At 38.0% G+C, this 128,192-nt stretch overlaps 2 protein-coding genes and 1 pseudogene across 5 annotated transcripts; 1 reads left to right on the top strand and 2 right to left on the bottom strand.

Annotated features, from left to right (window-relative positions):
• Positions 1-20,248: 20,248 nt before the first annotated feature.
• On the bottom strand, positions 20,249-21,260 carry LOC125109720 (heterogeneous nuclear ribonucleoprotein A1-like; annotated as a pseudogene).
• Positions 21,261-34,215: 12,955 nt separating this feature from the next.
• On the bottom strand, positions 34,216-39,039 carry FBXO48 (F-box protein 48). 3 transcript variants are annotated; one of them, XM_047746071.1, is made up of 4 exons: positions 38,904-39,039; positions 38,078-38,221; positions 36,519-36,935; positions 34,216-36,150 (listed from the first exon to the last, which is right to left on the bottom strand). In XM_047746071.1, exons 3-4 carry the CDS (start codon positions 36,897-36,899, stop codon positions 35,989-35,991), a joined length of 543 nt encoding a protein of 180 aa, XP_047602027.1. In that variant the 5' UTR covers positions 36,900-36,935; positions 38,078-38,221; positions 38,904-39,039; the 3' UTR covers positions 34,216-35,988. The 3 variants fall into 3 exon arrangements, with proteins under 3 accessions (XP_047602027.1, XP_047602028.1, XP_047602026.1); XM_047746072.1 differs by having other exon boundaries at positions 38,078-38,315; positions 38,904-38,990; XM_047746070.1 differs by lacking the exon at positions 38,904-39,039 and adding an exon at positions 38,603-38,897.
• A 175-nt stretch (positions 39,040-39,214) lies between these two features.
• Positions 39,215-123,817, top strand: APLF (aprataxin and PNKP like factor). 2 transcript variants are annotated; one of them, XM_047746068.1, is made up of 10 exons: positions 39,216-39,520; positions 54,191-54,262; positions 70,041-70,213; positions 73,956-74,103; positions 74,644-74,776; positions 83,012-83,193; positions 98,429-98,784; positions 99,443-99,568; positions 114,625-114,671; positions 123,295-123,817. In XM_047746068.1, the coding sequence occupies exons 1-10, from the start codon at positions 39,425-39,427 to the stop codon at positions 123,501-123,503; spliced, it is 1,542 nt and encodes a 513-aa protein (XP_047602024.1). In that variant the 5' UTR covers positions 39,216-39,424; the 3' UTR covers positions 123,504-123,817. The 2 variants fall into 2 exon arrangements, with proteins under 2 accessions (XP_047602025.1, XP_047602024.1); XM_047746069.1 differs by lacking the exon at positions 54,191-54,262 and having other exon boundaries at positions 39,215-39,520.
• Positions 123,818-128,192: the final 4,375 nt, after the last annotated feature.

Genomic DNA, 128,192 nt, shown 5'->3' with positions numbered 1-128,192 from the left:
GTGAAGATGTCAAAAACATGGAGCAGATCCTACAGTCAAGTCATGTTGGATGTACAATGTGAGCAAGAAATACACGTTTGCAGTTTAAGGCCCCAGGGTGTGGGGTTGTTTACTGTAGCAGTATTAATACCCTCACTATCCTGACTGGGTCAGTGTGGGGAAAAAAAGGCAGCAGAAGAGAACCTCCTGAATATTCTATCCTCTGAAATCTCCATGAATGTCTATTTCTCCCCTTTAGACTCCTCATCTCTGTGACCAATAACCAGAAATATCAGAATCTTTTAGGATTTTCCTTATCCTTTTAAATGGACTCTGGTCTAGTAGTAATTTAGAAGAAGAAAGACAAATTTGATATCACTGTGGATTTTTCTTTTTTTGTCCATGTTTTGACACCCAAGGAAGATAACTTTCTGGTTGTCTTGTCTTTGCAGATGAGGCTAACATACGGCCAGAAGACTCATGCCCGAGTTTGGTCATTTGCTTCCTGTCACAGTGACCCTTGAATAAACAGCCCACTCAGGTAAGCCTCCCTTCCTGTTTCTCTTGCTCCCTGGGCCTCTCTACAAAGTGCTCATGTTAGGGTTTTACAAGCACATTCTGGTGACAGTGTTGAAGAGTATGAAGAGCTAGATATCTGTGGGAGAACAACGGCAGTCAAGCCTGTCGTTAAAATCCAGGGAAGACATGGCGGAGTCACACCAGTGAGGATGAGGCTGATAAGAGTCCATTTCAATCACCAGTCGGACAAATATTTACAGAAGGTACATCATATATCAGAAACTGTGCCAGAATAAGAAGTGGCTAAGCCTTCCTCTCTGCCCTCAAAGAACTCTTAGGGCGATGTCTTCAACATTCTGTGACTGTTGAGTGCGGTGATACACAAAGAAGGGGAAATGGCCTGTGCCGCGAAGCCTTCCTAGAAATGCTGACAACTGAGCAAAGGTTCGTTTTTTGTTTGTTTTGTTTTGAGTGAAATGTTGAAGGACAAATAGGGTTTACCAGACAAAGAGGGTAGGAGAAAGATTTGAAAGATACTTAAGGGGAAGAGTCAACAAGAAGAAGGAATCTCAGATGATTCCAGGTTTATGACTTAGCACCTAGAAGATGGTCACTTCATTGACAAGTGTAAGGAATAAAAGAAGAACAGTCTAGTTAGTGGGAAAAAAGGATGCACTTAAATAAAAAACAAAAACAATAACAAAGTTCTAGTTAGGAACTGGGAGTGACTGCTGACTGGTTCTTAGGGACCTACAGGACTGGAGCAAAGAAGAAAGGTCAAAGCTTTTAGATTTCATAGTCAAGAGCTTGTCTGGGGGTATTTGAAACAGTAATAATAGATGAGAATGCCCAAGGGGAGAAAGAGTCCATCCATTCATTCACTCACACATTCAGTATCTACTGAGAGCCCCACAATGTGGTAAATGAAGAAATGTGAGATCAAGCTGGGTAGATGTACACTTTTGGAAAGAGCAGGAGTGTACTTTTCTTTCAAGAAACTTGATTGTTCGGGGGAAGTGATTGCTAGCTGATAATTAGACAGAATAGAAAACCAAGAGAACATTTTAAGGATGAGACTTCCTAGAGTGGAAAATTTAGTTGAATCTTACCTATGTTTGAAAAAAAAAAAAGCTTTTCATCAATGAGAAAACTATAACAAAAATTTCAGTTGATTGTACACATAGCTGTTAATATTAATAAAATTTGCAGAAATTTCAATCATATTTATTAATGTAACCTTTCACTTCTCCCACCTATTATCTGATTCTTCTGCCCTGCAAGCAATGAATCTTCAAAAGAAGTTGATTGGACAAACTTTAATTGACCATATCCTCGGGGGTTATGCAGGCTCAGAAAAGTCAAGACTTGATCGTGACCCTGGGACTTAACATCTGTTTATAAAGATTAATGCCCATGAACCACATAGATGGTCACTGTGATGAGATTATACTTCCATTTGTAGAAAATCTCTTAAAAAGTGAGAAAGTGGAAATGTTAAGGAAAGTCTAGAAATCTGACTTGAGGACTATTTGTGCCAAAAAGCTAAAGAACTTAAGATTTCTCTTTTTTCTTGTAGGCAATGGGAGGCATTTATTAAAGGGGGCCAGGACAGAGGGAGCTTACAGGACAGTGACTCAAGGGACAGGGTAATCAGTTGGGGACTATTTTAGTTTATCTGTATGGGAGGTAATACTGTGTAGGTAGTAGAGATAAGGTGAGCACAGTTATTTCAAGGAAGAATCCACATATTGTACCCACCGAATAAGACAGTGAGCATTACGTGTACTCAGGGAGGACTGTAGAGACTTGATCCTCTGAGGACAGGAGTTCCTTAACAGAAAGAGGAAAGTCATATAGTGAGGGCAGGTTTGGGACATGAGTTTGAATATAAAGGAGTGAGGGGGAGATGCAGGGATCTGCTTAGACTCCTGAGCAAAGAAGTAAGAGCTGAGGTCTAAGGAGATGTGTTCACCAAAGGCAAATATGTAGAATTAAGACAATACAGCCTTATCTCAAACCACTGGGAAGAACCATGGTGGAGATTGGGAGCAATCTTTCTAGATGACGACTGTCAGAAGCCTAGGTAGAAGGGTGATTCTACAAGAAAAAGGAAGTGGTCAAAAGTGTCAAATGTGTAGAGCTTAGGAGGCTGAGGCCTCAAAAAGGCAGTTGGGTTTGGTGATTAAAACACTATAGGGACCTTCAAGGGAACAGTTTCAGAAGGAGGTCAAGGGGAAAAGTCACAGCATAGAGACAATGGGGAGGGAGGGTGTGAAGGGGGGAAGCAGTGGTTGCAGACTGTTCATTCTAGAAGTTTATTACAGTGAATTATAGAGTAGAGAACCAGTCTGTAGCTTCCAGGAATAATAGGTAACTCATTCATTTATTTGTTCAACAGGACCATATTTATTAGAGCCCACTACCTGCTTGTTCACTGCTAAGTGAATAAGGTGGGCATGATCACTGGTATTCTGGAGCTTTCTATTCTGGAGGGACAGTCTGTAAGCAATGAAGACAACTTCAGATCTTCAAAGTGTTATTGGTGAAAATAAAACAAGGCATGAAATAAGCACTTTCCCATCTATGGAAAGAAAATGTTCATAGATCCTGAAGCAAGATTGACTGCATATTCAAGGAACAAAAAAGACAATGTGTTTGGTGCTTGATGAATTTCCCTATCACAGGGAAAGTGATAGGAGACATCCAAGAGACACAGGGAAGGACTTTGGATTTTATTCTACATGCAAGAAGACAGACACCATTGTGGATTTTATACAAGGAATTGACACGATCAGATTTACAACTTTCAAATTCTCTTTGGCTGCTTTGTGAAGAATGGACTGCAGAAGAAAGCAAGAGTTCAAGCATGGACACAGGAGAAGAAGCTGAATAAGTTAGGGAAGGGGTAAGCGTGGCTTAGACTGGACTGGTAACCCTGAAAATGGAGAGTAGGGGTCAGATTTGGGGAGTGTGTTGGTGGTAGAATCACAACAGGATGTCTCCTAGGTATTTGTCCTGAGTGACTGCATAACCAGTAAAACCACTTGCTGTTATGGGAAGTCTAGAGGAGGTGCAGATGTGGGGTGTGGTATGGTGTGGGAGTCAGGGGTTTCGTTGTGCTCATATGTGATGAGTTTAGAGCCATCCAGGTGGAGGTGGGGTTCAGAGGAGTGGTTAGAACCAAGGGCAAGATTTTTCTCCTACTGAAGGACTGCATGTTTGTAAGTCATAGATTGAGGACAGGAATATGCTAGAGAGAAGAAAGGAGGAAAATGAGGAAGGAGGGTTTTAGAGAGGGTGGGGATGGATTAGATCATGGGGCCAGACAAAGGGTTGCCATGGAAAGCAGGAGGGACACCACTGATGCAGAAAAGGACATACAAGCACATGTAGCTACAGAGTCCTTTAGAGGTTGATGGGAGAGAGAAGACAGCTTAGGTTGCATGTCTTCTGACATCTCTCTCTCAAGTGAGTGATGAGGTTGCAGGGGGATTTGAGTGAGAAGAACAGTTGGAGCCTGAGGACAGAGGAGGTTTGGAGTAGAAATTTTGGAGACTCAGTTGAGAGTAGAGAACATCAGTCTCAATGTAGTGCAAGGAGTAAGAAAAGCCCTTGACATCTGTCAGAGTCTGTAGGGACCATAAGGCCAGGACAAGGGACATGAAGGGAATAAGTCAGGCCTGGGGCGGGGGGCTGGATCCAGCACTAGGAACAGGGCACACGTGGGATACAGAAGGACACCAGTGTCCTGAATGGGGCTAAGAGGTTAGGTTCCTGGTGTGGGTGGAAGACTGCGTGTGTTTGTAGCAGCATAGAAGTATGGAAGTGCAACTGAAAGTGGGGTCCCCAGACCACAGAGTCAGCATCCCCTGGGAGTCTGTTCCAGAAAGCCAGGGTTCCAACCCTGATTTCCAAGTCAGACAGTGAAATTTAACTAGATCCCTGGGTGATGTTCTATGTGTGTTAAAATTTGTAATGAGCTGTTCTAAAGAATGAGACTTTCAAAGGTTATATACTTCTAAAAATAAGAATGGTGCATTTCTGCAGAATCCAAAGATTTTTCTTATAGATAAATTTACTACATTTTACTTTTTATATGTTTTTATGTTTTCCCAATGTTGAAAATGCATATACACTTGTTCCAGAAGCGGAAATACAGGCATGTTCGAAGAGGTTAATGTTCAGCCAGATTCTCAGGGTCTGTTTCAATAATAGAAGGAATTGAGCAGACTCCCATAAAAGTATAATAAGGAAGGTCCGGGAGGCTCTCCTGGAGTTCAGTCTCCTCCAGGGAATTACCTAGCAGCAGAGCATTTTACTTCCTGGTTAGATGCCCTTCAGCCAGTTACTTAACTTAGCCTCTGTTTATTTATCAGCAAAATGGGTATGAAAATACTACTAGGTAGGGTTAACATGAGAATTACATTCAAAATCATGTAAATACCTGAGGACAGTTCCTGGCACATAATAAAAGCTCAAAGGTTATTATTATATATTAAGATTGTACTAGGGTAAGAAATCACGAAGCAAAACAACTTTCAACGCATATAATATAAAAGTTCTTCTGCTTGGCAGTCTTTGGGCCACTTCAGGTAGACAGTTTTGAGGATCCTTACCAGTGTGACAGTTCAGGAGAAGAACCCTGGAGGATTGAGGAGATGAGATACACTCCCAGTCTGAGGCGAATGGTCAGGGAATGGAAACCCAGGTCTGTGCAAAGGGGGACAAGATGTGAAGGTTTTGATGTAGGGAATTAGAAACATCAGAGCAGAAATCCTGGTCCTGGGATGGAATACAAGTTTCTCCTGGGGCTCCTTCCACTTCCTCATTGTGGCTTGTCCTCATAATTAAATAGGCTCTGATGAGATGCTATGATACATGTTCGGCATAATGATGTGGCGGGGGGGGTATGTGGGATGTATAATTTGCCATGTGGCACGTACAGGGTTGAGGAGTACATACTTCCTAATGTCTTGGGTATGTCCCTCTTTTCGAAAGTTCCTCTAACTCCAAGTTCTGCTTGAGTATCTACGTGTGAGGGAATCATGAAGAACCCTGGTCTTGCTTCTTTAACATCTTTTCTCTTTCCTGGGGGATGAGTGGGAGACTCAAGTTATTTTACAAACAGTAGATTTGTTTGCAAGGGCAAAGATGGTACAATTTGGGTGGCACAGTTTCAGCCATATGTTTGCAATTCTTCTGGGGAAAAATGTGCACTATCATTTATTCCTTGAGGGGTGACACGTGTGATATTGGTGCTTCCTCAGATTTAATCAAAGAATAACCATTTACAGAATCAGTAGCCTGGGCCAGGTGCTGTGCTAAGGACTGAGCAAACATTGCTTTCTTTCAACCTCACCTTAACCCTCTGCTGTAGTTCCTTTCATTATCCCCATTTTATAGATGAGGACATTGAGGCTCAGAAGGGCGAAATAAATTAGCCAAGCTTACACGACTAGACCACCGGAGATGGGATTCAAAACCCGATTTTGCAATTTTAATCAATGTTATGTTTTCTCTTCTGTTCCTCACACTCTTCCTCTGGGTGTCATTTGAATCCATTGCTACATTTAGCACCTACTGTAGCAGGAATTCTCCAGCCTTCTGAGGTTATCTTTTCTTTTAGCATCCAAACAAGATGACTTCATTCCTGTCTACCTGTACACCTGGGAAATCTGACAACCTCACCAATTTTTCCAAAACTTCTGAAGGGTGAGGAGAAAACTTATATTCTTTCCCCCCTTCTCATTCTAAATTTTTACTCCTATCTTAGTTGTCATTGCCCATCCCTGACATGAAGCAGTTTCTGTTCACTCTTTTATATATATAAAATTATATATATATATATATATATATATATATATATATATATATGACACATGCATACAGTTCTTCCTCCTCTGTTCCCCTGAAGACCACTCCTCTGAAGGGAGAACATGTCAGCTGGGTTCTCTGGAAAACAGACACTGAGACAGCAGTAGGAGTGAAAGGAGCTTATTGAGAAGAGGGGCGGGGGGCATTAATCCCACGCAAGATAAAAGAAAAAGGAAGTGGAGTTCGGTAGAGAAAGGCTTTTAGACTGTGATGTTGATCTGACAGGGGTGGCCTTGGAAGTCAGTGACAAAGGATAATCCTCCCAGTGGACAGACGTTTGAGCTTTGTGAGGAAGAAGAGATGGCCCAGGATGATAATACAGATGGACTCCTGAAGTGGCAAATGGGCTATAAAGAAAAAGATCATAGCCAAGAAGTTCTGGGGTAGTGGTATATGGACATAATGAAAGTGGGCCTCAAGTATGAAGGTGTTTGTATCATTTGTTAATACCCCACAAAAAACATTCGCCCTAAAAGTTGGTCAGTTGATGTGAGTGAGTCCTTGGTCCACTACAGAATGGGCACAAGAGATGCACGAATAGAGTAGTCACAGTTGCAGAGATGGAGGCTATGACTAGTCCCAATGGAATAGACCTCCACTCTCTAAGACTCTTCTAGTTACTGCCACCTCAGAATGCCCAACCTGTCAGCAACAGAGACGAATGCTGAGCTCCCTGTATGGCATTATTCTTCAAGAAGACCAACCAGCCACTTGGCAAGCTGACTACATCGAACACCTTCCATCCTGGAAGGGCCAGTGATAGGAACAGACGTCAATTTGGGGTGTGAATTTTCTTTTCCTGTCCATAGAGTCCTCAGGCAGCATCACTATCCAAGGGTTTATAGAGTGCCTGATCTAAGGCATGGGACCTATACAACATAGCATTCAAACAGCCAACCCACTTCACAATGAGGGAGGTGAGGAAATGAGCCTACTACCATGGGATCCATTAGTCATATGACATACTGTATCATCCTGAAACTTCTGGAGTGGTAGAATGTTCTGGAATGGCCTACTGGAAGCACAGCTTAAAGTGACAGTTTGGAGCAGTACTCTGCAGAGATCAAGGGTGCAGTGTGTCAAATGAATCAGAGACCTCTATGTGGCACTGTGTCTGAGAACCAATGGGTGGAAGCAGGAGTAGCCTCACTTACCATCATGCCCAATAACGCACCAGGTGATTTTGGGCTACTGGTCCTTGCAATTCTGGATGCTGCAAGTTAGAGGTCCTCATCCCCAGGAAGCATACTCTCTCGAGAGGACCCAGCAAAGTTGCTAGTAAACTACAAGTTATTGCTGCCACCTGGGCTATTCGAATTCCACGTGTCATGGGATCGGCAGGCAAGAAGTGGAATCACTAACCTCAAACAGAATTGGTATGTATTTTTGGAAAGAAGCCTTTCTTGTATTTCAGAAAGTGTCCTTACATATCTTAATTTAATATTTCCTTGGTGTCTAGTTAACTTTTAAATGAACTCTATCTGATCCTATAGCTTTGGCTCAACTGAACATAAAATTCCTTTCTTCTCCCAATAAAACTTAGCACTTGCTAATGAAAACATTGGTTTTCATAACTATTTATCTCTAAAATGGTATCAATGCCTAGTGTGGAACTAAAAGTCAAACAGTGTTTCCTTTTTTGGTAGCTGGGTTCTGCTCACCCCTCTGAAGAGACTAAGGGAGCAATACAAATTGCCAAGAATAAAAAGTGTTTCTGATAATATTTCAAATTGTTACCCTACATAAATTCCTCTCATGGATATCGCATGAAAGAAACCAGCCCCCAAAGAATACATACTGCATGATTCCATTTATGTGGCTTTTAAGATCCAGCAAAATTAGTGGTTTTGAAAATCAGAATATTGATTATTTTGGGGGAGCATGGGATATAATTTGGGAAATTGCAGCAAGGAATCTTGTAGGATGCTGGAATGTTCTATAACTTGATCTAGGAGCTATGGATTAATATGTAGAATGCTAACCTATTACCTGTAAGTTTTACACACCTTTGTGTGGCTATCATTATGCATTCGTATATCGGTACTAAATGTTCTCTCTCTCCCTGTGGATGCTTCTTCAGGGGTCAAGGTCTTATCACGAATTGGAAAAATATCTTTCCAGTTGATTCCCTCCCACATTCTCTATCTCCTCACTCTTCATTTGCATTCGCCTTTTGGGGCTGGTTGCTTGTTTATGTCAAGTGAGTCAGCAAAGATGCAAATATCCCCTTACTTGATTTGTTTCATGTGTTTCAGCATCATACGGAAGCAAAGGTGCCAGGGATGCTGCCCCAAAGTCCACAGTGTCTGTGTATGTGGTGCACACAAGTGAAGGCGTCCACTTACATTCTCTACTCCATCCGGGCACCTGGATGTCAGCTACAAATACTAATTGGTAGAATGCGTTGTGTACTTTCTCTTACTAAGCCTGAAGTTTTTTCAAAACTAAATTTCAGTGAAATTAAAATCAGTGAAAGGGCTAGTTAAAAAGTGAAGCCTCAAAATAAAATGTGGCAATTACAGTTTATTAAAGAATTAACTTGGGCCAATTATCATTTAAAACATTATGGATGTATTGCTATGAACTAAATATGGCTCAGTTCCTTAATACCCAGAGAGTTCTATCCTCTGCTTAGTAAATTGTTACACAATGTGGTAGCAGCAATTGAAGGACTTAGTTCTGCAAAATGTTGAAGAGATTGCTTAAAATGTGAAAACAAAACAAAGCAACCAGTTTGTTTGATGCCATGAAAAAAAAAATCCCTACCTTAGATACCTGACAAGATCAGATGAAAAACTTGGTCATTTGCCTGACATTTCAATTCATCATAGTGAATATAACCTTGCATGGGCATTCATATGTGGTGACATAAACATATCACATGGAATCTACTCATTTTTAGTGAAATTGTGTGAAGGAAATTCAACTGGTGGAAAATAATCTGACCCACTTTGCTACACTGAAGTCAGTTTCCAAAAATAGAAATCATGGTATGAAGTATAATTCTGAAGCTAAGAACTAAATTTCAAAAAGTTCTCTGACTTTAAATTTATGAAAATGAGCTAGGATGATTCTTTTTTATCATCTGAGTATTGATATTGTAGAAAATTGCTACAAAGGAAAGTTACCAAATGCAGTTAAGCAAGAGCAAAAAAAAAAAAAAATCAAGTGATTTCAGAAGAGCAGAATTTTACAAATAGCCTAAGAATGGCTAGCCTAGGTATAAAAACCATGGTGCAAATATCGTACCCATATTTCAAAGTACCTACATTTGTGATCAGCTGATTTCATTATGAATAAAAAGAATTATCTCTCTCACCTAAATGATTCAAGACTAAATTCTGCATTGCAAACTATAACAAAAATACAAGCCTGGCAGTGACAGCTTAGTGAAGAAGAAAATGCATGATATTTTAGTTCCAAATCAAAGAAGCAACCAATTAAAGAAGGAAAATGTAACAGTGATGATATTTAGAGAAAAGTATAATTGTGCCTTTCCAAGTATGTGACCATTTTCCTGCTTAGCTTTGGAGGAGATTTGGATCTGTTACAGAAGCGATGTGAGAGCAAGAATAAGGTAATACTCCTTTTTTGACATTCTTTGAGATTTACAGTGAGATGATATGCTTGAAATCCAGTTAATGGAGAGAGAGAAAGGGCTAACATTTTTCTAACTCTTGCAAACTGAGATCGTAGAGTTAATGTAGAGAAAAGACTCCTGCTGGGATGGCCAGGTGGGGAGGCCAGAGCACCACAAGGGGTGGCGGTGGTCAACACCTGCCCATTCTATTTCTGGGGTTGTGGGAAAGGACAGAAAGAAAGAATCAGAAGGAATAGAAGTGTGTTGTGATTGTCCATCTTTGGGCCTTGGTGTAGAGAATGGGCAGAGTCAGATAAATCGAAGGGAGAGTGGTTTTCCCTGCTCACAGTTGGAGATTCTGGAAGGGACTCTTGGGTAGAAGCTCTGGGCCAGTATAGGTGAACCAGCATAGCCAAGAAAGCTGTTGTGCGTGGCCATGAAGAGAGCAACTCTCATTTAGACACCAACCCTATCTTGGCTCCAGGCTGAGAGCCAGCGGGCTTGTCATCATGTCTGCCATTGGTAGGAGCAGTCATTCACAGCAGAACAGAAGGGAGAGCTACTGACTATGAGACCAATGGAGGACCTGGAGGAGAGTCATGTCTATAGCCAACCAATCACTAAAGGCAGGCCTGGTTAGCATGAGACAGTGGAGAAAAGCCCATGTAAATCAGCAGCAGAGGCTAGAAGCAGCCCAGGACAGTACCAGCCAACTATGCTTCCGCAGCCATAAGCCCACATGATGATAGAAGAATAAATGTCATTATGATCTCTTCTGGTGCAAAATCACATGTATCCCTCTGCCCCCAGCGCTCTTCACCATTTTGAATGAGAACAGGATAGAGAGCAGGAAATACAAGATGTGAGCATTTCTCTCAAAAGTTTGATATTTAAAATACTTTATGTCACTGGATTGGTCTAAGGTTTGAAATGGATTCAATAGTAAACCTTTCTTCCTCTGCTGAAACTCAGAGGCTGGAGGCTTCCAACAAACACCTGATCAGTCATGTCAGCTAAATAAAGGAAAAACACTTTTCTATGTGTATATGTTGTGTAAGAAAACCTATGAAAGTATTCAGGAAAATTCAATATTTATATTTTTTATTTGTATTCCATTTCATCTTCAAAATAAATCTTCTAATATTATATAAATGTGTATGAGATTATGTGCTTAAGCCACAATCATGTAAAAATAAGGCAAATTTGATTCTCTTTCCTCAGCTGACTTTCTCTTCTTTTTAAGGATTTTATTTACTTGAGAGAGTGCACAAGCAGGGTGTGTGGCAGAGGGAGAGGGGCAAAGTAGGCTCTGCACTGAGCAGGGAGATCGGATATAGGGCTGGATCTCAGGACCCCAGGATCCCGACCTGAGCTGAAGGTAGACGCTTAACGGACTGAGCCACCCAGGCGCCCCTCCTTAGGTGACTTTTTCTTATATTCAGCTTGCTTCATTCCTGTTTGTTACCAGCTTGGCCCCTAAAGGCATTTGAGGTTTATGTATTCCTGTATTTAAAGAAATCAAATGACTCTTTAGGAACTTCCTGACTCTGAAAGGAACATAAAGGGAGGAGAGAAAAGAAAATTCACTAAACCCACAGAATGTAAGAATGAAAGGATCTTTTAGTAATTTCATGAAAAATGAACACAAATCCAATTAAAAATACATAGAAGTAGGCTTGTGAAGAATGAATTTGCCTTATTCCATAGGGATTTAGGGGAGGGTTAAACATTATATGGGTCCTTACAAAAGTAAGCCCCCCCCCTTTTTTTAAACCAGGACTGAGCCAAGAATAACTCAGAAAAATAAAGTAATAGATTTGGTTAAACAAATAAAAAGGAGGGGTGCCTGGGTGGCTCACTTGGTTAAGTGTCCAACTCTAGATTTCAGCTCAGGTCATGAACTCAGGGTCATGAGATCCAGCCCTGTGTTGGGCTCTGTGCTGGGCGTGTAGCCTGCTTAGGATTCTCTCTTTCCCTCTCCCTCTGCCCCTCCCTACCATCGGCTCATTCTCTCTCTCTCTCAAAAATAAACAATAAAATAAAATAAAAAGGAAACAATAAGAGGGATATAACTAAAAAATTAAAAAAACAAGGATTAAGGATAAATATTTGAGCTAAATAAAAAGGATATAAAGAAGGGTAAAATATACACTGTGAAGTCAAGAATAGATAGGGTGAAAAGTAAAAACAAAGTCCAACTAAGCTAAAGGATAAATACAGAGAATAAAATAGGTGGCAAAAGACTCGAGCGGGAAGTGCATAAAATCAAAATGTTAAACCTTACTAAATTTAACTCCAAATCCTCAAGTATTTGTGGAATGGAGGTCAGGAAAAATAAGCTCCCATTACTTAAAAAGAAACAAGGCTGACGGTGACATGAGTTACTCAGCATGACCTCTCAGAGTGACCTCTGGGCTTTAGTAACTCCTAGGGGCTGGGGTCCCCGGAATAGTTTTCTGAGAGCAGAGATTGCCCAAACTGCCAGGGCCTGTGTTCTCTCAAGTGCCTCTTTAATGCCGGCAGCAGGCCTGTTTGTCAACAGAAGGATTCAGCCTGGAGCATCACTGCTAACCAGTGCTGATAATTCTACTGCTTTGGAGTGCCTCTGTGGCTCAGTGGGCAGGGTGTCTGCCTTTGGCTCAGATCATGATCCCAGGGCCCTAGAATGGGGCCCCATGTCAGGCACTCTGCTCCGTGGGGACCCTGCTTTTCCCTCTGCCTGCAGCTCTCCCTGTCTGTGCTCATGCTCTCTCTCTCTCTGTCAAATAAATAAAATCTTTAAAAAAAATTCTATTGCTTTATCTTTGTTCATATTTGCTACTGCACACAAGTATGTAATATGGAAAATACCAGAGGGATAATATGTCTTGAGTATTAATGTATTAATAAATGCCTTCTGCCACTTTAGCTACAAGAGATATACTCCATGCTGAGATTGTGAGAAAAGACAGTCCAATCACTCAAAAGTCTCTGCCACCCCCACACCCCACCCAGGACAGTTTTCTCTCTCTTCCTTTTGGAAAACTCCCCCCAGCTAGAGTAAGTTTAAAAAACTATCCTCCTGGGACTCAGAATCGTCAAAACAATCTTAAAAAACAACAAAGTTGGAGGACTTACACTTCCTGAGAGCACGTAATGCAAAGCTGCAGGAATCAAGACAAAGGGGCACTGGAGTAAGAATAGATAGTTCAGTGGAATAGAATTGAGATTCCAGAATGAACCCATGTAGCTATGGTCAAGTGATTTTCAACAAGGGTCCCAAAATCATTCAATGAGGAAGGAACAGTTTTTTTCAACAAATAGTGCTGGAACAAGTAGAGAGCTTAATGCAAAAGTCTGAAGGCTTACCTCACACCATTTATAAAAATCGACTCAAATGAAAAGAATAGGCAAATCTATAGGGACAGAAAGTAGATAAGCTGTAACTGAGGCAGGCAAAGGGGAAATGGGGAGATGGGACATGACTGCTGATTTTCATGACAGGTCCATGAGATGAATCTTTTTGTAATCATATTACAGATGAAAATCTAAGGCATGGATAACTTGCACACACAGTAAGGGGAAGATGTAGGAACGAACTATGTCCAATGGTTGTTGGAAAGGTATCTTGTACATAGGGAGCACTCACCTTAGGGTAGCAGTTATTATCTATAGGCATTAATCTTGAGTGGTGACTTTTATATCAGAAACATACTGTCCTTTAGGCAGGGTCAGTAAAATAGAATAAAAAAAAACTAAGTGATATGAGATAAAATTATACAACATACTTTTTGCTTTCCATTTTGAGATAAGGATATTTATATACATAATAAAATGTGTAATCCAAGAAGTGGACAAGTGACAGATTTATTTGTAAATGAAATGGAATCTTGCACATGAATTTTGGTTACCTTACTCAACTACTTAGGGCCCCTGGCTCACTCTGCCCAAATGAGTTTCAAAGGGAAACTAAAAACATATTTCTAGAGGAGTCTTCACTGCTGGATGAATTCCTTTTATAGTCTCTTCATATAAGAGAATAGAATTTATTGACAATGTTGGTAAAAGGGTAAGAAACTTCTTGACACCTAAAGATTGTTAAACCATAAATTCTAAGTCTTGGATGGGACCACCTCAGAGGTCACATCTGTCACTTCAGTAGAATATACTCACACTAACAGCCTAACCTCATGGAACTACAGTATCCATGAACACGGGGCTGAAAATCTGGAGAACAAACCTATTAAAAAAAATGAAGTAATATAAACATGTAAAAACATCTGCACAGAATAATGACGTGGACATACTTCTTTGGGGAAAAAAAATGCAAAACTGAATTCATTTGTTCTTTATTGTGCTTGTGGAAATCAAGATAGAAATCTATGGAGAGGTCAGGATAGGAGTGGAGGGCAGCATGGAATGAGAATTCTTTTCGTTAGCGTGTTCTATTCCCTGACATCTTAACTCTCTAGCTAGAAAAACTGCTTGTCATTTTTTTTATTTATCTCCAGTGTTCTCTGCTGGGAAATGCCCAGAAGATGGTTTCAGTTCTGCCACTTACAACAAAAAGGTTTGTATAAGTTCTGACTTCTGAGATTTTCCAATCAGCTAACATGGCTGAAATGAGGAACTGTTTTCTTATTCCTAAACTCCTTGTCAGAGTTTCAACAGAGGCTTTGCTCCCCCTGCTGGCGACCAGGTAGCATCTACCAGGTCTCCAGGATGGTGTAGCAGAGATAGTTTCTTGGCCAGTCCTGGGGTCAAAGTTCCTTCCTCCGGTTTCAAGCTCCTTACCTTACTCAAGTTACTTTGCCTCCATGAATCTCAATTTTTGCATCTTTAAAATATTAATGTTAACGCACTAGCTTTCAAGTCTATTTGATGAGTAAATGACTATGTAAAAGTAAATCAATGGAAGATATTATTATTACGAGACAATTGGGGGGAAGAAAGCCAAGCTGCTCATCCAGTTTCTCAAGGTTGTAAAACATGATTTTCAATACTGTTGATTTTCTGGATATGAGAAAACATGCATGTGTTATAGCAACCTAAGAAGCTATTGTTATAGCATGTAGAATAGTAACATAATACTTGTAAAGTTCTTAAAAATTCTCAGGTGAGAAATGTCTAACTTAAATCATAAATGTCAAATGGTCTTTTTATAAAATTCAATATCCAATGCTAGTAAAAGTATTAGATAAAATAGAAATTAATGGATGTTCCTATTTAAAAATATTTTATTTATTTATTTGTCCGGGAGAGAGAGAGAGAGAACTAGCAGGGGAAGAGGTAGGCAGAGAGAGAACCAGGTTCCCCACCGGGGAGGGAGCCCGAGGGGGGGCTCGATCCAGCACACTGGGGTCATGACCTGAGCTGAAGGTAGACGCTTAACCAACTGAGCCACCCAGGCATCCCTGGATGTCCCTTTAATGTGATTAATATATATTATAAATTATATAATTATCATATATTGTCCTTTAATGTTTTATATATATATATATATATATATATATATATATATATATATATGTGGGAGAGAGACAGAGAGATTGTTGAAAGAAATACTGAAAGCATCCCCATGAAGGTAAGGAACAAGTAAAAAATGTCCACAATCTCCATTACTATTTCACATCATACTGGATACATAAATCAGTGTACTCATTCAAGGGAAAAACAATAGGGACATAAGATTGAAAGAGAAGTAAAATTCCACTTGCAGGTGATATGATAATATATCTGGGAAACTCAATAGACTCAATGATAACACTACTATGAACAAAAGAATACAGTGGTTAGCAGGCTACAAAATCAAGCTACAAAAATCAATAGCAGTGTGTGTGTGTGTAATGATAATCAATTAGAAGATAAAGGAAGAGAAAATTCCATTTATAATAGCAACATAAAAGATAAAAATACTTGGGAATAAGTTTAAAAAGGAATGTGCAAAACTCAAATGAGGAAAAATTTTAAACACTCCTAAAAGACAAGTGGAAATATTCCTTGGTCTTGGATCACTCGACATCATTGAGATATAAATCATCCCTAGTTTAACACTACTCCAGTAAAATTTCAACAAGTACTTTTCCTGAAATCAATTTTCCGGAAAATTGATTCTAAAGTTCTCATGGCAACCCCCCTCCCCAGATATACATGCATATATAGGAAAACCTGGGGGGAGGGAAAAGGATTAATGAGGAGAGATAACTCTAAAAATTACTAATACACTATGAATTCTCTATAATTAAAGCAGCATGGCATGAATAAATGGACAGATCTGGAGCATAACTGATTCAGAAGTAGAACCAAGTCAAAGAAAAAATTATGATATGAATAAAATGGTAACTCAAATCACTGGAGAAAAGATAGACTTGCTAATAAGCAGTGTTAGGACAACTACACGCCATTTGAAAAAAATAATTTTGAATCCATAACACATTTTCTGCTTCAGGGGTATTTTTTCCAAATGGAAAAAATAAGCCATACAAGTACTAGAAGAAAACCTAAGTGAATTTACTTATAATTTTGCTGTCAGAAAACCTTTTAAAATACGTTCATCATCCAGAAACAATAACAGAGAAGATCAACACATTTGACTACAATGATAAGAAAGTTTATGAAAAAACTCTACAAGCAAAATCAAAAGATAAGTGACAAACTGGGAAAAATAAAATTGCAACATATATCATAGATGAAGCATTCAAAAATTGAGAAGGGCAAAAATTCATTCACATAAAAAACACAAGCACCTTTAAACCTACGAACTTCATTTATGACAAGAGAAAAGCAAATTAAATCTGCAGGGATAAAGTTTTTCCAGCTTTACTGTATGTTTGAAAAAGTTCATAATAAATGATGGGAAAGCTACATTGAGATATCATTTCTCAGACTGGCAAGCACTCACAAGCTTGAGAGCACTTTTCTGCAATCAATTAAGTGAAATTTGGGCCTGAGCTGGGTATTAGACGATATCATTATTCTATGAAGGTTATAGTTCCTGGGTGTGATTATTGTGTTGTGGTTATGTAGGAGTGTGTGCATGTCCTTGGGAATATATGCTACAGTATTTATGAATAAAACACCATGAGACCTCAGAATCTACTTTCAAATACAACTCAAACAAAAGTGTTTTTACTGTCGACCAGTGGTTCTTAATCAGGGACATTTGGCAATGTTTAGAGAGATTTTTGGTCGTCACAACTTGGGAAGGAGGCTACTGGCACCTCTAATGAGTGGAGGCCAGAGATTCTGTGAAATATCCAGCAAGGTACAAGAAAGCCCCTTAAACTACTCCAGATATCAATAGTGCCAAGGTTTAGAAATCTCATATAGATAGAAAGAAGGCAAACAGGGCTACAGTTGGGTAATCTAGGTGATTATATGATTATATTATTCTTTCAACTTTCCTGTATATTTGACAATTTCAAGATTAGATATTTATTTATTTTTTAAGATTTTATTTATTTATTTGACAGACAGAGATCACAAGACGACAGAGAGGCAGGCAGAGAGAAAGAGAGAGGAAGCAGGCTCCCTGCCGAGCAGAGAGCCTGATGCGGACCTCGATCCCAGGACCCTGAGCCAAAGGCAGAGGCTTAACCCACTGAGCCACCCAGGCACCCCAAGATTAAATATTTAGAGGAAAAAGAAAATTTATAAAATATATATAATCAGGGGTGCCTAGGTGACTGGTTAAGTGGTTTTGACTCAGGTCATGATCCCAGGGTCCTAGGATCAAGCCCTGTTTCCCAACTCCCTGCTCAGCGGGGAGCCTCCTTCTCTCTCTCTCCTGCTTCCCCTGCTTGTGCTCTCTCTCTGTCAAATAGATTAAAAATTTTCTTAAAAAAAATAAAAAATACATATAATCAAAGGAGTCTAGGAGAGAAAAAGGAAGCTGCATTAATAAAACAATAAGCCGCTCATAGGAAAACAATGGTAAACATTTTTTTTTTAAATTAACCCAAGAATAAAGAAATGACAGAAAATTGTGCCTAGTCTACTCATTGGCAATAAAACCACAGTCACCACATTAAGTTGAGAGATTTTCAAATGTGGTTTTTATGAAGCTTCTTTCATGTTTATATATATATATTCTTAAATATTTTTTAATATTTTATTTTTAATTTTTTTTAAGTAGCCTCCACACCGAACATGGAGCTCAAACTCATGACCCCAAGATCAAGAGTCGCATGCTCTATGGACTGAGCCATCCAGGTACCCTTGTATTTTCTTTTCTTTTTTTTTTTTAACTAGGCTCTCACTGTGTGATGATCAGATACATAACTTTGTCATATTAAAACTAAATCAAAATGAGCAAACTGGGAAACTAGCAGCCAGTTTCTTCCCTACATGGCTCCAAAGACACCCAGCTGAAAAATGAGTCTCAGAAAATAGTTACAAAAAAAAAAAAAAAAAATGTTTCCCTGACAACTTAATAGTTATGGTAACATAGTGTCATTGGAGTGGTTTGCAAGGCTCCTGTTTTATCTGATTTTATCACCCATTCTGCCCTGATTGGGCAGGGACTGGGAGGTGTTAGAAAATGCAAAATGGATTTACTAAAAGAGCGGGTTTCATTTGTGGCGGGGCTGAAGATAAAGGTACTGGGCTTTTATGAGACTTGAATTGCATCCCTTGGTTTGCGCTATTACCTTCTTTGGTGTCATTCAATCTCCGCCTTTCTTCATAGTCCTTACTCTTTCTTCCTTGCCCAGCATTGTTTTATGGTGCAGGGGGTGTAGAATGGGCTGGCATTTTGGTAACCTTCCCTACTGTACTTTCTAGCCCCAGTAATTCTTTTCTCTATGGCTCCGCATGCCTGACCATTTTTTACTGGAGGCAGACATTGCATAAGACCAGCTAGAGGCTCCAGGCGATGTCATCTCCCACCAGAGAGGGTTCAGCCTGTCCTCTGGTGGGAGATGTCAGAAATGGAGTGGTTTGCTCACCTTAATCATGTTAACGGTTGTAGCTGAATTGAGGCTGGAGCCCTTTTTGTAAGACCCCCCCAGGGGCTTAAAATTGAGAACGTGGCCTGTTCATCTGGGCTGCTGCCTCTGGTGGGTCCTCAGCTCTAATCACTGTCCCCTCAGCAGAGCGAGTTTCTGGGGAAACTCCACTCTGCTTCCCAAAGGCTTTCCTGGCTTAACTTCTTAGTCTCCAATTCAGCAGAGCTCCAGAATTTGGCAAATGTCTGAAGGAGACTAGCCATGTGTCAGATTTCGTTCTCTACCTGTCCCTTCTGGTGAGACCTCAAATCTCCGGTTTTATCTCTCCAGTACCTCCCACCCCACCCCACCCCTGAGACCACCCACAGATCTGCTCCTCCACCCAGGCCTTCTGTCTTGACAAAGTCCAGATTCTCAGGTTTTTGTATCACATCTGCAGTTGCCAAATGCTTCCATGGAAAAGAAAACTGCAGAATATCAGCTTGCCTTTTCGAGTTCACCCCTCTCCAGAATCTTGGTCTCTCTCGCCCTGGTTGCTATGGGGCTCTCCAATGCCTTTAAGTAGATGTTTTCTGTTTTATTATAGTTTTTCTACTTATTTGAGACAGTAGCATTGCTCTCATATATCCTTACTGTCTTTTGTTGTTTGTTTTTCCTATCAACTGCTGACAGTGTGATTAAATCTCCCACTATAATCATGGATTCTTTTACTTCATCTTGTAGTTAAATCAGATTTTCTTTCCATATGTTCATACCGTGTTATTAAATTCATTGACCGAACCACCTAGGCCCCCCTGTGTTATTAAATTCATATGAATAGAAAAAATAAACTTCATTATGAATTGTTTTTTTTATCCTTGTAGAGTTTTATAAAAAAATCTCTAGTAATGCATTTTCCCTTAAAAAATTAATTTGTCTGATATGAGGCATACCAACTTTCCTTTCGTTGATGTTTGCACAGTATATAATTTTCCATCTTTTACTTTACACCTTTATGTATCCTTATGTGTTGTTGTTTTTTTTTTTTTTTTAAAAAGACACATTTATTCAGCGTCATGATCAGACTATTACATTTAGCAATCAACAGCATGGGTGCAAAAAAAAAAATCTACATTAAAACCCTTTGTTGGAATGCTTTACACTTTCCACAGAACAGAAACTAAAATAACCTGTTATACAATTAGTCACAAATACAGTCCTCGAGTTTTTTTTTGCCCATACACATGAGTATTGTCTAAAACATGTCTTCTTTGTAGCAGCTAGGCCCTGCCACCACTGTGCTTGGCTGAGTTCACAAATCTGTTGTAACCTGTAGCTTCCCTGTCACTTCTCTGGCTCTCCTCTCCTGCTAAGCTTTGTTTCCTGGCAGTAATTAAAACCTTCTGCCACTGCCGTAGCTGCTGCTGCTGCTGGAACCACCATAGCCACCTTGGTTTTGTGGTTTGGCGAAGTATTGGCCTCCACCACCATAAGGGCCAGAGCTTCTGCCTCCAAAATTGCCTCCTTTCATGGGTCCAAAATTTGAGGATTGATTGTTGTAATTGCCAAAATCATTATAGCTTCCGCCACCTCCAAAGTTGCTTCCATCATTACCAAATCCGTTATAGCCATCCCCACTGCCACCATATCCACCACCACCTCGACTGCCACCAAAGCCACCTCGACCACTGAAGTTTCCTCCGCGACCAAAGTTGTCATTCCCACCAAACCACCTCCACGACCACCACCAAAGTTTCCAGAACCACTTCGACCTCTTTGGCTGGATGAAGCACTAGCCATCTCTTGCTTAGAGAGCGCTTTCCTTACTTCACAGTTGTGGCCATTCACAGTATGGTATTTTTGAATGACAATCTTGTCTACAGAATCATGGTCATCAAATGTTACAAAAGCAAAACCCCTCTTTTTGCCACTGCCTCGGTCAGTCATGATCTCAATCACTTCGATTTTCCCATACTGTTTGAAATAATCTCTTAGATGATGTTCTTCAGTGTCTTCTTTAATGCCACCAACAAAAATCTTTTTCACAGTTAAGTGGGCACCAGGTCTTTGAGAATCTTCTCTTGAGACAGCCCTCTTTGGTTCCACAACTCTTCCATCCACCTTGTGTGGCCTTGCATTCATGGCTGCATCCACCTCCTCCACAGTGGCATATGTGACAAACCCAAAGCCTCTGGAGCGCTTGGTGTTTGGGTCTCTCATTACCACACAGTCCGTAAGTGTTCCCCATTGCTCAAAATGGCTCCTCAGACTCTCATCGGTTGTTTCAAAGCTCAGACCTCCGATGAAGAGCTTCCGAAGCTGTTCAGGCTCTTTGGGAGACTCTGACTTAGACATGACGGCGGTGGGAGGGGAGACTTTAACGATGCTTACTCGGCGGCGTCCACGGGCAGAAAGCTGTATCCTTATGTTTTGATGTATCTCCTACAAAATGCAGTCTGATCTCTTTATCTTTACACTAGAGCATTTAGTGTACTTATATTAACTATAATCAACAATACATTTGGTTGAAATTTCCCATCTCACTACTTATTTTTTGTTTATCCGGCTTGTTCCATGTTACTATCTCTGTATTTTCTTGTGTTAATTGATTTTTGTTTTAAATTAAATTGATTTTGTTTTAAATTAAAATTCCATTTTACCTTGGTAGTTAACTATTGGCTTGGTAGTTATATATTCCTTTACAATTCCTTTGGGTTTTACCATAGAGATTGCTTCGCATACCCATTACTTCCCAAAGCAGAACATTAATTGGCTTTTTTACTTTCTTCTTAGACAATGCAAGAAATTTGAGTTTTAAGTCCCATTTATGTCCTCCTTATTTAAATGCCATTGTTATCCTGTATTTTAATTCACTCTGTATTCGATTATTGTCTCATGCTTGTTCTTCTTTGAGATTTGTTCACATAGTTACCACTTTTCTTGCTCTCTAGTATTTCCTATACCTGAACCAGATGAAATCTGGAACATATTCCTTTTACCTTTTGAATAGAAGTCTGTTCGTGAGGAGTTCTCTTGAGTTTTTGTGTTCCTGAGTATGTCTTTGCTTCACCTTCTTTCTTGCAAAGTATCTCCTCTGAGTACAGAATTCTAGGTTGGTGGTTTCCTTCTTCCGAAAGTTTCTTTGAAGATAACATTTCTTTGTTCTTGTTAAGAAAAAATCATTCAATTTAATTATTGAGCATCCAGAGGTAGTTTTTCCTTTTTCTTTGGCTGCTTTCATTTTTCTCTTGGTCTTTGTTTTTTAGCAGATTTAATGTGTTATGGTTGAGTGAGTATATGATTTATTTAACATGTTTGCAGATTGTATGGCTTCTTGAATCTGTGACTTGAGGTTACTCATCAGTTTTAGAAAGTTTGTGGCTGTCATTGCCTCAAAATTGCTTCTGCCTCATTCTATCCCTCGTTGTCTTCTTAGACTCTAAGTACACATATATTAGCACTTCTCAATTAATATTTTCCCACTGTCCTCTTCTCTGTATTTTTCATTCTTTTCCTCTCCTTACTTTATTCTGGATATTTTGTTGGCTCTTATCTTCAGATTCGCAAATGCTTTCCCCTTCTCTTCAGCTGGGTTTAAGCTGCTGTTAAACAGCAGATCTCTCTCTCTTTCTTTTATTTATTTATTTTTTTTAAGATTTTATTTACCTGACAGAGAGATAGCACAAATAGGCAAAGAGGCAGGCAGAAGGAGAGGGAGAAGCAGGCTCCCTGATGAGCAGGGAGCCCGATGCGGAGCTCGATCCCAGCACCCTGGGATCATGACCTGAGCTGAAGGCAGCCACTTAACTGACTAAGCCACCCAGGCACCCAGCAGATCACTTTTTTAACTTATTTTTTTAATACGTCATTCTTTTTAGTTTAAAATTCCTATTGGCTCTTTCTATTATTTTCAGTCCTTTTGTTGAAATTTTCAGCATACCTTTTATCTCACTGATTACCTCAAGCTTTGTTGTTTTGGAAGCTTCATCTGATAACTCCAACTGTAGGTCTTTTCTATTGTGTCTTTCTGTTTTTATTCATGTTACCATGACTCCTTATTTATATGTGTGTCTGTATGTATGTGTGTCTGCATCAGACACTGATTTTAAAAAATGTTTGCAGACATAATGTGAAGCCTATAATGTTGATCTTTTTCTCTCGGGAGGACTTTTTTTTTTGGTTCTGCCAGATATTTAAGGCATTATTATTCCGGGATCCTCACATGCTACTTTCAGAGACTGAGGTGTTTTGAAAGTGCTTGATTCCCTTGTGAGATTTTATGTACTTCCAGGTCACTCCCATTCCTAGGGTGCAGTCCTTCTGGGTCCCAAACTACAAGAGGGAATTAGTAAGGAGAGGGTTTCCCCATTCCCCTACTCTGAGTGAGTCCTAGATTCCACTCATTGTCCTCATAGTCTCAAGAGGCTTTTAGCATCTACTTACCTCTCAATTACTCTTGCAGAAATTAGCAAATGCTCCACGGCAAGATTAAACTTAATCATGGACTTAGCTCTCTGGTTCTCTTTCTTTTTCTAGTAACTGGTCCACTATTTCTTTACTATCTGGTTAGCTCCATGATGCCTTCTGGTAGAGTACATTTTTTGCTTGAGGTTTTCAAGTTGTCCTAAGTAGGAAGGCTTAGAATTAACTGTTCTATTAGCAGAAATGTTAAGTTCTATGTATCTAATATTGATTTCCTCTGATTTTCTAGATATTTGTATGGGAGGCATTCCCTGTTAGTCTTAGTCCTTTATGTTGCTTCAGTGTAGGGACTAAGTGTCAAAATTATAAAAGGCACTATACTCTAGTGGTTTAAAACTTAGTCTCTGAAATCAAAGGGATTTGGGTTTAATTAGTGGCTTTACATCCTCATATATTGATATTTAAACTAACTGGAAAATAACTTGAAGATGATTTCCTGGGTTCTTTGAAAGTCTAATTATGAAGATGAAATATAATTTATATAATAAATTATACATAATTTATGACCTATAATTTATGACCTATAATTTATATATAATTATATTTATATAATATATAATTTTATAATAAATTATAATATATAATTTATTTAATAAATTTTATGTAGATACTTATTAATAAATATTATATAATTTTATATAATAATTTATATGATAAATTATAGCTATTATAAACCCATTTAGCATAGGTTTAGTCAAAGGGGAATACTCCAGAAACAGGTTCTTGAAAAAAGAAATTTTGGTTCTATGGGAAAATAACCCTTTGAAAGAAGAGATTTGGTGATTACCCCCTCAAGCAAATAATCAGACTTACTCTGTCACACAGTAAAACAATTAGACATTATGTGCCTTCTAATGTGGTACATTAAGAAGTCTATTAAATCCATCTATATATAATTGCTAAATCAAATCATGAAGAGATGATCAGCATATAATTTAAAGAACGTTTTATGAGAAAACGAACCTGAATTCTTAAAGAAACAATATTCTGAAAAAAGTCAATATTCTGAAAAAAGTCAATATTCTGAAAAACAAAACCAAAGGCAGAGGGATGTTTCTGGTTAAGAGAGATTAAGAAGCCATAAAAAAAATTACATGCACTTGTAAACCTTGTTTGGATCCTGAATTGAAAAAAAACTATCTATTTTGGGGGCCATTAAGAAACTTTAAATAAGGGCGCCTGGGTGGCTCAGTGGGTTAAGCTGCTGCCTTCGGCTCAGGTCATGATCTTAAGGTCCTGGGATCGAGTCCCACATCGGGCTCTCTGCTCAGCAAGAAGCCTGCTTCCCTCTCTCTCTCTCTGCCTGCCTCTCCGTCTACTTGTGATCTCTCTCTGTCAAATAAATAAATAAAAAATCTTTAAAAAAAAAAAGAAACTTTAAATAAAGATTGTAAATTAGGTTATATTATTGAATCAATATAAAATTTTAGGTATGACAATGGTATTGCATATAGGAGAATATTCTTAGGAGATGCATGTTGAAGTACTTAGGGGTAAAGTACCATTATGTTTGCAACTTAGTTTCCAATGCTTCAACAAAAATAAATAATAAACAAAACAAATGTGTAAATATTAACAACTGATATATCTAGGTGATGATGTATATAAGAATTTTTTTTTTTAAGATTTTTATTTATTTATTTGACAGACAGATCACAAGTAGGCAGAGAGAGAGGAGGAAGCAGGTTCCCCACTGAGCAGAGAGCCCGACGTGGGGCTCGATCCCAGGACCCTGGGATCATGACCTGAGCCAAAGGCAGAGGCTTTAACCCACTGAGCCACCCAGGTGCCCCAAGTTTTTTGTCTTATGTTTTTGTTTTTCTGTGTGTTTGAAATTTTTTAAAATAAAAAGTTGGAGGAACATTCTTGGATATTTCATTCAAGTTACTCAGTCTCAGGTAAGTTTTTAATTATTAATTCAATAAAAATTTATTGTGCACTCACTACATGTTACATTTTCATAGGTGCTGGGGAGTGGTGATGGACTAGATAGATGAGCTCATTCTCTATTTTTCAGTTTCCTCATCCATAGAAAGGATGTAGAGTAATAGTGTCCCCTATATAAGCAAGCACTATACTTGGTTCAGAGTAGGCACTCAATAAATGTTGGCTGTTACAATTAATCAATGTTCTCCATTGTTGATCTAATTTCATCTATTTGATGATTTTGGTCTTTCAATTCTACTTTAAATAAAAATGTGTGCTCTTTCATCTTATGTATTATTTTTCCTATGATGTTACTAGTCATCTTATTTTTGTTACTATTACTATGGCAATTGAAGTTTTGGAGAGAAGATATTATATGAAATCAAAGCAAAGATGAAATTAAAGTGGTTAGGGATATATTTTTCTTTTTCTTTTTTTTTTTTAAAGATTTTATTTATTTATTTGACAGAGAGAGATCACAAGTAGGCAGAGAGGCAGGCAGAGAGAGAGGAGGAAGCAGGCTTCCCGCGGAGCAGAGAAGCCGATGTGGGGCTCGATCCCAGGACCCTGGGATCATGACCTGAGCTGAAGGCAGAGGCTTAACCCACTGAGCCACCCAGGCACCCCAGGGATATATTTTTCAATTTAGGCTTTTATTTACTTGAGTATTCTAAGGTCTGAAGTTCTTATTCATGCAGATTTTATTGATGATTATGTTCAGGTCTAAGATTGGGTTATAGACTAGAGAAACTAAAGTAAGGTTTCTAAATTTAAAAAATATTAGATCTTGAACTGATTAAATATTAAATAATGCTGGAAACTCCTTAATATTCTACACCAACAATCTTGCCTCTTTAAGAAACTGTGTTTATGTAACATGTTATTTTATCTATGAGTAAGAGCACTGCTTCCCTCCATTCTACTCCACCCACTCATGTTCTCAGATGCTAATGGCTTGCTCTGATAAAGGTACAGTTCATTCTAAGCCCTTGACACAAAATTTATCATTAAGTTCCCAAATATTCCTTTCTGTGTGGACTGTGATCATAGCTTATAATTTATTATGCAAAATAATTTTAATGCTATTGTACTAAAAGCAACCAAATAAAGGTTATTCATATAATTTGCAAAATAATACTTAAAACTCATTAGGGTGGAGAGGAACAAGATGGTGGAGGATAAATATTATTGGTCCCAGGAGTTCAGCTAGTTATCAAAGCATTCTGAACACCCACAAACTCAACAGGAGACTGAAAAGAAGAGCAGCAATTCTAGGAACAGAAAAGCGACCACTTTCTGGAAGGTAGGATGTGGAGAGAAGTGAATCTGAGGCAATATATGGGAAGATAGACTCCGGGGGAAGGGGCCAGCTCCCAGCAAGGGGTAGAGCAGCAGAGCTCAAAACCAGAACTTTTAGAGGTATGTCCCACTGAGGGATGTTGCTCCAGAGCCTAAGTGGGGGTGGAGCCCTTGCGGGGACAGTTTGCTCTCAGGACCTGCAGGGTCACAAAAAGACCAGGGGTGTGAGTGTGGCAGAGCACCCAGCTATCAGAGCAGAGAAGTTGGCTACAGAGATGGAGCCGAGGTGGGGGCTGTTAGCTTGGGGTTACCTTAAATCGTGATCCAAGGCGCAGTCGGGCCACTACTCTTCAAGCAGGGACCCCACAAACAGCAGATCCAGGGAGACCCCCTCCTTCCTTCTCTGAAAGGAGTGGCACAGGAGCACACTTCAGGAATCTGCTGGGTTTGGAGACTCCAAACGGGGCATGTGTGCCAGAGACAGAAATGCTCGGTCACAGGCCAGGTGAGCACGGAGTGCAGCTGGAGACCAGGGAGATGGGAGGAATTGACTGCTTTTCCCCAAGGGCACACTGAGAAGTGGGGCCCAAACTCTTGGCTCCTACAGACTGGAGATTGGGAGGCCGCCATTTTCATTCCCGTCCTTCAAAGTTGTAAGGAAAGCGCGTTTAGGGAACAAAAGCTCTGGAGCACGAACGTGAGCAGATTACTTAGGCTGGCCCCTGGCAAGAGCAGTGCTATTCTGCCTCTGGCAAAGACATTTGAGAATCACGGCAACTGGCCCTTCTCCCAGAAGATCAGCAAGAACATCCAGCCAAGACCAAGTTCACCAATCAATGAGAACTACAAAACTTCAGAACTTGTGGAATATGGCCCATAAAATTCATGGCTTTTTTTCCCATGATTCTTTAGTCTTTCAAAGTTAAATTTTTTTAATTTTATTTTTTTCCTATTCTATTTTTAAAAGTTTTTCCTCTTTCCTATTTTAAAATTTTTAAACTATTTTATCTTATCAATACATTTTAAAAAAATCTTTTAAAATTTTCATTGTTATTATCATATTCTATCCCTTCATTGTATTTAACCTTATTTTTTGTATACATATATGTTTTTCTTTCTTTAAAATTTTGGGATACAGTTTCTTTTAACAGATCAAAATATACCATAAATCTAGCACATGGCTTTGTTCTAGTCTCCAGTTTGATCACATTCTTTCCTCTTTTTAAAAAATTTTTTATTTTACTATTCTATTTTCAACCAACTTATCATCAATTCTTTTTTTAGAATCTTTTAAAATTTTCATCTTTACAGTCCTATTCTATCCCTTCATCATGTTTACCCTTATTTTTGTGTATATATAAATTTTTCTTTCTTTAAAATTTTGAGAGGCAGTTTCTTCTAACAGACCAAAACAATACATCTAAAATCAAGTGTGTGGCTCTGTTGTATTCACCAATCTAATACATACCTACATATATCATATATATACATATATCATACATATATATGTATACACTCACACACACACACACACACACATATATATTTTCCCCCCCTTCTTTCTTCTCCCCCCAGTTTCGGGTCTCCTCTGATTTGGTTACTGTATATTTTTCTGGGGTCCTTGCTATGCTTTTAGTATTTTGTTCTCTCATTCATCTGTTTTTTTTATTATGAAGTATTTTATTAACATATAATGTATTATTTGGTTCAGGGGTACAGGTCTGTGAATCATCAGTCTTACACTATTCACAGAACTCACCATAGCACATATCCTCCCCTATGTCCATAATCCAGCCACCCTATCCCTCCCCCCACCCCCTGCAACCCTTAGTTTGTTTCCTGGGATTAGGAGTCTCTTATGGTTAGTGTCTCTCCCTGCTCCTATCTTGTTTCATTTTTTCCCTCCCTGCCCCCCCATGCCCCCCCGCTCTGCCTCTCATATTCCTCATATCACAGAGATCATAGCATTCATCTATTCCTATCTGGATAAAATGACAAGGTGGAAAAACTCACCTCAAAAAAAAAAAAAAAAAAAAAAAACAAGAGGCAAGAGGCAGTACTGATGGCTAGGGACCTAATCAATACGAACATTAGTAAGATGTCAGAACTAGAGTTCAGAATGACTATTATCAAGGTGCTTGCTGAGCTTGAAAAATGCATAGAAGATACTAGAGAATCCCTTTCTGGAGAAATAAAAGAACTAAAATCTAAACAAGTTGAACTAAAAAAAAAACCCTATTAATGAGGTGCAATAAGAAATGGAGGCTCTTACTGCTAGGATAAATGAGGCAGGAGAGAGAATTAGTGATACAGAACACCAAATGATGGAGAATAAAGAAGCTGAGAAAAAGAGATAAACAACCACTGGACCATGAGGGAAGAATTCGAGAGGTAAGTGATACAAGATGACAAAACAATATTAAAATAATTGGGATCCCAGAAGAAGAAGAAAGATATAGAGGGGCAGAAGGTATATTGCAGCAAGTTATAGCAGAGTTTCCTAACTTGGCGAAGGGAACAAGCATCAAAATCCAGGAGGTACAGAGACTCCCCCTCAAAATCAATAAAAATAGGTCAACACCCCATCATTTAACAGTAAAACTTACAAGTCTCAGTGACAAAGAGAAAATCCTGAAAGTAGCTCAGGATAAGAGGTCTGTAACATAAAATGGTAGAAATATTAGACTGGCAGCAGACCTAGCCACAGAGACCTAGCAGGCCAACAAGGACTGGCATGATATATTTAGAGCACTAAACTAGAAAAATATGCAGCCAAGAATACTATATCCAGGTAGGCTGTCATTGAAAATAGGAGATAAAAAACTTCCAGGACAAACAAAAACGAAAAGAATTTGCAAACACCAAACCAGCCCTATAGGAAATATTGAAAGGGGTCTTCTAAGCAAAGAGAGAGCCTAAAAGTAACAGACCAGAAAGGAACAGAGACAATATACAGTAACAGTCACCTTACAGGCAATACAATGGCACTCAATTTGTATCTTTCAGTAGTTACCCTGAATGTAAATGGGCTAAAGGCCCCAATCAAAAGACAAAGGGTATCAGAATGGATAAAAAAAACCAAGACCCATCAATATGCTGTCTTCAAGAAACTCATTTTAGACCCAAAGACACCTCCAGATTTAAAGTGAGGGGGTGGAAAACAATTTACCATGCTAATGGACATCAAAAGAAAGCCAGGGTGGCAATCCTTATATCAGAGAAATTAGATTTTAAACCAAAGACTATAATAAAAGATGAGGAAGGACACTATATCATACATAAAGGGTCTTTCCAACAAGAAGATCTAACAATTTTAAATATCTATGCCCCTAACATGGGAGCAGCTAATTATATAAACCAATTAATAACAAAATCAAAGAAACACATCAACAATAATACAATAATAGTAGGGGACTTTAACACCCCTTACTGAAATGGACAGATCATCTAAGCAAAAGATCAAAAAGGAAATAAAGGTTTTGAATGACACACTGGACCAGATGGACATCACAGATATATTCAGAACATTCCATCCCAAGGCAACAGGAACACATTCTTCTCTAGTGCACATGGAACATACTCTAGAATAGATCACATCCTGGGTCACAAATCCAGTCTCAACCAGTACCAAAAGATTGGCATCATTCCCTGCATATTTTCAGACCACAATGCTTTGAAACTAGAACTCAACCACAAGAGGAAAGTTGGAAAGAACTCAAATACATGGAGGCTAAAGAGCATCCTACTAAAGAATGAATGGGTCAACCAGGAAACTAAAGAAGAATGAGAAAATTCATGGAAACAAATGAAAATGAAAACACAACTGTTCAAAATCTTTGGGACACAGCAAAGGTGGTCCTGAGAGGAAAGTATATAGCAATACAAGCCTTTCTCAAGACACAAGAAAGGCCTCAAGTACACAACCTAACCGTACACCTAAAGGAGCTGAAGAAAGAACAGCAAAGAAAGCCTAAACCTAGCAGGAGAAGGGAAATCATAAAGATCAGAGCAGAAATCAATGAAATAGAAACCAAAAGAACAGTAGAACAAATCAATGAAACTAGGAGCTGGTTCTTTGAAAGAATTAAGATTGATGAACCCCTGGCCAGACTTATTAAAAAGAAAAGAGAAAGGACCCAAATTAATAAAATCATGAATGAGAGAGATCACAACCAACACCAAAGAAATGCAAACAATTATAAGGACGTATTATGAGCAATTATATGTCAACAAAATTAGACAACCTGGAAGAAATGGATGCATTCCTAGGAACGTATAAACTACCAAAACGAATGAGCAATAAATAGAAAGACCCATAAACAGCAAGGACATTGAAGCAGTAATAATAAACTACCAAAACTGAACCAGGAAGAAATAGAAAACCTGAACAGACCCATCACAGGTAAGGAGATTGAAACAGTCATCAGTCTGGGCCCAGACCATCTGGGGCCAGATGGCTTCCCATGGGAATTCTACCAAACATTTAAAGAAGAATTAATACCTATTCTCCTGAAAATTTTCCAAAAAATAGAAATAGAAGGAAAACTTCCAAACTCATTTTATGAGGTGAGCATTACCTTGATCCCCAAACCAGACAAAGACCCCATCAAAAAAGAGAATTGCAGACCAATATCCTTGATGAACATGGATGCAAAAATTCTCACCAAAATATTAGCCAATAGGATCCAACAGTACATTAAAAGGATTATTCACCACGACCAAGTGGGATTTATTCCTGGGCTGCAAGGTTGGTTCAAAATCCGCAATTCAATCAATGTGATACAGTACATTAATAAAAGAACCAGAACCTATGATACTCTCAGTAGATGCTGAAAAAAGCATTTGACAAAGTACAGCATCCTTTCTTGATCAAAACTCTTCAAGTGTAGTGATAGAGGGTACATACCTCAATATCATCAAAGCCATCTGTGAAAAACCCACAGTGAATATCATTTTCAATGGGGAAAAACTGAGAGCTTTTCTGCTAAGGTCAGGAACATGGCAGGGCTGTCTACTAACACCACTGCTATTCAACATAGTGCTAGAAGTCCTAGCCTCAGCAGTCAGACAACAAAAAGAAATAAAAGGCATCTGAATAGGCAAAGAAGAAGTCAAACTCTCACTCTTTGCAAATGATACAATACTTTATGTGGAAAACCCAAAAGACTCCACTCCATAATTGCTAGAACCCATATAGGAATTCAGTAAAGTGTCAGGATGTAAAATCAATGCACAGAAATCCGTTGCATTTCTATATACCAACAGCAAGACAGAAGACAGAGAAATTAAGGAGTTGATCCCACTTACAATTGCACCCAGAACCATAAGATACCAAGTAATAAACCTAACCAAAGAGGCAAAGAATCTGCACTCAGAAAACTATAAACTACTCATAAAAGAAATTGAGGAAGACACAAAGAAATGGAAAAACATTCCATGCTTATGGATTGGAAGAACAAATATGGTGAAAATGTATATGCTACCTAGAGTGATCTACACATTTAATGCAATCCCTGTCAAAATACCATCAATTTTTTTCAAGGAAATAGAACAAATAATCCTAAAATTTATATGGAGCTAGAAAAGACCCTGAGGGGCACCTGGGTGGCTCAGTGGGTTAAGCCTCTGCCTTTGGCTCAGGTCATGATCTGAGAGTCCTGGGATCGAGCCCCACTTTGGGTTCTCTGTTCAGCAGGGAGCCTGCTTCCCCCCCTCTCTCTGCCTGCTGCTCTGCCTACTTGTGATTTCTCTCTCTGTGTCAAATAAATAAGTAAAATCTTAAAAAAAGAAAGAAAGAAAGAAAGAAAAGACCCTGAATAGCCAGAGGAATGTTGACAAAGAAAACCAAAGTTGGCAGCATCACAATTCCAGACTTCAAGTTCTATTACAAAACTGTCATCATCAAGACAGTATGGTACTGCCACAAAAAACAGACATATAGATCAATGGAACAGAATAGAGAGCCAAGAAATGGACCCTCAACTCTATGGTTAACTAATCTTCGACAAAGCAGGAAAGAATGTCCAATGGAAAAAAGATAGTCTCTTCAACAAATGGTGTTGGGAAAATTGGAGAGCCACATGTAGAAGAATGAAATTGGACCATTTCCTTACACCACACAGAAAAATAGACACAAAATGGATGAAAGACTTCAATGTAAGACAGGAATCCATCAAAATCCTTGAGAAGAACACAGGCAGCAACCTCTTTGACCTCAGCCACAGCAACTTCTTCCTAGATACATCACCAAAGGCAAGGGAAGCAAGGGCAAAAATGAACTATTGGGACTTCTTCAAGATCAAAACCTTTTGCATAGCAAAGGAAACAGTCAACAAAACCAAAAGACAACCGACAGAATGGGAGAAGGTATTTGCCAATGTCTTAATCAGATAAAGGGCTAGTATCCAAAATCTATAAAGAAATATAAGGATCTATAAAGAACAAACTCAACATACAAAGAACAAATAATCCAATCAAGAAATGAGCAGAAGACATGAACAGACATTTCTGCAAAGAAGACATCCAAATGGCCAACAAACACATGAAAAAGTGCTCCACATTACTCAGCATCAGGGAAATACAAATCAAAACCACAATGAGATACCACCTCACACCAGTCAGAATGGCTAAAATTAACAAGTCAGGAAACAATAGCTGTTGGCAAGGATGCGGAGAAAGGGGAATCCTCCTACACTATTGGTGGGAATGCAAGTTGGTGCAGTTACTCTGGAAAACAGTATGAAGGTTCTTCAAAAAGCTGAAAATAGAGCTACACTATGACCCAGCAATTGCACTACTGGGTATTTACTCTGAAGATACAAATGTAGTGATCTGAAGAGGCACCTGCACCCCAATGTTTATAGCAGTAATGTCCACAATAGCCAAACTATGGAAAGAACCCAGATGTCCATCAGCAGATGAATGGATAAAGACGTTGTGATACACACACACACACACACACACACACACACACACACGGGAATACTATGCAGCCATCAAAACCCCCAAATCTTCCAAATTGCAGTGATGTGGATGGAACTAGAGGGTATTGTGCTAAGTGAAATCAGTTAATCAGAGAAAGACAATTATTATATGACCTCTCTGATATGAGGAGTTTGGGAGGCAGGGTGGAGGCCATGGGGGGTAGGGAGGGAAAAAAAGAAAGAAGATGGGACTGGGGAGGGAGACAAACCATGAGACTCTTAATCTCAGGAAAGAAGTTGAGGTTTGCTGGTGGGTGCGGGGGTAGGGATAGAGTGGCTGGGTTATGGACCTTGGGGAGGGTATGCGCTATGATGAGTGGTGTGAATTGTTAAGACTGATGATTCACAGACCTGAAGCAGATATTATATGTTAATTTAAAAAAATTAAAAATTAAAAATTTAAAAACTTTTAAAAAACAACGAAAAACCCCCAAAACTCATTAGGATGACCCAGTAATTAAAAATAATTGATACTGGAGCACCTGGGTGGCTCAGTTGGTTAAGCAAATGCCTTTGTCTCAGGTCATGATCCTGGAGTCATGTGATCGAGTCCCACATCAGGCTCCCTGCTCAGCGGGGAGTCTGCTTCTCCCTCTGCCCCTGTACCCTCTCATGCTCTCTTTCATTTTCTCTCTTTCAAATAAATAAAATCTTTAAAAAAAATAAGTGATACTTTTGGGTTAAATTTATTTTCAAATATTTATTCCAGAACATAAAACAAAACATTTCTATTTCTCTGTTTCTCTCTTACAGCTTTTGAGAAGACTAAAACAATTATTCATGTATTTGCATTAATAGTAAGCAACCCATCTATCTTATGGGTTGTACATTGCATTTCAGTGCAGTGTTGTCTGCTAATAATATAGCAAATTATTTTTATTATACAGTCTGGGAAGGATTAAAATAAATAATATAGAAATAATTTAACAAGTCTTTGTGGAATACCTACTATATTCCAGGTTTGGGGAACATAAATATAAATAAATGGTCCCTGCCTTCAAGAAGCTCACAGTCTAAAGGGGGAGACAGACAAATAAAACAGACAATTTAATGTAGTAGACAGCTTTAAGAGTGGTATGTACACAGAACTAAGGGAACTCTATTGAAGGTCACTTAATCCAGAATGGTACAATCTAGGGATGGTTTCCAGGTAAAGAGGGTAAGTTTTACAAGAAAGTTTGCCAAGAAGAGAGTTAGGTGTGTGGGAGGTGAGAGGAATTTCTCTAGAAGGGATTGTTAATTAGTCTTAAAGATGGCACTGCATGGTCTTCAAGGCCCCTTCTAGTTGATCCTCACCTGCTTGATCCAACAAGGGGCTTTGCATAGAGTGAGGCATCTTTCTGATACTGTGTGTCTTTTTAAAATACAGCTTCCCTGGATTCTTCTTTTTTGTGCTATGGAGCACAATTAAAAAGAAAATGCTATACTAACCAAAATGTTTTGTAGATAGTTTTTTTTTTTTTTTTTAAACCATGGTGCTAACCACAGATTCAGAATGAACAATCTGGTATAGTAAGTACCATACAATCTACTTTTAAGAAAAAGAGAACAAAAGTTAAACTGAAGGTTCCTGGAGAGCTATAAACTCCAACAAGTCAGGTATATGGGGTTCTCTAAAATAATACATATATTTTTTCTTTGAAATGTGAGGAAAACAAAAAGGACCTGAAGTCCTTTGTCTTGGTTATCTACCAGTAGTACACTAGATGGTGCTAAAAGGTTGTTAGAAAGAAAGCTTTTGCCAAGAAAAACTGGCAGTTCAAGTGTTCTGGAAACTTTCCATATGTCCCTGAGAGCAGTTCTAGGTCAGTAGGCAAGTGATGGGAATCTTACTCTCACAAGTTTTAGCCTTCCGGTCAGGTTAATTTTAAACTAAACCTCAAGTTTAACACATTTTAAGATGGGCTCAGTGTTTGACAATTCAATCTGATTCCACTGAAATGGACATTTTAAAGTTATTGAAATATAAATTGTACTCTATATTTAAACATATTGTGATGAATTTCATTTAGGTAGTCTTCCTAGCGGTCTACTTCCTGTTATGAGCCTAATTAGGTCTACTACTGAATGAATCTCTAATCAGTTTCTTCAAACGGTTTCCTGAATTTTTGAATTACTATTCAGTAGAAAATACGAATCAAACTCTCATCATTAAAGTAGTGCAATATGCTGTTATAAATACATGAAGCAATACATTTTGAAATCACTCCATCAGTATAGTATTTCCTACATAGACATTTCATGATTTTTTCTACCTTACAATAAAACCAGAAAAATTTTTATGAAAGTGCAGAATAAAAACAAAATTTGACTTTCATTATTTTCTACTTAGTTTTCTTCTAAATGTTAAACATTAAAATGGTAAACAACAACAACAAAATGAACCTAAGAGTCATTTTAGTTTCAAAGTCTCAAAGTTATAAGATCTTGGTAATTTTTCAGCTTATCTTTCCAGTTCTGCTTCTAGAATTTCCCCCCATGTATCTACATCCATTGGGAACATGATTTTTTCTGGTAGGCTCAGAGGAGAACATATGTTGCTGTATCTACCACTTAGCCATTCGTGTTTCACTTTACTCTTCTGGTAACTCCTCAGTAGTATTACCTGAAAGAGATAAATCATCATTGTTAAAGAACGTAGTAGGTGGTTGGTGAGTGAGTTTGTTTAAAACCAGAGGAGTTGATTGATAGGGCTGAAAAGAATATAAGTATTTACACTGATAAACACATATACTAATAAATGTGTTGTGTGTGTATGCGTACATGTGGGCATATGCATACGGGTACACATGCAAGGAGAGCCACAGAGTTTGCTGTGAGTTTTGGATAAAGTAGAAGGAAGTACCTAACAGAGGAATATGCCTAAATTTAGGATTAAAAAAAATGTAAAAGAATGGATGGGATGGTTTGTAAGAGAAGAGTAACTTCAAAAGCCAACACACTCTGTATGCCACTCTGTCTAGTAAATCCTACCTCCTTATGAAGAAGGTGGAGTTGGCCTACCACCACATTGTCAAAAACACTACAGACTACAAAGACTAAACTTATTCTCCAGGAGTATCCACTTTCTAGATCATCGTCTATTTCTCTTTGGCATACAGTTCCTAGAGTCAAGCAATGAGGTTTCCGCAAGGAGTCACTGTTTCTTACTATGTTATTCCAGCTCTTGCAGGTTAGTGAAGCCCTGCACAGACTCCCAATGTCTAGCTGACTGAAAATTTTAAAAGTAACTTCTGGAGGTAGCAGTTCAACAAAGTTATTTTGACTCTTTTTTTTTTCCTTCTCAGCATCCACAGAATTCAATTCTATGCCAGAAATTCTTGAATTATGGTTCCTCTCGGAGTTTTTCTGCATAGCTTGATGTCTTAGCAAATTATCCTCATGTGTAACCTAAAAGGCAAAGTTTAAACATGCTCAGTCTCTTCAGATCAGACTATAGAACCTACTCTGAGCCAGATACGTTCTGGGTATGATTTAAAGAATCATAACTTTCTTGACTTGAGTTTTTCAATCTGTAAAATGGGGCCAATGATGCATCTCTCCTCTGTGTTCTTACAAGGATTAACAGGGATTATGTGTAAAGCACTTAGCTTCACATCTGAATTGCACGTGGGAGGAACTCAACACATGTTACTTCCCTTCTTCTTTTTAAATGTTTTTGTTAAATGGGTTTGTTTCTAAAAATTTGTTTTTCTCCTCCCAAAGAACATTACCTAATAAAGAGAAGTGATTCTTTACAGACTATAATTTGAATTTAGTAGTAGAAATGACTGTTGTAGGAACATATTTGATTCTAAGCATTTGCCCAAAATATTTCTGAAAATGTGTTTGATTCAATTCTCTTAAACTCCTGAATAGTTGTCTGTGGGAACTGATGCCTTGTCATTAAGTTCTTTATCTACAATTTGTGACTTAATCATAAACCTGATGGACTTTTGTAGCTTATATAATTATTTATCTACTTGTACCTAGTAGGTAGGTGTTCACAGTCAACATAAATACTATCTGAAATAGACAAGAGGTCGAAGTCCTGGTTACAATGATGACACAAGGACTCAAGTATTCAGTTCAGATTAGTGTTTTAGAAATGGCCTCTTGAAGCTATCCTACATGCATAATTATGAACTAAGAAGAGAAGTCATTGAAGCCATAAAGCAACAGTAACTAACAACTATAAACAATGTTTATGATTCAGCTAGGTACAGCATATAATTAAAGATTATATATATATATATATAAGGGATATATATATATATATATATATATATATATATAAAGGATATATATATATATATAAAGGATATATATATATACACACATATATGTATATTTTGGATATACATATCCAAAATCAGTTCAAAGCACGGAGCTATTTTTGCATATAAAGACAGCTCATATTACTTAAAATCAGCTTATTCCATATTGCACTTCCTTTTATAATGGGGGGGGTGACAATGCAGGAGGAGGGGTTTGTTAAATACTTCTTTTTAACTCAGCTAGTGATTATTCCCTTTTCTAGACATGTTACTCACCTATGTTTCTGGACTTGCCAAGGCCACAGTTGCTCCCATTCATTTGGTTGTTTATGATCCGAATTAGCTATGGTGGTTAGAATTTTAACGTCTCTGCTCAACAGAGGACTTCCTCTCGAAGTTTTGGGGAAGTGAGGAAGCAAACTGATAGAAACAAATTCATGAGTCAAGAACAAATTTTTGCCACGGAACTCATCTCTCTCCCCGTCAATACAAACCAAGCCAAACTACTATATTCCTGGAAAAAAAAAAAAAAAAAACCAACTCATATTAAGAGAACGTTACCGTGCATTTAGACATTTGTTACTTTTCCCAGAATCTCAATGGGGAATAAAATGCGTCCTCTAGTTATTGTTCTTCCTCATGAGGCAAATTAATTTTTTGAATTTAACAGTTGGGGATGCCTTGGTGAGGTTCCTAAACCCTCACTAGGCATCTTCTTCTAAGCTCAGTTTTGACTGGATACCTGGAAAACTATCCCTCTTCTGCCGCTTCTTCTTCCTGAACCATACTATGCTGAATTACCTTTCTATTTGGGTAAGAGCTCGCCCCTTTTCAGGTGTCACAGGGAGCAAGGGATCGGGAGGCAGCGCAGATCAACCCCACGGGTCAGAAGGAATGACCCCACATCCCACTGAGCCACCCTCCTTGAGGGTCTCGCGCAGTGTGCAGCTGCCCGAGTCCCAAGAACACGGAGCAATGACAAATAAGCGACAATAACAACCGTCAGCACCGACTGTCACTGCAGTTCCAGAGGGCTGAGCAGAGGCTGACTGAGCAGAGGCCGAGCCATCCAGACGTGGGCTGAAAGGGAAGACCCTCCTACCTCCAGTGCCACAGTAGCTCCTCCCGCGAATTAACTCCTTCGGAATTCGAATCCTTCGCCATAGTCCCTTCAGTCCCGCCCTCTGTTGGCCCCGCCTTGCTGACTCGGATTTTGCACAGGCTAGAGAGAAGCGCGCGTTGCCTTTTGGGAGTAGTAGTTTTACCAGGACGCCTCAGCTCAACAAGAGAGGGGAAGCAGACGTCAAGGACTACAAGCCCCGACATACTTCACGGCGCGGTGAGAAAGGGTGGGGGTGGTTAGCCCGGGCTTTTAAAAAATAATTTTGAGGCGGAGTGTTGGAAGAATCTCGGCCGCGCGTCACTGGACGGAGGGAGGGGGCGGGACTCCAGACGCGGAGCTGGGACCCCAGCTGCGCGAGGCCTGGAGACGTTCGAACGGAGCCTGTGCTCCCCCACCCCCTGCGTTTTTCTAAGGGCCTTCCTAGGACCGGCGCGTGTCCATGGAAGGCGGAAACGGCTGCGGGGACCGTCTCCTTGCGAAGGGGTGTAGTACTCGCCGCCATGTCTGGGGGCTTCGAGCTGCAGCCGCGGGACGGCGGCCCCCGGGTGGCCCTGGCGTCCGGGGAGACGGTGATCGGCCGCGGGCCGCTGCTGGGAGTAAGTGTGGCAGGGGGGCTCTGCCGGACCCGGAGAGCCTTGCTAGGTCCTCGCTGTTTCTCGAAGCCCTACTCCCCGTTTCTGGCTTCCCCGCTACTACGGCCCTGCATGTCTGGATTTTAGAAGTCTGCGAGCAGCACGTTTTTCAGTCAACTTTAACCAACTCAAACGTTTCCTTCTGTTGCCTTTAAAAAGTACTGACTTGTATTATCGTTATTACAGTCTTACCCAGAGGTCGGCAAGCTAATGTCCCTGAGTCCCAATACAGCCTGTTTTTTACCGGCCCACGTAGTAAGAACGGCTCTTAAGTTTTAAAATGTGAAATGTAAACAAACAAAAAGCCTGCTAGCCTTTCAGGGAGAATCATTGACCCACGGGTTGAGGATATTGTCTCTTGGCCTGACAAGGTACAGTATTTATAGTAGACTCTGGCCCTTTACAGAAAAAGTTTGCCAACTTCTGATCTTAGCTTTCCTACAGTAATTTCTTTTAAGCTTTTGGCCTCTTGTCGGACTGCCTGAGCCTTATATTGTAATAGTTTTTTCCAATAATATCAGCAGCTAACCCTTATGTACTGTGTAATGTTCCTGGTGATGATCTAAGGTCTTAACCTATACCAACTTTATAACCCATTCAAAATCCTGTGAGTTAGGTGCTCTTACTATCTTCATTGTTCAGGTGTGAAAATGGAGCCCTAGAGTGGTTATTTAAAGATTTAGGACACATAGTGCCACTGAGCTATATATTCTCCACCCTCCTTAGGATGTTTAAGAGTTAGAAAATTTTCCTGTTGCGTTCTGGAATTACATAGGTGTCTACATAAAACATGTATTATTGTCTTAACATTTAGCGTATCTTGTTTAGTGCCTACTTTGTGTAGCACATTTGCAGGTGGTAGCACTGTGGTGGAGATGTGGGTCTCTGCCTTCAAGGGGTTTTCTCAGGCTATGGAGACAAACCTGTGTCAGTGAACTAGTATCAGAGTAAAGAGTGTGGATTATTATCCGGGTTCACTTTCAGTGTCTAAGTGGAACAGTTAGGCCTTAGGACCCTTCTCTGAGCAGGAAAAGGAGTGGTAATTGGGGGTTCTGATGAGGTCAGTCCTAAAGCGGTGTGTGTATATGTGTTTGTGTGCATGTGTGTACATGAAGTAAGGTATTGAGAAAGTTGAAGTTTACTTGCCATTTATTTGTTTTATTTGTTATTAACATATAATTATTATGTTATTAACATATAATTATTATATGTTATTAACATATAATGTATTATTTGTTTCCAGGGTACAGGTCTGTAATTCATCAGTCCTACACAATACACCACACTCCCCACAACACATACTCTTGCCAGGATCCATCACCCAGCCATCCCATCCAGCACCCCTCCACTTCAGCAACTCTCAGCTTGTTTCCTGAGATTAAGAGTCTTTTATGGTGCTGTTTATTTTTTAACTGGACAAGTAATTACTTAAATGTTTTGATAACATTCTGTTACATTTCTCCATAGTTTAATTTATACAAACATTTGAGAGAACTGCCTGAGAGGTTTGGTTTTTTTCTCCCACTTTTGTCTCTCTCTCTCTCTCTCTCTCTCTCTCTCTCTCTCTCTCTCTCTATATATATATATATATATATATATAAATATATATATGAAATGTTACAGAGTATGTGCTTCATCTTGAAATCTTACGTCTGGTGACAGTTGAGTTTCGATTTGCTCAACAAATTGTATCACCAGTACAGAGTACTGTGGATCTGGTGAAAAGATCGATAAATTTTAGGTCTGTGTTTTATAAACGTAGCAAAAGGTGACAGACCCTTTCATTGTTTGTAGCTTTATCTTTGTATTATAGGCTTGCTGAGGTGAGATGAGCATAGTTGGTTTCTGTCTTAAAATAGTAAGAGTAGAAAGGAGTAGAAAGCTAGTCTATCTGGTCAGAATTTTACTTCTCCTTTTCAAATAATCATTCAGTGATGAGATTCTCTTGCCAAGTTTGGCAACTGTTAGAAGTGGTTATGAACAATGTCCTAAATGTGTTGGCAGGAAAAATTTGAAGAAGAAACAAATCAGGTTGTGGTTTTAAAGATTTTGGAACTGACATGTTTCTTCCTTTGCAGTAGTTAAAACTCAACATGAGGGGGCGACGGGGTGGCTCAGTTGGTTAAGCGTCTGCCTTCTGCTCAGGTGTGATCTCCAGGGTGTCCTGGGATTGAGCCCTGCCAGGCTCCCTGCTCAGTGGGGAGTCTGCTTCCTCCCCTCCCTTGCCTTCTGTGCCCCCCCATAAATAAATAAAATCTTAAAAAACAAACAAACAACGATGCAACATGAAGGCACTGTGTCAAACAGCAGAAATTCCAGTGAGGCTTTTTTTTGTAGTGTGAGAGAGCAAAGACTTAGTTAAAGTAGGAAAATTCAGGCAGCTCATTGCAAGTTATTCATAATGATTAATTATTAATATGTGATGATTAATAATAATGATGATTTTGGAACTCACTTAACAAATCATGTTTTTTGGAGACAAGTTTCACAAGCCTTCATGGCCACACAAGCATAAAGGTTTATAATTCCAAAAAAAAAAAAAAGGTTTATAATTCCAGTGTTTAAAATGAGCTTGGGGGGCGCCTGGGTGGCTCAGTGGGTTAAGCCGCTGCCTTCGGCTCAGGTCATGATCCCAGGTCCTGGGTTCGAGTCCCACATAGGGCTTTCTGCTCAGCGGGGAGCCTGCTTCCTCCTCTCTCTCTGCCTGCCTCTCTGCTTACTTGTGATTTCTCTCTGTCAAATAAATAAATAAAATCTTTAAAAAAAATAAAATGAGCTTGGTGGTGAAACAATTTGATAAGAATGTCTTTACATTTTTACAGTGGCAAGAAGACAAAGATAACAGAGCACAGTGAAATTTAGTTTTCTTGGGCCATTTGCTTTAGTGGGAGTCTACAGTGAACCCAGGGTCTTTGTTTACTAGGTTGTAATTCTGTTTTATGATCTATACCAATTAAAGGTTTTACGGCAGAATGAATCTCCATGGAATTATCCTGGGTGAAAACTGCCAGTCCCAAAGGTTACATATTGTATGAATTTATTTACATAATGCTATTGAAATGATGAATTATAAACATGGAGAACAGATTCCTGGTTGCCAGGAATTAAAAGAAGGGGGGAAGGGAGGAGGAGGGAGTTGGTATGGCTATAACACAGCAACATGGGGGATTTTTGTGGTGATGGAAATGTTTTGTATCTTGACTGTATCAATACCAATATCTAGTTGGGATATCCTGTTATAGTATTGCAAGATGTTACCACCGGGGAAAACTGGGGATATGGTACAAGAGATTTTTCTGTATTGTATCTCCTAATTATATGTGAACCTACAATTATCTTAAATAAAAAATATACTTAAAAAATGTTTTATATAAAGTATAGCATCTCAAGCAACAGAGGACCTTTTTATTTATTTTATTTATTTATTTAGGACCAAATTATTTACTTTATGGTTTTTCTTTTCTTTTTAAAGAAGATTTTATTTATTTATTTGACACACAGAGATCACAAGTAGTCATAGAGGCAGGCAGAGAGAGAGGAGGAAGCAGGCTATCCGCTGAGCAGAGAGCCTGATGCGGGGCTCGATCCCAGGACCCTGAGACCATGACCTGGGCCGAAAGCAGAGGCTTAACCCACTGAGCCACCCAGCTGCCCCTGCTTTATGATTTTTCTTAAATAAAACTGATTAGACTCTTTTTAAAAGCTGGTTATACCCTTAAAAGAAAACTACTATTTCTGATTTCAAATTTTCCTTTTTCTGTTTTGATAGGGTTTGTATGACACATTTCTTTCTGATCTTTTTCCTCCAAGGGAATGGGACAACATAGCTGTCTAGGTAGTATTCCTAATGGCTGGTGTATGGAATTGACTGCTTTAACTGAAAAGAGAAGAGGCCCTCAGTTGTAGGTGGAGATAGTCAGGCGCTCTAGTATAGACTCTTTCCTGGCATCAGTTCACCACCCCAAGAATGCTCTAAGTGTCCTACAAAGTTTACATAAAGTAACCAGTAACTACTCTGGCCTGGCGACTCTGCATTATTTCTGCTTGTTGCAGAAGCTCGCTAGCTGTTCTGGAATGCTGATCCTACCTGGTTCCCAGGGATGTGCTAAGCACCCCTAGCTGCTGGATATTCCTCCCGCCTCCCACGACCAACTGCCTTAGTTATTGAGCCCAGTCCAGTGCCTGGCACATAGTAGGCCTTCTTCCATGTCTCTTTTTCATTCTACCAACCCTCAAGAAGAGCTTACTTGTAACTCAGGTGCAAAAAGGATCCAGAATTTTGAAGTGAATTTAAATATAGTAAAGAAGCAGTGCTACCAACTGCTAAAGCATATGAAGCACCATTCATGATGGGTTAAATGTTAGCACTTTCCCTATTTTATTGAGTAATGACTTGGTAAATTCAGAAAATAGTTGAATATATACCAGTCAGAATGGAGGGATGAAAGAGAAGTTGTTATTCTCAAGAAACTACAGTTTCATAGGTATGAGAGACAGAGAAACAGGTAACTAAACACTGGTTGCAAATGGGAATGGGGACCAGAGCCAGGCAGGCACCTTGAGTAAGTGAAATTGGAGGGAGGGAGAAAAACAGGTATGGTAACTAAAAGCAGTGTCAATAGATGACAACTGCCTGTTTTGGGAAGGCCACAAGGAAAGGGATCTGTAATGTGGTCCCTGCTCTTCACTCCATGCCTACCTGGTAACAGTGTCCTATTGTTATTTTTAAGAGTAGTAAGAAATCTGGATTTTTAAGCATAACCTCTGACTTTTGAAAGGTCACATTTAATTAAAAGTTTTGTTTGTATCATGAGCCAAACAGAAAAGAATGTTCCATGATACAGAGAAGTATAAGGAGGAACCCTCAGTTAAGATGAGGCTTCAGGGAAGGTTTCGTGAACTCAGTGACATTGAGCTGACTTTGAAGTGTCAGAACAGTTAGAAGTTTGGTAGGTAGAGAGTGGATGGTAGAGAGGGAAAGGCCCTTCAGTCTAAGGGAATGTATGATCTATGGTTTCCTGGCTCTGTGATGGAATGTGTATGACATTGGATGACTTGGTAAGTCCTGACTAGGCTTGTGGGATAATCACATTACATCACTGTTCCCCTTTAACTTTTAGGGACATTGTTGCTTAGTTTTTAGGTTCATGGCAGAATTGAGTGCAGAGTACAGAGAGTTTCTGTATATACCTCTTCCCCCATAACCTCCCTATCAACATTTCATACCACAGTGGTTTATTCGAAGAACCTATACTGACTTGTCATTATCATCCAAAGTCCATAGTTTAACACTAAGGTTCACTCTTGGTACGTATTCTTTGGGTTTTATCAAATGTGTAATGACTCATATGACTATTATAGTATCACACAGAATAGTTTCACTGCTCTAAAAATGCTCTGTGTTCTGTCCTTTCTCTCCCAACCTCTGGCAGCTACTGAACTTTTTACTGTCTCCATAGATTTAACTTTTCCAGAATATTATATAGTTGGAATTATACAGTATGTATATATAGACTTTTAAAGATTGGTTTCTTTCATTTTTTTAAAAAAAGATTTTATTTATTTGAGAGAAAGACGCAGAGAGAGCAAGAGTGGGGGCAGGGCAGGGAGGGTAGAGGGATAAGCAGATTTCCTGTGGAGCAAGAGCTCCATCCTAGGACCCTGGGATCATGACCTGAGCCAAAGGCAGACCTTAACTGACTGAGCCACGTAGGCGCCCCTAAATTGGTTTCTTTCAGTTAGTAATGTGTGTTTAAGGTTCCTCATGGCTTTTTAGTGATGAGTAATAGTCCATTGTCTGGATGTTCTTTAGTTTATTCCTTTACCTACTGAGGGATATCTTGGTTATTCCCAGTTCTGGCAATTATGAATGAAAGCTGTTACAGACATCCACGTGCAAGTTTTTGTGTAGACATAAGTTTTCAGTTCATTTGGGTAAAAACACCAAGGAGCTCAGTTCCTGGATCATATGGTGTGTGTTTAGTTTTGTAAGAAGCTGCAACTGTCTTTCAAGGTGGCTATACACTGTTGTGCATTCCCATCATCAATGGATGATTTCCTGTTGTTCCACAATCTCACCAGTATTTTGTTTTGTCAGTGATTTGGGTTTTGGCCATTCTGATAGGTGTATAGTGAATTACTTTTCTTGTGTGTGTGTATATACATATATACATATATATATACATATATGTATATATGTACATATACATACATATATGTATATATATATATATATGAAGATGATTTTGTTGCAAAATCAGAGTTGGAAACCTCTTCTAGACACATAAAGAATGCTTGGCACAGAGTAATTCTTTAAGAAATATCTGCTGAACTGAATTAAATAACTATGCAGAAACTTTACCAAAGTCTCAAGTGGGGATTTAAACCCCGTTTTGTCTGAGTTCTGTTTCTGTTTTTACTCATTATGTTAACTCATAATATATTCTTGATAAGGACGATTCTCACATTTGTGTAACATTCACTTTGCAAGTAGCATTGCAAGCCAAACAGGTTGGGTGAGTTCAGATTTCAGTGATAGTGGGTCAGCACAGGTCCATCATATTGGCTGACAATCAGCAACCTTGACTTAGGAGCTCAGAAGGTATTGGATTTTACTTTTTAAAATCTAAGTGATCCATATTTCACTAGTATTGTGGATTAAATAGATGCTTGTGAGGTAGCCTGATAACCTAACTACTATTATACCATTAGTCTTATGGGAAAGTATTTCACAAGTTTCAAAGACCCATTTCACATCCAGTTATTAATAATAACCTTTTAAAGCGAGCTTACTGGAATCTGTCTAGAGAGCCTCTGGCAAAAATCAAGTTTGTTTCCTCAAAATTGCCCTTGGTTAATATCAGAAAATGACCTTTGGTACATTCCAAGTGCAATAATGTTAAACACTTTGTATCAACTAACTTTTGCCCTGTTGAGGAATAAGATGGACTTATCCAATGTTATGACAGAGTCTCAGTTTGATTGAGCTCTGGAGTGTGTCCTGGATCTGATAACGTGAAAGCACTCTTGATAAGAAAATTACATGGTTTGTCAGCTGGTTCACAGTAACCTCCCATCCAAGTTACTAACCAGGCCCCACGCTGCTTAGCCTCTGAGATCAGATGAGATTGGATGTGTTCAGGGTGGTATGGCTGTAGACTACAGTAACTAGTCTCTACTTAATTCAAGTCTTAATTTTAGATTTTCTTTACTTGCCACATACACAACTTTGAGGAAAATATTTTATGTAAATTATGTCTGAAATAGGTGCTGTATTTCTTTAGGTTTATGCATTTTCTCATAACACAGACTCAAATCCCATACCAGAGGGTTGTTTATTTTTCTCTACCACAAAAGTTTGAATTTGTCACTTTTTAATTTGTCTGTTGTATTTATGTATGTATTTATTTATTTATTGTCTGTTGTTAATAGAGCAAACCAGATAATTTTGTGTGGTAGCACTGTAAGTTATAAAGTATTATACAAGAAAAATTTAGCCTTTGGTGTGTTATATAATTTATACTGGAAAAAATGAATCTTCCCTCTTTTCTGTTCGTTTATGTTTATAGGAGCCAGGCTACCTGGGGACATTGTATTTATGAGATATATTACACCTGTCTGTGATATTCAGAAATTTCTCTAAGGAAACATTTTAAGAAAAATTAACTGCTGTTGGCTTTTTAGTAAATATATATAGGCAAAAGTGAAATGAAAGGTACCATTGTATTCTGTTTCAGGATCCAGTAGCTTTTTGCTTTTATTTTATTCAGGTTTGTTTTTTATTTTTTAAATGTTGGAAATAATAAACAAATAGGTCAGAGACCTTGATTCAAAACATCCAAGCATTTCTGCTAGTAGCATAAGAATATCTTCATTTTGTTTTACTTCGATAAATGCCAAAAATAAATATTTGGCAAACAAATCACAGTTCTTTTATGTTTTCATGTCTTGTATTTTAGCACAAACTTCATGTCTTAAAAGCGAGGCATGAAGGCAAAGAGAAAGGACTTGTCCTTATCATAATGCATGAAACATTCAGTTTAGAACCAGAAAATCAGAGAGAAGAGATCTACATTTTATTGATACAACAGTGATACAAAAACAGTCCTGTCCCCATTCAAGAAACAATATGAAGAATTCAAATAAAAAGGGTTGGTTTGTTCTGTAGTATCTGAAGAAGAATTGCTGTCATTTTATCTGTTGTTAACAAAAGCTAGGAGTGGGTGCTTGGGTGGCTCAGTGGGTTAAGTGGCCGCCTTCAGCTCAGGTCATGATCCCAGGGTCCTAGGATTGAGCCCCAGAGCAGGCTCCCTGCTCAGTGGGGAGCCTGCTTCTCCCTTTGCCTGCAGCTCTCACTCTCCCTGCTTATGCTCATGCTCTCTCTCTTTCTCTGTCAAATAAATGAATAAACTATTTTAAAAAAACAAAAACAAAGGATGGGGTGATTTCAGCATTACCTGTTAGCCTGTGTATTCTTTAGCTCCTGCTGTATGCTATGCGATTTTTTTACTATTAAAAAAAAAAAAATCTTGGGCTTGAATGTTCAATTTGGTTAGCTTCTCTGTTTTCTAATATTCCTTCTCTGACTAGCTGAACATAAATTTATTATTAGATGTCTAGTATCAATATAACTATTGTTGGAGTAAAGGATATTAATCATAATTGCTTTTGGCAACAAGTAACAGAAATGTGACAAACAGCAGCTTAATCAAACTGAGTTTTCTTTTGTAAGAGAATCTCTGGGGCAGTCAGTCCAGGGCCTGTGCAGATACTCAAGGAATGGGCTCTTCTGCGTTCTTCCTTTTTCATCCTTTGCAGGTGGCTTTCATGCCTGCAGGCTTGAGATGGCCGCTGTACCTTAAAGTGTCCCATTTACACAGTAAGAAAAGGGAAAGGCAGCGGGCAAAAAAGTCCATGCCAGGTGAGCCTGTTCCTTGTTATCATGAAGACTGTAATTTTTCCAGAAGCTCCACTGTTTTAAAATAACATAGATTTTGTTGTTTTGTTTAGGAATGGTGAGGCAACAGATTGGAAGATGATGGCATTGAAAGATAATTTATTATTCACAGTTCCCAAGAGACAGAAGGACACACAGTGTCATGTGGAGCCACATGAGTTTGGTTGAAGTAGAAGGCAGAGCTAGGGGAACTGCAGGAAAGACTTTCTTACAGTTCTCTCAGCAGTGGATGGGCAGGGCAAAGCTAGAAGGTATAGGATGGTCTAGTTTGAATAGTTTTATGGGGCTCTGAGCTGTAGGGCCTGTCCCTAGTTGTCTGATGCGTAGTCCTGGGGTGATTGGGGCAGCATAAGAGCCAGGTAGAGCCATAATTGGGAGAAGAGGCTTCAGATTGGTTAGTTTGCATATGACAGGTATCCTTGCAGGTGAGTCATTTACTTTCTTTAAGGAAGTCCATAAACCCGGGGAGCCTGGGTGGCTCAGTGGGTGGGACGCTGCCTTCGGCTCGGGTCATGATCTCAGGTCCTGGGATCAAGCCCCGCATCGGGCTCTCTGCTCAGCAGGGAGCCTGCTTCCTCCTCTCTCTCTGCCTGCCTCTCTGCCTGCTTGTGCTCTCTCTCTGTCAAATAAGTAAATAAAAAATCTTAAAAAAAAAAAAAAAAAAGAAGAAGTCCATAACCCTGGGAGAGGTCGTCTTTCCTTAGTCCAATATGCCAATATCAAAACATTAGATGCGGAAACTAGAAAATCTGGTTAATACACAACTCTTAACATCCTTTGTTAGAACTTGTCATTTGGCCATCCATAGCTACAGGGAATTCTGGGCATTTGGATATTTTTAAATGGGTACATTGTTATCCTAAATAAAACTGGAATAAATATTAGTACTGAAGAAGAAATGAATAGCTATTGAAGAAGCAACTAGTAGCATCTGGTACACAAGGTCACATGTGAAGAAAAGGCATCTAACAGTATAGGTGTAGTTTAAATCATAAGTTGCAAATTCAAATGCCTGCAGAGGCCAGGTATACCACTGTGAAGTGTACTCAGTGGAAGGTTATAGGGAATGCTGGGGACTGTGGTGAGATGGAAGGTGCATATACTTTTCAAAGCAAAACTTAAAACAAAAACCTGAATGAAAAGCCTGGCTACCAGTTTGTGGTGCCTAGTCTAAAACAAAGAGGTTTAAAAAATTACTACTAAATAGGAGACGTATCAATTTTACTGAAATTAGTGTAAATTAAATTATATTTCATTTATGTTATTTAGCAATATATACTGCATTTTCTAGATAATTTATCTATTTTTAGAGAGAGGGCACATGCCTGTGTGAGCAGGGGGAGGGGTATTGGGGGAGAGAGCGAGAGAGAATAATCTAAAGCAGCTCCACACCCAGCGAGGAGCCACATGCTGAGCCCTATGTGGGGCTCATTTCTCACAACTGAGATCATGACCTTAGCCGAAATCAAGAGCCAGAGGCCTACCTGGCTAAGCCACCCAGGTGCCCCGAAATTGTTGATGATGTTGTGTGGTCGCTTTGGGAAGGTGGAGTCTGTCAGACTTCTCCAGTGAAGACACAGTTCCTGTTGTGAGTAATTTCTGCAGTGATGCTTTGAGACTTCAGAATATTCTTTTTCCCATCAAGCACTCACCTGAAAGTTAACACCCATCTATCCTTTACTGAGTCAATTATTATATTGGTAGTAACAAAATAGTGATTTTCTGGTTCCATCATTTTTTCTTCATCAGTTGGCATTCTTTTATGAATAAGAGCTTTTCCTCCCAGCCCTAGCCCCATTTCCTTTCTTGAGTTCAGTATGAACTCATGGATTATTTTGTATTCAAAATGTGTTGTATTCCATTATTATCATTATTCATATTGGTGCCCAGATTGTTCCCAGTTTTGCTAGACCATTAAGCTGCTGGATGTGACATATATTTTCATTATTTCCCAATCAAGGTGTGACTGTTTGGGGGAGTTATCTTATCTGTGCCCCACTACACCTAGTTTCTCACTCCCTCTCTTTTTTTCCTCCCAGTTCACTTGACTTTCTGTTCCAGCACAGTAACATTTGGTTGCATTTCGTGTTTCTTTCCCCTCTTACATGTAAAACTTGTGGTAATCTCTGTCTCCTAGTTGCACTTTAGATGTGAATATAGGTGACTTTATTTGTTCTATTTGTTAATCTCTGATTTTTTATGTGGTGTGATTAGTATTTAGGTGGCTATAGTTATTTGATAGGAAATTGGAATTCCTTTATTTTAACTATTTTTATGGCTTTCTAAAATGTGAAATGTTTCATTTTCAAATGAAGTTTTCATTTAAACATGATAATCAACAAGTAAACTTGGTTAAATATTTAGTAATTTATGAAGTATGTGATGCCTTTTGTCCCTAGACTCAATAGCTTCTAGCCAGAGCAGTCTTTTTGAGTCTTTGGGTTTCTTTGCTTTTCTATAGCTTGGTCGTTTCACTTGCAGACCAACATCAGTCATTTTTCCCCATTGTCAGTCAATGCACCATCTACTAAGCCCTATCCACTTCATTGTCTACTGGGAGTAGAGAATTAGAAATTCAGACGAGATTGGGTGCATTCAGGGTGGTATGGCCATAGACTCTTGGGAATTCCAATAACATATCTTGTTAGACTTGGCTATGACATTAGAATAAATAGGACCAAATGAAACCCAAAGACCTTCTGGAGTTTTTTTTAGGGCTTGATTTTCTCATAATGTCTATTTACTTAATAAATAGTCATTCTGCCTTATTTCCAATTCTTTAGTATGTTCTAGTTTAGACAAGCTGATGGTAAATACTCTAAAAAATATATTTTATGTAATGAGGGAGGCAATAAAGTGTTAAAAGGAAGATTGTCTCTAGAATCTGATTCCTTCTGTTAAAGTCTGATCATGCTTATTGGCTGTGTAACTTTGAGTAGTTGCTTAGCATCTTTGTACTTTAATTTCTCACTTATAAAATAAAGATAATAGTGTCTTTTCTGCAGGTTTTGTGAATATTAAAAAAATGATACCTGATGAATAATAGGACAGCACCTTGGTCTTGATAAACAATTACTATTATAGTTAATATAGTAATTAAGAATATATGGATATTTACTCTGCATAAGGAACAGTGATCTCTGCTGGGATTGAGCCCTGCATTGGGCTCTCTGCTTGGCAGGGACCCCGCCCTGCTTCCCCCACTCCTCCACCTGCCTCTCTGCCTACTTGTGGTCTCATCAAATAAATAAAATCTTTAAAAAAATAAATAAACCTTTAAAGAAAATGAAGCAGGTCATCAGATCTTTAGGATAGTCTATTTATGACCTAGCCTCCACATACCCTCTACCTTCTACCCTCCCCACAACCATCCTGAAATCAAAATAAGCTCTAATGATAATTCATTAAAACTGTAAGCTTCCCATAAAGGGAACATAAATTATTATTTTTTAACTTTTTCATGATTTAGCCATACAGTTTAAAAGGGACTGTTATAGCTAAATGCCCAAACAATATTAACTTTAAAGACTCTTTAAAGAACATTTTTTTTTATATACTATAGAAATGCATAGCTTGCCATGAAATGACATTGTTGTGGAATGAAATGTCCACTAGAGGTCATATTATGCCTTCATATAATTTTTTCATGCCAGTGTCAGGAAAGCCTACTTCAAAGAAAGACTGAGATAGGAAAAGTTCATTATTGCTTCCTGCAAAAATATGGTTTGGAAAAGAAAGAAACTGAAGCTGTACTATTAAAGGAACCATCATTGCATACCATGGTTTTATATTTGACAGTCTGCTTGCTCAATTGGTTAGAAAATCAATTTGTATTATTGTGTCTTACTACCCAAGTTAGAATTAGAAGCTTCTTACTCCCTGACACAGAGTAATTTTCTTTTCTTGAAACTGTTTCTAAATTATTATATGCAGGTATAGAATCATACAAGACTGTTCTCCCCACATATTTATTTTTATTAACGAGTATAGTTTTGGAGTGCTACCTGCTTGAGGAGTGGCCTACACAAGTTATTTCAGTTTCAGTTCTCTAGACTTTCAATTTCCAAATTTGTAAAATGTGAATAAACCTATGGCAGTATTATAGTGAATCTCAGCATTTAAGTGAAAGTTCTGTGCAAATGATAGAATCTGTGCACATGGTAAAGTGGGTTATCAGGCAACTGCTGTTGTTTTGGGCCCCAAAGGCACATGATGGGGGAGAATATAGGAACCTCCAGTTTCCTTCTTTCTGATAGAATAGATTATTAGTTTATATTTACTTTTCTGAGGGGTGGTGGTGTGGCTCAGTCCATTAAGCGTCTGACTCTTGATTTCAGCTCAGTCTTGATCCCAGGTTCGTAGGTTCAAACCCTGTTTTGGGCTTTGCCTTGGGTGTAGGGCCTACTTTAAAAAAAAAAAAAAAAGTAATATATTTACTTTTCTGAACTAGCCATTGTGGCCAACAATGTATATATTTTAAGTGGGCTACTTTTAAGATACTTTATTTTAGAGAATGTTCTAAAAATTAACTGTAGCTATTGCAAATACACCTATATGGAATTCATTCTACTGTGAGGTCTATTTTTATACAGTCATTGTCTTACATGCAGAACTGCTCTCTGTTTAAGAAAAATGAATGAGTACTGATTCCTGGCACTTTCACATTTTTTCAGGTTTTTGCAGAACTAATGGGTTTAATTGAATTAGGCATTGCTGTAGTCTGTTTTTATCGATAATTTTGGTCTTGAGATAGATAATACCAGAGTTGAAGTGATCAAGAGATGGGCCAGATAATTATGACATTAAGGAAAGTTTGTGCATAAAATATTATTATTATGTATCTGCCAGAAATAGCAAAGGCAATCTTAACTATTATGTTTATAGCTTTGTAGGGAAGGCTCAGTTGGCAATTTCAGCATTTAAAGTACAAGTGATTTCTAAACCCTGGTATGCAGAAGTGCTTGTGAGCATAAGTAGAATACTGTTGGCTCAAAACAGGAAGCAAATATATTCATTATATGTTATTATATAATATTAGTATATGTGTATATATTGTATTATACACACACATGCACACACACACACACACGGATATATAAATGATAATCTCTTCTTCACTGTAAGTATTTGATTTTCATCACTTTCCCTCCCACCCTCCTGTTCTCTTAACTACTTAACTGATGGTCCTAGGGCTCCGTTGCTGGTCTGCCTGACCCGAAAAGTTGTAGTCACCCCTTTATATTTACCAGACTGCTGCTCTTTAAATCCTTTTGTCATCATAACATACTATGTATTTCTTGTATTTGAAAGGTTTTCTAATAAGTACATCATATATAGATTTTTTTTCTCATTTTATGAATTTTATTGATAAGAATCCTCACAGAATACCTATCTCGAATGGAAACTATGATAAAAGGCTTTGGAATGTGTTAGATTCCAAGTCTGAGTCTCTGCTCTGCCATTTATTCTTCTTATGACCTTGGGCAATTCCCTTAATTCCAGAGTTGTTTCATTATCTGTTCAGTGAGGACAATCATTTTAATACACAGTTGCTAAGTGACTATTTCATATCTAACCTAATTTTAGAAACATTGCTATTGGTTTTGTTGTTGTTGTTGTTACTGTTGTTTTTTTATGGAGGTAGCTGTATTTGAAATGTTTATTTTTTCCCCCCATAGATAACAGACAAGAGAGTGTCCAGGAGACATGCCATTCTTGAGGTGGTTGGTGGTCAGCTTCGAATCAAACCGGTATATATGTTATTCATGAATTGTTTTTAACTTTTTGCCTCTCACCTTTTTTCAGTTCCTGATTAAAGTGGCTTATTTCTAAGGTTATAGAAATAGGGAATGATGTCAGAATGAATATATCATTATTTCTAGAGGATAATTGGGAGATAAACATCTAAACTATTTATTTTCCTGTAAGACAGTGCTACATTTATCTAGTTAGAATTTCAGTGAAAGGGGCACCTGGGTGGCTCAGTGGGTTAAGCCTCTGCCTTCAGCTCAGGTCATGATCTTAGGGTCCTGGGATTGGCTCTCTGCTCAGGGAGCCTGCTTCCCCCTCTCTCTACCTGCCTCTCTGCCTACTTGTGATCTCTCTCTCTCTGTCGAATAAATAAGTAAAATCTTAAAAAAAAAAATTTCAGTGAAAGCTAACTACCAGTTCATGTATACATTTTGACTGGGTGTTACAACTAAGATTCTATAAGAAAGCCTATAACTATATAATGGTTTGTTTGAAGGAGGTGAAGTAGTGACTGAAGTCACTTAAATGTTACAGGGTTGTACCTTAATAGATTTCTGTACCTCTGTGTGTAGAATTGAATAATTCTAAAATTTAGACCTTATTAAACTTTAGGGTTGCATAAATAATCTTAATTTGAAAGTTCTTGTTGAGGACTAACATTTTAATTGCTTGCTTTATAGTTTAAGTACTGATATATTATAGGGATATTAGTTTCTGAGGATATACTATGTGATTATTCCTTTCCATTTGCACAGTGTGTTGTATAGGAGAATAGAATATGTGTACAAGGGTCCATCTGTTTTGGACTAGATACTGTGATGGTAAAATTATTATGGAATAAAATTCATTAATTTGTAATATTTTTAAACCTATTTGTATTTTCATCTTATATACGTACAGCTGCCTTTATTTATCATTAGTTCTTTTACATGTAAAGTACTTTTATTATCCTATGTTGAGCTGTTTCCAAACATGAGAAGTATCCTTTTAATTCTGGTATTGGAAAAGTTTTGAATAAAGCTGAATTTACCCCATCTTGATTAAATAGATACTTGGAAAAAGGTTTGTATATCATTCTGCATTGTCTTGTCTTGAAAAGTGCTGATAGCTACAGTCATCTCTCCTGTGAGAGCCCCTTTATTTACCATTAGCTGTTCATCTCTGAATCCTCTCCAACTATCCTCTTCTTAGATGAGACTTTCCAGATCATAAGCTTGTTGAATATAGGAACACTGACCCATCTTTGTGTCTTTAGTATCTAGTGTAATGCTGAGCACATCGTAGGTACTTAATTCATATTTGTGAATGCATGAAGAAATGCTGCAGTGAGAACTATCTGTGGCACTTTTAAAAGTGGAGATATCATGAATTTTTACAAAATTATGTTAGTCCTAGCACATAATTTCTAACACCATTTCCATTACAACTATGGCCTAAAATAAACAGGTTTATTTTTATTGTTATTGAAGCATATTGAGGTAGAGAATATAGGAATCTCTAAATTCCCATCCTGACTTTTCTGATAAAGCATATCATTACTTGATATTTACTTTTTTCAAAATAGTAATTATAGCAAATAATACACACGGCTCCTCAAAGAATACCTACAACTCAATACTTACTACATTATTTAGATTTACTTCTCTTATCATTCACATTAACGAAATGGAGACCTTCTGGTGAGTATGTACTTTTTGGAAAATGTAACATCTAAATAGTCCTTGAGGATTAGATTTCTAGTTATTTTTGATTCCAAAGCAGGGAATATCAGCTCCTGCAAGTAGGTTTGTAGACTTTTCTAGATTTGCATTATTAGTATTCAAGTCCTACTATGTATACGTATATCACAAATTAATCAATAAGCCAAGACTATTCTTTAGGCAACTTGTAAGACAGATCCTTGGTTTATACCTGTAATTCCTGATATTTTCGAAGCTTTGCTTTTGTTTCAAATAATATCTGAAAAATTTGTTGTAGCAGAAGAATTGTAGACAATGACATGATCCAATTTGAGAACTCAGCATATTTATTTGTAAGCAAATTAATCAGCTGAATTGTGAAGAATTGAATAGCTATTAGATTTCTTCTTACATTTTTATTTACTCAGTGCTAAGAAGAAACCCTTCTTTAATTTTATTTTTTATAAACATATATTTTTATCCCCAGGGGTACAGGTCTGCGAATCGCCAGGTTTACACACTTCACAGCACTCACCATAGCACATACCCTCCCCAATATCCATAACCCCACCCCCCTCTCCCAACCCCCCTCCCCCCATCAACCCTCAGTTTGTTTTGTGAGATTAAGAGTCACTTATGGTTTGTCTCCCTCCCAATCCCATCTTGTTACATTTATTCTTCTCCTACCCCCTTAACCCTCCATGTTGCGTCTCCTCTCCCTCATATCAGGGAGATCATATGATAGTTGTCTTTCTCCGATTGACTTATTTCGCTAAGCATGATACCCTCTAGTTCCATCCACGTCGTCGCAAATGGCAAGATTTCATTTCTTTTGATGGCTGCATAGTATTCCATTGTGTATATATACCACATCTTCTTTATCCATTCGTCTGTTGATGGACATCTAGGTTCTTTCCATAGTTTGGCTATTGTAGACATTGCTGCTATAAACATTCGGGTGCACGTGCCCCTTCGGATCACTACGTTTGTATCTTTAGGGTAAATACCCAGCAGTGCAATTGCTGGGTCATAGGGTAGTTCTATTTTCAACATTTTGAGGAACCTCCATGCTGTTTTCCAGAGTGGTTGCACCAGCTTGCATTCCCACCAACAGTGTAGGAGGGTTCCCCTTTCTCCGCATCCTCGCCAGCATCTGTCATTTCCTGACTTGTTAATTTTAGCCATTCTGACTGGTGTGAGGTGATATCTCATTGTGGTTTTGATTTGTATTTCCCTGATGCCGAGTGATATGGAGCACTTTTTCATGTGTCTGTTGGCCATCTGGATGTCTTCTTTGCAGAAATGTCTGTTCATGTCCTCTGCCCATTTCTTGATTGGATTATTTGTTCTTTGGGTGTTGAGTTTGCTAAGTTCTTTATAGATTTTGGACACTAGCCCTTTATCTGATATGTCGTTTGCAAATATCTTCTCCCATTCTGTCAGTTGTCTTTTGGTTTTGTTCACTGTTTCCTTTGCTGTGCAAAAGCTTTTGATCTTGATAAAATCCCAATAGTTCATTTTTGCTCTTGCTTCCCTTGCCTTTGGTGATGTTCCTAGGAAGATGTTGCTGCGGCTGAGGTCGAAGAGGTTGCTGCCTGTGTTCTCCTCAAGGATTTTGATGGATTCCTTTCTCACATTGAGATCCTTCATCCATTTTGAGTCTATTTTCAGGTGTGGTGTAAGGAAATGATCCAATTTCATTTTTCTGCATGTGGCTGTCCAATTTTCCCAACACCATTTATTGAAGAGGCTGTCTTTGTTCCATTGGACATTCTTTCCTGCTTTGTCGAAGATGAGTTGACCATAGAGTTGAGGGTCTATTTCTGGGCTCTCTATTCTGTTCCATTGATCTATGTGTCTGTTTTTGTGCCAGTACCATGCTGTCTTGATGATGACAGCTTTGTAATAGAGCTTGAAGTCCGGAATTGTGATGCCACCAACTTTGGCTTTCTTTTTCAATATTCCTTTGGCTATTCGAGGTCTTTTCTGGTTCCATATAAATTTTAGGATTATTTGTTCCATTTCTTTGAAAAAAATGGATGGTACTTTGATAGGAATTGCATTAAATGTGTAGATTGCTTTAGGTAGCATAGACATTTTCACAATATTTATTCTTCCAATCCAGGAGCATGGAACATTTTTCCATTTCTTTGTGTCTTCCTCAATTTCTTTCATGAGTACTTTATAGTTTTCTGTGTATAGATTCTTAGTCTCTTTGGTTAGGTTTATTCCTAGGTATCTTATAGTTTTGGGTGCAATTGTAAATGGGATGGACTCCTTAATTTCTCTTTCTTCTGTCTTGTTGTTGGTGTAGAGAAATGCAACTGATTTCTGTGCATTGATTTTATATCCTGACACTTTACTGAATTCCTGTACAAGTTCTAGCAGTTTTGGAGTGGAGTCTTTTGGGTTTTCCACATAGAGTATCATATCATCTGCAAAGACTGATAGTTTGACTTCTTCTTTGCCGATTTGGATGCCTTTAATTTCCTTTTGTTGTCTGATTGCTGAGGCTAGGACTTCTAGTACTATGTTGAATAGCAGTGGTGATAACAGACATCCCTGCCGTGTTCCTGACCTTAGCGGAAAAGCTTTCAGTTTTTCTCCATTGAGAATGATATTTACAGTGGGTTTTTCATAGATGGCTTTGATAATATTGAGGTATGTACCGTCTGTCCCTACACTTGGAAGAGTTTTGATCAGGAAGGGATGCTGTACTTTGTCAAATGCTTTTTCAGCATCTATGGAGAGTATCATATGATTCTTGTTCTTTCTTTTATTAATGTGTTGTATCACATTGATTGATTTGCGGATGTTGAACCAACCTTGCAGCCCTGGAATAAATCCCACTTGGTCATGGTGAATAATCCTTTTAATGTACTGTTGAATCCTATTGGCTAGTATTTTGGCGAGAATTTTTGCATCTGTGTTCATCAAGGATATTGGTCTGTAGTTCTCTTTTTTGATGGGATCCTTGTCTGGTTTTAGGATCAAGGTGATGCTGGCCTCATAAAATGAGTTTGGAAGTTTTCCTTCTATTTCTATTTTTTGGAACAGTTTCAGGAGAATAGGAATTATTTCTTCTTTCAATGTTTGGTAGAATTCCCCCGGGAAGCCATCTGGCCCTGGGCTTTTACTTGTTTGGAGATTTTTGATGACTGTTTCAATCTCCTTACTGGTTATGGGTCTGTTCAGGCTTTCCATTTCTTCCTGGTTCAGCTGTGGTAGTTTATATGTCTCTAGGAATGCATCCATTTCTTCCAGATTGTCAAATTTATTGGCGTAGAGTTGCTCATAGTATGTTCTTATAATTGTCTGTATTTCTTTGGTGTTCGTTGTGAGCTCTCCTCTTTCATTCATGATTTTATTTATTTGGGTCCTTTCTCTTTTCTTTTTGATAAGTCTGGCCAGGGGTTTATCAATCTTATTAATTCTTTCAAAGAACCAGCTCCTAGTTTCGTTGATTTGTTCTATTGTTTTTTTGGTTTCTATTTCATTGATTTCTGCTCTGATCTTTATGATTTCTCTTCTCCTGCTGGGTTTAGGGTTTCTTTCTTGTTCTTTCTCCAGCTCCTTTAGGTGTAGGGTTAGGTTGTGTACCTGAGACCTTTCTTGTTTCTTGAGAAAGGCTTGTACCGCTATATATTTTCCTCTCAGGACTGCCTTTGTTGTGTCCCACAGATTCTGAACCGTTGTGTTTTCATTATCATTTGTTTCCATAAATTTTTTTCAATTCTTCTTTAATTTCCTGGTTGACCCATTCATTCTTTAGAAGGATGCTGTTTAGTCTCCATGTATTTGGGTTCTTTCCAAATTTCCTCTTGTGATTGAGTTCTAGCTTCAGAGCATTGTGGTGTGAAAATATGCAGGGAATGATCCCAATCTTTTGATACCGGTTGAGACTTGATTTAGGACCAAGAATGTGATCTATTCTGGAGAATGTTCCATGTGCACTAGAGAAGAATGTGTATTCTGTTGCTTTGGGATGAAATGTTCTGAATATATCTGTGATGTCCATCTGGTCCAGTGTGTCATTTAAGGCCTTGATTTCCTTGTTGATCTTTTGCTTGGATGATCTGTCCATTTCAGTGAGGGGAGTGTTAAAATGCCCTACTATTATTGTATTCTTGTCGATGTGTTTCTTTGATTTTGTTATTAATTGGTTTATATAGTTGGCTGCTCCCACGTTAGGGGCATAGATATTTAAAATTGTTAGATCTTCTTGTTGGACAGTTCCTTTGAGTATGATATAGTGTCCTTCCTCATCTCTTATTATAGTCTTTGGATTAAAATCTAATTGATCTGCTATAAGGATTGCCACTTCTGCTTTCTTCTGATGTCCATTAGCATGGTAAATTCTTTTCCACCCCCTCACTTTAAACCTGGAGGTGTCTTCAGGTTTAAGATGAGTTTCTTGTAGGCAACATATAGATGGGTTTTGTTTTTTTATCCATTCTGATACCCTGTGTCTTTTGATTGGGGCATTTAGCCCATTAACATTCAGGGTAAGTATTGAGAGATATGAATTTAGTGCCATTGTATTGCCTGTAAGGTGACTGTTATTGTATATTGTCTCTGTTTCTTTCTGATCTACTACTTTTTGGGTCTCTCTTTGCTTAGAGGACCCCTTTCAATATTTCCTGTAGAGCTGGTTTGGTATTTGCAAATTCTTTCAGTTTTTGTTTGTCCTGGAAGCTTTTAATCTCTCCTTCTATTTTCAATGATAGCCTAGCTGGATATAGTATTCTTGGCTGCATGTTTTTCTCATTTAGTACTCTGAATATATCATGCCAGCTCTTTCTGGCCTGCCAGGTCTCTGTGGATAAGTCTGCTGCCAATCTAATATTTTTACCATTTGACATTACAGACTTCTTTTCCCGGGCTGCTTTCAGGATCTTTTCTTTGTCACTAAGACTTGTAAATTTTACTATTAGGTGACGGGGTGTGGCCTATTCTTATTGATTTTGAGGGGGGTTCTCTGAACCTCCTGGATTTTGATGCTTGTTCCCTTTGCCATATTGGGGAAATTCTCTCCAATAATTCTCTCCAACATACCTTCTGCTCCCCTCTCTGTTTCCTCTTCTTCTGGAATCCCAATTATTCTAATGTTGTTTCGTCTTATGGTGTCACTTATCTCTCGAATTCTCCCCTCGTGGTCCAGTAGCTGTTTGTCCCTCTTTTGCTCAGCTTCTTTATTCTCTGTTTGGTCTTCTATATCGCTAATTCTTTCTTCTGCCTCATTTATCCTAGCAGTGAGAGCCTCCATTTTTGATTGCACCTCATTAATAGCTTTTTTGATTTCAACTTGGTTAGATTTTAGTTCTTTTATTTCTCCAGAAAGGGCTTTTATATCTCCCGAGAGGGTTGCTTTAATATCTTCCATGCCTTTTTCAAGCCCGGCTAGAACCTTGAGAATCATCATTCTGAACTCTATATCTGACATATTACCCATGTCTGTATTGATTAGGTCTCTAGCCTTTGGTACTGCTTCTTGTTCTTTTTTTTTGTTGTGAATTTTTCCACCTTGTCATTTTGTCCAGATAAGAGTATATGAAGGAGCAAGTAATATACTAAAAGGGTGGCAACAACCCCAGGAAAATATGCTTTAGCCAAATCAGAAGAGATCCCAAATCGTGAGGGGGGAGAAAGGGGATGAAAAGGGGTTCAGAAAGAAAAAAAAAAAAAAGAAACTATTAAAAAAAAGAAAGCCGATAAAAAATATAAAAAGGAAAATTAAAAAAATATATATATGTATATATTAGATAAACTATTTAAAAAACATTAAAAAAGAAAACGGTAAAAGTTAAAAAAATTTAGCAGAAGATAGAAAAAAAATTGAAAAAGAAAAAAAAATTAAATTAACTGCAAGGCTAAAGAATCATGGGGAGAAAGCCATGAGTTCCATGCTTTGCTTTCTTCTCCTCTGGAATTCCGCTGCTCTCCTTGGTATTGAAACTGCACTCCTTGGTAGGTGAACTTGGTCCTGGCTGGGTTTCTCGTTGATCTTCTGGGGGAGGGGCCTGTTGTAGTGATTCTCAAGCGTCTTTGCCCCAGGCGGAGTTGCACCGCCCTTACCCGGGGCCGGGCTGAGTAATCCGCTCGGGTTTGCTGGGTTTGCTTTTGGGAGCTTTTGTTCCCTGAGCGCTTTCCGTAGAGTTCTGGAAGACGGGAATGAAGATGGTGGCCTCCCAGTCTCCCGCCCGGAGGAGCCGAGAGCCCGGGGCCCCACTCCTCAGTGCGCCCTCAGAGAACAGCGCCCAATTACTCCCGTCACCCTGGCCTCCGGCCACGCTCCGAGCTGACCGTGCCTGCGACCGGTTCAAGGTAACCCCGAGTTTAGAGCTCACTCCTCGGCTCTGTCTCTGTAGCTGGCTTCCCCGTTCTAATATCGGTAGGCTCTGGACACTCAGACACCCCTGATCCTTCTGTGACCCTGTGGGACCTGAGGCCGCGCTGACCCCGCCTGGGCTTCACCCCAGTTAAGCCTCTGGAGCGATGTCCCTCAGCGGAACAGACTTTTAAAAGTCCCGATTTTGTGCTCCATTGCTCCGCCGCTCGCCGGGAGCCGGCCCCTCCCCCCGCGGTCTATCTTCCAGTCGCTTTGGATTCACTTCTCCGCCAGTCCTACCTTTCAGATAGTGGTTGATTTTCTGTTTCTAGAATTGCTGTTCTTCTTCTCTTCAATCTCCCGTTGGATTTGTAGGTGTTTGCAATCTTTAGATAAGCTATTTAGCTGATCTCCCGCTACCTGAAGTAGTCTCAGCCTGCTACTTCTCCACCATCTTGACTCCTCCCCAGAAGAAACCCTTCTTATAACAAAAGTTACACAGCATTAAATTTTTTATGTATACAAGGTATGCCATTTGGGAAACCATCATTTTTACTAATGCATTAATATTGAAAAACTTACATATATTTTTTTCTCAGTGTTAATCAATCAGGACATTTATATTTTAAAACTAGAATTTTTTTCCAGATTGGCTTAATAAAGGTACTTAACTGGAGTTGTGTCGATACTTGGTTGAAAAGTATTCAGATATATTTTGAACTTCTATGACTATTCAAAAAAGTAGTAATAATATAAGTATACTTTTTTTTTTAAGACTTTATTTATTTGACAGATAGAGATCAAAGTAGGCAGAGAGGCAGGCAGAGAGAGAGAGAGGAGGAAGCAGGCTCCCCACCGATCAGAGAGCCCTATGCGGGGCTCAATCCCAGAACCCTGAGATCATGACCTAGAGCCAAAGGCAGAGGCTTAACCCGCTGAGCCACCCAGGTGCCCCTATATAAGTATACTTAAATTAAAACTTTGTTGATGGAAAATTCTTTCTTTGAGTTAAGCTTTATTTTTTGTGAGATGGGTCAAATTTCTACATGGGAGTTTAACAGTTTTTAATTAAAAGAAGGTATCTTTTAGAGAACACCTTTCTCGTTTATTTACTTGGTCTTTAATTAGACTGTACTCATACAAAACAACTATATGAAGTCAACAAGTATCTTTTGAGTATCAGACAGTGGTAGATACAAAATTAGAAGCTAGAGCCAAAATTCCTCATGACATTATAGATATGAAACTAAAATGTGTTATAATTATTTATTTACACTTTTGTTTATACTTTTCTTTTAAATGTTATTTAATATAAATTATGAACTTTCTAGTAAATGTAATCTTATATACTTGGGAGAAAGATAAATATTTTTTACCCTTTTCTTGGTAGCATTATTTTTGACAGCATAGAATATTAAGGCCTTCCGAAGAATGCATAATATTATATAGTCAGCAAGTTGTCAAATGGGAATTAGAACTGAGGTTCTTTGAAATCTATCTAAGGTTTTTTTTTTTTTTTTTTTTTTTTCCCATTATATTTCCCAACTCAGGATTCTTTTGCCATTTGGTATTTTCTTCTATAAAAAAAAAAATTCTTGAAGTTAAAAGTAACTGAATTTTTCTTCACAAGAAATTTTTTTTAAAGAGTTTATTTATTTATTTGACAGACAGAGATCACAGGTAGGCAGAGAGGCAGGCAGAGAGAGGGTGGAGAAGCAGGCTCTCTGTTGAGCAGAGAGCCTGACATGGGGCTCCATCATAGGACCCTGAGATCATGACCTGAGCTGAAGGCAGAGGCTCAACCCACTGAGCCACTCAGGCACGCCCACAAGAAATTTTTGTGCCCTCAGTTGAACAGAATTTTATAACTGAAAGCAATCTTGGGTTCAGTCTTATGTATGTGGGAATTTGATTTGGGCCAGAGCTGGCATTGCTTATCATTGGACAAGATGACTTTTCATCAAGAAATGGTACTGGGAGAGTATGTTATTTGTCTGAGGGAAAAAAAATTAGATCCCTACCTCAAACCATACATACAAATCAGTTTTAGGTGGTTTAAATGTGAAAATCAAAACTATAAAACTCTTGGAATATATGGGAAAAAATCTTGGTGGCCTTAAAGGAGGGAAGGGGGGGGCGCCTGGGTGGCTCAATGGGTTAAGCCTCTGCCTTCGGCTCAGGTCATGATCCCAGTGTCCTGGGATCGAGCCCCACATTGGGCTCTCTGCTCAGCAGGGAGCCTGCTTTCCCTCTCTCTCTCTGCCTGCCTCTCTGCCTACTTGTGATCTCTGTCTGTCAAATAAATAAATAAAATATTTTAAAAAAATAAAGGCGGGAAGAGTTTTAAAATAAGCTATAAAAAGAAAGACTGAAAAAAAAATCCAATTACAGGGGCACCTGGCTGGCTCAGTCAGTTAAGCATCTGCCTTTAGCTCAGGTTGAGATCCTGGGATCCTGGGATTGAGCCCTGCATTGGGCTCCCTGCTCAGTGGAGAGCCTGCTTCTCCTTCCTTCTGCTTTCTGCTCCCCCTGCTTGTGCTCTCTCTCTCTGTCAAATAAATAAATAAAATCTTTTTAAAAAATCCAGTTACATTAAAATTAAGAACCTTTGCTTATCAAGGATTATAATGAAAATGAAAAGTATAACCGGAAGAAGTTATTTAAAACACACATAATTGACAAAGGAATTATATCCAAAATATATAGCAAATGCCTTCAATCAGTGAGAGAAAGATAAACAATCCAGTAGAAAAATGGGCTGAAGACTTGAGTGGTACATTATAGAATTGGAAATCTGACTGTTTAGTAAACATGGAAAAGGTACTCAGGCCTCTTATTAAATAGTGAAATATAACTGAAACTGCAGTGAGATACTAAAACCCAACAGATTGCAAAAATGAGAAGTCTAACAATTTGAAGTGTTAATGAGAATGTAGAACAAGTAGAATAGTTATAAAGTTTGGGTGGGAGCTTAAATGTTGCAGCCACTTTGGAAAGTAGCTTGACATTATTTCCTAAAGATGAAGGCATGCATTCCCTACAAGTCAGATCTCACGCACACATATGTACTAATAGATGTGTAAGAACCTGAAGGGCAAAATTGCTTATATCATAGCAAAAACTAGACACATTAATATCCATCGACAATGGAATTGATAAATATATTGTGATATATTCATTTAATGAAATATCCTACAACAATGAAGATAAATTATAGTGAAAACATGATAAATATGGACTAGAGTCAGGAACATGATAATGATAAAAGCAACCTTGGAAGAATATATACAGCATAACTTCATTTATATAAGATTAAAAATTCTACAAAATAAAACATTACATTTACTGTCATAAGCTTAGGTGATAAAACCATGAAGAAAATTGCCTAAGGAAGTGACAAACACAACAATTGGTATAATAATTATCTCTGAGGGAACTGAGAAGAGACTGGGATAGGGAAAGACTCGAAAGGGACATCAAAAGTTAATATACATTTTCTGAAACTGTGTGGTGGATCCACACATAGTATCTAACATTATGTTTTCAAAAAATTATTATGGGATCCTTATGACATGAAGAAGGTGTAGAGAATAGTATGGTGTGGTGCAGTTCCTTCTGTAATGCCAAACTACCAAACATTGGAAGGCATGAAAAAGTGTATTTTTTTTAAGGATATGTACAATTCTCGTACTAGAATTTGATTTTGCTTTTAGAACAATATAATTGGGTTTTGAATTTTATTCCACAAATTGTTTATACCTTACCAGTTGAAGGAAAACTGCTTCTTGGACTTGGTGATGTATGCATAGGTCCTTTGCTTTATGTAATGCTTGATTTCTTTTTTATGTTAATGTAGTTTCAACAAAATGCCTCTCTCCTTGAAATTATATTTATTTATTTATTTATATTTATTTATACTTATTTATACAGCTACTTATTGTAGCCGTACCTTCAAGGTACGATTTAGAGAAATTTAGAAAAATTCTAAACTGACCTTAACTGTGAATGGAAATGTTAAGGTCTTGAAAATAATGAGGTAGGCGAGTGACTAATAATTCATTCATTTTACCTTAATGTGTGCTAAATATCATTTATTCTCTGTTCTCTAATCAGTCACAAATAAATTGATCTGCTAAAGCAGGTTATGTATACAACTGTGATAAAATTTTGAGACAAGTTTTCACTTTAAAAAGTTTTGTAAACTTCTTTAAATGAATTAGAGCAAATGTTTTTGTTACAATCCCTTCTGTAGGTTGTGTACTCCTCCAAATTATGTTTAAGTAATTAAATATTTTTCTGCTTTCCTTCAAATTAGAAATCCAATCAAATAGAAATGTAACTTGACAATGATTGATGAATGCGATTAGGGCATTTACTAATTTGTACTTTTAAATTGGATGAATTTGTCTTTTTTCCTCAACATTTCCTTTTAAAAAAGCTCTAGCTTTCAGCAGTTCTTGGAATAGTGCATGAGGAGATAATGTTAGCTCATGAGGAGATGATGTTAGCTTTTTTGTATGTCATTTAAATTTAATCTACTGTCTGGTATCAGCGGGAGAAAATGTATTATAAAGGCAAAGCGACAGTGCTGTCTGTAAATCACTGCATCACCAGTGGTTAGTTATGTCCTCTGGGTAAATTCATAGCTGTCAATGCTTTTATTTCATTTTAAGAAACTCTTTTTGTTTCTTGGGTAATTGAGGGAGTAGTTCTATAACTACATATAAGTTGCAAAGGATTAGATATGTTTTTGCCACTTGGTGTTAATCTTCAAAATATACATCTTTGGGTGACTGTGTTTTTTCTTTGGTGTAGTAAAATTCCTGAGTTGTGATTGTTTTTCTTCCTAAGAAATTATGAGTATACTTGGAAAATGGCTATAAAATACTGCAATAGCTCTTCCACAGCTCATTTTGTTAAAAAAAAAAGAAGAAGAAGAAGAAAGAAAGAAAAAAAAGAATGCTTTCCAAATTAAAGAAAAGAAAACATTGAAAATAAGAGGAACTTTTTGGGGTGGTGCACATCAATCCTTTAATGTTTATGATAATTATAAGAGAAAGCTATGGAAAACTAATTTGTATTTTAGTTCCATTTCTTCAGGGATAATGCATCCTTTGCACCACTTCTAAAATTATAGCATAATATATTTAAGTTTGCACTTATAATCCTATGGATATGTTAAAAGGCACTTCCCAAAAATATGCTTCTCATATAGGTGGATCATATCTTTTATTCACTGTGAATTTAGGTTTGCCAGTATTTTGCCTGTCCTTATCTGCTTTTAGAATCAAAGTTAACTTAGCCATACTGAAGGAATTGGAGAGCTTTCCATCTTTTTCTGGTCTTTAGGAAGACTTTGAATATTCAGAAAAAATTTAAATCCATTTAGGTCTGAGTTGGGAAAAGATCAGAAAGATTTTTAATTACTGATTATATTTTTAAAAGATAGGTTTAATTCAAAAAGACACACACACACTTTTTTGTTTTTAAGTCAGTTTGGTGTATATTCTTTAAGATCATTGTCAATTTTGGCCATATTTACAAATACACTGCCATGAAGTATTTGTAGTATTCTGCCAAGTTTTATGTGTACTTATGTCATTGCTTTCATTCCAAAATTTGTGTGTGTGTGTGTGTGTGTGTGTGTATCTTTTCCCTCTTTGTTTTAGTAATATTGCTAAGTTTTTGTCTTCTCATAACTTTTAGAAACTACCCTTTGTTTTGGTCTTCAGTCTGTGTGGCTTTTTTTAGTTAGAGTATATATAGTTGCTTTTGTTTTTGTTTCTTTATAGAGGGACAGGGGCAGGAAGCAGAGAAAGAGGGAGAGAGAATCTTAAGCAGGCTCTACACCCAACAATGGAGCCCAGCAGGGGGCTGATTTCATTAAACTCTAAGATCACAACCTGAGCCAAAATCAAGAGTCGTATGTTTAACCGACTGAGCCCACCCAGGGCCCTGAAGCAATTTCGTAGTTTGGACATAGATTTTAAAAATATATCAATGGAGTAATATTTATTTAGTTTAAATTATAGGATCATAATTTAAAAAAATAATAGATAAATTTATAGGATCAAGTATTCGGTTATAGGAATGTCATTTTTGCTCTTGGTTCTAGAATCCCTTGTATGAACAATTTTAGGAAAAGAAAAAGATGATCATGGACCACATACATTGGTTCACTTTCTCTTTGGATTTGCTAAATACCAAATATTTTACCGCTTAAAATTTAAATGTTAAGTAATTCAACTGAGTAAAAAAATACTGAAAATGAATGTTTCTGTGGCTTTGGGTTTGTGATGCCTTATAAAGGAATGTCATTAGTTTCCTTTTCTAAAAAGGCATTTTACTTTTTCTACCCTTGAATATTATGCTGTTGTGTTTAACATCTTGACCTTTGGAAAATTGAGGACTGTTTGTTAATTAAATGTTGCTTAGAGATTCATCTGAATCTTTAAAATACTTAGGAATAAGAACATGATCTGATCTAGCCTATTAGAAGCAAACCTCATTGTGGAACATTCAAGGCTCAGGCAGAAGCTATGGTATTTCTGTCCCAACTCTTGTCCTTCCTGCTACTCAACATTCCTGACCCTGATGATTGTGGTGCACTCAAGGAAGGGGAGCTTCATTTAAAAGTCTGAGGAATAACGGAACAATTTCCAAGCCCAACAGTGTACACAAGCTTAGAATCTGGTGGTTGTCCTGCCTCAAAACTCTAACCATGAGCCAGAGCCACTCTGAGAGATAAAGTAGGGGTGGTTGAGAGCATAATGAAAGGTTTATAAACATTGTTTAAATTATAACTTGATTTTTAAAAATCAAACATTCATAGTTCTTTTAGCAGTATGGTGTTACATAAATATGGTGTTCTGTTGCCTGTCCATTCTTATGAAGTCTTATATATAATTTGTAAAATAACTCTGACCTGTAAAATGATTGCCTACCAAATTTGTAAAGTCTCTTTTTAAATTTCTGTTTCTGCTCTTTACTCCAAATTTTATTTCACTCCTTTCTTTTAACAGATTTAAAGGAAATAGAACTGTTTTCAATTGCAGATACACATAGGAAAAATTTATGGCCAGATCTTCATGAAATTAAATTGCCAGAACTGGATAGATTGTATTCATTATAGCTTTCAACATTGTCTTTTTTTTTTTTTATTTTTAATTTGGGCATGTAGGCAACAGTGCTTATTTTTTATTGCAGCTTTTTGTTTTAATGCTCTCTTTTCTGTATTAGTGTATGTTAGAAAACTCCTTAGTGAAGAGCAAAAACAATCCAAACAAGCTATGTTGTTTGCTTGAGAGATTTGATCAAAGTCTCTCTTCCTATAATATCTCATTCTTTTACTCATAGTAAGAATTTACTGGAAGAAAATAAATATGAAAGAAACTAGCTATTTTCAAGGAATTAGTGAATTATGGATTTGAAAGTTGGGGGACTAAGTTTCCATACTGAGAATTATTTTTTGTGTTTCTCTTTCTTATGTCTGATGGTCCCTCTTAAAGCAGAAATATCTTCTAACGAGTTAGTTGATAACTTTGCTTTTTTTCTTTGGTTCCTACAGAAGTGAGAGGTATATTTTAGCTCCTTCTCCTCTTTTATGTATAGAGAATAATTATTGTACTTATAAGTGCCAGATTTATTAGACTTTTAATCTAAATTTGCAATGAAATTGTTTTGATACCCAAGTTTTGGATCAGTTCATGTTAGTTGTATTTTTCTCATAATTTAGAATTTTATCCCTATTTTTTTTGTTGTTGTTGTTAGATACACACAAATCCATGTTTTTATCAGTCTTCTGAGAAGAGCCAGCTCTTACCCTTGAAGAGAAATGTATGGCGCTGGTTGAATCCTGGAGACAGTTTTTCTTTGCTAGTCGACAAATACATTTTCTCTGTTTCCTCTACACACTCTGAAGCAGAAATGGAATGTACTTTAAGGTAAGATTGCCTGATGAAATTAGATCGAGTAATAGTATTGTAACCTAGGGGGTGGCTCAGTTGGTTAAGTGTCTGCCTTTGTTTCAGGTACTAGGATCCAGCCTAATGTTCGACTTCTTGCCCAATGGGGAGCCTGCTTCTCCCTCTCCCTCTGCCGCTCCCTCTGCTTGTGCTCTCTCTCTGTCAAATAAAGCAATACAATCTTTAGAGAAATTTTTCTTAAATAAAAGAATTTTTAAAAATGGTAATTGTAACCTAATTCCTCAGCCATCCACAAATGCTTCAGTAGAAACCATTCTAGGATTAAACTATGTTGCAGTATAGGAGTTACATGGGGTATGTATGGTATATGTGTCCGTGTGTGTTTTCCAGCAACATTTGACATTAGAAACCTACACCTCATAGTGATTGCTTGCATATGTGGTGTCTTTTACCATTGTGTTCAGAATGTATTTTCCATCTAATAGTAACCAGGATAGGTAGTTTGAAACCAACTACATTTCTTAATATTTTCTTTAGCTTTTTAAATTTTATTAAGGTATTAATCCCTCTGGCTTAGTATAACTCCTCATAAAAATAACAGAAAATATAGAATTGGAAAACTGAGGAAATGACGTATTATAATAAACATCTAACGTAAAGGTAATATTAATACACTAGTTTTGTTGAGGCAGTCATTAGCAGATTATTTGCCACTGTTTTGGCTTTTAATTTGTTTTTAAAGATTTCATTTATTTATTCAAGAGAGAATATGTGTGTGTGTGTGTGTGTGTGTGTGAGAGAGAGAGAGGAGAGAGAGAGAAGGAACAGGGGGAGGGGCAGAGGGAGAAGCAGACTCCCCGCTGAGCAAGGAGCCTGATGCAGGACTCGATCCCAGGACCTGGAATCATGACCTGAGCCAAAGGCAGACGCTTAACCAACTGAGCCACCCAGGTGCCATCAGCTTTTAAATTCTAGTCTACATAAACTGGACTAACAGAAGTAGATGGACAAAAGTGTACAGAATGTGTTCTGTGATTACAATAGTATTAAATTAAAAATCAGTAACAGTAGGGGTGCCTGGCTGGCTCAGTTGGTAGAGCATGCAGTTCTTGATCTTGGGATCATGAGTTCGAGCCCCATGTTGGGCATAGAGGTTACTTAAAAAAAAAATCAATAATGATAAAATAGAAAATCTCCCAAAATTTGGAATTAAACAGCACACTTCTAAATAACTGTTAGGTCAAAGAGAATCACAAGGGGAATTAGAAAACATTTTGAAAAAAAATAATACTGAAAGCAAAATAAAAATTTGTGAGATGAACCTAAAGTAGTTCTTAGAGGGAAATTTATATTAAATGCCTGTATTAGAAGAAAGCTGTAAACCTAATGATCTGTGTTTCTACTTTAAGAAGATAGGCAGACAGGAGCAAATTAATCCCAAAGCATAATTCCCAAAGAATAACTTAATTGCTAAAACAGTCTTTAAAAAGAAGAAGAGTTTTTTGCACTACCGGGGGGAGGGGGTCCCTATGGCATTCTGCACGAATGCCCTGTGGGGTACCTACCACCCCACAAAGCCATCAGAACAAACTTCCTGCTGGATTGAGGGATTCCTGTTCTAACTGAAAGGGAAACTTTCACAATGTCTGGAGCCCCTGATGTCCTGCAGTGAAGGAGGATGTCCTCAAATTCCTTGCAGCAGGAACCCACTTTGTTGGCACCACCCTTGACTTCCAAATGGAACAGTATATCTGAAAAGGAAAAGTGATGGCATCTACATCATAAATCTGAAGAGAAACTGGGAGAAGCTTCTGCTGGCAGCTCGTGCCATTGTTACCAGTTGATGTCAGTGTCATATCATCCAGGAATACTGCCCAGCAAGCTGTGCTAAAGTTTGCTGCTGCAACTGGAGCCACTCCTGTTGCTGGCTGCTTCACTCCAGAAACCTTCACTAACCAGATCCAGGCAACTTCTGGTGGTCACTGATCCAAGGGCTGGATTCTCAGAGAGGCATCTCACGTTAACCTGCCTTCCTACCACTGCTCTGAGTAAGGCAGACTCTCCTCTGCACTATGTGGACATTGCCAACCCTTGCAACAAGGGAGCTCAATAGTGGGTCTGATGTGGTGAATGCTGGCATGGGAAGTTCTGTGCATACCTGGTACCATTTCTTGTGAATACCCTTGGGAGGTCATGCCTGAGCTCTGCTTCTCCAGAGATCCTCAAGAGATTGAAAATGAATAGCAGGCTGTTGCTGGAAAGGCTATGACCAATGAGGGATTTCAGGGTGAACGAGTGCTCCAGCTTCTGAGTTCACTACTACTCAGTGTGAAGTTGCAGACTGGTCTGGAGGTGTGCAGGTGCCCTCTGTGTCTGTTCAGCAGTTCTCTGCTGAAGACTGGAGCGCTCATCCTGCCAGTGAAGATTGTCTGCAGCTCCCACTTCTCAGGCCACTGAATAGGTAGGAACAACCACTGAGTGGTCTTAAGGTGCTCTTCCACAAAGGCAAACAAAATGGAAATAAGGTTGATGGAAAATAAACAGTTCCTAAAAGTTGGGAAAAAAAAAGAGTTGGAGGATTCATACTTCCCAATTTCAAAACCTACTACAAAGCTACAGTAATGGAGATAGTATGGTACTAGCATAAAGAAAGACATATACATCAGTGAAATAGAATCAAGGGTCCAGAAATGAAGCCCCTACAGTATGACCAACTGATTTTTGACAAGATTGTCAGGACAATTAAATGGGAGAAACAGTAGTCTTTTCAACAAATGGTGTTGGGACAACTGGGTATCCACTTGTAAAAGAATATAAGTTAGACTTCTACCTCACACCATATAAAAATGGACTTAAAATGGATCAGAGACCTAAATATTAGAGCTAAAACTGTGAAATTAGGAAAAAATATAGGTATAAATCTTTGTGACTTTGGATTAGGCAGTGGTTTCTTAGATAGAACACCAAAAGCACAGAATGTGGTTTAAATGGAATTACATGATTTGTAGCCTTCTGGGTTTGGCTTCTTTGAGATTCATCCATGTTGTTGTGTATCAGTGGATTATTCCTTTTTATTTCTGAATAGTATTTCCATCTATATTATCAAATGTTCAAAGAACATTTGTTGGCTTCTCTTTATGTATCAATAATGAATAATAATCCGTCAACTTTGGATGATCTTACTGCACTTTGCAGCCAAGTGTGAGGTAGCTGGTTCTGCTAGTGTGTTCCACATGTGACCATGGATGTTCCTGTGTCAGAAGAATTAGCTTCCGATTGGACTACAGGTTTGGGGAGATTTCACAAATGGCTATACTGGCCAGAACTCCAGTAGCAGCTACGTGTGAACATGACATCAGGATCTTATTTTTTTCTTCAAAAGCCATACGAGCTTATCTGTTATTCTCACAGTTTGCATTTCTCTTGGGGTGTTGGGTGGCCATCTTAACTTTTATGGGCTACCTGGACAAATAACTGAGTAAGGACAGAGCTCTTAAGCCTTAAGAGAGGTAGCTACTACCTCTCATAAATAGCTAGTGGTTTCTAGGCCGATCATCTGGAAAGATAAATGTATTTTTTGAAGAACATATTTTAGTCTGTGTATTTTATTCTATGCTATCATCTGCTTTTTTCATCATCTGTCTTGCTAAGGCCAAGAGAAGGAGCATAATTCATTAGTTAGATGTACTTAGGAGAATCACATTTATAATGACATGGTATAATTAAAGTGTTTTAAATGATTTTTTATTTTATTTTATAGAAATAGTCAGATGCTTGATGAAGATGATCTACTGAATGAAACACCAAAATCTTTCTCCGTTAACTCTCCTGATGAGACAACTGGTGCCCCACAGCTGGAAGGAAGCACAGAAATAGTTAAGACCCAAACTACTTCTGCAAACAGTGAGGTGAGAAATTTAAGATCTCATCCATTTGTAACATACTCCTTATTTCAAGGAGAGAAAAGACAACTGAAATTAAGTATATCATGACACTATTACCAGCATTGCTGTTTTTAGGTTAAACTGTACAGAATATCACACTAGTCCACCATGTCAACTAATAGAGATAATGAATTTTTTTCTTTGAGAAATTTGAGTAATTCAGCCCATACTTGCAGATAGGCTGTTTTTGTTTTTGTTTTTGTTTTAAAGATTTTATTTATTTATTTGTTTGACAGACAGAGATCACAAGTAGGCAGAGAGGCAGGCAGAGAGAGAGAGAGGAGGAAGCAGGCTCCCCGCTGAGCAGAGAGCACGATGCGGGACTCGATCCCAGGACCCTGGGATCATGACCTGAGCCGAAGGCAGAGACTTTAACCCACTGAGCCACCCAGGTGCCCCCAGATAGGTTTTTTTAATGGTAGTTTCCTGCAAAGTAAATAATTTTACAATTTCATTAAGGTTGCATGATTATTTTTAATAATTAAGATACGGATGTCTTTTTAGTGTTTCCTAGGTGAATGTAGAGACCACAGTAAGCAACAGTCAAATCCTTCGCAGAGGAGAAGAATCCTTCCAGCATGGATGTTAACAGAAAATCTCAGTGATCAAAACCTTTCAGCAACAGTCAGCAAGGGGGGTAGGTTTTTTTTTGAAAACATTAAGCAGAATTTAGAAGTTTTTCTGAAGAAATGGAGATAGACTAGTGGTTGCATAAGTGTATCACTTAGCCTAGTATCACTTAGCCTAACATTTCTTCAGATGTGTACATGAAGTCTAACTTAAAACATAAGCTGTTACGTTATTTCATTTATCATACACCATCCTGCTAATTACCTTTTGATTTATGTGCTGGACTTCTAGTAATGTAGATTTTCAAACATACCTGGTGGTGTCATGTCAGTGATAAAAGGTCAGCACAGTAAGAGCTTTCTAAATTAATTTAATTAAGCAAAAAACTGCCAGGCACACATGATTATGTGCTGGAGGAGTCAAAAAAGAGGACCTTTGTCCCAGTACAGCTCACTGTCATGGCAGATACCACGGCGATTTAGGCCAGTGGCTGGGCATTCCCATTGATTGAAGATTATAATGGTCAGTGCATTGTTGTAGTCTTTTATTTGCAACTTTGTAGCCATCTTGGGTGTAGTTTCTATTGACTGCTTGTTTTCTTTTTTTTTTAAGATTTTATTTATTTATTTGCTAGAGATCACAAGTAGGCAGAGCAGCAGGCGGGCTGGGGGGAGCGGTTGGGAAGCAGGCTCCCCGCTGAGCAGAGACCCCCCCCAATGCGGGGCTCGATCCCAGGACCCCGAGATCATTTCCTGAGCTGAAGGCAGAGGCTTAACCCACTGAGCCACCCAGGCACCCCTGTTTTCTTTTATATGGGCCACATTTTCTGTTTATTCTCAAGTTTAGTAACTTTCTATGGGATATTGGATATTATGAATGATATATTAGAGATTTTTTATTTTATGTTCCTCTGAAGAAATATTTTTGTTTTAATAGTGATTAATTTGGCCTACTAGGCAATCTTCTAGTAGGCACTAATTCGGACCCTGCCCGCTCTTTCCCCTGCTGCCATCACCAGCCACAGCCTCTGCTTAGTCATAGCAGCTTCCATCTGCTGCTTGTCCTTCCACATGTAGCTCAGCAGCCAGTGAAGGACTTGGGTCAGTTTTAAATATAAATTTTGGCTCATGGCCTCTGAGGCTTCCTAACTTTCTACCTGATCTACCAAGCCTCAGAGTCTGTGCTCTGGCCGGTTAAACCAATAAGGCTGCTTTCTGCCACCTGTGGATTGGGAGATGCCTTGGGTGGATGGGGAGGGGGAAGCTACAAATTTACAAACCCCACAGCTTATACTTAATTTTTCCAGTTCTGCCTTTTCATCACTCTGCAATGCCTTCAAATCGTTGTTTTTTAATATTTTGTCCAAAATTTACGCTGGTTTTATTTGGTATGATTAGTTCAGTCACACTACTCTGCCATTGTACCCTGAGCACAATTGAATACGTGCTAGAGTTGAATGTTACTGCTCTCACTGCTTCTCATATTCAGCATAGTGGTCACAGAGGCAATCTCAAGATTTGGATCACATATGTTTTATACCAAATATTCCTTATTTAATTCGAGTTTGGAATTTCGTAGGATCAGAGTGACCTCTTGGGAAAAGTAGGTTATATGTAATATATTGTGAGAGATGTGATCTGGAGAATTTTCATTTATAAACCCAAGATTTCCTGGTAAGAATTTTATTCCAGTATAGTGGTTTTCAAACCTCCACCACCCACCATTACATATGTAACATTTTTATCAGTAACATTTCTCATTAAGTGCAGTAATTCCTCAGTTTGCAGGAAGGAAATGGGGAGTGGTGAATGGTCGTGGAGAGGGGGTAGGCACTTTCTCTCAGTAGACCAGTTTCTCTAATATAGAAAGAATAACTTCAATTGACTAAAGATTGGAACAATATCAGCCCCCTCTCTGCAAGCAAGTCCTTCTCTTTTGGAGCTGTTCTGCACGGAAACTCTTCTGTGCTACCACTATTATTAGCTTGCTTATAATAGTCCAAAATACATTTTGCTTCAAATTAAAAATAACTATTAACTTTCACTAGCCAGAAGTACCCTGTAAAATATGAAGCACCTTTTTGAGTACTTCATCTTAAAAATGCAAAGGATAACAATTTGCCATTGATTTGGACAAGAGCATTATGTAATACACGATGTACTTAAAATGCTAAAGCTTCAAAATAAGATAGAAAAATGTTTGGATTCTAGCATGTCTTCTTTCTCATAAGCAGACTTTGGGGATACTTGTAAGAGCAAACTTAGGTTACTTAATTCCTTTAGAAATAGAAAGAGTTAGAAATACACATAGGAATAGTTTAGCACTTGAATCCAGCTAATTAAAAATCAAAATAGTTTGACTTTTTCTGCCCTGTACTTTATTATTATTGTTGTTGTTTTATTTGTTTAAGTAATAAATCATCCAGATCAATAGACCAATGCTAGAGATTTTAAAAAATCAATTTCTAGGATGCATTTTGGACTCATTTAGAAGTAGGTTACTTTCCTATGTCTTTTGCATTTTTAGCACTATACTTTGTTCATTGATACCTATTTAGATTATCTGATTAACTTGATACTTTGGAACCTTTTGTGTCACTAGGTACAGAACAGATAACATGAACTGATGTTAAATGTCTTATCCAGGATCATGTAATAAAGGCCAGAGCTGTAATGGAGACCTAGCTCTGTCTGACTTTAAAGGCCACATGCTGAGCTGTCACTATACAGCCACCTAAATTTACCTTTTCTGTGTTGTGGTGTTTTAATACTTTTTTGTTTTAATATGTCCTTGCATGTTCTCCTAGATCTTTTCTTAGTTTAATTCTTGATTTAATCCTTAAATATATCTGAATTTTTGCTGTGATCAGGCTGTCCTTTTTGTTTTTCAGCCAATATAGTTCTAGTTTATTTTCTGGGTTTCCAGATACTAGCCCTTGGATGTTATCCTGAGTTTCTCAGGCCTGGGCTAAAATTTTCTGCATGTCCCTTAGTGATTCACAAGTGAATATATTTGGGCATAGGCCTTCAGAGCTTCTCTTCTCTTCTCTTGGCTTCCAGTCATTTCTGTTCCCTTAGCCTCCTAGGCTCTAGGACAAGTCATAATTTCCGGGCTATAACACCTGTGCTGGATTGCAAAAGGAGCTTTTAAATTTTTAAATCATTCTACTCTGTAGTCGCTTCTTCTCCCATCTACTAACCCTCCTACATGGAGTCATGAAAAGTAGCACATGCTGAAAAAGATTGAAGTAGTCCCCAAATCATTTGGTTTGCATTTAATTTTGTACTCTGAATATTTTCCACATGACCACTCAACGCAGATGATAAATGTTGAACTGACATTCTGTTAATTTGACTGTAACTTAAATATTACTTAAGTGCTAGTTATTCTGTTTAATTTCCAGCAGCCCTGCTAAATTATCTAAGTAATTCTAATAGTTTTTAAGTTTCTCAGATTATCTAGCTGTACAGTCATATCAACAAATTACAGCAGTCCTGACTTTTTTGCTCCATTTTAATAAATAAAATAAATAAATAAATAAAAATAATAAAATAAATAAATAAATAAAATAAAATAAAAACATTTTATTTCATGAACTAGACCCTGTAATTTTTTTTAAAGATTTTTTTTTTTTTTAATTTATTTGACATAGAGAGACACAGTGAGAGAGGAAACACAAGCAGGGGGAGTAGGAGAGGGAGAAGCAGGCTTCCCCCTGAGCCTGGAGCCCAATGCAGGACTTGATCCCAGGACCCTGGGATCATGACCCAAGCTGAAGGCAGACGCTTAACAACTGAGCCACCCAGGCTCCCTAGACCCTGTAATTTTAAAAATGGATAAAATTGACAGCTCTATCTTATTCCCGATTTTAATAGGGATTCTATTAGTATTTCAGCATTAAAATGGTATTCAGTTTTGATACTCTTACCATGTTTAGGATGTTTTCTTTTTTCTTTTTCTTATTTTTCCTTCAGGAATAGCTATTGAATTCTTTGATGAATTTTTTAGTATAGATATAGCCCTGCAAGGGGGTAGATAGGGATGCAGGCAGGGGAGGGCATAGGCAAGCAGTGGGGTGGGGTGGGGCTAAAAAAGAAAAAAAGGAAAAAAAGAAATACTCCTGCATTTTCATGTGTCAGTCTAATTAGTGATGTTGGTAGATTTCCTAATGTACCATGCTTGGGTTCCTAGAGTAAGTCTGATTTGTCTTGATGGCTTATTATTTTTAAGCTCTGTTAGATCAGAGCTGCTGATACTTAGTTTAGAACATTTGCGTCTGTATTCTTAAGTGTGGTTATTATTTTCCTCCATGTGTGCCATCTACATCAGATTTTAGCCTTGACTATGTGGGTGTTGTATGCAATAAATTAGATTTTTCCTTATATGCTCAAGGACAGTTTGAATAATAGGAATACCTGTTCCTTTAGAGAACCTTTTTATATCACAATCTGAGCCTGGTTCCTACTTTTAGTAATTGATAGTTCTAGCATGTTAGGAATAGGTAAGTTCAACGAGTAAAAAATGAATGAAACATCCAGAAACAGATCAAATTAACATATAGTTAATATGTTAAAAATTATCAGTTCAAATTTATAGGGAGAGGATGAATTATTACTATAAATGATGTTGGGAAAATTAACTTTCCATTTGAAAGAAAACAGAGTTAGAGCACTACCTCATACCATATTCTTAAATTTTTATTGAATTAATAATCTTAATGTAGAAATTAAAACTTTTAAGGCATTTGAAGAAAATATGTGAACAATATTTATATTACTTCTGGGAGGCTTTCTTATGATGAGAGGGAGCCTGGAACCATCAGGGGAAAATTGACAGGTGCATTTAGGTTAAAAGTGAAAAAACAAAAATAAGAACAAAAACTTTGTGTGCAGAAGACACCAAAAACCAAGCCAGAGGCAAGTAGCAGACTGCCAAACCTACTGGGGGATGTTATCTGTCACACTTCTAAAACATAGAAGGTTAATAATTATTTACTTACCAACAAAAAGGAAGGTAAAACTCAGAAATTTTGGACCTAGTATATGACATACTACAGAAGAATAAATACAAATAGGTAATAAATATATGACTGCTTTGCCAGTCTTTCTTACATATTTAAATATACAGCACTCTTTGATCTACAGATTCTATGTATTTATCCCACAAGAATAATAGCATTTATAGTTTTGGTCCTGTGTGTGTGTGTGTGTGTGTGTGTGTGTGTGTGTGCGTGTATAGGTATATTTGGTTAACCTTAGCAAGCTGGGAAGGATACACTTCGAATGTTAATATAACTGTTAGGGGGGTTCTTTTGGAGGATGAATTTGGATGGATGTGATTGGAATGACGTGTGTGTAGTTGAGCTATCTGTCTTTCAGATACTTAGTGTAATAGCTCATATAAGTAAATGCAACTAGTAATATTAAAAATGAAGTGATTGGGGCACCTGGGTGACTCAGTGGGTTAAAGCCTCTGCCTTCGGCTCAGGTCATGATCCCAGGGTCCTGGGATCGAGCCCCACATGGGGCTGTCTGCTCTGCAGGAAGCCTGCTTCCTCTTCTCTCTCTCTCTGCCTGCCTCTCTGCCTACTTGTGATCTCTGTCAAATAAATAAATAAAATCTTTAAAAAAAATAAAAATGAAGTGATTGGTTTTAGCAGATTTTCTTTCCTACTGCAGTCATTTAACTGTACCTATTCCAGATTTATTTTTTTTATTTTTTAAGATTTTATTTATTTATTTGACAGACAGAGATCACAAGTAGGCAGAGAGGCAGGCAGAGAGAGAGGGGGAAGCAGGCTCCCTGCTGAGCAGAGAGCCCGATGTGGGGCTCGATCCCAGGACGCTGAGATCGTGACCCGAGCTGAAGGCAGAGGCTTAACCCACTGAGCCACCCAGGTGCCCCACCCCTTTTTTTAAAGATTTTATTTATTTATTTGACAGACAGAGATCACAAGTAGGCGGAGAGGCAGGCAGAGCGAGAGGGGGAAGCAGGCTCCCTGCTAAGCAGAGAGCCCGAAGTACCTATTCCAGATTTAGAAGAATGTTTGGTATGCCAGATTTGAAGATTATTATGAACTAATTAAGCTCTTTATTTTATGTACTCTTTGTAAAGAGGATTTTTACAATAATACCAAAATGGCTTCTTCCTATGCAAAAAGAAATGAGTTCTGGTCCTTAGAAGGAATATTTGTAGTGGAGAACTTGGAATATTGAAGAATATTTTAAATATATATTTTTAATTTTATGATTTTTAAAAGACTGTTTTAGAGAGAGAACAAGAGAGCATGCTAGGGGTTGGGGAGGGGCAGAGGGAGAGAATCTCAAGCAGACTCTGTGCTGAGCTCAGAGTTGGGGCTCAGTTTCACGACCCTGAGATCATGACCTGAGCCAAAACCAAGAGCCTAATACTTAACCTTGAATAAGCCGCCCAGGTGCTCCTAGTTTTATGATTTTATGTACATGTGTGACACTTGGAATATGGTAAACTGCTGTTTGGGCAAATGCTGTGTCTTAATTTATATTTTTAGTTCTTAGTATAGTAAGTTGATTATTTCTCTTGATTTGACTAATTCATATCTGTTGTAGCATTTGGACATTTGCTGCATAAAGCTGTATAGTCCTGACAGTTTCTAAAATGATATGAAATTTTCCTAATTTAGATTCAAAGGAAATATTTAAGTAATTTAGGCAAAGTTTAGTTATTGAATAGTTTATTCATAAGTTTCTTATGTATATACATTATGTTTATATTGGTTCAGTTGATTTTCCTATTAAATAATGTAGATAGTATTTCTTTCCTAACTTTAATGAAGGACTGTTATTTCGGGCCACTTGAATATCCTTTCGTACAAATTTGAGTACACTACAGGCCATGAGCCAAATCCAGCATGCTGCCTGTTTTTGTCACTTACGTTTTCCTGGAACACAGCTGTGCTCATCCCTGCATGTATTGTCTGTGGCTGCTTTTACGCCATAGAGGCAGAGTTGGGTAGTTATGACAGAAACTATATGGCCAACAGAACTTAAAATATTTACGCTCTGGCTTTTTGTAGAAAAATTTGCCAAACTTTGCTTTAGAACATTAGTGACTATGGATTGCCTTACATATCTATATTCAGACTCTCCAGGGAATCTTTGGACCAATTCTGCTTATGTTCACGATTCATTTAGTCAAACATTTATTGAGCATTAGTTTTATGCTAGACACATTTCTAGGTGCTGGAGACACCAGGAGAGAACGGTGAACACGACACATAAAGTTTCTGTCCTCGGGAAGTTGTCATTTGAGTGTAGGGGAGACAGATAATTAAACGTGAAAATGGTTCTCTTAAAAACAGTAGATTTTCTCTGCCTGCCTCTCTGCCTACTTGTGATCTCTGTCTGTGAAATAAATAAATAAAATCTTAAAAAAAAAAAACCAGTAGATTTTGAGGGGGGAAAGATAGGGTGGCTGGGTGATGGACATTGGGGAGGGTGTGTGCTATGGTGAGTGCTGTGAATTGTGTAAGACTGATGATTCACAGACCTGTACACCTGAAACAAATAATACATGTAAGTTAATTTAAAAAAGAGTAGATTTTTTTTTCTGATTAGAGGAATCATAGATTTGTTAAGAAAATTTTATACTAACTTCAATTTGCCATATATATTGAACCTCAGGTAAATATTATATGGGGTACAGTGTCCATTGTTATTGAGACTTATTTTTGAAATTGGTGAGGTTTGTGGTGATCACTCTTGTTTTTGGGTTATTTTGGGTTCTTTTTTTTTTTCATTTTTATTTTGGGTTCTTAATCTGTTATTGAGTTGAATTCCTCACTGTGGATGTTAGGGGCTCAATAATTGTATGTCAGATTCATTGGATAGCTAGATGTTGAATTTTCTGTTAGAGAAATTCAGTGCTAAAATAAATACATATTTAACACATATCAAATACTCTGCTATAGTTTATATATTGTACCTCATTTACTCCTCGTAACTCTATGAGTTGTTATTATTATAATTCCTTTCATTGGGATGATAAAGCCAGAGTTCAGAGAGGTAAGGTGAAGCAGTTCAAAGATGACACCTGTTCATATTAGCATATTGGTGTGGCTCTCTCCAGGGCTGGAGCTCCTGACCAAAGTGCTGCTTAATACTTTTTTGAGATATGCAAATAAGTGTTTTCAAGTTGGCATTAATCTAAATGGAACTTTCCTTTTAATTGTCCTTTAATCCTTTTTCTTCTTTCCTTTAATGGATTATTGACATTTGAAGATACAGGAGGTAATTTTTTTCTTCTTTTTCATTGTGTGTTTAAGATAATATAATCCAGGAAAGTGGAAAAGAAGAAATCTGCAAAGATAAAATTCAAGTAAACATAACACAGCAAGGAAGAAAGCGATTAATTTCATCAGGAAGTTCAGAAAGTACATCAGCAGAACAAGACACAGGGAAAAAGTGCAAAGATGCTGATCAGGAAGAGTCTATCACTTCATCCAAGGTGATTTTTCTTTTTTAATGTATTATTTGGGGGTGCCAGGCTGGCTTAGTTGGTAGAGTGTGTCTCTTGACCTGGAGGTTGTGGGTTTGAGCCCTACATTGGGTGTAGAAATTAAAAATAAAATCTTAAAAAAAATTTATTATTTGATCATTTGTTTTCTTCATCAAGTGTTCTAGATAAGAATTAATTATATGCTGTATACAGCAAGGAAAAACCAAAGCTGTTCTTTATTACTGAGTTTATGAAGATAAAAACTAGCCCAGATTTTTTTGGCTTACTAAAATTAATATAGTACTTACTTTGTAGAAAACAAATCTACTTAATATAGAAGTTTTCAGACTGGAAAAAAAGTGGAGACCACTTGACAGTTGTAATTGGTACCTCCATTCTGAAAACCTGGGTTCTTTTATTGGTCATTCTCAGATTACATATAATCACCTTTTTCTTTTCTTTTCTTTTCTTTTCTTTTCTTTTCTTTTCTTTTCTTTTCTTTCTTTCTTTCTTTCTTTCTTTAAAAGATTTTATTTATTTATTTGACAGACAGAGATCACAAGTAGGCAGAGAGGCAGGCAGAGAGAGAGAGGAGGAAGCAGGCTCCCTGCTGAGCAGAGAGCCCGATGCGGGGCTCCATCCCAGGACCTGGGATCATGACCCGAGCCAATGGCAGAGGCTTTAACCCACTGAGCCACCCACGTGCTCCTAATCACCTTTTTCTTGATAGGCTGTTCTCAATAGCCTGTTGCAGCATTACTTCTGGGCTAATTTCAGTATTTGAAAAACTTCTCTTTCCTCTCTTTCAGTTTTTGCTAACTCACTAGAATGGTTTGGCTGACTTAAGCATTCTTTAACACTGGGTACTTAATGAAAATGGGGCCTATTATTGGATGCCTTTTAAATAAAAAAAAAAAGAGGGAGTTAGAGAGAGAGAGAGATTGCACAAATGAGTGAGCAAGTCCAGGGCAGGAAGGTTAGGTATTTTTCCTCTTTAGAGAGACGTGGCTTTAGGTAATAGTTTTTATGATTGCTACAGACCTATGCCTCAGCTTCATGGGTCTCCATCTTTTTAGTGTCATTGGACACCAAAGGAGTAGATTGGTTTTAGAATAGTTTACACTGGGATGATTGAAATGCTGTCTGCTCTTCTGGAGGTTTGGGTCTTTTGTAGTACTCGCTTCATTCCAGCCTCCTCTCCCATTAGGAAAGATCTAGCTTCTCGATGGATCCTTTCTTCTAGGTAGGGAAGTGGGGTCTAATCCCCATAGGGTCAACTCCTTGGCTTACTTATGGAGTCAGGTTTAATAAATGAGAACACAACATTTTCTGACTCAAATGTATTGACCATAACAAGTTATTAAGATAAATCTTGTTTAACTTTGGAGCACCTGGGTTGCTCAGCTGGTTGGGCATCTGCCTTTGGCTCCGGTCATGATCTAGGGTTCCTGGTATCAGGCCTGGCATGGGGCTCCCCCTGCTGGGGAGGGGGAAGCCTGCTTCTCCCTCTCTCTCCCCTTCTGCCTCCGCCTCTCTCCTGTTGGGCACTTTCTCTCTGTCAAATAAATAAATAAATAAATAAATAAAATCTTAAAAAAAAAAAAAAACTTGTTTAACTTTGAGTCCTAATATGCTATATTCTCTGAACATATTAGTATGACTGCCTTGGTTTTTTTTCCAAAAAAGAAAAGTTTTCTGTTTGTTTTTTTCCCAGAAGAAAATCTGTGGTATATATATTTTGCTATGTTTATCCCAACCCATTACCCAGCTTTGCCACTGACAAGTAAAACTTAAGAAACACTTTTCTTAATTGATAGATTGCAGAGAGGAGCAGTAAACAGATCCAAGATATTCGAGGTATTTGTGAGATTTTGATTACACACAGATTAGACTGCCTACAATTTTGCGACTCTACTAATGTCTGGACATGAAGATAATTGCTCTGAAATTGTCCCTATTTCTCATTAATTTTCTTGCATCTTTCTGCAGCTCCTTATGGGTTATGTAACTGTCCAGTTTGGGAGTGAACATGAGGGTGCTTGAATCTACTAACTTCAAAGAAATAATCAACATAATTTATATAATCTAATTAGGTCTCTGTTATAAACTACAGAAGGAGGCCCAACTGAAACAACGGAAGCAAATAGTGTTTAAAGCTTATTAACTGTTGCTGGGAAGCCAACTACCCTAACATTTAGTGACCTAACAATGTTTTATTCTTAATACTTCTGTGGGTTAGCTGGGCTCAGTTGGGCATTTCTTTTGTAACATCTTTATGGTGTAGATGGGCTGCATTCATTTGGGAACTCAGCAGAGGCTGGAGCATCTGAAATGGTTTCCCTTGTGTGAATAGTGCCTCCATGAGGATTGAGTGAATGGCTGGCAGCTGGCTGGGCCTCCCTTTCTCCACTTAACCAGTAAGTAGTCTAGGCCAAACATCTTTACCTGAAAGCTGGATTCCAAGTGTGTCAAAGTAGAACCAGTCTTCTCTTAAGGCCTACAACTGGAACTGGTACAGTGTCCTTTCTGCTGCATTCTTTTGGTCAGAGCAAGTTACCAGGCCAGCCTAGATTCAAGGGGAGGGGATAAAACTCCACTGCTTGATGACAGGAGTAATTTATTAGTATAAAGGGATGGGAGGAATTGTTGGACATCATCTTTGGTGATTAGCACACAAAGATAGAGGAATAATTCAGTTTCCAGAATGGAAAGGAAAACAGCAGGAACTATAGATTATAAAGACCACCTGGTACAAGGGACTTGATCAAAATCATGTTGGTCTGTGGTTTTCCCATCTTTGCCTCTTGAATCATCCTTCACTGCTAATGGCAGGCTTGCTTCACATGGTATACAACGTGGGCGCTGGTAGCTCCAGGCTCATGTCATCTCGTTTTTCAACTTAAGAGGAAAAATGAGAGTTTCTCTGTGGTTGCTTCTGTGGTAAATTCTAGGGACTTGATCATGAAATTTCCACTTAGACCATTCACAGTGCTCAGACAGATGAAGTAGTATCGTTACCCCTTTGGAGTCATATATACACCCATTATCAGACAGTTGGAGGAAAGGGGGTCTAGAAAGAATAAATAATAGGTATTATAGTATTTTTGGACAGGGGGATACTATAGTTAGATCTGGATAAATTCAGAAACTGGTAGTTTTTAAGTTGGTCCACGTCAACTTAACAAATGAGGTTTGAAGTGGTTGGAAACACATGGGATGTACCGTAAGGTGAAAGAGCTGATGTGAGGGAGAAGAGACTTTCAGAATTTCATGCATCTAGAGGGGATTCTCTTGTTTTGACTTGGCCTCTGTTGAGTGATCAGGTGTCAAGGTGGTCAGTTAAGACAGAGAGCCAAACTGAAAGTAACTCAAGCCTTTCTTCACTTAGAGTGACAATGCAAGCAAAAGGGGAAATGACTTGTCAGCTCCCCAGTGTTCCATTTTGTTCCAGGGAACAGCACTGGGCAAGAATCAGCAGCATAGGTGTAGAGAATTCTCTAACTGCTGAGGAGCCTTGGACCAAAGGCTTTGCCTCTTTCTAGACAAGGACAAAGGAGAAGAGGAGAGCTAGGAGTGAAAAGATACTGAGTCAAAGTACAGAAAGTGCCTCAGCTGAAGCTCCACATAGGGGGGATCACTGAAGATCGCTGGTAGTTTTGCCTGTGTTTCCCTTGCCTTTGAGACACGTCTAGCAAGAAATTGCTGCGCTACGGCCAGAGATGTTACTGTCTGTGTTCTCAAGGATTTTGTTGGATTTCTGTTTCAGATTGAGGCCTTTCATGAAAATTGAGTCTATTTTTGTGTATGGTGTAAGGAGGTGGTCCAGTTTTATTCTTCTGCATGTGGCTGTCCCATTTTCCCAACACCATTTGTTGAAGAGACACTCTTTTTTCCATTGGACATTCTTTCCTGCTTTGTCAAAGATTAGTTAACCATAGAGTTGAGGGACTATTTCTGGGTTCTCTGTTGTTTCTTTCTTTCTTTTTTTTTTTTTTTTAAGATTTTATTTATTTATTTGACAGAGAGATGGAGAGCCCAAGTAGGCAGAGTGGCAGGCAGAGGGAGAGGAAGAGGGAGAAGCAGGCTCTCCGCTGAGCAGGGAGCCCGATGTGGGGCTCGATCCCAGGACCTTAGGATCATGACCTGAGCTGAAGGCAGATGCTCAACTGACTGAGCCACCCAGGCACCCCTCTGTTCTGTTTCTTTGATCTGTGTGTCTGTTTTTGTGCCAGTACCATACTGTCTTAATAATTATAGCTTTGTAATAGAGCTTGAAGTTCTGAATTGTGATGCCGCCAACTTTGGTTTTCTTTTTCAGCATTCCTCTGGCTATTCAGGGGTCTTTTCTGGTTCCATACAAATTTTCAGATTATTTATTCCACCTCTGTGAAAAAAGTTGATGGTGTTTTGATGGGGATTGTATTGAATGTATAGATTGCTCTAGGTAGCATAGACATTTTAATAATATTTGTCCTTCTAATCCATGAACATGGAACTAAGGTCTCCTACTTTGCTATCTTAGAAAGTTAATCTTGCCTTTCTGTTTTGATAGGCTTGACTAGACATTGTAGAAGGTGGCATAGTAAGCTAACAATTTATAATAATGTAATCTTTCCTCCATTTCCATCCCCCTCATACTTGTCTGACCCATATCTAAATTTCACATTTAAGTCTTTGGGTATTTATATTAATTTGTCCTTATTTGAGCCTTGGAACTGATTGTGGTAGATGATATGGCAGGTGAAATGATCTTGACCTCTAGTTCTAGCTACAGGGGTCATGAGTCCCTAAGTCACAGTGGGCGTCTTAGTTTAATTAACCATGAACAGCCCAGAAGTCCATTCAGGCAGTAAGATATTAAAGATATATAAAGAGGAGAAAAACACCCAATTTAGCATATCCTGAAGATAAATGTTGTTCTGCCTTATCAGGGTGCTATAGTGATTTATTTGGCAAAACCAATAATTTAGCAAGTGTTTATCTCAGGAAGTATGAATCCCGAGAACTGATTGTAGAGTGTCATGTACCCCTATTGGTTGTTTGGATGTATCATTTTTTTCTTCCAACTTAAAGACTGCAATCAGGGTTATTCAGAAAGTTGTAGGTTTTTTTTTTGTTTTGTTTTGTTTTTAAGTCATCCAGGATATCAAAAGGTCCAGGTGTTCAGTGAAGCTTTTAAGGCATTACCAAAAAGGTTGTTTATTCCTGAAAGCTGGTTGGGGGTGGGGTGGTATCTATGCTATTTTGAGAGTATCTTCATTGTCCTGAGCACAGTAGATACCTTGGCTTGGTTGCTTATATTACATTATTGTTTGGTGGAAGGTGTATATTGTGTGTGTCGGGGGAGAGATGCTTATTTAATCTCTTTGAAGGAGATTTTTATATTAGGTGTTGAAAGATGGTTGGTGCTAGCAAATGGGGTTAGTGAGGAGGAAAACAGTCCATGAGCAGCACAGCATGAGCAGAGACATAGAGGCAGGAGAGTGTGTGTGGCCCATGGATGTCATCTGCGCTGGAGTATCACGAAAGTGCTTGCATGGACGGGTGCATGGATGTGGGTGGGCGGGGCGAGGGGGAGGAAGCTTCCACAAGAGACTGGGGAACAACTCAGATGACACTTGATGCCAGACTATACAGAAATCAGGACTGTACTTTATGGCCTCAGAGACTCTTTGAAGTGTTTTGGGAAGGAGAATAAGGGGACAGGAAGATGGCATAGCAACCATAAATAAGATGGAGTCAGAAACTGCCTAAGAAGGTGCCATGGGAGGCCGCAGGGAATGAAGGCCTGAGCAAGACAGTGGCACTGGACCAGAGAAGTAGAGGGCCATGAGAGACACTTTGAAGGTAGAATTAACAGAACCTGATGACTAACAGCATATTGAGGAGGAAGTATTGAAAATGTTCTTTAGGGGTGTCTGGGTGGCTCAGTAGGTTAAACCTCCGACTCTTGATTTTGGCTCAGGTCATGATCTCAGGGTCATGGGATCAAGCCCAGCATAGAGCTTTGGGCTGGATGTGGGGCCTGCTTAGGATTTTCTCTCTCCCTTTTGCTCTTCCCATCCCTCCCTCCCAACTCCCATGCACACATGCACACACACACTCTTTCTCTGTTAAAAAAAAAAAAAAAAAATCAGGACTAAGGAGAGAGTTCTATTATATCTGCATTATTTGGAAGCAAACTTGCACACAGTGCATTTAGAGTGTAGGTGTATATGGAGGTGGAGGCTTTGGTAGCGAGAGCCATTTCCAGGGTTGCTGCCTGCACTGTATGTGTATGCCGCTGTGCTAATGCTGTGTGCTAGCTGTGAGGCATCTCATTTCTCTCCATACACATGCCGGCTGTGAAGTCCTACTCCTATTTCTTCATGAAAGTAGCAGGGGAGATGAAGAATATAACTCTTACTGCACAGCCATCTCTTAAGTAAGGCTGTATTGCCCCAGCGCTCCACAGTATTGGTTTACTACATCAGAGAATCCTGTATCTTTGCTTTTCTGATGGGCCACTTAAGACCATTTACGGCATGGCTCTCCTCAGCCCCACAGAGACATCTTTTCATTCATTCATTTATTCAGCAAACATTCATTAAGCATGTAGTAGCGATATCATGGCATTGATAATGCTATTAACTAAAACAAACACAGAACCATTTACTGAGCTCTTATTATGGGCTAGACCCACAACTATACTTACTTCATTTCATTTTTAGAAAATCCTGGAAAGTTAATTGATAATATCCCCAGTTTACCGATCGAGAGACCTGAGACTCCGAGAGTTGGAATCAACTTGTTCAAAGTCAAAAGTTAGGAAATGGCTAAACTATTATTCAAGATACAATTTTTTTTTTTTAACTTTAAGATCATTCTAGTAATCATTACACTAAGCCGTCTTTCTGTTATATGCAAGGCAGTGTACTAGAATCTGGGATAAAACATGAGTAAGAGATAGCTGATTAGGAGCTCATAGTCCTGTGGGGGACGTGATTCAAAATCATGAAATAATGTTGACACCATATTGATTTTTCGGGGGGCTTTGGGGCTGCCTAAGCCAACTCCCAGGGAAGGGATCCTCAAAGAACTGATCTGAGCTGAATCTTAACAGAAGAGGTAGAAGTAGGAATCCATCCAGGTAGATGGGCAGCAGGTACAGGAGCAGAGGAAGTAATGATAGCCTGCTGGGAACTATTGTTTTTAGAATTTGTGCTGTAAAGCCAGGTGAGGATGGAGTTGGCAGTGGGGACCAGTCATAGAGGGAGGAATTTGAGAGGATTTTGGCCACAGAGGTAATCCTGGAAGCTCTTTAGAGGAGAGACTGAAAGAGAATAAAATGAAAGACAGGGAAATGAGAGAGGAAATGAGGACATCTCAGTCAAGAAATAAAGAGACTCTGATCTAGGTTGGTGGCATTAAGGATGGCATAGAGGCATCAGGTCAGAGAAATATTTAAGAAACAAAACTGTAGGACTTGTTCCTTGGATCTGAGTAGAGTGAGGGAAAAGAAGGACTGAAAGATACACTTCCAAGGTTCTGGCCTGAATGAATTGGAGAAGCTACGTTGGCAGAAACTTTGGTATAGAATACAGGGGGAGGATTTTAGTTTTCACATTTTGAGTTTGAGGTGCATAGGATATTGAGGAAGAAATGTCTAGTTAGTGGTTGACTAAGTTTGAAGCTCAAGAGTAAAGGTGGGGCTGGAGGTTGGGATTTTTAATCCTTGGTATGTGGTGCTAATGAGACTAATGCAAGACCTTGAAGGCAACTTATTAGTACAGACATTCCTTCCAGGGGCAGCAAATTACCTCGGCGAACTTATATTGGGCAGAAGTTCTGTAGCCTGTCCCTTGTGGTACATTAAAAACTTCAGATGGTTGAAGGGCAAGGGAGGGCTTGCTGGGCAAGTTAACAGACAATTTAATACTCTTAATAGTACATTCCAGCCATTGCCAAGCACCAAGGTCACCTTACACCAGCTTGATCCCTGAGGCCTGTAGCATATATTTTTATAGTATAGGGAACCCTGTTTCTCTATTATGAACCTTCAGCCACCCACATTTCATTCTTCACCTTTTTGTCTAAGCAGTGTGGGTGCTTAAAAACACGGACCTCTCTGCCTTTCTCCTGCTTCTTCTAAATACCCAGCACCTTCCATCTTCTCTCTTCCCTCACTTGCCAATTCAGTGATTTGCTCTAGCTCATGAGCTGTGTAATTGGCACAGGACAAATTTATGTCTCAGCAAACTTACAAATTACTGCATGTAATGGATTTTTGGGATCCTTTATAAATAATTGAAAACATGAATGTTAAATTCTTGAAAGCCAAGGGCCTACTGAGTATCAATATTTCATGAAGTTCCATAAAGGACATTATGAATTCCAGCTTTTGTGCCTCCTAAAATATATTTGAGAACCCCTGATCCATAGTCTGTGACTTTATCATTTCTTTCTATTTTAGAATAAATTAGTGTGTTAATTATTCTTTGTGAAGATTGAAAAAAAAAAAACCAGTAGAGAGAGTTGAAATAATGTTAAACATTTCTTATCTTTTATTTTCTTTGGCCTGTTTTCTATTTTTTAAATGGCCAAAAAAATGCATGCTGTTATCAAAAAAAGAATGTTAGAATATGTGGAGTATAAAGTAGAAATCTTGATTTGCCTTATCCTTCAATCCCATTGGCCTTACTACTGTTTTGGTTTGTATCCTTCTAAACATTTTTATTTGAATTTATACAAGTAAATACATAGGTGGACAGGGAATTTTTTTTTAAGCTAAATGGAATTGTGTGTGTGTGTGTATATGTATATGTATATATATATATATATATATTTATATGTATCTATAAGATTCTTGTTTAATTAAAAAAATCTTATGTGTAGAGAGAAATCTATTAATTTTCAACCTTTGCATAGTGTTTCATGGTAAGAATGGGTTCTAATTTATTTAGCTGCTTCCCTAGTTGTGTCTCTTTTTTCCCTATAATAATCGACAAGATGTTTCCCTATAATAATCGACAAGATGTTTCCCTATAATAATCGACAGGGATTTTTTTTTTTTACCCTATCAATTCCAAACTGCTACTGAGGCCCAAAGCTGGGGACAAAAGTTCTAAGTATAAGTATCTCTGATTGAAAGGACCCCCAGCAGTAAGAGTCAAGCCTTCCCCTGTGAGGCTTATTGAAAGGAATGAGAAGGGTTCATCATCCTACCGCTGCCCCCCACCCCCCACCAGGCTTTGTACAAAGAAACCCGAGAGGCCAGAAGATTTTAAGTTTGTGGGGAGTGCTCTGTTTGTGGAGAGATGTTATGTTCTCTCTTTGAAACCAAGAGAGAAAGCACTCTAAAACAATTCACTGTGGAGTTTAGAGATGCCAACAGGAACAAGAGACTGACATTTTATTGGACATTCGCTTAGCCAAGGGATTGCTCACCTGCCCTGTTTCTACATAAACAGGGAAAAATAAAATTGGTGAGTTGACTCAGTGAGGAACTGCCAAGGGGAAGGTGGGTCAGGATTGCCCCATTCCTACCCAAGAGTTCCAGTCCCTGGCATGTGTGAGTTTGGTCCTGTATTGGAGGGAGATGAGATCGGGGTGTAATTGAGCAGCTTGAGAGAAAAGAGTATGCGTTTTAGAGAATTGTGGCATGAATACCACCAGGTGAGGGTTAGCTCCAAGAGGTAGCAAGATTGCCTTTCTCATAGGTTGTTTATTACCATTCAAGAAATATGGGTAAGAACTAGGTTCCTTTTGCAATATCTTTAGTCAGTTTGGATAGCCTTTTAAAAAAACTTAAATACTATGTATCTTAAAAAAGCAAAGACCATCAGGGGCGTCTGGGTGGCTCAACTGGTTAAGTGTCTGCCTTCAGCTCAAGTCATGATCCCAGGGGCCTGGGATTGAGCCCCACTTTGCCTGCTCAGCAGGAAGTCTGCTTGTCCTTCTCCCTCTCCTTCTGCCCACCACCCCCCTGCCCTGGCTCATGCTCACTCACTCTCTTACTCTCAAATATATACACACACACACACACACACACACACACACACATATATAGTTGAATGGCAAAATTGGTAAATGGCAAATGGCAATGGTTAAAAAAAAATGTATATATATATAAAGGAAAAAAGAAAAGACTATCAAAACATTTAAGTAATTGGACATCTGGGTGGCTCAGTTGGTCAAGCAACTGCCTTCACCTCAGGTCATGATCCTAGAGTCCTAGGATGGAGTCCCACATCCGGCTCCCTCCTCGGCAGGGAGTCTACTTCTTCCTCTGACCTCTATCCTCTAATGCTGTCTCTCTCTCTCAAATAAATAAAATAAATCTTTTAAAATAATTTAATTAGTCCCAAAGAAGTCATGCTAATTAGTATCTTCTCAGGAAATGTGAACCATTGGATATTAAGTGATATCAAAACCAGTTTTCTCCAGGTGGCAGCCAGCATACACAAATCCTTGGTTATAAATGGGTTTGAACCTTCACATATACCTGTTATGTTGTCAGCACATCCCAGTAGTGGTTACCAGGAGGACTGAAGTTTATCTGAGCTACGTTTCCACTCCACAGGAAGTTAGGTAATTAAAAAGTCATTTTTAATAGGATACGAATAGGCTTACTGTTTGTCCTGGTAGTAAGTACAGATTAAAAAGGTTCTGCAGTGCTAATGAGAATGTTACTTGGTTCAAAACACCTTTTTGGTTAAACTGAAACTTTTATCCAACCACTTCAAAGAAATCAAATTTTTTTCTGAGTTTTTTGTGACACAGCTTCATCCAAGTTTTTCTATGTGAGGGAGGAGTAATTTTACCATTCAACTGAAGGGGAAAAAATCATGATTATATTTAGAGGGTAGAAATAAGTATTTCAGTAACAGAAATTATAAAGACAGTACAAGTTAAGAGCATGACACATTATTGAATGGGGAGTTTAAAAGACTAGTAGTGTTTGGGGAAAAATTATATTCAAATGGAAGCAAAGTTGTATTCTCTTAATGTTTCATTTGTATTTTTCTGGTTCTTTTTCAATGAATGCTTGATTTGATTGTAAATGTTTGATACAGGTATATATTTTCTTTTCTTTTTTAAAGATTTTCTTTTTTTTTTAATTTCTTTTCAGCGTAACAGAATTCATTGTTTATGCACCACACCCAGTGCTCCATGCAATACATGCCCTCCATAATACCCACCACCTGGCTCCCCCAACCTCCCACCCCCCGCCCCTTCAGAACCCTCAGATTGTTTTTCAGAGTCCATAGTCTCTCATGGTTCATCTCCCCTTCCAGTTTTCCTCAATTCCCTTCTCTTCTCCATCTCCCTATGTCTTCTATGTTATTTGTTATGCTCCACAAATAAGTGAAACCATATGATAATTGACTCTCTCTGCTTGACTTATTTCACTCAGCATAATCTCTTCTAGTCCCATCCATGTTGATACAAAAGTTGGGTATTCATTCATTCTGATGGAGGCATAATACTCCATAGTGTATATGGACCACATCTTCCTTATCCATTCGTCCATTGAAGGGCATCTTTGTTCTTTCCACAGTTTGGCAACCGTGGCCATTGCTGCTATAAACATTGGGGTACAGATGGCCCTTCTTTTCACTACATCTGTATCTTTGGGGTAAATACCCAGTAGTGCAATGGCAGGGTCATAGGGAAGCCCTATTTTTAATTTCTTAAGGAATCTCCACACTGTTTTCCAAAGTAGCTGCACCAACTTGCATTCCCACCAACAGTGTAAGAGGGTTCCCCTTTCTCCACATCCTCTCCAACACACGTGGTTTCCTGTCTTGCTAATTTTGGCCATTCTAAGTGGTGTAAGGTGGTATCTCAATGTGGTTTCAATTTGAATCTCCCTGATGGCTAGTGATGGTGAACATTTTTTCATGTGTTTAATAGCCATTTGTATGTCTTCATTGGAGAAGTGTCTGTTCATGTCTTCTGCCCATTTTTTGACATTATCTGTTTTGTGTGTATTGAGTTTGAGAAGTTCTTTATAGATCCTGGATAACAGCCTTTTGTCTGTACTGTCATTTGCAAATATCTTCTCCCATTACGTGGGTTGCCTCTTTGTTTTGTTGACTGTTTCCTTTGCTGTGCAGAAGCTTTTGATCTTGATGAAGTCCCAAAAGTTCATTTTTGCTTTTGTTTCCTTTGCCTTTGGAGACATATCTTGAAAGAAGTTGCTGTGGCTGATATCAAAGAGGTTACTGCCTATATTCTCCTCTATGATTCTGATGGATTCCTGTCTCACGCTGAGGTCTTTTATCCATTTTGAGTTTATCTTTGTGTACGGTATAAGAGAATGGTCGAGTTTCATTCTTCTACATATAGCTGTCCAATTTTCTCAGCACCATTTATTGAAGAGACTTGTCTTTTTTCCACTGTATATTTTTTCCTGCTTTGTCAAAGATTATTTGACCATAGAGTTGAGGGTCCATATCTGGGCTCTCTACTCTCTTCCACTGGTCTATGTGTCTGTTTTTATGCCACCATGCTGTCTTGGTGATCACAGCTTTGTAGTAAAGCTTGAAATCAGGTAATGTGATGCCCCCAGCTTTGTTTTTCTTTTTCAACATTTCCTTAGCAATTCGTGGTCTCTTCTGATTCCATACAAATTTTAGGATTATTTGCTCCAGATCTTTGAAAAATACTGGTGGAATTTTGATTGGAATGGCATTAAAAGTATAGATTGCTCTAGGCAGTATAGACATTTTAACAATGTTTATTCTTCCAATCCAAGAGCATGGAATGGTCTTCCATCTTTTTGTGTCTTCTTCAGTTTCTTTCATGAGTGTTCTGTAGTTCCTTGAGTACAGATCCTTTACCTCTTTGGTAAGATTTATTCCCAGGTATCTTATGGTTCTTGGTGCTATAGTAAATAGAATCGATTCTCTAATTTCCCTTTCTGTATTTTCATTGTTAGTGTATAAGAAAGTAACTGATTTCTGTACATTGATTTTGTATCCTGCCACATTACTGAATTGCTGTATGAGTTCTAGTGGTTTGGGGGTGAAGTCTTTCGGGTTTTCCATATAAAGTATCATGTCATCTGCGAAGAGAGACAGTTTGACTTCTTCACTGCCAATTTGAATACCTTTTATTTCTCTTTGTTGTCTGATTGCTGTTGCTAGGACTTCTAATACTATGTTGAACAAGAGTGGTGAGAGTGGGCATCCTTGTCGTGTTCCTGATCTCAGCGGGAAGGCTGTGAGCTTTTTCCCATTGAGGATGATATTTGCTGTGGGTTTTTCATAGACAGATTTTATGAAGTTCAGGAATGTTCCCTCTATCCCTATACTTTGAAGCGTTTTAATCAGGAACAGATGCTGGATTTTGTCAAATGCTTTTTCTGCATCAGTTGAGAGGACCATGTGGTTCTTCTCTCTTCTCTTATTGATTTGTTCTGTCACGTTGATTGATTTGTGAATGTTGAACCATCCTTGTAACCCAGGGATGAATCTCACCTGGTCATGGTGGATAATCTTTTTAATGTGCTGTTGGATCCTATTTGCTCGGATCTTGTTGAGAATCTTAGCATCCATATTCATCCGTGATACTGGTCTGAAATTCTCCTTTTTGGTGGGGTCTTTGCCTGGTTTGGGGATCAGGGTAATGCTGGCTTCATAAAAAGAGTCTGGAAGTTTTTCTTATGCTTCAATTTTTTGAAACAGCTTCAGGAGAATAGGTGTTATTTCTTTGAGAGTTTGGTAGAATTCCCCAGGGAATCCATCAGGTCCTGGGCTCTTGTTTTTTGGGAGGTTTTTGATCACTGCTTCAATCTTGTTACTAGATATTGGTCTATTCAGGTTGTCAGTTTCTTCCTGGTTCAATTTAGGGAGTTTATGGTTTTCCAGGAATGCATCCATTTCATCTAGGTTCCTTAACTTATTGGCATATAACTGTTGATAATAACTTCTGATGATTGTTTCTATTTCCTTGGTGTTAGTTGTGATCTCTCCCTTTTCATTAATAATTTTATTAATTTGAGCTTTCTCTCTTTTCTTTTGGATTAGTGTGGCCAGTGGTTATCTATCTTATTAATTCTTTCAAAAAACCAGCTTCTAGTTTCATTGATATGTTCTACTGTATCTCTAGTTTCTATCTCATTGATCTCTGCTATAATCTTGATTATTTCCCTTCTTGTGTGTGGAGTTGGCTTAATTTGTTGTTGATTCTCCAGTTCTTTAAAGTGTAGAGACAACTGGTGTATTCTGGATTTTTCAATTTTTTTGAGGGAGGCTTGGATGGCTATGTATTTCTCCCTTAGGACTGCCTTTGCTGTATCCCATAGGTTTGGGGCCGAAGTGTCTTCATTCTCATTGGTTTCCATGAATTGTTTTAAGTTCTTCTTTGATCATCTGGTTGATCGAAGCATTCTTAAGCATGGTGGTCTTTAGCTTCCAGGTGTTTGAGTTCCTTCCAAACTTCTCCTTGTGATTGAGCTCCACAGTTTCAAAGCATTGTGATCTGAGAATATGCAGGGAATAATCTCAGTCTTTTGGTATCGGTTGAGCCCTGATTTGTGACCCAGTATGTGGTCTATTCTGGAGAAGGTTCCATGTGTACTTGAGAAGAATGAGTATTCTGTTGTTTTAGGGTGGAATGTTCTGTATCTATCTATGAGGTCCATCTGGTCCAGTGTATCATTCGATGCTCTTGTTTCTTTATTTTCTGCTTGGATTTTCTTTTCTTTTTTTTTTTTTTTCCTTTTTAAAGATTTTTTTTTTTTTTTAAGATTCTATTTATTTACCTGACAGAGATCACAGGCAGGCAGAGAGGCAGGCAGAGAGAGAGGAAAGGAAGCAGGCCCCCTGCCAAGCAGAGAGCCCAATGTGGGGCTTGATCCCAGAACCCTGGGACCATGACCCAAGCCGAAGGCAGAGGCCCAACCCACCAAGCCACCCAGGCGCCCCAGATTTTCTTTTTTTTTAAAGGTAATTTCTACACCCAGTGTGGGGCTCGAATTCACAATCCCGAGATCAAGAGTCACATGGTCTTCTGACTGTGCCAGCCAGGTGTCCCTGTATATTCCTTTTCTAATAACTGTAAATTGGTTTAAAGTAACCAAATTACAGACATGGAAAGTGGCATTTTTAATAACTTTAAAATGTGAATCTTAAAAGTTTAAAAAATATACATGTTGAATGAATCTTACAGTTTCATGCCTTTTTGCTTAAGCTTACATATTTCTTTTAAAACATTTTTCATTTATTTCTAATATCTTTTTTCTGATTGGTCTTTGTAGGCAATGCCAAGGTCATGTTCTACAATCACGTTAAGTAATACAGAGGTGAATGATATGAAGGCTAGTACACAGAGAAATGAAATCCCAATAGAGGAACTTGGTAAGGTTCCTGAACATAAAAGTATTGTGAAAGAAACACAAAGTAAAGAAGGCGAGGTGATGAGCTCTTCTGAGGGTCACGTGAATGCCCAGGACAAGTCCTACCAAGAGGAGTCTCAAGGATCTCCTTCTGAGTCCAGCTCTGAACTCTCCAATCCTGAAACTTTGCATGCAAAGGCAACTGACTCAGTTGCACAAGGTTCTGAAGAAAACAAAATCAAGAGGACATCCTGCATGTATGGGGCAAACTGCTACAGGTAAAATGAAATTACAGGTAGCCCGGAATTCCATTATTTCCATAGGAGGTGGCTATGTAGTATATGTGTATTAAAAGCCTAGTAAAGCACACTGAGCTAAGGGTAAGGAGCTTTATCATGTTTCTGCTTGTTTACACTTTCTCAGGATTCAGTGCTGTAAATCTTGCTAGAAGCTTTCAAGATACAGTGGGGGAATTGTTTCATATGTAGACATGCTGATTAATGCAAGGACATGAACTAGGGAATCCAGACTTGAGAACTGAACCACCCATACCTAAATGCCTGCTTATTTAATGTCTTATTTAGATATTAGAAAGATGGCCTCATAAATAGTTGTAGTATATAATATAACTCTCAAAAGAATTGTAAGTTGTGTTTAAGGTGTCTTACTATACTTGTGCTTTCCCTTTATATTTTTCTAATTGTGCTTTTGAATCATCATGATGCTTTTATTTTGCTACCATGAGGGTTCTGTGCCGACCAGATGTCATGCGTTTTATTTTTAACAATGTAGCACATTGGTTCAATGTCTGGAATAATTAGATGTGCATTAGTTGGTTTCCTGCTATATCCTATTAATTATTTTTTGTAGTATATCTAGAACTCTCGTGTATCCTATTAATGGTTTTTTCTGACAGTATATTTGCCACCCTCATAGGAAGAATCCTGTTCACTTTCAACACTTCAGTCACCCTGGTGATAGTGATTATGGAGGTGTCCAAGTCATGTGTCAAGATGAGGCTGATGACCGGCCTGAATGTCCCTATGGAGCATCTTGTTACAGGTATGTACACCTAAAATGTTAGGTTGTACTCCTTTTCTCCTTAGTCTCTGTGGTATATTCAGAAGAAATGGCAGGCAACTTCTCACTTCAAGCCTTTACACTTCCATAAATAGTAGGTTTTCATTTTGTTAATAGGTAGGACTATAATATTTCTTTTAGATAATTATAAATTGTTCAAGTTATTAGCCTTGTAAATGCCTGAAATTGTTCCTCATTTCTAACTTTCTAAAATGCAAATCAGATCATTGAAAAACTGTCAGTGCTACCCCGTCATACACTCTATCCAGGCTCCTTAGTGTGACATAAATCAATTCAGGATGTTATCTCTGCTTTCGTCAACTTCTGCCACTCTGCCATTCTTCCCAACACATGAAATTTGATCCTAAAAGAAGAGTACCTTCTTCTCTTTCCTTTCATAGCATGTCTGTATCATGCACCGAAGAATTTATCTGGAATCATTTTCTTAGGCTTAGGAAGTTCTTTTAGTATTTCTTTAGTGAAAATCTTATGGGAAAAGGATTCTTTCAGCTTTTGTGTATCTGAATATGTCCTAATTGATCAATTGATTGATGGCTCTTTTCACTGGGTGTAGAATTTTAGCTTGGCACCTTTGGTTTTTTGTCCGTCACTTTAAAGATGTTACATTGACTCATGCATCTGTAGTTTCTGTTAAAAGTTACTTGTTTGTCTTATTGTTGCCTTGAAATTAACCTGCCTTTCCTCTGGCCATTTTTAAGATTTTTATCATGACCTTTTTTTTTTTTTTTTAAAGTAAACTCTACCCTTAACGTGGGGCTCAAACTCATGACCCAAGATTAAGAGTCTCATGTTTTACCAAGTGAACCAGCCAGATCCCCCTCATTGCTTTTACTTTCAACTGTTTAACTAACATGTGTTTAGGTATGATTTTTTTTTTTTTTAACATATATCTTGTTTAGGGTTCACTGAGCTTTTTTGCATGTTGTTTGTCTTTGTTAGTTTGAAGACATTGCTTAGCTATTATCTCATCTCTCAGATATTGTTCTGCCTCATTCTATGTCTTCCCTCATTCTTCTACTCCAGTTAACCATGTTAAGTCTTTTGACTGTGTCCCATTTGTCTCTTATACATTGTTTCATTCTTTCCATTACTTTTCTTTTTTTTTAACCTCTGTGTCTCAGATTGGATATTTGCTGTTGCTTGTCTTAGAGTTTAGTAATTTTCTCTTCTCAGGTGTCTAGGCTGCTGATAAACCTACCCACAGAGTTCATAATTTCCGAAATTGCGTTTTATGCCTGTTATTTTCCATCAGTGAACATCCCCCCTACTCTGTTTGGCAGATAGGGCTAGTCATCTCTGTCCAGTCAGAGTTTTGGATTATAAGTAATACCTACGTTGTTATTTTAATAAAACTCAATATGCCTTTGGTTTTTCTATATTCCTTTGGCATGGCTTGTCTAGACTTTTAACAGAAAAGCAGGTCTCTGTCTTCTTAGCTCTGAAACTTCCCTTCGGGTATTCTGAGTTTAGCCAATTAGGCTACCACCCATGCATCCTAAAATGTGGCACATTTCTTGAGAGGAGACTAGTTATGTGTTTGTTGCAGATCCTTTCTCCCTAGTGGGGCTTCATCTCTGAAATAACAGCATGAATTAGAGATTTCATTCTACCAATTTGAAGTTCCAGACACAGACGTTAAACCTCTTATACTTCCCAGGAACTCAGCAGGTATTTCTTAGGAAGAATCAGCCTCGTGTTTGGGGTTCTTTTAGTTTTCAAATTGTCCTGACAACCCCATGAGCCCATGAAAAGCTCTACAAGTTTCTCTTTCTTCAACTAGAGTTCCTCCAGGTGACTCAAATCTTATTCTTCAGTCCACACCAAGAACTGGCAAAGACCTCTAGGGAAGAAAATACCAGTGATTGTCAGCTAACCTAGGAAGGGCTTTTTCTCTCCGGAATTTTAGATAACCCCAAATTCTCATTGCTTCCACAGTTCTGTCATAAAAATAGTTTTGACAGTTTATCAGGTTTTTTTCCCTGGTTGTTAAGATATTAACCTGCCATGATGTCCTGTGCCCTTCCTAGAAGCAAAATCCAAATGTGCCTATTCTTGAGAAGAATGAATGTAAAATATAAAACCTTCCTAAGAATCATCAAATGTGAAATACTGTCAAAATAATGTAAAAAAATGCTGCCTCCATGTCATCAGTCTCTTTATGAGAGGTCAGAACTGTGAGTAGGCAAGAGAAATTACTCCAAATCCAGTGACCTGCATATGCTAATAGAAACTTTTAGATCTAGATCTAAATATATTTATATATACATAGAGTGTATTTTTTTTTTTTTCATCTCTTTAGCTGCTTGGTGTGTTGGTTCAACTTGGAGATAAAATCTGAAGGGTTTTTTTTTCCCTTGTTAATTTTAATTACAGTTCAGAGAGACTCTTGGAGAATGATAGATATGATTGCTTACTCTGACTACTAAAGGAATAAAGGAATGAGAATAAGAAAGTTTAATGAGTTGCCAAAGACTCTAAAGCCAGTGAGATGAAAACCAAATCTCTTCCTTGCTCCATTCCAGCATTTCTCTGTGGCAGGGCCTGACTCCACCATTGTTACTTATGACTGGCTGGCTGATTGGCTTCTTTCCTTTCTTTATTTTTTTAACATTTTATCTTTATATTTTATATATATTTAGTTTATACTTTTTATTTTTTTATAATTGTAATACCTTCTAAGAGGGATGGCGTAAGGAAGTGTATTAGTTATCAACGTTTGAGAGAGAGAGCACAAGCACAGAGGAGGGGCAGAGGGAGAGGGAGAAGCAGACTCCCCACTGAGTAGGGAGCCCAATGCGGGGTTTGATTCCAGGACTTGGAGATCATGACCAGAGCCAAAGGCAGATGCTTAACTTACTGAGCCACCCAGGTGCCCCGATCATGGCTTTCTAAAGTATTACAGTGTTTGTTTTTTATTCAATTGGCAAAGTAATATTTTGGAGTTTAAAAAAAAAAGCAACTCTAGATAAGTTACTTTGAAGAAATTACGAATTTTTCAGATCATCAAGACGGTAGAAGAAACCCTAGTTATGGAAGCATGATATATATTTATATACCCTTTCTTGACACATCATTATTATTATTATTTAGGCAAAAAACATGCTCTAGTAGATATGTCATTGATCATAATATAACATTACTTTAGTTTTAGCAATTTACTATTTAACAATCTTGATTTGCAAGAATATATCATTTTTTAAAAAAGATTTTATTTATTTGAGAGAGGGGGAGAGAGCAACATGAATGTACACACTGTGCAAGCAGTGGGAGGGGCAGAAGCAGACCCCTTTGAGCCGGGAGCCCACATTGGGCTCCATCCCAGGATGCAAAATAGGTTGGAAGGTGGGAAACTTTTAGAGGATAAAGAATAAAGAACAAGGAAGAGAAAAATAGAAAATATCTGATTAGCTGGGGCCACAGATTCAACCTTATTTGAGGTGAGAAAAAACAAGGAAATAAGTATACAACCCAGAGTTGGTATGGCATTTGGGGATCGGCAGACTGGATATATTATGATTTTTGTCAAAGAGAGCATTTCTAGGGACATGAAAGTTATCTAAGTGTTGGTTTGCTAACATGGCACCCCAGGCAGGAGCAACTCAATCTTGGGACTTGATTTTTTATTGCTACAGTGCTAGCATATAAGCCTACTGTATCAGAATGATAAAATGTTCTAATCTGGTTTGTTTAAAAATAAGGTTTTATGTAAATGCATGGTAGATTTTTCCTATAGCCACAGAAGAAAAATACTAAAGTCTCAGAAATCATAAAATAACCCACAAAAATAAGCCAGAAATTACTATATTTACAAAAGTAAAAAAATATATATATTCTGAAAGTAGAGCTGTGATAAGCTTGTTTTCCATGATGGTTGTTGACACATTTGGAAGGGAGATGAAGTTTATTGCTGAAACATTTTTGTTTGCTTTTTATCTTTGAAAATTTGCCTTCACAAAACAGGGTAAGTATTATTATTCTCAAGTAAAAACAGTCTCTCAAGTGAAACACTGAGTTGGTTTTTTGTTTTTTGTTTTCTGGTTTTACCTTCTAATCCCTTGAATGTGTGCAACTCAGTTTCTCTTTTTGAAATATATAGGTGATCGCATCTGTGTACAATACACTAAATAATCTTAGTTTTATACTATGTCAGCTACCTACATTTTTGTGATAGTGTATTTCCAAGCATTGCTGTCTATGGTCAAAGTTTTTATCATGATAGAGCAAATATGAAAACACCAAGGTACACATATATGGATATATTTCATTTTCAGCCATTCATTCCCATGAGTAAAACAGAAAAACAGATATGAATCACATATTAAATGCATACTACAGTAAAAATAAAGATTCCTAAAGCCCATATAAGAGGTTGATGTTTTAAAAAGATATTTAATTATTAAATTTTATTCTTTTCTAGACTATAAGTATTACTAAAATTTTCTGACATTATACTTCTTTAAACCTCACAAAATTAAATCAACCTGAAAAAATGGTAATATGAAAGAACTAGTTAATGTTGTCATTTTAAGTACTTTGCCCATTAGTAAATCTGATTTATTCTTTTTGTGCTGTACTCTATAGTCTGTCAGAAGAGGTGCTCAGTTTAATGCATTTGATTAGCTTAATACTTGTCGGAAATAGAATATTAGATACTTATGTCTAATATAACCCAGTGATTGCTGTGCTTGCCTCTGACTCATTCGCTTCCTCTGGTGTGTAATAGGATTTTATGCAGTGTATTACTCCTGTTCTTGTTTGTTAAATTAGGCACTAACTTTAGAATATATATATATATGCTAAAATGAATGGAATCCATCTGCAACCAGTTTAGTGTAAAAATGTGAAGTCAAACTCATAACATTGCCTCAGATTTAAACACTTAAGGCAGGTATGTATTATGCAAAGGAAAATGTTGGTGTCTTGATGTTTTTTGGAAGCCAATGACCTACTTTTTATTTTTTTATAATTGTAATACCTTCTAAGAGGGATGGCGTAAGGCAGTGTATTAGTTATCAGCTGTAAGTGCTCTCACTGTCATGAATCTGCAACGTGATCTCTATAGTTGAAGGAACACAGTGTTGTGCGACAAGCATAACTGATTTTTTAAAAGTGTATTTGATAGTAAGAAAATTCATTTTCTTTTGTTATTTGTTGATCCAAGTTTATAGCTATGATCTAAATTTTTTTGCTATTTCCTTATTTATTCGTATTTTTTATTTAGAGAGAGAGAGTGCACATGCATGTGCTCATGAGCAGGGTGGGGGAGAAGGAGAGAGAGAATCTCAAGGAGCCTCCACATCCAGGTTGGAGCCTGACATGGGGCTCAGTCTCAGGACCGTGAGATCATAACCTGAGCCAAAACCGAGAGTCAGTTGCTCAGTCGATTGAGCCATCCAGGCGCCTCTCCTCTTTTATTTTTGAAAAGTATTCCAAAGTATTGCAATATTATCTTAATTGATCATATGTGCAGATGTACACTTCAGAGGATACTGATTTTGGGGAGCTGCTTCATAAAAATTAGGAATGTGTGTTTAACATAAATCCGTATTATTTTATTTGAGGCAAAATAAGTAGGTTTTTTAAAAAAAAAAGATTTTATTTATTTATTTGACAGAGATCACAAGTAGGCAGAGAGGCAGGCAGAGAGAGGGGGAAGTAGGCTCCCTGCTGAGCAGAGAGCCCCATGCGGGGCTTGATCCCAGGACCCAAAGGCAGCAGCTTAACAAACTGAGCCACCCAGGTTTTAATAGGGAAACTAGTTGTCTGGTAGTTGAGATTCCCAGAATCAATCATGTGAGGCCATCAGTCTTTTTTTTAAAGATTTATTCATTCAGTCATTCATTCATTCATTTATCAGAGAGAGAGAGCAATAGAGAGAGCAGAAGCAGGGGAAGTGGCAGGCAGAGGGTGAAGCAGGCTCCCCGCTGAGCAAGGAGCCTGATGTGGGGCTCAGTCCCAGGATGTGGGGTCATGACGAGAGCCTAAGGCAGCCACTTAACCGACTGAGCCACCCAAGTGTCCTAGTCATTTTATTTATGGTTACAAATAATCAAAGTTGTTAGAATCTTAATCCATTTTTATAGGATCTGCATATAGAGGAAGTAACCTATCATTGCCTGCCATGCTTGCAGTTCTTTAATCACATGTAAGAATGTCATCTTTGAAGAAAGTATCTTAGACTACACACACAGGCTCAGCTGTGCAGTTTTACATAAGACTTGGCTATAATTTTTTTTAAACTACATTTAGAAATAGTAGTGACAACATCAACTATGTCTATGTAGCCTTGAAAAAATGTACTGGAATGTGTTTTGTGGTTTTGTTTTTCTTACTTCTTTATTTGAATATGCATCTATTTTCATAATGAGAAATTTTATTTTTTTGTTATGTTTAGTGTTAATTGCATGTATATAAGAATTTCCAGAGTTCTTTTGGCATGGATAGTAAATGATGTTCATTTAACAGATTGGCTACTTTCCATTATCTTATGCTGGTTTACTCTTTTATTATTTAATAAAGACCATATTAACTAACTCTTCTTTTTCCTCTAAATTTTGAGACTTAGATATTTGATAACATAGGATTCATGCTTTTTGCTTTAGATTTTAAAATAGATACTGACTTTCAAAAATGCAAGATAAATTATTTTGGAATGAAAACAAAAATATAGTATGATCACTTACTGAGCAAATACTGAGCATCCAGCAAGCCAGTAGTCACTATTTATAGGAGCTGATGTAAAATAGTACTTCAGGCTCATTTTAAATTGTGGGTTTAAGTTTTGGTATTAAGTTACAAAATCTTTGGAAGTAAACAAAAATAAAAAGTATGAGTCCGTTCTTGTTACCATTGCCTAGTTAATCTTAAGGTAGGGCTTTACGGTCAGAGACATTGTCAGTAGACCTGGGTTCTAGATAGTTGTACCAACTCTATAGCATGACTTTGCTTGTCATTTGATTTTCCTGGGCTTCAATTCCTCATGAAAATATGGGAAACGCAGAGGTTGGATCATTTGTGTTCCAGGGTCCTATACTCGGTAATGGCAATGCCCAGAGCAGAGAGCGATTTATTCATTTCCATAAAGCCAGACCGGTCATATTCCTAGCCCATTCTTCCTTAGCCTTCTCTCCAACTCCTCTTCTTTTTCCCCACCTGTAATTATCACGAAGCAATAGGGCTCGGTTCCCTGAATGAGGTCCTTCTCTATTTGTTCTTACTCCTGAGGGAATCTGATTCAATTAAATGGTTCCAGACTCATACACTTGGTTGTAAAATAGGTAGTTCAAACTTAGTACATCTGAAACAGAACTCTGGATTTTTATCATGAAAACAACTCTTTCCCAAGTGCTCTCCACCTGTATAAATGACTTCACCATTTCCACAGTGTTTAGGCTCCAAACCTAGAACAGCCTTGATTTTTCTCTTTTCTTCATGTCCCATTTTCAGTCCATCAGCGGTTCTTGCCATTTCGTCCTTGAAAATATATTAGGCGCTGAGCACTTCTCTCTTCCCCGCCTCTTACCTTGTTAGTCATAACCACCACGTCTTACCTCTGAAGTGCTGCCGTAGCTTCTTAACTGTTACCCTAGTTTCTCCTCTTGCCCTCCTGTGGTTCATTTTCCATAAGCAACCAGAATAATTCTCTAAAATTAAATTGTATCATGCTTTCTTAATCAAAATCTCCCAGTATTTTCCCACAAAACTCTTTACTGTAGCTTACAAGTCCTTCTCTGACTACATACTGTACTGTTTCTCATTCATTCTCTTTGAGCTTTACAAATCTGTGTGTTTTCCCAAATACCCTAGCTTGTTTCCTACCTCAGGGACTTAGCGAATTTACAGACATTTTCCATTTCCTTTTCCTGGAGTGTTCTTTCTTCAGATATGTATTTATTCCAATACCAATATCATTAAAATCAGAATTTTTTTGGAAAATGTATATTTTAAAATATAACAGCTCCTGAAACCCTGGTATGGTTATGGGTGTATAGTTTTATGTTCAGAAACCAAATATTGCCATTAATAATTAAGAATAATAAAAAAAAAAACTCAGAAAGGATTTTGAGGTCTGCTAAGTTACAGAAAATGCCATTTGCGATGGATGTAAATCTTTTATGAATGAACTCTGAGTATTTCCATTCATTATTAGGAAAAAGTCCTGGATGGAATTTGGCATTATCTTTGAAAGTTATCTCAAATGCTCATGTGCCCTCACAGAGCTGCACAAAACTGTCAGCCTTAACCCAGAGCTATATGAAAAAGACATTCTGCCTTGTTATGAAATGACTGATTTTTGAAAATGAAATATGCACAGGTGAGTGTTTGAAAATTTTCTATAGGGATGCCTGGGTGGCTCAGTCTATTAAGCATTTGCCATGGACTGGGGTCATGATCCCAAGATCTTGGGATCAAGGCCCACATCAGGCTCCCTGCTCAGCTGGGAGTCTGCTTCTCCCTCTGCCTCCCTCTCCCCCAGCTTGCACGTGTGCTCTCTCTTTTACGTACACACTCTCTCTGACAAATAGAAAAATCTTAAAAAAAAAAAAAAAAAAAAGACTCCATGAATATGTGAAGCATGATGAGGAAAATATTCTATCATAATAATATGTATTATTAAAAACAAAATTCAGCTATTTAGTATTAATTGGCAATACTTTTCCCCCCATATTTTGTTATTTAATAGACTTTCGAATTTTTTAATTTTTTTCATTCCATATGCACTTTTTTTTTTTTAAATTTTATTTATTTATTTGACAGAGAGAGCTCACAAGCAGGCAGAGAGGCAGGTAGAGAGAGAGGAGGAAGCAGGCTCCCTGCTGAGCAGAGAGCCCGATGCGGGGCTCGATCCCAGGACCCTGAGATCATGACCTGAGCCGAAGGCAGCGGCTTAACCCACTGAGCCACCCAGGTGCCCCCCATATGCACTTTTTAATTGGCAGTTACTTTTACTGGCACACAGAGTTTTCACACATTGTTGGCTGTCTTAAAGTAAAATTAATTTCTGTTTCTATAAAAATAGCTGACACATGGAATATACTTAAATAGCCTATAAGTGTTTATACCTGTTAGTTCATTTAACCCTGGGAACAACCCTGTGTGAGCTAAGCAGTATTATCCCTGCTTTACAGATGAGTAAATGGTGACTTGGTTTATGGGACTTTCCATGAATCACACAACCCACAACCAGTAAAAGGTATAGTTTGAATTCATAATCAGCCCTTCTGATCCTGAAACCTAAACCCCTTCCATAGCAATGCCAGTGGTCCAAAGTTCAACCAGCCAAATGAGGACAGATCCAGAACACGGTGGCATCTATCTCTTAAGCATTTGTGAAGGACTGTGTGTTCCTGTGTTCCATGCATGATTGATTGACTAGAGCTAAGTGTCTGGTGATGCTGACCAGTTAGTATCTCAGGAACCTGATTGCAGTGGAGTCTGCTTTATATGATTGTTACATTTTCATTGTTTCCTGGGGAAGTAATATGAATTGTTAATGGCAGGAAATTCTAACATGTTTTAGTCTTAGGTTTTCATAAAAAGATTCAGTGAGTACTTGGATTATTAACTTTGTAAGTGTGAATATAAAGGAGTTTCAGCACATTGACGTTCTTTCCAACCTAATGAGAATAGGCATTCTCTGGCAAATTTCCGGTAAAAAAACCACCTTTCAAAGGATAGGGTTCTGAAAACATTAGGATTCGTGGATTAGGATTACTATAAAAATGTTAAGTGTTAACATGAACTCAAAAACACTTATTACCAGTCTCGAAATTACTAGAAACTACTTTTTGTGCTCCAACCAGTGAGAATTTTAAACTTCGGTATGTACTGACAATATTGACAGTACAATATTGATAATACTCTGTCAAGTTCCTTTCAACACTTATTTTAAGAAACAGTAGTAAAGTTAGCAAAAACAAGTTTCTTGTTTTCTTATTAAATAGGAAAATATAAAATATTTCACCAATTTGGAAACATGTAAAAGTTTAACTAAAAAAAACCTTTTACCTTAAAAGAATCTACATTCTGGTAGGTAAATTTGTTAAAACTACAGATGAATACTGCCTTGTGAATGGTGCTATAAAAGATATTAAAAGATGCAAGAAAAACTCCGTGGCTTCTAGTGGCTCATTTGATAGATGATAGAGAACACACACACACACACACACACATACATACACACTTGTGTTGAAAATTTAGATGACACTGTAAGAAGTTACCTAGTGAGGGGCACCTGGGTGGCTCAGTTGTTAAGCGTCTGCCTTTGGCTCAGGTCATGATCCCAGGGTCCTGGGATTGAGCCCTGCATCAGGTTCTCTGCTCAGTGGGAAGCCTGCTTCTACCTCTCCCAATACCCCTACTTCTGTTCCCTCTTTCACTGTGTCTTTCTCTGTCAAATAAATAAATTAAAATCTTCTAAAAAAAAAAAAATTATGTAGTGAGCACCCAATAGTAGATATGGGCCATGTATTCTAGAGCTGTGTCCCAGTGATTATCAGAATTCCTTTCCTAAAGGAGGTATGATTTGAACTTGGGCAGTGTATAGTAGGAAGAATGTTCTTGGCAAAAACGCTGTGAGCAAGTACCTACTGATGGCAAAGGATCAAAAATACTCTCCTGGAGTAGAAATGAAAGCTTGGAACTGCAAATAAAGGTTGGGACTGGGATTACAGGACACCTTGAAGAAGGGCATAATTTAAGAATTTAACATTCAGAATACTGATTTTTTTTAACACTTAAATTTCTACATAAACAAGACGTGTCTAAAACGTATTTTTATTTTGAGTATGTGCTTTTGCATGTGACATATTCTCTTTTCTTTTTGGCTCATTTTCCTATTAAAGTCCATGCTGAGAGTTATACTTATCATCAACGAAGAAAATATACTTGGAAATACATCCTAAAGATCTAAAGAGAAAACTTTTGGACTTGTCACAGAAGATATTTTTTCTTCGTTTTTAAGCAAAAACTGTACTGATAATAATCCTTTTGTTTGAAATTGGAAGTTTGGCCTCTAAATGTGGAAAAGTATCAAATCGACTCGTTTCTTCTGGTTTCCTTAACGGTCTTACACTTGTCTTTTTTTTTTTTTTTTTTTTTTTTTTTTAATTCATTTGACAGAGAGCACAAGCAGGGGGAGCAGTAGGTAGAGGGAGAAGCAGACTCCTCTGCAATCAGGGAGCCTGATGTGGGGCTTGATCCCAGAACCCTGGGATCATGACCTAAGCCAAAGGCAGACGCTTAACCAACTGGGCCGCCCAGGTGCCGCTACACTTGTCTTGTAATGAAAATAGCAAGTTCTTCTAGGAAAAGATGGAAACTATTATCAGAGCCTCTAAGAAACATTCCCCCCTTCTAAGGCAGATGAAAATCTGTCCATGGAGCTGCAAATCTTTTTCTTTTCTGGGTACAAAATTTCAAAATACACTTTTCTGCTCTTCTGTTTGGGAATATACAAATGTAAAACTTTGTTCCTCATCTTTTTTTCTGAAGTGGTTTGCCTTCTCCTAGGCAGTATGTGAGATGATATTATATAGGCGGGGTTTGCGAGGGCCACTGTGGCTGTGTTTCAAGATAATGGAGAAGCAGGAACTATCTTCCGCAACCGGAAGGTTGAATCAGTACCCAGGCCCCCAGCCTGTTTGCCTTTAAAAACAGTAATTCTCACTTTCAGTCTCTGTGGTGGTGACAGCTGTTATCAGCAGTCTTTTAACTGGTATTTGGTGCATAAACTGTACTTGAGTCTCTGTAAACTCTTTGGTTCCATTTCTGTATCTTTTTTTTTTAATTTGAGTGTAGTTGACACACATGTTACATGAGTTTCAGGTGTACAACACAGTGCAACAAGTTTATATATTATGCTCTGCTGACCCCAGGGGTAGCTACCATCTGTCACCATACAAGCTATTACAGTATCTTTGACTATATTCCTTATGTTGTGCCTTTTATTCCTGTGACTTACTCATTCCATAACTGGAAGCCTCTTTCTCCCACTCTCCTTCACCCATTTTCCCCATCCTCCCACCTCCGCCCTTCTGGCAACCATCAGTTTCTCTGCATTTATAGGTCTGATTCTGTTTTTGTTTGTTTGTTTGTTTATTCACTTGGGGTTTTTTTGGATTCCACGTATGAGTGAAATCATATGGTATTTGTCTTTCTCAGTCTGACTTATTTCATTTAGCATAATATCCTCTAGGGCTATCCATGTTGTTGCAAATGGCATGATCTCATCCTTTTTTAAAGGGTCTATGATATTACACACGCACACACACCACACATCTTCCTTATCAATTTTTCTATCGATAGACCCTTCGGTTCCTTCCATATCTTGGCAATTATAAATAACGCTACAGTTGGGGCGCCTGGGTGGCTCAGTGGGTTAAGCCGCTGCCTTCGGCTCAGGTCATGATCTCAGGGTCCTGGGATTGAGTCCCGCAACGGGCTCTCTGCTCAGCAGGGAGCCTGCTTCCCTCTCTCTCTCTCTCTGCCTGCCTCTCTGTCTACTTGTGATCTCTCTCTGTCAAATAAATAAATAAAATCTTTAAAAAAAAAATGCTACAGTAAACATAGGGGTGCATATATTCTTTCAAATTAGTGTTTCTTTCTTTGGGTAGATATCATATGGTATTTCTGTTTTTAATTTTTGAGGAACCTCCATGCTGTTTTCTGCAGTAGCTACACCAATTCACATTTCTACCAGTAGTGCACATGAGTTTTTTTCTTCAAATCTTCACCAACACTTGTTATTTGTTGTATTCTTGATTTTAGCCATTCTGACAGGTGTAAGGTGACATCTCATTGTGGATTTGATTTGCAGTTCCTTGATTGGTGATGGTGAGCATCTTTTCATGTGTCTGGTGGCCATTTATAGGTCTTCTTTGGAAAAATTCTGTTCAGGTCCTCTGTACTATTTCTGTACTTATTTCTAAAGACAGACATTCACTTACTGGAGACTTTCTAAAAAGCAGCTTTTGAAAGAGGCTGTAGTAGCAAACAGTTAAGACTATATTTAACTGTTCAATAAATTTCTTCTTAATTATTAAGAGCAAAGTGGGAAAAGTTGGGACTGCTTGGGACCTGAAAAATATATGTATTAAAATGAAGAAAACAGTTTTAAATCTCAGAAGACTATAAATAGTAATAATAATAACAATTGGACATCTATATGGATTATTAACACTTGAAGAATCTCAACAGAGGTTTACGAAATTTCAGTGTACTAATCTTGCTACTTTTCAGTAGGTTTGCCATTTTTTTCAAAACAAAAACCTTCCAGTGTATTTAATTTTATCACACTCACACAAAAAGATTTTGTAAAAGGTTACCAAAAATTCTCCCAAATGACCAACAATCTTTTTCCAGGTTATTGGTATTAATGTCCCTCTCCCTGATGTTTCTGCTCCTCCTCCTCTGATGTCCAGCATTAATTGCATTTTCATAGACTGCATTCAACAAGTCAGTGAGCTGTGCTGGTGTGTTCAGTCTTCCCACAGATCATCCCTGCAGCTTTGTTCATGTGCAGCTCTCTTGGCCACGTTGAAGTTGTCCAGTTTCGTTCTCTCAACTTTGAAGTGTCTTTTCCATTAAAAGGTCAGATTTGGGTTAATTATCCCAAATACACAATCTTTTCTAGAATCTTTTTTCCACTTTTCAAAACTGTTGAGTTATGACCCTAATTAACTGTGTGGTTGCAATCTTATAGTGTGTTAATGCTCACAGATGAAAAGTGATCCCAAGAAACCCAAGAAAGAAGAGATATTAGCAATAAGAAACGTCCCTGACACCTGACAGAGCCTGACATGTAATTAGTGCCCCATGACTATTTATTGAACCAGTGATGGATATGTCAATGGTTAACATTCATTACTTACAACCTATCATGCCCTGAGACTAAGGACTTGCTCTGTATTCTTCATGAATCCTCACAACAGCTTTGTATGAGCTGTGTACCTTAGCACATGCCTATCTATTGTCAGTGTACCCCAGCTCTCCTGTGTGACTCCCCTAAGTGAAGTACCCATCAAGTGGGTCATGATCGACCAGCTACTGATTTGGATTTTTGCTGCCTGGGCATTTTTTTATTATCTGGAGAATGTCTTATATATATAGCGTATCCCAACATTCATTTAACTAATAAAATAATAGAAGGATCATAGGTACATATAATCAAAAATAGATACCCAAACAGTAGTTTCTGTTTGACTTTGGAGTATGTCGTATACATTTCTCAATGCAAATTGCCTTTTCTGTTTTCTCCTAACAATTGGGGATCTTTAGAGACATGACTTAGATGCTTTTGTCTTTGGATTCAAGAAGACCATAAAAGTATCCTTTCAGAGATTACAAACACATATACACACATATTTGATATTTTGTGTTCTCTGTTTTATACATGATTATGCATTGTATTTTTATATATGTGATACATGGCATTGACATTTTAGAAATATAATATGTTATATTTGGGGAATATGACATCTTGTTCTTCATCTCATATTATTTTTCTCCAGTAAGTCACGAGGGAGAAAACTTTTGTCTGGTTCATCAGGATATCTTTGCATCTAGAAATATACCTGGCATGTAATAAGCACTTAGTGTTGTAATTAAAAAGCAAATGCTTTGGGTACCTGGGTGGCTCAGTCAGTTAAGTGTCTACCTTCGGCTCAGGTCATTATCCCAGGGTCCTGAGATCAAGCCCCATGTCGAGCTCCCTGCCAGGGGGAGACTCTGCTTCTTCCACTCCCTCTGCCTCTCCCCCGGCTTGTGCTCTCTCTCTCAAATAAATAAATGCTTAAAAAAAAAAAAAGTTTTGTATAGCATGGTGACTGTAGTTAACAACGAAAAAAGCAAATGCTTTTCAGTAAGAAGCTTATTGGGTCCTAATTTTATTTGTAGGTTAGTGAGTGTTCTGGTTTATTTTGTTGTTGTCGTTTTTGTTCTAGTTTAATTAAATATTCCTACTAATTTTTAGTGATTGGAAAACTAGATCTTATTTTTGGTTTCTCCTCCTTTTTTAGGAAGAATCCCCAGCACAAGATAGAATACAGACATAGTGGAGTCCCAGGTAAGTAATTTTACCTCAGGTAACAAGATGAAATCTTCAAATGATTCTCTTGTTAAACCTAGGTACAACTTCCAGTTATGTGAATTTTTGTTTAATGTCTGCTTCTATGAATTTGCTGATTTTAATGGTTTTTCTTAGATTTAAAAAAAGTGGTAGGGGCGCCTGGGTGGCTCAGGTGGTTAGGTAACTGCTTTCAGCTCAGGTCATGATCCTGGAGTCCTGGCATCTAGTCCCACATCTGGGTCCCTGCTCAGCGGGGAGTCTTCTTCTCCCTCTAGCCCTCCACTTCCTATGCTCTCTCTCTCTCTCTCTCTGTCTCTCTCATTCTCTCTCTCTCAAATAAATAAATAAAATTTTTTTAAAGTGGTAAATTTTTTATATACCAGATGTTTTCTACAATCATTGCACAACAATATATATTTATCATTGTATCTTTTAGAATTCTTTTGTTGGCCATTATCTGAAAACAAAATCTCAAACTATCCTCAGTGATAATGAGAACTTACTGATTTCTTTAAGTGAAAAAATACAATAAGTGTGGATGGATTTAGACATTTACTGCTTTGGCTCATTAGTAATGTCAATAATGTCACCAATGACCCAATTTCCTTTCATCAATCTGTCTTTAAAGGGGTCATTGTCATCCTAAGACCGGCTCCTCCCCACCACAAAGGGACTAGACGCATCCTTATTCAGCACCCATGTTTACATCTCAGGAGAGAGAGTGGATGAACAACTTCAGTTCTCACTATTCCTAGGAAGAATCATGAAATTTACTTTTTTTACTGATTTAGATCATATTGTTACTCTTGAATGAATCACTAGGACCACTGATGAATTTGAACCACCCCTGGAATTAGGATAGGTGAATTTCTTCAGAACCACAGGGATCCCTGATAGAAACTAAAGTTTTGGGGGGAAAGAGAGGCAGGGAGGACAGATACCAGGGAAGCATCCATCAAATGTCCTTCAGTCTTAGGTGCAGGCATCCATCCTACCTTCTCTTTCCCCCGTTCCAAACTCGAATATTTTTTAACTTTAACAAATTCTGGCTTCTTTGTATTGTTCATATAATGCAGAGGCCAGTTTGGCACACAATATTTCTACCCACAGAATGAGAGAAGAAAATGCATATTCTGCAGGCTATGACCACATGCACATGTGTGTGCATAAACACAGCCCCTTTGTAACCAAGTGACAGAAGTAAAGAATTTCACCATGAAAGAATTCCATTTGAAATTTGTCACTGAAACACATTTTCGTACTTTAGTACTTCAAACACAACTCATTTTATCCGAGCTCATAGGTTATAGAGGTTACACATTACGTGTTACACATATTTTTACTGGGGCTGTACCAATGATGTAGCATTTCTGGGGGTTAAATAAACTTTCTTACCAGCAGTCATGTAATGTATGTTGATTAAAGCATATTTTATTAGCAAGATTTAACACTGTCCCATGAAAATGCATTTGACACATCTGTATCTTTATAAAAATAAGAACCAATTTCCTAAAAACTATCAATGCACACCAGGTACAATAGTTTAATCTGAGCTTTCTTTGAAAAGCCTCTTTGAATTATCATTAGGGAATCTTCTGAAGGAAGAACATATTTTTACAGCAACTAGCTTTCTTTAAGAAAAGATTTTCATCTCATTAGAAAGCCAGTTTTTATAAAAGTGTAGGTATTTTTAAGCAACATTTAATTTTTTTAAAAAAGATTTTATTTGTCAGTGAGAGAGATAGAAACAGAGAGAGAACACAAGCTGGAGAGGAGAGGCAGAGAGAGTGGGAGAAGCAGATCCCTCACTGAGCGGGGAGCCCAATGTGGGCCTCGATCCCAGGACCCCGGGATCGTGACCTGAGCCCATGGCAGATGCTTAACCTCCTGAGCCACCCAGGCATTCCAAAATTTAATTTTATATTTTTAATCTACTTTCAAGGCCAAATTGTCGAAACACTCTTCCTACTCTAAAACTTTTAATTTAAGGTGTCTGGAGTATTTCCAATCTTAAATATTGGAGTATAATTATATTTCTTAATTTAGAGTTATCTAACAGTGAATTCTAACATCCTAGTTTTTATCATCTCCTGAATCCTTAAAGTTTAACATCACCCAAGATCTTAATCTCATTTATATAGATTCATTATATACTTATTGATTCATTTATTATGTCTTCCAAACAAGCAGAGTTAACAGAGATCCGTGAGAACCAGCTCTGGCTCTATATGTGCTTGTGGCAAAGACGGTCTAAAATCTCTGAGGAAAGGGAAGAAGTACTTTCTGCTGGGGCTTATCAGGGTAGACCATGATGTGGGAATCTAGGCTAAGTTGGTCTTTAAGGTGCTTGGATTTGAATCGCCTGTGTTTCTTAGCTTTGTGGTTGGTAGATAGAGGATATCCCAGACAAAGTGAGGAATAGATCAGTGAAAGACACCAAGGAGGAAGATGGTAAGTGGTGTGTGGGGTTAGCAAGTGGATCAGTTCGGCTAACATGGAGAGTGTCTGTAGTTAACTGTGGATGATACTAAAAGGTTGTATTGTATCAGATTACAGAAGCCCTTGAAAACTATACCAAAGATACAGGTGCATTGGCTTGGAATGGGAAGGCAGTATTTTGTCCAAATCAAGTTGGTGACAATGAACAGAGTTAGAGTGGGGGAAGATTTCTGGATGTTAAGCAGTTGAATAAAGGGCCAGAGCTTGGTTGGCCACCACGAGAATGGAAAGATAGAATTGGATTCAAGTAAGATTTTGAAAGAAATATCAGATTTGCCAACTCATTGGTTTGGGGCTGGGGTGACATAAAGGAAATAATGATGACTCAGAATTATAATACAATTTATCAGGAGACTAGGGATGACATTTACATATCATAGAGATCAGGAGGAAGAGCCAGGTAGCTGTTGCTTTAATTTAAACATGTTGAATTTGAGGTGGGGTATCATAACTACGCAATGAGACAATAAAATTTAAGATGGTACCAATGTTAAAATAACTGCATTAAACTCTTAATATTTAACTTCTGATTGTAGCACTCCTAAAACATTTCTGTCTACAGAGTTCTTCCACACATGTAACAATTTATGTAGGTTTTTTTTTTGTAGGTTTGACTGCCGTCATCTATTAAGTTTCTTATATATCTAATTGATTTAAAATTTCACTAACTTTCCACACTTCTTCTTAGAGTACTCTGGTTTTGGCACAAAATACCGAATGCAAGAGCAATCAGTGCCAGGAAAATTTTATTTTATACTTTCTTAGCTACCTTACCTGTTGACAGTATTAAAAAAATTATTATCAGCATTTTATTATTTGATTATTGGAATCATTCTGGCTTTTGTTATTATGTGATATGCATTATTCTAGGCTATTGGTACCACCCATGGTTGAAAACTTAAAATGTTCTACTGATAGCTATTTTAATTTATCTCTAGTTCTGCAATGGTATGCACACATTTGCTTATATATACTTTCCTTCCAGAAGTAGAACCCAAAAGTTCTAGAAAGCTATTATGGAAATTAATGGAACTTAAATGAGATTCCATAAACTAATGCTTAGTGTAGGGAAAGCAGAGAGATTTGGGGATACAAAAAAGGCTAGTGCAGTGGAATTTAAAAAGAGAAATAAACTTAATGTATAATAAAGTAGACTGGAATATACAAGCTGCTTTTCCAAGGCTAAAATATGAATACCCAACTAGTAGCTTGGTACATGAGAAAGATGAGTCTTTAGTAGTAAAATGAAGTATTTGAAAAAGTGTTTATTCTTGTAGTATGTAGTAGGTTTTCATCTTTAGAATATTGAGCTAAAATTTGTTTTTACTTAATGAGAATTAATATCCTAATTAGTCCTCAGATTTACTGGTAAAGAAAGGACAATAAAATCTGAAGAATTATTGATGGTAAGCTATAAATCTGTTATGAGGCATCCCTTAGATGTCATCTAAGATGACAGTCTTAGATCCTAACACCAGAAATCTATTTGGAAAAATCAGCAATTTGGAACGATCTTTTCTCTCTGTAAAAACCAGCATTTCTTCCAGTATGCACTTGACACAGTGTGCTCTTCACTAGCTCTTCAGACTGATGTTCTTAGAGTAAGAACTGACGGCGAAATTTTAAACTGTAAAGAAAAGTTTAGACACAAATTTAGGAATTGTCATTCTGATGTGACACATTCTTCTACATGAGCAGAAATTAAGAAATGACCACAGCCTAATATCAGATAGTTAATCCGTTGTTGCTTTAAAGATGTTAAAGGAGTCTTGTTACTTTTCTAAAGGTGGTTCTTTTCCATCATGGAAGTGCAGCGTTACCCATCAGTTCTTCAAAATAAGTGACCACCTGTTTCTCCTGCACTGCTTCATGCAGTCAGGCTGTCATCCCTGTGTTTCATATGACTTCAGTGATTTGTAGAGAAAATGATGATTCCTACTTTGGGCTTAAAATTATAACTTGGGAGTCAGAAAAGATTTTTGAAGTAATTTAATCAACATCCTTCAACTCATAGATAAAAAACATAAATTCCATTAAGCCATTAAGTTAAGTGACTTGTGCATTGTTTATGGGCTTGTTTATGACATAGATCTTTGGGTTTCTACTCCCCAGTCTATCTTTTCTCTTAAACCACGGCTGCTTTTTAGAGACTTTTTGTTGGATGAGGGGGGATGGACAGTCACATAAAAATAGCAGTAACTAACAGCAAGAAACTTCTAGGTGAAGATAGAAAAAAAAAAATTATTTCATCTGAGCTTACCTTGATTTGGAAGAAACAAGTGCAGTTCTGATTTCTTAGACACACTTAAGAATTATATTTCAGGGGCACCTGGACGGCTTAGTTGGTTAAGTACCAGACTCTTGATTTCGGCTCAGATCATGATTTCAGGCTTCTCCTTGGCTCCGTGCTGGGCATTAAGCGTGCTTAAGATTCTCTCTCTCTCCCTCCAGCCCTCCCTCCCACCCCTGCACACTCTCAATCCCTCTTAAAAAAAAAAAAAAAGAAAATTATATTTCAAATCTAGCTATTATATAGGAAAATGTTATGTGTAGGCATTTATTTTTTTAAATGCAATTTTATTAATTCTGTGGAAATCTACAAAAAATAACTATAAAAATTATGTTTTGTTATTGAGTAAAAAAGTTAAACAGCTCCTGCTATGTCTTCTGTTATTATTTTTGCACTTTAATAAGCTTTTCACCAATTTACAGTATCTGTACAATACTGAAGTCTTGGCTTGGGATGGTCTGTGATGGGATTCCTCGAGTGTTGCCTGGTTCTCTTACCAGCCAACTTCCTTGTATGAGCTTTCTTTGAAGTTTTTATCTAGCCAAAAAGTGCTACTAGCAAGGTTTATGTGAACTTTTCTAGTTTTATCACTTCAAATCCAGATACCCAGCTACCATACTGTATGTTTCGGCGTGCCCAGTTGGAAAATACATGCATGGGTTTTTGGGTTTTTGTTTTTTTTCCCCTTGCTTTCAATGTTCTTCATATCCCTTTTGGCATAAAAGCTTAATTGTGTGCTAAGGACAGGCATTTTATTCCTAGGTTAGGTGTTAGCCATATTTAGTTCAGAACCCTGCTTCCTGAGTTTATTCCTATGATTCAGGAAATCGTGTAATAATTCAGATCACCAAGTATGCTTATTCAAAGCATTTTCCAAGAAAGTCAAGTCTCACTGTCTGCGTAGCCCAGTTACACTGAAAGGCAGAAACTGTTATTTTTCTAAAAACACCTTCAGCCAAAAAAAAGGTAAACTCCCATCTAGATGGCATTTACATTGTACAATACTTAAGGCCACTAACTGAGTTTGCTAAAGAGGATCCATTGTAATTGATTCCAGAAAGATAATCACATGTCAGCATTTAATACCCTGTTAAGAAGTGTCCACATGGCATGGCCCTGCTAACACAGGACAGAGAGCTGACTTTGCCTTTGTCATGAGTTGGCTCTTCAGGTGCTTTTACTTAAAGCACAAAATACCCAATCATGTGAAGTAGAGTGGATGAAATTTGCTACCAGCTGCATGGAGTTTTATTATGGATAGGTTTTTTTTAGATTTTTTAGATGCTATTTAAAAGAATCATATGTGGGGCGCCTGGGTGGCTCAGTCAGTAAAGTGTCTGCCTTTGGCTCAGGTCATGATTCCAGAGTCCTGGGATGGAGCCCCACATCAGCTCCTTGCTCAGCAGGGAGCCTGCTTCTCCCTTTGCCTCTGCCTGGGGCTCCCTCTCGTTGTGCTCTCTGTCCTGCAAGCTCCCTGTGTCATATAAACAAATAAAATCTTAAAAATATAAATAAAAAATAAAAGAATCATATTATGCGATGTTTATATAAATGAAGACTTGATAGATATAAATAATTTTTTGAGAAAATAAATAACATGACCTTGTTGCTCAAGGAATGAGCTGAGCCTTCCCAGTAAACTGCTGAAGATTTCCAAGGTTCATTGAAGCTTAAAGCCCCTCCAATTAGCAGGATTTAGATAAAAGTCTTTAATGTAACTCATTATATTGACAGGCTAGTGTAGGTTATATTAAGAAGGTTTTCTGTAAAACTAAAGGTATTCAGCAGTTGATTTGCAGATTGTTCATTTGCTCATCCAGTCATATATTTAACAAATATTTATATTAAGTTTCTTCTGTGTGTTAGGCATTGTTGTAGGAGCTGAGGATACAGTAGAGACAAAGCCTTGCCCTTGTAGAATTTTACAAAGGTGGACAGTGTGCAGGTAAACAACTATGTGATGTCATATAGTGAAACTGCTGAGAAGAAAAAGTATGTAAGAGGACAGAATAGCAAGGGTGTGTTGGGGGGGTGGACAGGTGCCATCTCAGGTAGGATGGTGAAAGGACTCTGATAGTTTGACATGAGAGCAAAGGCTTGAAGGATAGAGCAAGACAGGTGATCATCTAAGGGAAGACTTTGCCAGGCAAGGGAAATGGTGACTCCAAAAGCGCTGGAGATGATCCTGCTTGTCCTATTCAAGGTGTGGTAGAAAAAGTGTAGAATTGAAACAAAGAGAGTAAGGAAGGAGTGGCAGATGAGTTCAGAAAAGCTAGTTGTGTAGGCTCTTAGAGGCCAGCACCTGCAAGTCAGAACTTCAGATTTAATTCAGAGTGAGGTAGGAAGCTATTGGAAGCTATCTAGCTTCTCTGTAGAGAATAGATAAGAGTTGAAGCAAAAAAACCCATTAGGTGAACATTAGAATTGACTGAGAAAAGATGATGATGGTATGGAAACCAGACAATGGAGTAGATAGGGTGAGAAGTGGCAGACAGTTTTTGATGGCAGAGTCAATAGGATTCTCTTGACATATTGGATATTGGGTTTTCAGTGGAGGATATTCAAGGATGACTCCAAGGTTTCTTGGAAGGTTGGAGAAGTCACAGACTCAAGACTGATAAGAAAATGACTAGATTTGGGTGAAGCACCTCAAGAGCTATGTTCAGGGAATATGATGTTTCAAGATGCCTGTTCCTTATGCAAGTGGAAAGAATCCATAGACAGTGAGATGAAGGAGAGTGGAATTCAGGTGGTAGTCAAGGCTTGAGATATACATTTGGGAATATAGGATATAAGACTGGAGTGTGTTACTAGAGTGTGTGAAGTGAGGGTCCCAGCCAGGAACTCAAACACTCCAAAATTTAGAGGTTGGGAAGACAAGCAAGAGCCAGCAAAGGCTTGAGAAGGAATAATCAAATAAAGCAGGAGGAGAACCTGAAGTTGTTTCAGCATTATGTGTTTTTCTTGTGAATCTGCTAGGGTAATTTCTGAATCTGAAAGGAGACGGGTGTTACTGAGATGTCACATATTTATAAGAGATAACTTCCAAAGCAGAATGGCTTTATCATAGCAATCCTGATATTTTCAGTAGTCACAGTCCCTGAAACAAACTAAGATCTATTAGACCATACTTTCTGAAGTATATAGACTCATGTTTTCTCATTTGATCACAAACGTGGTGTGTTAATCAGATTGTGCCAGCTTTCCTGTGATCACAGACTGTCCCCAGAGTTCAGTGCCTCGCGACAGTAAGTAGGTGTTTTTCTCCTTCATGTTATGGCTGCATGTTAGCTGTGGCCTTGTCCAATGTGTGTTCTCATCCTGGAATCCAGGCTGAAGGATCAGCCCTGAGCTGGGACATGAGGGAGATGGTGGCAGAGGGAAAACAAGAGCTGCAGAACCCCAGAAAGGCACTTACAGCTTCCCCTTGGAAGTGGCACAAACTATTTCCACCCACTTTCCTTTGATCAAGTGTGATGTCATTGGGGCTGATTAAATATAATCATATCACAGGGAGGGACAATAAGTAACCGGAGCAAGAGTATATTCTACCACCCCGAGGGTAGGGTAGGATGAATATGATTATGGTATTATTAAGGAACTGTGGTTGTGATTCTCACAGGACATGTTAGTTTCAGGAGCCTCACGGTAGGGAAAGTTAGAATTCTAACAAAGTAATTTAAGCCCCCTTTCTAGAAACTTGTGGTGGTTAGTGCTGTTTTAAGTAAAAGTAATTCTTCTCATTAGAGAAAGACATTTTACAGCTGGCTATCTCTGCTCCCAGGTTTGAGTGGTGGTTAATATGTTGTCTGCCATTTTTTTTTTTTCCAGTGAGAAGCGTAGCAGATGAAGACAGTGATAATGTTGGGCAACCCAATGAGTATGACCTCAATGACAGCTTTCTCGATGATGAGGAAGAAGAATATGAGCCGACAGATGAAGATTCTGACTGGGAACCAGGACAGGAAGACCAAGAGAAGGAGGAGGATGTGGAAGAACTTTTGAAAGAAGCAAAAAAATTCATGAAAAGGAGAAAGTAACTTTTTTCTGCAATAATATATGGCTCACATTTATTCTTTATGGAAAAAATTCAGGTACTAATGAGGCACTTACATGATAATTGGTTTTTCTTCTTTTTATAGTTGTGACTTTGCTATTGACTCTTTGCAGATGAAACATTGATATGCCAGCCTTTGATGCAGTAGATGGAATTTGTTTTGTTGCCTTACTTTTTCTCTCCTATTTAAAGCATCTGGAAATAGGAAGCAGACAAAGAGTTAAAGAGAAATAATTGATATTTTTCATGTACTTTGTGTGTTGGGAATAAAAAGTAAACGCCATAGGTTGCACAAAACTTTGGCCTTGTTTCTTTTTTCCAAAGATTCTATCTTTATTGAACACTAGGCAAGCAGAACCAGGTCAATGACATCATGGGTAGGAGAGCATGCCTCTTTTATTATTGAAGTAATTTTTCAAGCAGAACCAGGCTTTAGAAAGTGACAGCCATCATATAATGGCTATGACTTTTCTAGTACCCTGGATATGAGCTTTACAATTTCATTTACTACTTTTGTTCTTTGAAACTTGGGGAAATGAGTATCAAATGGATACTGAAAATATATTCAGCTAGACTATAGAAATGCTCACCCTGCAGGGAATGTTATTTTGTGTCCCACATCTATAATTTACTCTATGTCTGAATTTAAAAGTAAAAAAATCCAAATGACTTGACAGGGTATAGACTCAGACTATTTTTTCAGACTTTTCAGACTAAAGTCTTACACGGTTATTTTAACTCTCCATGTTCCGTCTTGACATTAAAACATTCTAACAGTAATATTTTCTATTCTAATAGAACCTAAAAATTTATATCTTAAAAGAGCAAGGCAGATTTATATTTGTTTTCTTATTGTTTTTGAATGTCTTTTGAAGTTAATTATGTAATGTTAAAATTAACTTAAACTGTCCGGGACAAGATAAGTATTTCTTTAGACTATTATTACCTACTATTCTGACTTTCCCTCTTTTATTTGGGAACTGATTTGTCCCTTCTAATGTCCCTTTACTCTTGGGGGCTTGACAAAAAATCTTTGAACTTATTTTCATCCCTGCACTGACTTAATCCTTAAAGGTTTTTGAAATGCACTCACAGGTATATCCCAAAATAATTGAAAATGTGTTCACACAAAAACTTGTACACAATGTCCATAGAGGCATTATTTATAATAGTCAAAAAGTAGGGGCACCTGGGTGCCTCAGTCAGTTAAGCATCTGACTCTTGATCTCAGCTCAGATCTTGGTCTCAGTGTTGTGAGTTCGAGCTCTGTGTTGGGCTCCATGCTGGGCATGGAGCCTACTTAAATAAATAAATAAAAATAAAATTGATATAATGGTCAAAAAGTGGAAACACCTAAATGCCTATCAGTTGATGAATGATGAACAAAGTGTGGCATATCTCTACAATGGAACATTTTTGTTAATAAAAAAGAAGTGAAGGATTGATACATGCTATAACATGGATAAACCTTGAATAGGTTGTGCTAAATGAAAGAAGCCAGCCACAAAAGGCCACATATTATACAAACAAATTTATATGAATTATCCAAAATAGGCAAATCCATAGAAAATAGATTAGTGGTTGCCAGGGGCTAGAGGAGGCAGGGATAGAGGGTGACTGCTAGTGGGTAGAGGGTCTTTTTATGATTGTTAAAAATGTCCTAGAATTAGTGGGGATGGTTGCACAACTCTGTAAATATACCAAAACCCACTGACTTGTATACTTTCAAAGGGTAGATTTTATGGTATGGAGATTATGTATTTTAATAAACCTGCTATAAAAAGATAATGCAAAAGGTGACACTAGTTTTTCAGAAAGAAAAAAGCATTTAATCAGAATATGTTCTTAGCAATAATGTGATAGCTCATGGTAGCTTTTTTTTTTAAATTTTTAAGAGGAGGGAGGGGCAGAGGGAGAGGAGAGAAAGTCTCAAGCAGGCTCCGCGCCCAGTGTGGAACCAAACGTCAGGCTCAATCTCACAACCCCAAGATCATGACCCGAGCCAAAATCAAGAGTCGGATGCTCAACTGACTGAGCTACACAGGCGCACCTCATGGTATCTGTTTTTAAGGATAGTTTGATGTGACTTCCATAATTATCCCGAAGACACTTTTCAACATGCTATATAAATACATAACTTAATTGACTAGAGTATTGTGTACATTTGCCACTTGTAATTGGACTACATTTAAATCTGTGACTTACAAAATAGAAGGAAAACTTATGACATTAGCTGGTCAGTGGGTGCAAGAGCAGTGTTAACAAAAACTTGATTCTTTTCAATAATTGCCATCCTAAACAGCGTTGAGGAGCCAGCGCTTCCTATCATGGGTGTTCAGAGAATTTAAACTGTATCTCAGCCAAAAATTGTTACATAGACCTTTGTCACCTATTTGTCATGGAAAGCAAATGTTTTTTGTTGACCTCTCGTGTGTCTGTGTGTGGGGTGTGGTTTCTGTGACCTTGGGAAGCTAGACATGAAGATTTTTCAGTGATACCCGTACACTGATTCTATTTTTGCCCCAGGTTGAGGATGGCCTTGTCAGTGCTATTGGTTTCTAAAACTGGAAGATCCTGTGGTTGAAAACATTCATTTCATGTAATGAAAGCAAATTGATTGGGAGCATAGTTTTCCAAGAATGATGACATAAAGCTGAGAATAAATAGTGACTTTTTTCTAATTAATGTGTGCAGAGTTCAATGTCACCAACACACCCCATGATGGGAGAAACTGCATGCTGATATGCTGTCTTCAGCTCTGCTCTGTGAGACCACCTTGTTCCTATTAAGTTCTCTTTCTTGAGTAGGAATCTAAAATGGGGTGTGTGTGTCTATGTATGTATTTTCCTCCTGCCAAGGCTCCTCTACAATAGATACTGAAAGAAAAGGGATAAAAATGAATTACTGCTGACATTATGTCCAGCTATCCTAATATAATTTATAAACTTTATTATTATAAGCAACCACAGTTGGGCTCTGTTGTGCCCAAGACCCTGTTTCACACAGAATGGCATAGAATCCCTGTTCTGATGTGCTTACAATCTATTGGGAAGTTGGATATTTATTCATTTAGTAACAGTGACTACTGCATACTATGGGGGCTACAAGGGAGAAAAAGACATGGATCTACAGTCACAGAGCTTACAAAGCAATGAGGCAATTAGCCAAGTAATAGTGGATAAATGGGACTAGTCAGAGAAGGAAATGCTGGGTTATAATCTAAATATCCCGTCTTGTCGCATTTTGAAATATAGTCTCAATCCTGAGGAAGAGCCTTTGTATGATAGAGTTGCAAGCTGAACTAGTAGATTTTCCCATAGAACACAATTTTTACTTGAAAGAATGTTTAGCATAGCAGATATGCTATGGTTATTCAAATTTGAGTGTTTGGCAGATGTTTCCTCAAAAATGTATGAAGCGAATCTGTTTTTCAAGGAAAACAACCACATTATTTGTTATAATTGTAAAACTTGAGCTTTCAAGCAAGAGTTAGAATTTTGGAAAATCTGAATTTGTCACTGTGTCCTTGATAGCTTCCCGAAGCTTTCGAAACTGCTATTGTGGCAATATAATATAATGTAGTGTGTCAACATTTGGAAGAGCTGTGGAAGTGAGCAAGCCAATATTTTCCAAATGACCAGTGTACATTACAAAAGCCGGCTTGAGTAAAATCCATTCAAAGCATAAGATAGACCAGTGGAACTTAATGTAACAGAGCCTGTTTGTATGGTTCATTAATTTAGTTTCAGACTGCATATTGTAACTAACCTTCCAGAAGCTACCATTTTCTATTTTTGGTGACATACCAAAAATAATATCCATAATTATCTGAAAAGCCTACCAAAATACTCCTTCCTTTCCTAAGTACTAATCTGTGTAAGGCCTACTTTTCTCTATATCCTTTAAACAAAACAACGTATGAGAGTAGCTCCATGAATCTTTCTGTCTTCTATTAAGCTAGGCATTAGAAAGATTTATAAGAATGTAAAACAATGCCACTCACCTCACTAAATTAAAAAAAAACTAATTGTTTTTCATAAAATACATTTTTGTTTATTTTATTTTTTAAAAAGATTATTATTTATTTGAGAGAGAGCATGAGTGAGAGGGGCAGAGGGAGAGGGAGAGAGAATCTCAAGCAGACTCCACACTGAGCATAGAGCCCAACACAGGGCATGATCTCACAATCCTAAGATCACGACCTGACCCAAAACCAAGAGTTGGACACTAAACCAACTGTGCCACCCCAGTGCCCCAGTTTGTTATTTTTAAATGAGTTAGTAAATAAATATTTTTAATTTCTCAATTATAACTTCCCAAATGATGCATCACTATAGATATGACCCTCATAAACAAAAGCTCTTTGGGGTCTTTCATAATCTATGAGTAAAAGGAGTCCTAACTCAAAATTTTGAGAACCACTCCGTTATGTCAGTGCACCATTCAGTTAGGTTGGTTATAGTGGGATAACCCTAAAATGTCAGTGACTTAATTACAGGAAAGTTTTCTTAAGCCAAGATTTCCTGTGTTAGGTGACTCTCTGGGGCACTAACACAGGACAGATTGACATCCCAGGCTTTCAGAGGTTCCATCATCCTACATTGCACCATCTGGAACCTGGGACCTTCTTAACCAGGACTGCCAGGGGAGTAGAGAAAGTGGGGGGTTAGAC

Source organism: Lutra lutra, chromosome 9, assembly GCF_902655055.1.
Source record: "Lutra lutra chromosome 9, mLutLut1.2, whole genome shotgun sequence".
Lineage (NCBI taxonomy): Eukaryota > Metazoa > Chordata > Mammalia > Carnivora > Mustelidae > Lutra > Lutra lutra.
Note: the sequence above shows the minus strand (reverse complement) of the source record. Positions and strands in the feature narration are given on the sequence as shown.

What these genes read in the sequence shown, in the direction of transcription:
- APLF (XM_047746068.1), top strand. Translation starts at nt 39,425, where the DNA reads ATGTCTGGGGGCTTCGAGCTGCAGCCGCGGGACGGCGGCCCCCGGGTG. An exon ending in GAAATGGAATGTACTTTAAG is followed by an intron (nt 70,214 to 73,955) that starts GTAAGATTGCCT and finishes TTTATTTTATAG; the next exon opens with AAATAGTCAGATGCTTGATG. An exon ending in TATGGAGCATCTTGTTACAG is followed by an intron (nt 99,569 to 114,624) that starts GTATGTACACCT and finishes CTCCTTTTTTAG; the next exon opens with GAAGAATCCCCAGCACAAGA.
- FBXO48 (XM_047746071.1), bottom strand. Translation starts at nt 36,899, where the DNA reads ATGCAGAAAAACTCCGAGAGGAACCATAATTCAAGAATTTCTGGCATA. An exon ending in TCCACCTTCTTCATAAGGAG is followed by an intron (nt 36,151 to 36,518) that starts GTAGGATTTACT and finishes TATCTCTTTCAG; the next exon opens with GTAATACTACTGAGGAGTTA.